The sequence below is a fragment of the Coturnix japonica genome, chromosome Z (genome assembly GCF_054131305.1).
Source record: "Coturnix japonica strain WE chromosome Z, WE-NBRP24, whole genome shotgun sequence".
NCBI lineage: Eukaryota > Metazoa > Chordata > Aves > Galliformes > Phasianidae > Coturnix > Coturnix japonica.
This window is the reverse complement of record NC_140702.1, coordinates 40,867,412-41,011,590: the sequence shown is the minus strand read 5'-3', so window position 1 is coordinate 41,011,590 and position 144,179 is coordinate 40,867,412. Positions and strand designations below refer to the sequence as shown.

General features: G+C 40.9%; 2 protein-coding genes across 6 annotated transcripts; both read left to right on the top strand.

Moving 5' to 3' along the window:
• The first annotated feature begins 39,193 nt into the window (after positions 1–39,193).
• On the top strand, positions 39,194–97,579 carry MAMDC2 (MAM domain containing 2). Of its 3 annotated transcripts, none has more exons than XM_015849145.3 (14): positions 39,194–39,613; positions 39,726–39,839; positions 70,576–70,841; positions 71,686–71,770; positions 72,740–72,877; positions 74,541–74,797; positions 77,093–77,186; positions 79,590–79,736; positions 80,578–80,843; positions 90,759–90,852; positions 92,483–92,635; positions 94,974–95,233; positions 96,261–96,345; positions 96,650–97,579. In XM_015849145.3, exons 1-14 carry the CDS (start codon positions 39,583–39,585, stop codon positions 96,709–96,711), a joined length of 2,052 nt encoding a protein of 683 aa, XP_015704631.2. In that variant the 5' UTR covers positions 39,194–39,582; the 3' UTR covers positions 96,712–97,579. The 3 variants fall into 3 exon arrangements, 2 of the variants coding, with proteins under 2 accessions (XP_015704631.2, XP_085384347.1); XR_014939147.1 differs by having other exon boundaries at positions 39,262–39,613; positions 92,483–92,631; XM_085528221.1 differs by lacking the exons at positions 94,974–95,233; positions 96,261–96,345; positions 96,650–97,579 and adding an exon at positions 94,128–94,327 and having other exon boundaries at positions 39,262–39,613; positions 92,483–92,631.
• Positions 97,580–101,233: 3,654 nt separating this feature from the next.
• Positions 101,234–143,857, top strand: SMC5 (structural maintenance of chromosomes 5). 3 transcript variants are annotated; one of them, XM_015849143.2, is made up of 24 exons: positions 101,234–101,379; positions 102,728–102,869; positions 103,862–103,914; positions 105,874–106,036; positions 106,683–106,817; positions 107,831–107,971; positions 110,193–110,354; positions 113,897–113,968; positions 114,882–115,137; positions 115,916–116,070; positions 119,386–119,499; positions 120,914–121,008; positions 121,633–121,765; positions 123,217–123,390; positions 123,510–123,679; positions 128,202–128,325; positions 129,242–129,364; positions 133,631–133,756; positions 137,680–137,775; positions 138,144–138,248; positions 138,426–138,545; positions 140,792–140,971; positions 141,068–141,163; positions 143,291–143,857. In XM_015849143.2, exons 1-24 carry the CDS (start codon positions 101,258–101,260, stop codon positions 143,429–143,431), a joined length of 3,198 nt encoding a protein of 1,065 aa, XP_015704629.2. In that variant the 5' UTR covers positions 101,234–101,257; the 3' UTR covers positions 143,432–143,857. The 3 variants fall into 3 exon arrangements, 2 of the variants coding, with proteins under 2 accessions (XP_015704629.2, XP_085384346.1); XM_085528220.1 differs by having other exon boundaries at positions 102,689–102,869; XR_014939146.1 differs by lacking the exon at positions 123,510–123,679.
• Positions 143,858–144,179: the final 322 nt, after the last annotated feature.

The following is a 144,179-nucleotide window of genomic DNA, read 5'->3' as shown; positions in this document are numbered from 1 at the left end:
TACATTATTTTCTTTTGTACTTGGACTGCATATTATTATAGCTCTCTGAAGGATGGTAACAACAAAAACCAGTTAAATTGGACTATTTTGTCCTGATTTTATGTGTTAATCATTTTTCAGTTTGAATTCTTGCTTTGTTCTCACACCCTAATACTAGCCTATACCAATGCTACTGAATCTGTTCAGTTAGTCAAAACTGGTACTAGCAGGTCATAAAATTTTTCAAATATGGTGAAGATCATCTTGGCAACCACATCAGCCAGCTCCTTCAGAACCCCAGAAGGCATATAATCTGACCCCATAGACTTGTACACATTCAGCTTCATGAGCTGTTCTCAGACATACTCAGCCCTTGCACTGGGAGGGATTTGGCTTCCCCAACCTCCTTTTGGAAGTTTTGGAACATGAGAGGTGTGAAAAGCCTGACTGGCCATGAAGACCAAGGCAAAGGACTTGTTATATATATCTCAGCCTCCTCCAAGTCTGAGGCAGCCAGCTCTCCTTTTTCATTTGTAAGAGGGGATATACTCTCCCTTGCTGGTCTCTTCTGCCCAATGCATCTAAAGAATCTCCTCTTGTTGTTGTCCACATCCCTTGCCACGTTCAGTACCATCTATGCCTCAGCTCTCCTGGTCCTATCCCTACAGAGAGATTCCACTCTGCCCAATTCTCCAGTCTGTTCAGGTCTCATTGAACAGCACACAGTCCTCTTCTGTGTCACCCACTCCTTCCACCTCTGTATCTGTCATGGTTTTATGATTTTTGCTTACTAGTATTCCACACATAACATCATGTAGTGCACTGGGAGTTAAAGTGTTAATGCTCCAGTTCCGGGTACCTGTCCATAAGAGAAGAACTATGTTCCCCAGGGAGCTTTGTGATTAGAGAGGAGGTAGAACCCCTGGCAAGGTCACTTGATGTCCCTTTTCCCCTTCAGCTCTCCTCTCTATTGCTCGTCCTGACCACACACATTGCTTCAGCACTAATACTGTAAGGCCTACAGCTTTCCCTTTTCTGGATGTGCAGATTTTGTGAAATCCCTCCTCCCTGCTAGTCACAGAACCAGGCCAAACCAGCCCGTAAACTGTCAACAGTATCATTAGCAAAGTTGCTGAGGGTGAACTCTATCTCAGCCCAGACTTTTGATGAAGATTTGAACAAGACCAGACCTAGCACTGACCCCTGGGAAACATCACTACTTGCAGGCCTCCGATGAGACTCTGCACTGATGACAACCCTCTGAGCTCTGCCAGCTAGTTCCACTTCAGTGTTCACTCATCTATCCCATACTTACAAGGGTGTTACATGAGCCAGTGTCAAAACCCTTGCTAAAGTCAAGGTACACAACATCCACTGCTCTCCCCTCATGTATCCAGCCATTGTAGATGGCTACTAGTTTGGTTGAGCATGAATTCCCCTTGCTTAACCCATGTTGACTATTTCTGATAACCCTCTTCCAACTGTCTAGACATGACAGTATGCTCAGATGTTACGAGAAGGTGACACTAAGGGCACAGCATTGCCTTCATCATTCTCTTTCTTAGGCTTGTCTTCCATTGCATTTTGGCCTAATATCACTGTCTGACCATCAGTATTTCATATCATAGCCATTTATCCTACCAAGAATGAATATCTGTGTTCCGACTATATGCAAAAATATCTCTCTCTCTCTCTCTCTTTTTTTAATCCTTTTAAATGATAATTCTGCTCAATAGTATGTAGACGACAACTTTTTTTTTTTTTTTTTTCCTTCTCTGTAAAAATGGGAATCTTGCTGGCTGAAACATTTCTTAAAGATGAGGTATGAAGAGTAAGAATTTCCTTGAACTTCTGAACATAATAACCTGCTTTGTTTCTTCCAGTGTTTTTTCTATTCCTAAATTTAATTTAATGGCTGAATGCTTTTAGGGTTACCTAGGGAGCCCTGCCAAACAATCAAGCAGTCGCTGTGCTTCTTGAATGAAATACTTCCTGTCAGTGGGTTCTTCTCGATTAATGTTGGCAGAGACCAGAATGCTTTTCCAAAAGCCCTTGCTCAAGCACAAGGACTGCAGATGTTGAAAGCAGTGATAAGGCTGTTTTCTGGCTTTAATAAAATGGAAATTCTGTGAGAATGTTCTTCACTATTTGATTCAATGCAAACTCACACTTCAGAGATAGATTCTGATCTATCAGTATCACTTCTGCTTTTTTCCTGCAGTGCTTACAATGACAAGGTGATTACATTGCTCCTTTACCCAGGGTCACGTGTCTGATTAAGCTGAAAATTTGCAGGTGATTAATGTCTCTGGAGTGTGGGCTGGAAAGTTGTGTGATATTTTTGTAGCTCAAGAACTAGTACCTTCCTCCAACAACTGAAGTAGAGCTGTGATAAGATCAACCATTCTCTGAAACTGTTTACCTGTTCTACCTGTTCCAGAGCTACTGTGGGTTGTAAGCACAAAGCTTGAGTTTCTTAAGTCTCCCCACTAAAGAGACAAAATCAGGTTTTTGCCTGCATAGCTAGAAATTGTCAAGATATAAGTAAGTGTATTGGTTATTAGGCCTAGTGATCTGTCACTGGTCAGAGGACCCAAGTGGATATCTAGGAAGAGCTAAGAAAGGAGTTTGTACATATGATGCTCTCCTTTGTTTTCTTTCCCTCTTGGCTTGAGCAGTTTGATAATATTGTCTGTTTGCTTCTATGCAGGAAGAGGCTGAAATTTAATTAACCTAATTGGCATTTGCTAAGTCTGTTGCAATATCATAACATGCACAGAATTAAAGGTGAGGCTCTGCATGTAGCTGAATTCTTCACCCCTAACTTTGCTAAACACACTTTTTTAGAAAATACAAACTCTACTCTCCTTTCATTAGAATGGTTGTATAAGGGCAATTCAGGTTTGTGTAAGACTGGATGGACATTTCCAATGAGTTCTTTAATTTGAGGTATGAGATGCAAAGCAACCTGCTTTTGTAATTTCCAACATCATCTGTCCAGATGGCTTCTAAGGATCTCAAAGATGAAGATCTGACAGTCCCTTCAGATCACTATTCTGTTTTTAAAACCACTCCTATGGTTTCAAAAATGTATATTAATTGGTCTAATTGTTTTGTCCTGTGTAATGACTTGTGTCCATTGTCTCTCATCTTACCTCTGTGATCTTCCAAGATGAGTTTTGCTTCATTTTACCCTTCTACTAAGCACTTGTAGACAGTAGTAAGGTCTCCTTTTAGATTTTCCTCCTTATGCTGAACTAATCAGCTCTCCCAGGCTCTGCTCACACATCAAATGTTTAAGATCCTTGATTATCTTGGTTGTCTCTACTGGTCTCTCTCGTGTATATCCTGTTCTGGGTGAGCCCCAAACTGGACATAGTGCAGAATATTTAATTTGATTAGGCTCCTTTAACAGTTTTAATGAAATGATCCATATAATTCCCATGTTAAAATGAACTTTGATCTCTGGTGCAGTTACCAAATAGATTGAAAGGTGTGTGCAGACACTTATCGCATTTTGAGTAAAAGACCATTTTTTAATAATGAGGCTTAAACTTCTGAAACCAGTTTCAGAAGTTTGATAATGTTGTTTGGATTAAATACTCAGGAGTGGAAGAAACCTATGTTCTACATAAGCTAAATACTTGTGGTTCAGGAAATTGATTTTCAGTGAGTACTAACAAAGCTCAAAACAGGATTTCTTTTTGGAAGTCCCTCTATTCCTCCCTCCTGGGCTACAGTTTCCCTTCTCAATTTTCAAAACATATCAGTTTGATAGAAAAGAGCGAACAATTTTATTTAAGTCTCAAATAGTTCAATCAGTTTAAATAATGTAAAATCACTTACAATCAGATGGCTATTGAGAGAAACAACTGCCACATCTGAAGCCTTCAGATCCTGCAATACTCTGTCCCAGTACTTGCAATATAAGGTGCCATCTTGCATTATGCGTATATTAGCATGGAAATAGCAGTCTGATATCATAATTGAAGTTTACTTTGGATGAGGAACTTCTATGTTTCTCCATAACATAAGCATTGAAATTAGAGATTTAATGGACCTGAAGTATGCTAAATGGATGACAGTTTGCTTTTCTATTAGAGAGAGACAAAGGGATGGGTTTTTGGAGTTTGGCTTTGGTTTTGGTATTGCCAGTTACTGCATCAAGCAGTTTGCATCTTTCAGTTAAGCTTTGCAGTGAGGTTGGTGAGCCACACCCAGAATATCTAATAAGGTGGCTTTGAGGCAATGACTAAGAGAGAGCAATAATGTGTGGAAGGAGAGAGTTCACTCCTTTAAGAATGTCTGGCCAAGAACCTTTTCCAAGGGTTAATAAGAATGTGAGGCTGTGATAGAAACCAATTTTGCTCAGTGACATTAATTCACTGAGGGCATATGAAAATGGGGGAAGGTTTATTCTGTCAGGAGGATCTTACTGAAGACTTGTAAGGTGGAATGACCAGATACACAGCCAGTCACTTGTTCTGATTGATAAGGAAAGAGATGCTCTGTGAGAATGTTGACTCAAGCAAGATTGTTTGAGTGAGGAACTCTGGGTAGAGCTGATAAGAAGAAAAGAAGGGAGAATCACTGGCAAAATGCTGAGACACAGACCACACAAAGCGAAAATGGGGTCAATGACAAGAAACAAACTTCCAAGCCTCACTAGTTGGTGCACCAGCAACTCATAGATGCCACTTCCAGAAAGACCAGTCCTGACTTCACAGCTGATAAAACTCTGAACCAAGAGGGGCCCTGCAGAATCTGCAAAATTCTGATAATCAATAGGGTTGTGAGAAGGGCAGAAGGGCAGCAGGAGGAACAAGGTAGGATAGGTAGGAAAGGCTGTGAAAGAACATATCATGTGAAGAACAGGCTGATCAGTGAGCTTGTCTGTCTGTCCAATGCCTGATTACTGCAGTCTGTCTTATGTTTCCTCATTCAATATTTTTCTTTAATTTCTTCTCTCTGTGTGCGTGTTGAAGGAATACATGGCAGCTTCTGGTGGGACCTTTATTACTCATTTGTTTGTTTCATTTATTTATTTATTTTTAAGTGTAGTATTAGGCGAAATACGGGGATCTTATCGAGATGTGACGTGACAGGCCCTTCCCCCATATTCTGGAAGAATCTTACTGACGTGTAATGCAGTGGGAGTATACGAAATGGATGTAGGTTATATAAGGTCGTGTATGCTTCAATAAATCGCCATTTTACCACCCTACCACCTTGGTGTCACTTGGTAATTGGTCTAACTACTGCTTCAGTTGGAGGCGAGAGATCGTAAAGCCATTAACGATCGTAAAGCCTTCATTTAAGACACTAAGAGACCAATCCCAAAGGCTGGGATATAAATGAGATTTGGATTCAAGGAATTTGTGCTCGTGTTCTTATCTGATGCAAAGAAATAAAGATAAGTAATTGTGCCTTTTCTTTTGCTATAGCTCAGAAATTTCAATACAAACATCTGTGAGTCCAGATTCTGACTCTGATTAAAGAAATGTGCATTTTCATGGTTTGGTTTATTCAGCAGACATAGCATTTAAGTCTGCAGTTTCCACTGAAAATGTTGAATGCAGATTCACTTTCATTCAACTGAGTAGCTTTTCCTCTTTAAACACAAAGGTAAAGGTACGTTCAAGCTGTGAATAATAATGTGATGTGTACAGAAAACAAAATTCTTCAAATATAGCAGACAATGCTGTACACTGTATGGTTCGAACCTGCCAGAACATATAAGCATCAGTAGAGCAAAATGAGTAATAAGACTATGCTGTCCAAACAGATTTCTCTATTCAGAAGATATAATATGGAAAGAAATGAAACATAATCAGCTCAAACACTTTATTAATCAAAAAAGGTATTTGTATAGGAATAAATCTCCAAGAAAATGTATCTGTTGAGCTCCAGTTTCCAAGACAACAACCCCCATGAGAGTACCTCCTGGTTTTGTTGCTTGGTGGATCACAAAAGCTTAAGGAACTAAAGGCTAAAAGCTGGAACAATTCAGTTATTACCCCTTTAATAACAAAACCAAAATATTTCATCACACCATGTGTGAAGTCAGATCTTTTAAAATTCTGCATAATCAACCAAACATTCTATATTTTTTAGGCATCTTCAAATAAACTATCATCATTCAGTTGTCTATGAAGTTGTATTATCTGATATCTGAAATACGTTAACATAACAAAGACCAGGATTGAACAATTTCTGAAGCTTTTCTGCCAAACAAACAAACAAACGTGTTTAGATTCGAATCAAGGAGAACGGATTACGGTTCCACATAACCACCATGTGGGTTTTATATTCCTTCCTCCACCTTGTCTGCAGAAACCATTTGCACTCACATGAATGCATCTAAATTCAACAAGTGAAGATAGTGCCTTACCTATTTGTTGTTTTACAGTAATGTGACTACAGTGTAGTTGTTTTTCTTATACTCACATTAAATGTATGCATAAAATAGTAGGTTAGTAAATGTAAATAATATCAGTAAATGCAACAGACGTGAGAGTCCAAAGGGTCTGATTCTGAATTTCATTTGCATGAAATGGGGGGGAAAAAAAATAAAAAAATACTTTGAGTGGGATAAAATTAATCTGTACTTATGTAGCAGCACTACCACTCTTTGCTGAAGACTAGCATCCAAACCACAGGATCATGGAATTGTATTAGTCTTATTTTAGCTTACTCATCTGGAATATCAAATATCACTTGATTAAATTCAGAGAGTGGTGTCCTTCATCTTATTACTCCTTTGTGCTGGGAAAATATGTTTGAGAACATGTGGGGTGGTAAAATGTTATGACAGAGCTCTTGTTTTGTTTTGTCTTTTACTGAGATGGTGGGACAGCTGTTTTTGCTTTCATTTCTCAGGTAGGTTTGACAGTTGACATCAAATCAGCTGACTCAAACGAAAAGTATATAGTATTCTTTCCAGAAGAAAGAGGTTAAATGTTGTTCAAGTCTGGCTCAAACAGAGATAGCATATAAGGTGCAATTTGTCTCTGTTAAATTCTGGTCATATCCTTCCATTTCTCCATGTGAAGAAGAAACTGTGTGTCTATGCTCCACTAGGGGCAACAGATCTTACTGCAGCTGTAGAGAACTGAAGTGTTTTAGATATTAATGACATTTTTCAAACCTTTTAGGACTTGAGCTTAATTCTATTACGGAATTATGGTTTTCACAGCGTCTCCTCCGTGCTTATGTTCACACACAGTCACTCAGCACTTAAATCTTGCAGTGAAAGGGCTAGATTCTGTGTTAATAGAGTTGGAAGGGAAAAAATAGTAACAAATAAAAAGGTTTTTATAGTAGGAAGTGCTAGTACTTCTTACGTTTTTATCAACATTTTGAGATTAGGAGTGGCAGCTCCAAAACTATGAAATGTAGGAATGGTTGCAACCCCTTCTGATGGAACCTAAGTCTGTGCTCGGACACAAGAGGGTGCACTAATACTTTATTCCTCATAACTCAGGGAGACAGTACTGCCTGCAGCTCTTTCCTTAGGTTGTCATCATGATCTCTTTCAAATGTTCGTGATTTTTCATTTTCCTACCTTCAGGTAAAGGGCACTAAAGATTTGTATGGTGGAAGATACCCAACACTAAATAAAAATGAAGATTATATGAAAGAAGTAAAAATATGCTTATATCCAAACTGCTTTCCCCAGACCTGTCTATTAATCAGCACACGTGAAATACTAAAGAGCAGTTAAACTGAAAAATTAAGAGACTAGAGCACAAGATGTAGCTCACAGGGAGATGGTCTGTGTGCTTAGCTCACTCCTTTGTTACATCCACCTTCAATCTTTTTGTCCAGATGGAGTTTGAGCATAACTCGGACTTCATAACTGGGCTTCAGCAGTCAGCTGATCTAGTGCAACTCTTGTTGGAGGTATCTTAGTACCTTACAGTGCATTTTACAAATAAAGGTGGGTTTCATTTTACTTCTTTGCTTTGAAACAGCGTTCCATTTTGGCAAATAGCTGTCAGTGTTCTCTTTGTGTAGCATCTTGAATGTCTCAGCCTATTGACAGAATATAACACTGAAGTATGCCTCTATAACTGAATATGATACTGACAGATACTTGGGCCACCCTCAATGTAAAAAAAGTGCACTGTTATATATAAATAAAGCAGTACAAAGTATAGATAAAATAAAAATAAAATCGAATGATAATAGAAATTAATTCTGCTGCTTGTAAGTCTAAAGACACTGTCTTGACTTTGAATTAGCTGATGTTAGTGGCAATTACAAACACCCTGTAGAAAGTCTGGGATTTCTAACCGGTTTTGTGGTACTTGTTATGCTGGATCATTTAAACTTTTGATAAAAGGTGTGCATATACTTAAAATCTAGAGAAGTGATTAGTTATGCGCGGAGATTATTATTACTTTTTATTATTTTGTTTTCTTCACCATGTACAGAAATACCTCTTCTGAACATTTTATCATGATGTGGTATATCCCACTTTTGAAAGCAGAGCCAGTCCTTGTGTGATTCCTTAAAATCAAAGAATCACAGGATCTTTAAGGTAAGGTAAGAAGGTAAATGTTGGAGGATGTTTTTAAGCATGTCTGAAATTACATTTAAAACTCAGGATGTGAGAGGAAGCTAGCAGGACTGATAAGGTCCAGGCTGTTGCATATTCTTGTTCAAAGTAATTCCTTCTGGTACAACAGATGGTTGCAAATACGTTTTACTGGCCTAATGCCACCAGAAGCAAAGAGTCTGATACTAATTAAGAAAGTCAAATACTTGACCTTGTCCTCAGCGGTATCCCAAAGAAGCTTCTTTACTAAATCTTTTTTTTTTTCACTGACCTATTTGAGCATTTTTGTTGTGCAGGTTTCATCATCTTGTGATAAGCTAACCAACAAACCAAAAATGGAACAGCAAGACTAAACCTATGTACAATTAAATGGGGATAAATCAAAATTTCTGCATCTTGCAATAGAGCATGAAAGAGGAGAAACTAATCCGATAAATAACATCAAGAATTTTGTGTGGTATACAATATACATATGCATTCTTATGTAATACAAACATACTCTACACACACAAATATGTTTATGTCTAAGTAAATGTACTCCATCTACTGAGGCCTCTACATGGTTTTCTGGTGTTCATTTGAAGGTCTAAGTGGCAAAGGTTTTGCACTACAATAAAAAAATACATTTTGGTACTGCCTTATTAACAAAGACTCGAATTTTTAAAGCTTGGTGTAATGTGTTGAGTCCACATCTAGATTACTGAGTCCACTTCTAGACTCTCCAGTATAAGAGAGACATGGAACTCCTGAATAGAATCCAGGGAAGTTTTAAGTGGCACTGAAGAATTATCAAGTTCAACTCCAAGCTCCACACAGAACCACCCAAAATTCGAATCCTGTATCTGAGACCATTACCCCAAAGGCTTATTGAACTCAAGTCAGAGCCATGACTACTGCCCTGGGGAGACTATGTCAGTGCCTGACCACCTACCTCCTGGTGAAGAACCTTTGCTTAACTCATACCCAACCCTCCTCTGATGCAGCCCCATGCCATTCTCTCATATCATATCACTGTCACCAGAAAACAGAGATCGACACTGAGATTCCTCTTCTCTCCTGAGGAGCTGTAGTCTGCCATGAGGCCTTTCCTTTTCCTCCTTTGCTCTGGGTTGATCAAACTGAGAACCCTCAGCCACTCCTCATATGTCTTGGTCATTAGACCATTCACCGTATTTACTGCCCTCCTTTGGACACTCCAATAGTTTTGTGTCCTTTTTTTGCAGTGCCCAAAACTACACACATAAGTGCTTGAGGTGAGACCACACACAGCAGAGCAGAGCAGGACAAACCCTTTCTTCACATACCGGCAGTACTGATCCTAGTACACCCCAGAACCCAGGTGGACCTTTGGGCTGCCTGGGCACTCTATTGATTCATATTCAACTTGTCATCCTCCAGAACCCCCAGATCACCTTCCATGGGGCTGCTCTCCATCCTCTCACCTCCAGGTCTGTGCATATGTACAGGATTGATTGTTCCATATCACATGTACATTGAATCAAGGAAGTAAAGTGTAAAACCTTACTGCTTTTCCCCCCAGCAGATGGAATCCTTTCAGGATACCTTCTCAGGAAGGTAGTTTATCAGTGTTCTTAGTGTCTTTAAAATACAGATCACAGAATCATAGAATCATAAAGTGGCTGCCCAGGGACCCATCCTGACCTTGAACACCTCCAGGGATGGGACACCCACAACTTCTCTGGGCAACCTATGCCAGAATCTTACTACCCTTAAGTAAAGAATTACTATCTATCTCCCTGATTTTTTGTTCGAAACCATCTCCCTTTGTCCTATTACTATGTGCTGATATAAAGATTTGGTCTGCCTACGTTTGTAAGCTCCCTTACTGGTACTGGAAGGATACAGTGAGGTCTCCCCTGAACCTTCTCTTCTCCAGTATGAACAATTACAACTCCCTCAGCCTTTCTCTGAAGGAGAGCTCCAGCTTTCTCATCTTTTATTTATTTAGGGACTGGATCCCAGAAAGGTTAGAAAACAAAAATTATATGAGTCCCAGATACATCTGGACTCAGAGTTTAGGTTTCTCAGAGGATATTTTGGGGCATTACATAGTAAGTCTTTCATGTTATCCTAAGTGGCTGCTGTTGGATTGTTCTTGCTTTTGTCTCCTGTTGTGGCAGTAAATGTGCTTTTAGTGCTTTATCCTGTTTTTAGATCATTTTGTAAAGCTTTAAGATGGTTACAGTCTGCTTTGCAAGCAGGGGAGAGAAGGAGAAAGTTAGTAAAAGGGTGTCTGCATATTACCTATAATGCATGTCAAGTACAAGCAGGGTGAAAATCAAACTCATTCTTCTGTCTCTCTCTTCTGTTCCTCACAAACATAGGTGCAAAGTCCTAACATATGTATACTTGGAAAAACAAGAGAAAGTTTTCAGACACATGAGATCTAAGAAAGAAGTAGCAGATTTCTAGGTAAAATAATTTAGAATAGAATGTAAAATGTTTTTTCATCATCTGTTCAAGCCTACTGATGGCCATGCTACTTCAGAGGCAGATATTGTTTGTTTACATATATGCAGTCTTTGTTTCACCTTGAAGATGCTGAAATAGGGTTAACGAATTACATTAATCAGCTAGACAGATTTCAGTGAATAAGATAAAATTAAAAGAAAATTTCTGGAACATGACTCAGAGCAGAATAAATCTAAAATTAGCATGTTAAAAGGAGAAATCAGCAGAGGATGGATGAGGTTAGGAAGGACTGTAAAAGATCATAAAAGCGTCTTGGCTGACTCAGTGTGTTTGGCTTCATTAGAATGTGGATTTTTTTTTAACAGTCTCATCTTTCTGAATGTCTTCCTTGAAAATTAATTTGAAAGATATGAAATGGAGTGCTAGTATTGAGGGAATGTTGTATAGGATTAGGATATAATTATTTAACTCTTCATCTTGGCATCCTACCATTGTTACTTTGAAGGTTTAATCTCTCTTTGATACATTTAGAATTAATCACATTAGAATATTCATGGTAGAATGTCATTTGTCATTTTATTGGTCTTTCAGTTACTGTTTCAGTAAGGAAAGAAAATAAAGTAATGAGTTTGATGAGCTGAAGAGAAGAGATGCCATCCAGAGAGACCAGAACAGGCTGGGCAAGAAAGACATGGAGCCGTTGGAGTGGGCCCAGAGAAGGACAATGAAGAAGACGAGAGGGCTGGAGCACCTCTTCGACAGACAGGCAGAGAGAGCTGAGCTTGTTTAGCCTGGTGAAGAGGAGGCTCTGGGGAAACCTTACAGTGAACTTCCTTTACTTTTAAAGGGGCTTCAGAAAAGACGGGGGGGAGGGTGGGATTTTTGTTAGGGAGTGTAATGATAAGACAAAAAGTAATGGTTATGTTTGGCTTTTTCCAACAATAATAATGGCTCTGATTTGACTGATCATTTTGGTAGAGGAGAAATTCAAAAGTGAAAGTCAATTTGAACTTGAATTTGGGCACGATCTCCCTTTCCTTTTTAACTTTCAAATCTTAGTTTACCATTCTCACTGCTTAAAATTTTCAGTACCTCTGCTGAACTTGCTGTTAACTTCTCTAATTTTTCCCCACTAGAAACGACCTCACAGAGGTTAAAAAGGAAAAAAATGGGAATTTTCAATGACTTCAGAAAGAAATTATACTTTTTTTTCTTTATTATTATTATTTTCTTTAAATCTCCAAGAAAATCCAAAGAACACAGTTATTCAAATAGAGAATTTTTAAGTGGGAAAGTAAAAAAAGCAAATTTACTACTAAAATGATATGCTTTCTTTCTATAAAATGTAGCTCTGTCTCTTACTGACCATAAGTAATGACAACATTCCTTTTTAAATTACTGCTTTATCCAAGCTACTTTCATCTAGAGGGCAAGTTGTTCGTTTGGATGAAGAAGCAGGGCCGAATTCTCATCCTAGGCCCATGTGTTAGCTATGACTATTTTGAGTGCAAAGAGTGGAAAAATGTTGCAAGTAGACTCTTCTCTAGCTGCAGCTTGCCACTAAAAATAAAAAGTGAAAATGAGATTATTTATTTGAACCGCAGGAACAAGTACATAATCTGGTTTAACATTTAATTTGCTCTCTTAAATTAACAAACACAAGTGTTTCAAAGAATTCCTATTAAACTGGGAATTACTAACAACAAACAGTTCTATCGCTCAGAACATAGCTAGGGGGGCATGGAAACATTTCCAACTCAAACTATTTTTATCTCCTTCTTTGTCCCCACTCTTTGCAGCTCACAGAGAAGGTGTGGAAGGGGTTTTACACCCAGGCTTCCCTTAGTTCCGCATGAGGCTGACAGCATGTGTAGCCACAGCTTTTCCAGAAAAGCCTAAGGCAGACAGAACCTCTCAAAGCCACAGTTGTGCTCATTGTAACCCCTCTTCTTTGTTTCACTGCATTCTACCCATTTCACATTTCTATTCCTGGCAGTGGCATAGAAACCAGAAGGAGCCTGCACAGATGTTTGAGGTGGATAGGTAGCAAAACAATTTCTATTTGTAAACTGAGATTGTTCAATTTGGGCATTTAGCAGATAGGAAATCCTAATCCTGCCCTTCGTTACTTTTCACACCAGAAAGCATTGTGTTTTGAAGGCCAAAGCTTATCTCTCAAAGAGATATGCTACAGTTATTAAGCTATATTTGTGTTACAAGATACAAAATATGCAGAGCCACAGCACTTTGGTGATGATTTGCCCTCTTCTTTGCTTCTCCATTATTTTTCCTCCTTAACAGTTTGAGGAAAAGTTGAAGTCTTTACTTTAATAGTTTGTTTTTACAACAGTAGAAAAATAGATTTTAATTTGCTGGGAAGTCTTGGAAAAGATTGTTTCTCCAGATTGAATTGTAAAGCTCTTTTTATTGTTCTTATGGTTTAACAATGTGCCCGGGGTTTTTAAGATCTTGCAGATACTTCATCTAGAACACAATTCAAGTGCAATTAGTAACAAATGAACACTAAATCTAAGAATTATCTGCTAATAGAACTCATGCAAAGTCCCAGACCACAGGAATGTGAACAGAGACTTCTTATGTGGGTCGCCATAACCTCATTGCAGGCATCTCAGATTCCTCTACTAAGATAATAATTACTTTGACATCTGGAAATGGGGACAAATAAAACTTTCAGAATCCTGATATCCAATATTTTTCACAGCTGCATCAATTAATATGATAGGGCTGGCTTGCCTCTTCTGATGAAGGCCATGACTGCTGACTCAGCATGGCTCTGAAGTGGCTCTTGATTTGCTGGTGAGGATAGTGTTTTCTTGCTGCCCAAATACAGTAAGAACAACATGGGTCTGTCTATGGAGCAAGCCTTTCTGTGTCAGGAGCACCATGGTATAAGCAACAGGCAGGCATGCTGTGCTTACACGGGGATCATACCTTTCATGGCATATAAAATAGACAGGAACTATTGAGATCTGCATCTGAGTAGGAAAAAAAAAAGAGTAAGTTGATGGCCTCTGCTTTGCTGAAGTGGATGAGGTATTATAGCCAGTGCCTGTTCACTGCAGACCTGTCATGCTGAGTTAGGCTTTGTTGAAGAAACTTCATCTAGAACACAATTCAAGTGCAATTAGTAACAAATGAACACTAAATCTAAGAATTTAGATTTAGGTAAGAAAATTTCTTCCACTTGATAGTCAATGGGCCTGCAGTGTATCCCCCTCCCAGCACTCAGTGGCCACATGGGGCTGTTTCAGGAAGGAGAACACTGTGGCATCTCTGCAAAGCTGTGTTTTATGAAAATGTAAATTTTGGGATGCTTTGCTGGTTTAGACAGCAGGAACCCAAATCTCCATCTGCTGCACTGACAGAACTTTGTGTATGAAAAATAAGCCAGTGCCTCTTCTATTGGTTTATTTGGACTAAATGATCCTGTAGGACTTTTCAAACCTTGGTAACTCCATGATTCTGTGATCTGTGTACTGGGGTCCAAGAAGGCTCATCAGTATTCAAGGGCCATCTCCTCAAACCCACAAGCAGTTAATCCCAAGAAAGTGGAAAGCAGACAAGAATGCCAGAAGGCCTCCATGGATGAACAAGTATCTCCTGGACTTACTTGAGTGCAAAAAGAAAGTCTCTAAGGAGAGGAAGTAAGAATGGGTCAAGTGGGAGTAATACAAAGAAGCTGTCCAAGTAGCCAGGGACCAAGACAGGACAGGTAAAGCATAGGTGGAATTAAATATGGCTAGGGACATAAAAGGGAAAAAGAAAGAATGCCTACATGTATATCAGTGATAAAAGGAAGGCTAGGGAAGATGCAGGCCCTCTGCAGTGGGAAGTTGGTCACGAGAGATGCAGAGAAAGCCGAGGTGCTCAATGACTTCTTTGTCTCAGTCTTTGCCAGCAAGGACTCTAATCATACTACCTATATTGCAGAAAGCAAAGATAAGAAATGGGAGAAGGAAGATCTGCTTGCTGTAAGTGAAGATCAGGCTTGAGACCATCTAAAGAAGCTGAAGATGCATGAGTCCATGGGACCCGTTGAGATCCATCCATGGGTTCTGAGGGAACTGGCAGATGAAGTTGCCAAGCTGCTATCTATCATATTTGAAAGGTCATGGCAGTCTGCTGGAGTTCCCACTGACTGGAAAAGGGGAAACACAAGAAAGGGGAAAAAAAGGATCCAGGAAACTACAGGCCAGTCAGTCTCACTGTTGTGTCTGGCAAGATCATGATACAGATTGTCCTAAAGGCTCTACTAAAGCACATGGAAAATAAAGATGAGGTGACTGGTTGTAACCAACAGGGCTTCATCAAGGGCAAGTCACACCTGACAAACTTGATGACCTTTTATGATAGAATTACACAGAAAAAAATAAATCATAGAATTGTAGTATTACTCAGGTTGGGAAAGACCTTAAAGATCATCAAGTCCAACCACAGCCTAACCCTAGTACCCTAACCCTGAGCACCACATCCAAACGGCTCTTAAATATATCCAGGGACGGTGACTTGACTACCTCCTGGGGGAGCCTATCCCAAGTGTTTAACTACCCTTTCTGTAAAGAAGTGTTTCCTAACATCCAACTTTGGCACACCTTGAGGCCATTTCTCCTCGTCCTATCAACTGTCACCAGTAAGAAGAGACCTGCCCCACTCTCACTGTAAGCACCTTTCACATACTGGAAGAGAGCAATAAGGTCTCCCCTCAGCTTCCTTTTTCCTAGAATAAACAGCCCCAGCTTCTGTAGCCTCTCCTCATAGGGCTGATTCTCCAAGCCCTTCTCTGGACCTGCTCCAGCACCTCCATGTCCTTTCTGTACTGAGGTGCCCAAAACTGAACACAGTACTCAAGGTGAGGCCGCACCAATGCCAAGTACAGGGGCAGGATGAGTTCCCTAGTCCTGCTCACCACACCATTCCAGATACAAGCCAGGATGCCATTGGCCCTCTTGGCCACCTGGGCACACTGCTGGCTCATAGTCAGCTGACTGTCCATCAGTACACCAAGATCCCTTTCCATCAGTCAGCTTTCCAGCCACCCCTCCCCAAGCCTGTAGGGTTGCCTGGGGTTGTTGTGACCAAAATGCAGGACCCAACACTTGGCCCTGTTGAAAAAATCAGTAGATAAAGAAAAAAACAATTGATAGTATCAACCTGGACTTCTGCAAAGGATTTGGCTCTGTCCTACATAACATCCCATGGTTCATCATTCAGAATGTACATGTGCAAACTTGCTCTGAGATAAGCAAAGAAAACCAGATAAGAACTCAGGATATTTCACTCCTAGATCTTTACAAATAGCAGCACAAACACATGGCAGCATGTGTGGCCTTTACACCCTTAAGATAGGACATGGAGACCACATCACTAGCGTGACTGTGTAGTAATTCTGTAGTGGCAGGGCGTGCACACTGCCTTTGGGTTTTGTGCTTACTTCAAACTAACAAGCCACAAGAAACTAGAATGTATGATGAGGACCACAGCGATTAGCATGGAGTAGGTTCAGGCTGCACGGATGGCTGTGCTGGTCCATAAGCTTCTGGACCTGAGCAGGCTGGATGAAGGCCAGTCCTTGCTGGGTGAACTTGAGGCTGTGGTTCTGTCTCTGAAGCAGGCGCCAGGCGCTGCAAATGCAATCACTGCTGTGGCAGAGGTCTTGCTAAAAGTAGAAAAAAATTTCCCATAATTCTGCCTTGGCCTGACCCTAAGTAGGTGGATGGGATAATATCCTTGATCAGTCCCTGGGTTGTAGGAGAGAACCGCATTCCTATTTTTATCCCATAATTATGGGGCAGAGTCAGGCCCATCGCTGAACCCTCCCTTTCTTCATTCTCCTCACTTTTTAGTTGGGTAAGAAAAGGAGCCTTCTACGATTTTCTCCCAGGATGTGCTCCTTGACAGAAGAGTTCAGCAGCTTCTCTTAAGAGTGGAACAGTAGTTTTATACAGCGCTTGGACCGGCTCACTCATTTTCTTGTGCAGCTCTATGTAATAAGCTATAGATGAACAGTAAACCTATATCTTCTGGTATAAGATTAACACCTGAAAACACTGTATCCAAAAAATCAGAGAACCCAGGTGTTCTGTGTGCTGTGTGTTCTTAGAGGACAGGACAATGTTACATAGTTAATAAGTCTATGGAAGAGCATGGTGTTCCCACTTAGCCCCCCCCTGCTCTGTTGGTGTAACAGAGCTAATGGTGCTGAAAAGCCACCTATAGGTAACAGAGAGATTATGTGTTCGAGTGGTTAATTGGAGGATTATGATGAGCTTTCTTTACTTGTTTGTTGATACTGCTGTTAAGGAAAAAGAAAATCACAAATCTGGATGTCCTTTCAGTTAATATTTACCATCTGCCCGACTTACTCTACTTCTTTTCTGGCAGAGCTTCTACTTTTGTGGTTATTTTTCTTTTCTTTGTGATTATGAAGTGATCCCCAGTGGCATGTTAGAAATCACCACTGTAAATGCTGACAATTGTTCTGGGGTTAGCTTCAAAGGCTCGTAAAACCCACAATGTTAAATCTACGTCTGCAGCTGGCACAGTCACTCTCTCCAAATGAGCACTCTGTGTGCAAGTGGCCCTCAGCTGCGAGCACCCTGCAGATTCTTTTAACACAGGAATGTTTGCCAAATGCAAAGCAAATGCTGCCAGGACACCACATCTGCAGGGGTGGGGGCTGCCCAGGACCCAGAGGAGCTCAGCAATGGAAGAGGATATAGTTCCCTGTGTCAGTAGCTGGCTCCCTTGAGGACACGCAGTTGCAGAAGTAGTATAGCTGTCAAAGATGTCCACCAGCTGACTGGAAGGAAAGAGAAAATGTCCAGAACTGTTCTGTGGACAGATGAGAGCTTCTACCTAAAAGACCCGGCTACTCTCATGTGTGTTATTTTGCCTGTCTTGATTACACAGGGATTTGCCGTCATTTGTCTGACAGGATGGGGCTGGAATTTGACCCACTGCCTCAAGCATACCTTTTGGTCACAAAGAACACTTAAAAGAGGAACTGGATTTCGGTCTGCATCCCACTGAACTAGCAGTTGCTTTGCCCACGGCCTTAGTGATGTTCTGAATGTGAATCTGCACACTGCTGAGAGAGAAAAGAGAATGTTTACCCCAGTGTTAGGGCTTTTCTAGAGGTATTCTAACAAATCTGAATCCCAGACATATTTAGGGAAAAGAGCACACGGGAATAAAGAAAATTCTCAATTCACACATTAGCATACTTTAAAAATGCAGGTTTGTTTCTATTTTGAAACTAGAAACCTTCATCCTCTGTTGTGATGTTAAGGATAAATAGAGTTGAATGTCTTTCATGATAATTATGGTTAGTTCCCTATTCATCCTGTGTCCTTCTCTGCAGAAAATTCTCAGCTGTCCCGTTCAAAGTATTGTTTTTAAGCACAGCTTGTCCATGATACGACTTCTGTTGGACTTGGTAAAGACACTTTGCAGAGTCTTCAAGTCAACTGTATGATTTTCTGTTCTGCCTTCAGGTAGTTATTAGCTTAAATTTATACTATCTAATACTGATTCCATGCAACATTTTCATGATATGGCTGCAATGATTTTAATGCTGCTGCTCTTGATTTATGATGAAGTGTTCTCCTTAGGTCTGGTAGAATTTTTTAACAAATGAAGACAGCATTTAAAAGAGTTTTCAAAACAAATAGCTGCTGGGTTATTCACCAGTTCCATTACTCATGACCCAGACAGACTTGGAGATACAGAAAACTGGGCACACTGAGCCAGGTTCTTTGCACAGTTTTACTGAGCCATACACACAGGAAGGAAGGAAGGAAGGAAGGAAGGAAGGAAGGAAGGAAGGAAGGAAGGAAGGAAGGAAGGAAGGAAGGAAGGAAGGAAGGAAGGAAGGAAGGAAGGAAGGAAGGAAGGAAGGAAGGAAGGAAGGAAGGAAGGAAGGAAGGAAGGAAGGAAGGAAGGAAGGAAGGAAGGAAGGAGAAAATGTGACCATCTGGGTGTAGTGGCAAATTAATGTTGGCATGAAAAAAGCATAGTCTTTGAATGCACATTCATACTATGCAATATTCCTCCACAGATATTTCTTTCTGAACTTTCGTCTCATTTTTCCATCAGACATGTGGCAAATAACTCTGCCTCTCAGAAGCCCTGGGTCCTGCTGCTGAAGAAACACCTCCAGCAGATACCAGAGGAAAAACAATAATAGCATGTCTATTGGTGTGTTTAGATGTTCTAGTGGCTGGCAAAGCTTCTGGTGCTGTTGGACTACTTTTCTATCCTCAGTGACAAATGGCAGTGAATAAAGGCTTGGTAAAGTACAGTAAGACTGAATGTTCTCTTTGTACCTGTGTAGTTTTCTTGGTCATACACCTTTCCAGGTTGGTGCATTTCTAGGTGACTGAAGTCCTTCATCTGTTTCTATTATTATCACCAGATAGTCTGTTCTTTCCCTTTGTGCCAACACTATATCATTAAATGCATTTGTTTATTTTTTTAACCAACATCTGATCTTGTTTTATTTTGTCTTTTTTTAAGTATTTTCCTCCTTGTGGCCATTACAGGAATCAACTAGGAATTATTCTATTATCCTCTGGCCTTCTATGACCTTCATTTTCCAATTGCAGCATTCAATGCATTGCTTTGGCACACTGAAACTGTGGAAAGACTTACTTAATAATGTTCAGAGGATATGACAAACAAAAGCAAGGAAATATGTCACTGGGAGACAGATTGATGTAGGTTGGCTACTTAGATCTGCCTGTGCCAGTGTTTTCAGAGCCGTGTTTATTGCAACACTGGTGTTTTTCTCATTTTTGTTCTTCAATAGTCTTTGGATCATCATCAAATTATACAGAAATGAGTAATCCTATTTTCAAAAGCAGGAGACTGCATAAAAAGATAGTGCTGGACACAATGTATGACCATAGCAAAGTAAAATCTAACCAACTCACTTATGCTTGACATGCCATAGTAGGATTTCTGTTACTTCAGCTCGTCAGAATTCAGTTTCCTATTCTAAGATATTCTAAGAACATGCAGTTCTTGTTCTGTTTTGAATTAGCAAAATTCAGGGCTTTCAGTTCTACTCTCATTTGGTAATAGCACTGGCAATTAAGGAGCACGACACCAGCCACAAACAAAGAAGCAGTTCCTCCCTTAATGAGTTTGTGGTCTGAATTCAACAGCCCTTGTGTTCCTCAGCTGTTTCACACCAGTGTAACTGTACTCCTTAAATTCTCCTGAGCTTCCTCCTGAAATGCATTTCCATTGGCTGGCAGAGGCTTTCTCCTACTTTTCACAAGTTTACTGGAGATTAGGACTAGGGTCTTTACAAGCTTTATTTATTATACACATTTATGAAGACTCATGTGTCTGTATTTCTGTCTTTAAAATGAAATGCTTTCATTTTTTTCTCTCCAGAGAGGTCTCTGTCTCTGTTCTGATGGCTGTGTTAGAATTCCTCTGTTTGAAGAAAACCAGCACAAGTAGTTCTTCGGCATAAATTATTTCAGTGAAGGACAGTGCTGTGCTTTTTGCACAGTGTCTTTCCTATAAAAATGATCTTTCTGATGGGTACCACATTTCCCCAAGTGACTGTAGAAAAGAACAGCTGCTGTTCCACACTCGTGTTGTGTGTGAAGCTGTCTGCAGCAATAATGCGAAGCTCCTGGCAGTACTGAGTACAAGGGCTCCAAGCAGGAAGACTTTGTTGATCATGGCGTACCTTTTGGCATAGATTTGCATGACTTTTCCATCGAATTTCTGGCCTTTGCAAAATGAGACAGCTTGTCTCAGTAGAAACACACTCACTTTGCATACTCACTGTAGCTTTTCATAACCATTTCACTTTACTGCCACTTCCATGCCAAGTACTAAACTAGCCATAATCTTTTCAGCTCAGCTCAGATTTGTCTGCATCTTTGCGTGGCATTAAACCATTAAGCACAGTTCACTTTTACTTTAACTCACTCCTTACTTTGGAAAACAGGACATTTAGTCTCTATTTCTACAGATTCTGCACTTAGTCTGACCAAAGTCTGCAAGTGTTTACAGTGCTTATTACTGTGATGAACAATTACCATGGCATCTCTTTAATATACTTACACATATAATATAATAGGAAATCACAAGGCATGTTCAGTCCATCACCTGAGAGTACTTCATTTTATGAGAGGAAAATCCAGCATGTAAAATGCTTGATGCAAAAACAGGCCCTGTTGTGACATTTTTCACACAGAGGGTGGTGACGCACTGGAACAGGTTGTCCGAGGAGGCTGTGGATGCCCCATCCCTGGAGGCATTCAAGGCCAGGCTGGATGTGGCTCTGGGCAGCCTGGTCCCCAGCATATAGCAGGGGGTTGAAACTGGATGATCATTGTGGTCCTGTTCAACCCAGGACATTCCATTATTCTATGATTCTACAACTTTTTACTCCTGTATTAACAGGATGAATGGGCTGCATTATTCCTGCTCAAGGGGAGAACATAAACTTCAGCCCATCTAGCAGGGAGATAATGGAATGGGATAATGTGGGTATTCTGACATACAGTGTCACAGAATTGTAGGAAGGCATTGATATAGGCTGGTTTGCATTTATATAAGCTGATTTAGGAAGAGTTTAAGGACCAATACATTAATTTAGCAAAAGGAATCAATGAATGTTAGTTCTAGAACTCTGCAGTTTAGCTTTGCTTGGTGTGTCAACAGCCTTATTTTTCTGAAATGATCCTGCTTCAAAGGAGCACTGGTGTCATAATAGGTTACTTTTATCTTTGCATCCACCACATGCTAGGTTTTTTCCTTGGATTTCACATGTACTGTTTTGGGTTACAGTGCACTAAGATAGGAAATTGCACATCATGGCACAACAAGCAACAGGAATTTGCCAAACTGGGGAAAAAACAGCTAAAGGTCAACAGAAGTCCCCATGTTGAAGCCAATTAATGGAAAAATGAGGAGGAAGTAAGTGGTTTAAGACCACCATATAGACCCCTACCAGGCATACCTAGAAGGACATTAGCATATACTGATGAGTTCTTGGAAAAGAATGAATATGTATACCAATATATTGCGCATGTATGTTTTACATGTTCAAACATAGAACTTGAACTCTGAGAGCACACTGCTTCATTCAAGTCACCTGGTATGTACTGTGAAGAATAAACACCACATTGTGGTTAGAAAGTTTTCTTCCCAGATTTCAGATGACAGCGTTCAGACACGTTCTGAATATCTCCATAGAAGGAGACTCTGCAGTCTCTCTGAGCAGCCTGTTGCAGTGCTCTGTCACGCTCACAGTGAATAAGTTCTTTCTCGTGTTTATACGGAACTTTGTGAGTTCCAGTTTGTGCCCATTGCCTCTTGTCCTTTAGCTGGGCACCACTGAAGAGTCTGTTTTTTATTTTTAGAGGAAATCTGTTACTTTGGGCTTTTCATTACACTGAAACAAAATTCTTAACATATTTTTTAATGTTCTCTCTTGCACTCTTGCTGTGTGCTTTCTGATAAATATTAAGCAGGACCCTACAGGATCTGCTCTCCAGCTCCAGCACCTCATACATTCAGATTAGTTCATGGAAGCAAAATGGCCTGTGGGTTTAACCAAAGCAGAGAAAATGGTCTTGTCCATAAAAGATAAACTTTGGAAAAAAGTACGTGTTTTGACTCTGTAAAGAATTGTTTTCATTTTACAAGAGTAACTGCAAAATAAAAAGAGGTCATTGAAATTATCCTCAAATTCCATAAATTATTGAATTATCCTTAAATGGACACACTAACAGTGAAGCAAGAAGCAGAGGCTCTGCTGGAATTTAGAACAAAGGGAGGCTAGAGGGAGATAGTTAAATGTAGTTTGTAGGTGGGAAAAGGAATGATCTAGTTAGTTAGAATAACAAGGAATGGAGACAATGGGTCTGGGAGAGCAGGAAGGATGCAGATAAGGAGTGAGATTTCCCTGAAGACATCAGAAGAGGAGGTGATTAGATCAGAAGAGGAGTTACTCTCCCTGATTAAATGGGCGATAACAAGAGGGGTCTGCATGACAAAGAACTATTGAATATGTATCAGAATTACTGGAAATCATTGACTATGTATGAGGTGTACCTATATCTGTATCACGGTTTTACAAGTCGGTGTGCAAGTTTGGTTGGAGCTATCCTCCTTGCACCCGGTGCTGCACAATGCTGGAATAAACATACCTGGTTTATAACCAATAATTATAGATTATAGAGTTTGATTCTGCGAGTCAACACCTAACATAAAACCAGGTCATCACATGTGTCATATTACTTCCTCTGGCAGTGGGTAACTTCTGATTGTCCTGGAGTTAACAATGCAGAGATAACTGGATATAGAACTGCCAAAGGCTGTAAGCACTTTGAAAACAAACTACATTTAATTGCATATTGAAGTAGCAGAGCAATAAGAGTTTCAATTTCACAGGGATGCCTGCAATTATAGGATAGTAACATGCCTGCATCTGAAACTACTTAAGAGACAACTGATGTATTTTCCAGATTAGAAAAATTTAGTAAACATGTTAAAAATCCTTGATATGCAGTGAACATCTTTAAAAATGACCACGAGCTGCCCCTTTGATAACAGTTTGCTATTGAAAAGTCTCTTAACCATCGTGTCTGTGGTGGCTGCACACCTTTGGCCCCAATACCATCTAGAGGCTGTTCAAATCTTAACCCCAAATAAAAAATTATCTGTCTATGATAATCAAAACTAAAAGAAATATCGATAGGAGGTCTTGAAATGTGAAGAGAACCAACCTTTGCCCTTGCTGTAGTTATTCTAATGCTGCTCCCTCAAAATGTCTAGAGAAACAGTGCTGTAGCTGTGGTGGCTTCAGCACATGGGAAGGACAATGACGATTTTTTTTCAGCTATATCTGTTGGCCTTGCAGGACAGAAGAATCTCAACTTGCACTTCCAGTGCCCATAGAAACACATGCTGTGCAGCCAAAAAAAATACACAGGATGCATGTGTGCCTGATGAATCTCCAACTGCTGCTAACTTCAGCCCCGTAAATACTACCTGCACTTAAAACCAGACACTCCACACTTATAATTCACTAGGATTGTCATTCTAAATATATTCAAAACTGCAAATTGAAAGACAGTTGTCCCAAATGACAAACTTGTTTATGTAAGCACTGGAATTAACCTTCAGCTGTAGATGTGAAAAACAGACAAATTCACTCTTGGATGTTAGCTTTCTTGCTAACTTCTTCATCAGGAGCTTTGTTTAATAGCTACTAACAAAATTCATGCTGTTGCAAATACCTGTTTTCTGTGATCTACTGTGAAAGAAATCAGTCACTGCATTTTGTTTATAGACTGACTTTTACTTTATGGAGCCACTTTTAGCTGCCATTTCCAAATTGTAAGTGGTGTCACTACATTATTAAACAACTTAAGCTTTTTTAAAGTAAATAGCATAGCTGTGTGAAATATAAAAACAACAGAGTGCTGGGAAAGAGAAAAAGGTAGAAAATACAATGCAGTGGCAGGTGAGACTGATTGCAAAGGCTGTGACGGATTAAGTGGCTTTAAACACGAAGTTGGAGCAGTACCTAGCAGGTAACCAAGGCCTGTTGATTTTTAAAGCCTGGTGCTGTTAAATGGCCCCTGTGGCTATCTGAGACAGTTAAGCATCTGTTGCATGTATGCAGGAAACAAGCCAGCCGGGAGTACTCTCCATCTGCTTTGACTCACTGTTGCTACTGGTTTGACTCAGGTTTCTTGCTGCAAGCTGCAGCTTTTCCATAAGGGAAGAGATACTGCAGTTTTCAGATTTGTTCATAAGTCAACCTGTTCCTTTGCAAACACCATAACGTGCCAAGTAATGCAACAAGGAAAAAATGAGGCTGCTCGTTCAGTCTCACAAAGGATAATCTCAACACACGTTTGGATTTCTTTGTTCCTGCAGACAGTCTTGTTTTCCTCTTCTATCCCACCCTTTCTTGTACAAGTAGGCTTCCCTCACCGTTCTGCTACTTCATGTTCCATCCTTTTTCTAACTGTTTTCTTTGAGCTTCTCGCAATAACATCATCATGGAGGTATTATCCCCTTTTAGTATTTCCATGGTATTCAAAATGCCTTGTGGACATGCCTGATGAACACAGATGCATGCTGTTTCATCCATCCAAGAGCAGCCAACGTGTTTCCTTGGCCAAAGTGACTGTGTGATCTGCGTGACATGGTCAGCCAGCCATCATGCAATTCAGAGCAATAGGCACCGTCAGTTCATACTGTTATGATCAAATGACCACTTGTCAGTTAGGGTAAGGCTTTCTAGACTCTCAGCCCAGACCAGACCCAAATACAGGAATTCAGTGGAGATGGAGGTTATTGTGCTGTATTTATATTGTTAGAGCCCAGCTCACACTTTTTCATACTGCTGGGCCTGGATAAAGAAGTGTATGCCTGACTGTCTTGAGTGCTGTCTCCAGTCACACTGAAATTGTAGCTGTGCCAAATATGAGTGGAAACCCTTCTCCAGACCTCTGCTGAATCACAGAATCATAGAATGCCTTTGGGTTGGATGGGACCTTAAAGATCATTCAGCTGTTGTTGACTCAGTTGTAACCAAGTACCTCATCATTTATTCTGGTTTGTTCCCCTGCTGATACCAGAAACTGGTACATCACAATGATAAATCTGTCTGTGAGCTCTAGCCATGGGAGTGATACTGGGGAAACAACAGAACGATGCTGTTGAGGTACCTCTGTGCCTTCCAGCTAGACAAAAAGTCTACTGAAGATCATGGCATGCCAGAATAAAACTGGGGAAGAATCAATGGCTAGAAACTAATGAAATTAGGGAATATGGCAGCTTGCTAATTATTGAACCCATCTTGTCCTGAGGCTAGGAATAAAAAATGGAATAGTCCCGATATGAGAAGAACACAATTCAAAGAGAAATATACATATTGTTTAAGCCAATCACAGGACTTAGTCCACAGAAGTATACAGTTGTGGCAACGTCATAATTAGAGTAATCAATTCTTAGTCATTTTCCCCTTGGGACTTTGCCATTGACTCTAACATTTGTCTCTATAGAGCTGAAAGAAGCCGTAGAACTGTCATTTTTTTGGCAATTGAAATGAACTTTGCTTACCACAGAAAGAAAAACAAAACTCAGTGTTTGACGCATTTCTTGCACATTTGATCAGTTCTGCTTGGTGTGAGATATCCAGCATGCACATCATGCAGATTGGTGACAGACATTGATCAAAACAGCTGACAGTGCAAAACGTAGCCACAAGAAGGGCTGTAATTTTGGCTTTATTTATTTATTTGTTTGTCTGTTTGTTTTTGTCTAAGTGAAAATGCTTAGAAGAAATAGCCTCATCTGTCTGCTAGCTTTAAAAACAGGAAGAAGAGCCTCTAAAGTTCCCAGATTTTTTGGGGCTGTCTTTTTGTGTTTAGAGATGATCAGTGTGACTCAGTCATTCCTTCTGCCAAACAGTGAGAATTCATAATGTCTGACAGTTGCCCCTGTAAGTAGTTCCTAGGGAACAAATATTTTAACCCAAGGAATTCCTTTTTGCCCTTTCAGATTCATAAATTGCCAAGGCTTCTTGTTGGACAGTGAGTGGATGCTGACCAAAGCAGCTCTGTTTTTCTTTTCATGGAACTTGGCTTTTAAGGATCAGAATGTACATGGAGTTATGTATCCCTCTGAGTTTAAGATATTTATGTCCCTTATTTGGATTACAGTCTCTCTTATCTTGGGCAATATAATGTTTCAAGTTGAAGAGCCTCACTTTCCTTACACCAACAGCAGGATAAATCAGCAAGAACTTTGCTGAAGTATAGAACTGGGACATAAAGACTCCATCAGGTCCAAAATGTTTGAATAAAGTTCAAAATATAAACATCTGTGCTCATTAGCATGCTTTCTTCTGGCTGAGGAATGAAATGGATTATTCCAAACAATACATAATCACCTTGATCCCTCTCCTTTCTTCTTCCAACAATTTTCCGTCTCATGCCATTAGAATTACTGCCTTCTTAAAGATGATACAACACTGCTTGGGTGCTGCAAAATTCACAGATCAAAGCAAGAAAACAAAAGGGCCAGTTATCACAGGGGAGCAAACTGGATATTAGGACTGGTGGGTTGTGCAGCAGCAACTGCTGTGCTGCCATTCAGGTTTTTCATTAATAGCAAGTAGCAAGTTGTGACCTGTAATCAAAGTGAGTGATACATTGCAGAGATTTTTCTTTGTTGTATGCAATCTGTTGAAACACTGGTGCATAACTTGAACAGGTCAGGGGGAACCCTGTGGCAGTACTTGCCTGTACAGCTTTAGGTATAAATAAACGTGATGTTCTGTATATTCATGCTATGTGTCAAACTGAAAAAGAGGGAGCAGATGGAGCTGCCTCATTCATGAAGTTTGCAGATGTGAAGCTGAACTTTCTATGGTAATCAATGATCTCTAGTGTATGTACGTATCCCAGTTTCCTTTCCAGTTTTATCATAGAAACACAGAATGTCCTGAGTTGAAAAGGACCACAGTGATCATCTAGTTTCAACCCCCCTGCTATGTGCAGGGTTGACAACCACACTGTAGTTAGCCTATTACTTATTTCAACATGAATTTCTAATACTTCAGCTGTAGCCCCTTTAGAGTTGGTCACTTTTACACTTTTCCTTCATATACTTAACCATCTGACACTGCATTTGGAACTGTTGTTATGGCCATGTCTTCCCTTTTTATGTCTGTCCTTGCTCTACTCAGTATCTGTCAAATGAAACTGTACATATGCTAGCAAAGAGAAAGCTCCGACAAAGGCAGGAGGAGACACGCAGGTTAAGAGACTGATTACTGTATTACATCAAGCCACGTGAAACCTTAGCCCAGCCGCCCGGTGAGTGCAGTGCCTTCCAGCTCCAGAACTCCAAAACCCAAGGATACAATGCTGACACTCTATCTGCCACCACTTTGCTAACTAAGGAAACAGAAAAGCTCTTGGCACACCGGAATTAATCCTGGAGGTTCTGCAATTGGGCAACCCTCCTCTGCAGGATTTCTGCACTGTTTCCCCTGCCAGGCAGCTTTGTTATATGGAAGATCCACTTCAGGATTCAATCTGAAAAAATAGGGCCTAATGGTTTTAATCACTACTGAACAAATCTTCCTTCTCTTCTGTCTCACTTCCTTTTTTTTTTTTTTTCCTTTCTTTTTTTTTTTTTTTTTTAGATTTTCCACCCCTCATATTTGTCTTTTTCCTCTGTTTTCTTCTAAGTTCTGCAAAAGCACTGTCATCTGAGGGAGCAACTGACCACAGGGCATCTGTTTGTACACAAATAATATTTTGCTATGGCAACCTTGTTTTTTTTTCATTACACAGTTCTCTGGATGATGAAGTTGCTTTTGAACAGATGGGCATGTTACTTCTGCAGCTGGTATCTCAAAACTGTGTACAGTTTGGGCACCACAGTATAAGTAGGACACAGAACTATTAGAGAGCACCCAAAGGAGGGCTACAAGGGTTCTAGGGGACAAGACATATGAGAAGTGTCTGATTTGTTCAGCACAAACTAGAGGCTGAGGTGAGGCCTCATGGCAGCTTATGGCTCCTGGTAAGGGGAGCTGTGTTCTTTGGTGACAGTGTTGCGCTATGAGGGAACAGAATGCAGTTGCATCAGGGGAAGGTCAGGCTGGTGGTTATGGAAAGCTGCTTTGCCAACAGGGTGGTCAGGCATGGAACAGGCTCCCCAAGGCAGTGGTCAAGGCACTGACCTGCTGGAGTTTAATAAGCCTTTGGGTAATGCTTTCAGATGTAGGATTTGAATTTTTGGTGGTCCTATGTAGAGCTGGGAATTGGACTTGTTAAACCTCATGGATCTCTTCCAACTTGAGATATACCATGATTCTGTACTTTTTGTCCACCAGAATCTGTAAGTTATTCTCAACAGAGCTGCTCTCCATGAGTTAGGATAGTGTCTCTTCCTTCTATTGTACTGACTGTACCACTCAGTTTAGTGCCAACTGCAATCAGTCCCACTGTCTATGTCATTGATAAGGTTATAAGAAAACACTGTCCCAAGATGGGCCCCCAGGAGAGACCACACAACACAAGTTTCCACCTGCATGTATAGCCATTGACCACAACCCTGTCTGCAACCATCCAATAAATTCCTTACTGCGATAACTGACCACCTTTCAAATCCACCTCTCTCCAGTTTAGGAACCATGTCAAAGGCCTTACAGAAATCCAGCTGGTTGATGTCTGTTGGCCTTCCCTTGTCAAAGATACACTTGTATTGAAATTAATATTTGGACTATAATTTTGCAGGGAGCCTCTGTTCTACATTTATATACATTTGAGTCTACAATTCCATATACAGCATAAAGACTTTGTTTTAATCTGGACATGACCATCAATAATTTGACATTTACAGTACAACTGTGATTGAAGCATTTATTACTGTTCTCATGCATATGCTAATATGTGAGTATCATTGAGTAACATATCTGAATCTTAAAGGAGTTCACTGACATCATTCATCATAGAAGTTATTTGGTGCTTGCAGAATATAGATCAGAAGACCTGTTTGGAATCTTACTGAATTATTTAAAGAAGCAGACTTCACTTTCTGTCACTGTTGTCTGACCCCAGCCAGGGCTGAGTGCAGGAAAAGATGAAAAGTTGGGTAAGAGCTGTTGTGTTAAGATTAGAGAAAATTTTGTTTCTATGGATTTCCAAACAGGGAGGTTGGATTTGATGATCTCTGGAGATCCCTTCCAACCCCTACAATTCTATGATTCTGTGGATTAAGTATCAGTCAATGTATGACTTTCAATCATTTATCTGAATATGAAGCCACTTTAAAATATGTGCTTGGAATCATACATAGAACAACAATACATATCAAATCCTATCTCAGAGAAATTTTCACTGAGGTGAATGGGTACAGCACTGTAAGGAAGGTTTTGAATATGATATCTGTTTATTCCCTTACTACCTACATCATCATTGGGAATCCCATCAGATTTTCCATTCTTCATGCTCCTGTCTTAAAGTCAGTAAAAAAATATGACGCTTACCTCAAAGCTATTCACTTCCCTGGCCCCTAGTATAGTGAGCTCTTCATCCTAACAGTGATTTAGTGTTGTCTAACAGTGTCCAAGTGTTTGTACACACGCACAAAAACAAAACAAAACAAAAATAAACCAACAAATAAGTGGAAGCAATAACAGACAATGAAACTGCTAATGAATGTTTTGTATGGAAGATCATTTTCCATTTCGAGGAAGTCGGGCTATTTTATAGGTTTGTGATGGTAGGTTTTCCATTGTGCATACCAATAAATTTTTAAATAGCTTAATCAGCTTTGTACAGCCACAACAGTGCAGCTCAAACTAACATTTCTGAATTCCATAATGGAGAAGCCAGGTTTAGAGCGGGGCGATAACAAGATTTGTTTGGCCTGAGGGGAACTATGCAGTCTGGACCATATGGTCTTTTCAATTAAGACTCATCAAGCTTGAGTCTGAGTCGGCAGTTATTTTTGACATTACTCTGTGGTTTTGTCCATGAACCAAAATATTGTTTAATATGGAATGTGGAACAATAGTATCTTCTCCTTCTGTCAACGTTCATTTCATATTTGCTTATCTTTAGTAGAGCCCCTCCTCAGCAGAGTTCCTCCTTAGTAGAGATCCTCTTTAGGGGAGTTCCTCCACAAAAGGCCTTCTCTTTGCTTTATGAGTCCAAGTCTTTTGTTTCATCTTCTGCCTACAGATGATGTAGCCTGGATTTAAGTGAGGAAACTCCTTTAAATCTGTACATGTAGAAAGAATACTTTTCAGTGGGATTATCTGCATTCACCATATGCATAAAGTTGTCCATCTCACTTTGCCTTCCTTATGTCCTGCTCTGAAAGGTTGTTCTTCTGTGGCTGTGAACCTACTATCTTCCTTTTCTCAGCAAGTGGGGTCACAAATCTTACGGCACGAGGATAGAGAAGGGATTCTCTGGCACAGATCAAGCATGGGCATCATCTTCATACTCCTCCACCTGCCCATTTATGTAATAGTGGCAGGCACTGTGCTGACTGAAAAGGATAGAACTGGCAGTTGAAAGCAATGACCAATGCCTTCATCCTTCAGAAACTGGATAGGCTAGCAGGCCATTAACAAGGCTCATAACTAATGTTTAGGTATCTTACAGTCCAGTCATCCCTGTAGTTTAAAAAACACATGTAAATCAGGCCTTACTGTTATAAAACAGTAATTAGCTGTAACAGTGAGCTCAGTTTATTTCTTCAGCATCTGTGTGGTTTTTCCACAGAGGAAGTTGCACTTTGCTGGTGCCAGCAGAGTTTTTACAAACCAAAACAAATCACTGGGATTTAGTTTGTTTAATAACTTCACATGCAGATGTCATCCTTGACTGTTTCTTTTGCTCCTGGTCTCTGCATGAGACTTTTAGAGTATTAACCACTGGAAGCAACAGGGAAGAGTATCTACCCTGAATGAAGACAAAATATGCGGGGACAATGTGCCACAATTATGTAATTTGTTAATACTAAGTTAAGTTGTAGCAGGCTGCTCAGAGCAGAGCCCTCAAAAACCTTCCACATAACCAGTTCAACAGAGTGGGGAAAAAAAATAAAAAAAATCTTCTCTAAGCTACTCTAAAAAGCACACAGATGTGTCAGCTATGCTAACATGCGTGTGTAGCTCATGCTATAGATGGCAGTGGTAAGAGCTTTCCCCACCCCTTCAGTTTGTCAGTTGCACTTTGCCACTAATAGAACAACATGACAGCAGTTGGAAAAAAATGCAGATAAAACCATCAGGACATTTTTTCAGTCATCTCCTTAGCAACACAAGAGAGGAGACCTTAATCACTTTGTGTTATCTTTGTAGTTTAGTATCTTCATAGAGAAGCAGGACTGTAATCATTTTCTGCTTGATTTATGACATAGTTCAGCCCACAGGGTCTAACCGTGGCTGAGTCCCTAGGAACAATGTGTGTATTGTACACAAAGGCTGGAGTAAGCCAGATATTAACACTGAACTGGGCGCATATATGCACTTCTGTTAAAGTCTCTTGTGATGCAGTACGGCTGTGTTCTAAGATACACAGAGTAGACTTGTACCTTAGTCTGTGAGAAGCCCAGTGAAAATCAATAGAAATATTTCTAAAGTATGAGATACTTCCAGGGAAGGGAGAAAGCAGCAGCCAGAGAAACCAGCTCTCAAGGCAGAATGGAGGCAATTTGTGTTGTGAAGTACTGGAGGCAATAGTCACAAGACACTGCAGGTACATCAGCTCATAGTTATATGGTTTAATTGTGGCCACATAATCAAATTAGGGGACCTCAGCTCAAACTACTGGTATTTTTTATACTAGACATAAATACAAAATAAAGCATATGACAGGCTCTCTGCTTACTTTGACTAGTGAAGTCTCTGTCATACACAGTTATAGCACCACTGAGCCTAAAAGGCATATTAATAACATTAACATGTGTATATGTGAGGAGACTAAAATGTGAACACTGAACTGTGATACCTCATTTCCTTGTCCAGTCCCAGCTCAGAACAGCGCTGGTGTCCAATGTCTGAGAACAAGTGGAAAGTCTGGATGTGCCTGGGCATGCAGTGAGACCTTTTTATGAAGTATATTTTCCAGGATTTCAAAACAAGCCCTGGAGAGTATCTGTAGCATAGAGTGCTGAAAATATGGAAAATCTCAGAACAACTGCTTCTCTGCTGTGAATCTGGATGTACAAACAAAGTCACATTAAAGTAAGGCAGATTGATTGAGTTAATCAAATTTGTTCTGATTATTAAACTCACTTAATGATCAGGTTTACTGGGAAATGTAATTGGCCTTCTGCCTCATTCTGGATCTCTGCACTCCCTTGTCTCAAAAGAAGATAAACACGAATGTGACCTGCCTGTATGTACCTTTGCTGGCTGGTTGGGAGCAAAGTGGGGAAGTGCAGATGGAATTAAGCTCTGCCATTTGTAGAGCAGTTCTGTATGACCCAAACTCCCACATGTAATGAATAACAGCACTGATGTTTGTTCTCACCTGTGATGAACACTGGTTAATATACATGCAATTATGTTCTCCATAACAAGAGGAGAACAATCTAGTTAACAGTAGGAGAGGACAGGGAGGGACTTCAGAAAATCTCAGTCAATTGTATGCTAACTGCTTTTATGAATTCATTTGTAGAGAAGATGTTCTGTTCTCATCTGCACATTTATTGGAAGAAAAAGTCCACTAGGCTACTCTGAGGGTTTATATCAGTTTTAGGAATTTTTATGTTATTTTAAAATTGACTGCCTTGAGACCCTTGCCTAGATTTTCACTCTGTTTGTTTTGTCTGACACAATTTGGCTTACCTAGATATCCAGCAATTCTCTACTGTTCTCCTCTAATTCCTCTAAAATAATCTGTAAATCTAATTTTAAAATCATCCCAAAACGCATCTGACCTAACCGTGCTCTCATTTTTTAACATTTTTTTCTCCCTCAAATCTCTCCACAAAATTGGCATACCCTGAAAATCTGTTTGCATTCCCAATATTAATCTCTATTCACATTTCTATGCAACTTCTCCTTTTGCCCTCCATAACTCCCATCCCATCTACACACATCATGGACATTACACACCCTTCTTGTTACTTCCCAGGCTTCTGAGATGCAGCAGACTGGACTTGCCAACCTAATAATCATTAATTAATAAAACAAGAGCTCTTCTTGTGTCACTCTGCCACTCCTGTTAAGATCAGCACCATCTACAAGACCAGTGGTGAAATCAGTCAAGGAGATCTTCTTGGTGAGCGCAGATACAAGTGATTGAACACTATCACTTGCTAATTTGGGACACGAGCTCTTCAAATTATACTGCATCATCCACAGTACTTGATTCTGTATGTTTATATCCTGTGTAAAAAAAAATCTGTGTTTTTCAAATTGGAGACATTCAGCTGATCAGCTGCCTTGGTATTGCAACTGATTAATGTCAGGTGCACATATCTGGCTTCAGAACAATTTGTCTTGCTCATGTTTGGCTCTCTTTGAATCCAGAATAAATCCATTTATTCTAAAAGATTAGGTAGAGGTATTAGCCAGCCATCTGTCCAAAACACTTCTCAGCTGATATGTCCTGAAATGAGATTATTTGAGTCTCTGAAGATTTCAGCTATGAGAGTTTGGACCAGGAGAGAAACATAAATCAGAAGTGTGTAAGGCTTTGACTAGATATATCCTAGCTAAAGTCTTCTTACAGAGAAGGCAAGAGACTGCTATTAAAATGGAAGTCTGTATTTGGAAAATTTTTGTACACCACAAGTCAAATCTGGTAAGTTAGCTATGTCTACAGACTGGGGAGACAAATAATGTAGAATTTCAGTATTTGCAATGTAGCAAATGAAGTGATCCTGATTTCTTTGTTATTCCTTGTTGTTTGTGTGTTACCATAGCAATTAGAAACCATAGTCAAAGATCAGTACCTCTATTAAACTGCGCCCTGGGCAAAAACAGAAGAAAAAACTTTTTCTTTTCCCACATGCTTTCTGCCTCAGGAAAGGGAGTGTGGATAAGCAGAACCAGAGAGGTGGTAAATGTATTGAAACAACCCTGCATGACTTATGCTGGTCTCAGGACACCCATTTCCTTGTCAATCTTTTGTCGGTCACATAGAAAATAAAACAAGCAAAACAGCCACCCAGGAACAACAATCATATTTTAAGAACAAACCCAAAGAACAAAGAAGAAACAATGTGGGTTGATTGCTTCTTAGATGTGAGAGGTCCAAAGTGGGCAGAAGCTGATGTCAGTGTTGAGGAAAAGCCAGCCTGGGAGAAGGAAACTGTGAAAGGCTTTAAAAGTGAAAACATTTCACTTTCAGCTTATGCTTAACAGCAGGAGAGAGGAGAGCTGATGGAGAGGTGGGAAGGGAGCTGTGCCCTGGTCAGAGTTCATGGACTGACCATTGGTGTACCACTTGGAGCAGCTGTGACTGAAGGAAAAGACACACTCCCTCTCAGCTGACCAACTGTTATTACAGGAAACTTGTAGCAACAGTACTGGAACGAAGGAAGAAAAATGTAAGCAAAATAATTTTAGGAGAAGCAAGACACTTCCGTGCTGCTCCCTCACTTCTAGCAGGACGTTCCTGCAGACATCACTCAAGAGCTGCTTTTAATCCGTTGCTGCATTACAATGAAACCTAATGGCATACAGTGTGTCAGTTTGGGGTTTGTTTTTTTCCTTGAGTGATAGGAAAATAGTTTGGTAACTGCATGTGAAGCATCACCATATGCAACTGGCAGCTATAGCAGAGTAAAAATCTAAAAAGCCTAAAGAAACATAATTCTGTTAAAAGAGAAAAATAAATTTGGTTGCCAGATTTCTTTTTGGATTTGCCATATTTCTGATCAAACAACCGTTTTACCATAGTCCTATAGCATTTATTCTGATGGTAAGCCAGTTAGGAAAGGCTGGAAGATGCTGCCTTTTGTTCTGTTGCTGTTGTTTGGTTTTGTTTTTAGCCTATAACATCCTTGCCTTTAAGTCTGCGCAAACTATAATATAAAATGGCAAGGCAGAACAGGAAAAGTGACAGCTGCAAATGCTGGATAAGGTGCTGTACAGGCACCATTAGACTCTTGAGGAGCTTCCAAGATGCCAAAGCTGGCACCTTCAGGCCTACCTCTGCCCATGCCTATACTACTTTCTCAGACTAATTTACAGAAGGCAAAGTCATGGAATAAGGACTTTTTGCAGCCTACTGTGAACTGTGGTCTAGAATATAAAAAATAAGTTCAACTAAGGTGTAGGGGAAGGAGCAGGTAGAAGTTATAGGAAAGGTGGGAACAGTCTGAAAACAAGGTTAAGAATCCTGTAGGGAGAACAGAACCAAGGAAGGAAGGAAGGAAGGAAGGAAGGAAGGAAGGAAGGAAGGAAGGAAGGAAGGAAGGAAGGAAGGAAGGAAGGAAGGAAGGAAGGAAGGAAGGAAGGAAGGAAGGAAGGAAGGAAGGAAGGAAGGAAGGAAGGAAGGAAGAAAGGAGGGAAGGAAGAAAGGAGGGAAGGAAGGAAGGAAGGAAGGAAGGAAGGAAGGAAGGAAGGAAGGAAGGAAGGAAGGAAGGAAGGAAGGAAGGAAGGAAGGAAGGAAGGAAGGAAGGAAGGAAGGAAGGAAGGAAGGAAGGAAGGAAGGAAGGAAGGAAGGAAGGAAGGAAGGAAGGAAGGAAGGAAGGAAGGAAGGAAGGAAGGAAGGAAGGAAGGAAGGAAGGAAGGAAGGAAGGAAGGAAGGAAGGAAGGAAGGAAGGAAGGAAGGAAGGAAGGAAGGAAGGAAGGAAGGAAGGAAGGAAGGAAGGAAGGAAGGAAGGAAGGAAGGAAGGAAGAAAGGAAAGAAGAGTGGACAATTCTGAAGACACTGTTTCTTAAGCACTCAGTGTACCTAAGATATTATGATGTTCTGCACACAGTAAAATGAATTGCATAAATGTTAGTTTTTAAAACAGAATGCAAAGTAAGATTTAAAAAAACAAAACCAAAAACATTAAGTTTATGATAATCTTGTGTATGAAGGACCAACTATGCATTTTGGGACGAGTCAAGTCCTTGAGGAAAGACTAGTTTGTTCCTGGAGTTTGATGCAGAACACTCTGCGATAAAATGCTCAAGGAGACTGTGATGTATAAAAACACAGCTGAAAGTAAAATAATTGTGGTAGCTGTATTAAAAGCAAGGCATGGTTTGAGTTAATAGTGACCAGATCCTGGATCTCATAAAGGTAGCAGGCTTCTTAAAGGGGGAACTCTGACAAGAGAGGAAGCTTTTGAGAGCCTTCAGAAGAGGAAGCTTTTGACTGGATAAGAAGTAATGGCTTGGAGCTGCTCCATGGCAGGGCTTCAGGTTGGTATTAAGAAAAAATTCTTCTTGGAGAGTGTTGTGATCCAATGGCACAGGTTGCCCAGGAAAGTGGTGGGGTCACCTTCCCTGGAGGTTGTCAAGAAATGTGTAGATGTGGTACTGAGGGTTTAATGGGCATGGTGGTGATGGGTTGATGGTTGGACTCAATTCTAGTGGTCTTTTCCACTGTTATGATTCTACGATTCTATTCTCTGATTCAGCAGAGCTCAGAGCAAAACTGTCAGAGACATTTCTTCTGAGAGAGGCCTGGCAGCTGTCCCTGGAAAAGTCAGAGAATGTGCTGGTGGACATTCAGAAGCCATTTGCAGACATATCTGCCTCAGGCTTTCAGGTGGGTTGTTGCTCCTGTAAGAAGTGTTCACTGGGAAATGCAGTTCTGTTGTGGATGCTCAGGTCTGCACATGCACTGCCTCAGCCTGGGATGTGGGCAGGGGGGTTATGACTTGAAGGATCTGAGAGAATCCAGGTGGATCTCTGGCTTCAAGGCAGAGCTGAATGAACAGCTGTATGAGGTCTGTTACAGAGGTGCCATACCACAGCCTAATCTCAGCACAAACAAGGCATGAGCTGTAGGGCTGGAGCAATTGTGCATAGCTTTACCAGGGCTGTCAGCACAACTGCCAGGATGTGGTGTTGTGTCAACTCCAGGTGAAACTCCAGGAGATGGGATTCAAGTGTGTCAATGGGTTATGTAACAGTGATTTAGGAATTTACAGATTCACTGAGTGCAAGAGATATTTTCACTGGCTGCAAGTGACTTTGCTAGAAACCTTTTAGGCTTATGATGCATGCCTGAATTTGCCAACAGCAACAAAAATAAAGGCTGAGTAGTTGAAACAGCCTGTGTAGGCTGCAGTGCAGGCAGCATGTCTCTCACAAGGGCTGGAGGTAGTTCTGTGTGGCTGTTTCTGGTCCTCTTCTGTCACAACCTCCCTGGATGGTCTTGTGGGAATCAAATGTTGTTTCTGCATTTAGAATAAGATAAGAATATTTTATTTCAAGGTCTCATTATATAAGTGAAGCAGTTTGTAGTTATTAGGTAGAAGTTATTACGTACAAAGACTGCAGCTCCTGTCTGTCCAGCTGTCTGAAATAGAACTAACAATATGCCTGTATAAACTAGCAACAATGTATGTTTTAGTGTTTTGTTGTACGCATTGTAAAAATATACAAGTCGTGACATACCTTAGGATGTGCCTGAAGAGATATCGGGAAGGACTGGAATCACCCCCTCCCCGGGCTCTTTGTTTAACAAAGGCCTCTAGGACAGAATGGAAGAAGCTTTGAAGGCAATCAACATATCAATACGATAAGAGTACCGAGACATCTTGGAGACAGAAACAGCAGGATGGCGACTGACAAGATAGCAAGTGAACTAACAAATTTAACAAATGCAAACCTCGGGTAAAATTGTAATACCCAACCAAAGGGGAGATGGGAGGGGAAAACATCTGGGAGAAAAGGTATAAAAACTGTAACATCATGTCCATAAGTGCGCTTCTGCAATCAGGGCGCCCGCCATTGCAATCGCGAATAAAAACTGCTTTTTATCAGAGATACCGTGTTGCACAACAACTCCTGAAACAAGAGAGAAGGGATATTTGCAAGCCTACTGAACTGGAGGGCAGGGGCCTCAGTCTGTGCTGCATGGGGCTGCCACAGGATGTGATCTGGAGGAGGGAGTGAGGGCACACGTGCTATTGTTCCAGTGACATGGGGCTGCTGGTGGACTTGGCAAGGTCGAGGCAGTAAAGCTGCTGAGGGGCCTGAACTGTGGAGGGCGGGTGAGGAGCCAGGAGATACAGCGAGGGTAAAGGCTGAGAGCAGCAGACGGGAGGCAGGGTCCTGCAGAGACTCAGGGCTGGGGGGGTGGGGGCACAGCTCAGGGGTGCTGGTGGCATGGAGCTGAGTCAGGGTAGACGAGAAGGCCTGGGGCAGTGGGAACAGCCCCACAGACAGGGAGGGCAAGGGCTGCACCCACAGCACAATACACCCCAAAAGGGCAGGAGAGGAGGGGAGGGCAGGCCCTGGGGCGGTGGGGCTGGAGGTCGTGCCCTGTGAGGGGAGGTTCAGCCGGGAGAAGGGGCCGCTCCAGGGTATTCGGGGGTGAAGGAGACGCACGCTGCAAGTGATTTGCTGTGAGCGCAGGTCAGGAGGCCGCGGGACGTTGTTGGCTCCAGCCTTGGGGGTTATCGAGCCCCGAAGGCTGGAGCCCAGCACCGGCTGGAGCTGGGCAAGGCTCCAGCGGCTCCCTCCTCCGGCAGTGAGGGTACCCGGCGGGGTACCGAGTGCGTGAGAGGCGAGAGCGTAGCAGCCCGTGGAGAAGCACGGCGCAGAACACGGGCTGCTCTCGCGGTGCCCAGGCAGGACGAAGGCAACGTGCGCAGGCCGCGGCGCACAGCCCCGCCGCCCTCCCAGCCGCCCGCAGCAGGTTGCCCCACGCGGCCGCACCGACACTCCCCCCGGAGCCGCCCGCGCCCCCGGGTGGGCTGTGGCCGCTCCCCCCGCCCCTCCCCGCCCTTCCCGCGGCCGAGGTTCCCTCCCCGTGCCCCGCCGGGGTGCGCGGGGCCGCGCTTTGCCCCCGCTGTAGCCCCGGGCTGAGCGCGGCCGCGCCCCCGCGCTCCCTTCTTCCCTCTCGTTCTCCCGCCCCGCCGCCGCCGCCAGCCCTGGCTGCCCGGCGCAGAAGATGCTGCGGCTGTGCCTGCTCGCCCTGCACGGTAAGCGGGGCCGCGGGGGAGGCGCTGTCCGGGCGGCGGCGGCACTCAGCCCGGGGTCCCCGCGCACACTGTAGGGGCCGTATCCGTGACCGGGCTCGCTTTGTCCCCGCAGCTCTCCCGCTGGCCCGGGCCGCGCCGCTCTCGCCTGGGTCCTGCGCCTTTGAGGACAGCGCCTGTGGCTACGAGTGGGACTACGCGCATCTGCCCTGGGCGCTGCACGGCGAAGGTAAGTGCGCGGCGAGCCTGGGCGTGCGGAGCTGCCGAACCTCCCCCAGAGCCCCGGCCACACTCTGTGTCACCTCACACCGGTGCCTGCCGGTCGCCTCTCGGGCGCTGCTGTCCACCTTTCCCCGCACGGGTTCCTCCACACAGGTTTCTTTCTGCAGGAAGCCCCAGGAGCCTCCTCCTTTCATTTTCCTTTGGGCAGGTCTGCTGTGGGAAATGTATGCTCTTCTTAGAAAAGCACTCATCTGTCATATTCGTGCTAAGCAGAATTGCTTTCTCCTAACAATATTCTGGATCCAACTCAAGAAATTCGTGTGTTTTCAGTATAGAAGATCATCTGTGAACAGTATCTTCATGGTATATATCTTCTGTTTTGTGATACCTACAGTTCAGATAGAAACAAAGGTGTTCACATTTGATAAGCTGTACTAGACTTTATTAAGACTGACTGCCATTCAAAGAAACAAAATTCAGTAACAATATGGAAGTTTCCTGTGACTGTTATTCCCATCTGCCAAGTTTTAGTGTTAGAGTGAATATGAATGGAAGAAAAACAAAAATACAATGTAGTTATACATGTGCATTCAAAAACGATTATTATCTTTGATTGCATTATGGTCGTAATGTCATTCATACAGTGAAAGTTGTGTTCATGTGATAAAAGGGACTGTGAGTTTCAGCATCTTAGCATCTTAGCTTCAAAGCAGGCAGCAAGAATAACAACTTGAGTATTGGTACGAAGAGACAAATAGCCTTCATCATTCCTCATCAGTGCACCGTTAAAAATAGGAAGGTGTAATTCATTGTGCCACCCATCACCCAGCTTATAATGAAGCTTATAATGTTTTTAACGCAGCAAGGTAAGCCACCATAACCATTAATTTTCACATTAATTGTCGAGGCTTGGGAGTGCCCAGAGCACTGAGTTAGAGCAGGCTGGGAGAATGTAACGATTTATCATAAAAATGATTTATTCTTCTAATTTATTTGAATATGCATAGATTCTCCTGTATTTTTGAAGATACTGGTGCAAATCTAGTGACCATTTGCTGTGCCCTGTAGCAGGCTGCCAGGCTGGGAAGCAGCACTTCCCCTCTGTGATTTATGGGCAGCACATGGCAGGAGCACTGATTCACTCTCCAGGAACTGTGTGGTGCCAGGAGTTGCATTTGCAGAGGTGGCAGAGCAAAGCATTGTGCCCATCCATGCCACAGTACTTCCAGAAACAGGGAAGTTTTATCAGATTGGAATCGGCAGCAGTTGGTATTCTTTGGCTCTGCAGAACAGTATTTTAGATGTAGTTTGCGTCTTGCATGCCAGTGGCTAGTACAGCTGCTTAGCTTCTGTTGTAGATCTTGCTTTTTCAGAGATGTGTAACTAAAGTGGGAGGATATGTGGTATACCAGTACCCTCAGTCAGTGTAGTTCTGTCAGCATTTCCATTGTAGCCCTCACCCCCTATTTTTCTTTCCTGCACTCTGCGGTTTAGTCAGAGTAAGTCACTCCATACAAACACTCTGCATGCAGGTTACAATCCTCTCAGGAATTGCATTCACAGGATTGTGAAAGCTACATCTAGTTGACAGTAGGTCATCCAAATCTACGTGGCACATGTGCCACAAATCCATCTTCTGTAGATGCTTCTTACAAAGTAAAACTGCTTCTGGTTTTAGTACCAAGCTCTGGGATTTGCAAGTCATTGTGTGTGCACGTAATTTGTTGGTATAACAGAGGAAATTAGGAATGAGAGTGGCAGCCTAACTTGAATTATTCCACGTCTGTGTGCACTACTTCAAAATTTGTTATTACTTTAAAATGTTATTTGGAATATAGTTGTATCTGACTTGCAGTGTAAGTTATTGTGTCTTATAAATCTTTTGGTGGTGTGGTCCTGTGCCAAACCGTCAAGATGATGTAAATATAACTAAAACCCTGTCCAGAAATTTCCACTCCATACTTGAAAGTTTTCTTCCCTGTTGCCAAGGAAGCCAGTATCTTCTGAAGGGCCAGATGCAGATGGGAAGTACGAGGCTGAATTTTACTTCTGTTTACAGCATTCTCACTTGAACTGGTAGATTTCTAAGGTTCAGCTGCTTTTTAAAAATAGATGTGGCTTCTTTTTAATATTCTGGTAGTACTGCAAGAAGAGATATATCATGTGTTTATACTTTTTATAATAGAAAGATTTTGATTTTTTTTTTTTTTAAGCTTAAGTTTTAATCACTGTAATTGCCTACAACATTTTAATCTGCAAAAAGACAACCAAAAGAAAACACTCAATACAAGCAAGGGTAGCTGTTCTGATACGCTCAAGAGTGCAACAGATGAATCTGTGTCTGTACAATGGACACAGTAAGCAAATAATCTTCAAGTGCCTTGGTAGTACAGGTAAACCAACATGTCAGTGTTCTCTAGATTCAGAGGTGTAGGCATTGCTCCTGTTCTAGGATGAATATTCCTGCATTCATGAGGCCTCTGAAAAGGAAATCTATGTTAAAAAAAAAACAACCAAACTCCAGATACATTGTAAGACAACAATCAAGCTCATTGGACTCTATTAACTGATGAGAAATTGAGAAAAGAGATATGTATTCATCACTACTGTGGTATTTTAAGACAGCTGTGGATCTGAGATACTATGTTATTTAGCACTAACATTGGTGGGTAAATTTAGCATGAGTTCATGCCCAGTTATTTTGGGGTATACAGCTTTGCAGATGCCAGTTTCCACAGGAATGTACTTCTATGTCAGCATTAGTAATGTGTTGTGAATGAAAGACATAGTTAATTTTTATACATAGTGTAAAACTTCATATGATGAGATCTCATTGAATAATCTTGAGGATTTGTTGAAGTAGATCTAATATTATTTCAGGAGGATCATGTCCTCTGTAAATATAGTGATCTTCTTTACTAAGCAGAAGATAATTTACTTTCCTTATACACTAAAGCAAAGGAAGACACTGCATGTAATAGGCAGTTATTCTGAGTAGTGGACCCACCTGAACTGAGAGTAAGAAACACTGTCTTCAGTCAGTTGCAGTCGTTCTACCTTTTTTGCTTTCCTCTCAGCCCTGTCCAGCACATAGCCAGCCATAACTTGACACAACAATATTGTAAATGAGTTTCATTAGACGCAATAACTATGACACGTCTTTTTTGTGACTCTGGAAAATCTGTTTACATTCCTTGCCAAGAATAGCTGCGTAGCATTTTGTGTGCCTGTGTTTGTGGGTATGTTTTATTCTCGGTCACTTGTCATTTTAATGGAGACTTCTTGCTTAATAAAGCAAGAAGTGATATGTGTTTGGGTTGTCAACTCAAATTTGCCCCAGTGAAGTTTGTGTTGTATCTGTTTGCTTGGATTTAAGCACTAGGTAAGAAATGCGTTTGTTACTCCTGAAAACTGTAGGGATTAGTGTTCTTTTATCTTAGCAGTGTGCACTGAAAAACAGATGTCAAATGTGCACATGCACTACCAGCTGCAGTGAACATGGAGATATTTTAGTAGCAGTATCAGTAGATTGACTCTATCACCTTTCCTGCTCTGCAGAGTGTTGTCAGACAGCTTTCAGTGTTGACCTGTGTGGGTCACTGAAAGTGATGCCTCAAATTTATTTTCATGGAAACTACAACAAAGAGCATACCAACACTATTTGGTAAATTTGTAACTTCAAACACTGTATTTCAACATAGACTCCACCATGAGCTATACATTTTCCCCAGTGATGAACGAGAGACTACATGCTGTGCTCATAAAAATCTGTACTGGCAGAGATGACCCACTGTTTTACAGCTGCAGTGATTGCATTGCTGCTTGGACAGTGTTGTCCATTTAGTCCATCTCTCATTGGCCCAGACAGTTGGAAGTCAAGAGGTACCAGATCTGGACTGTGTGTGTGGTAGGACAGTTCAACCAAGACTGGCAACATAATCTCTGGTCTTCAAACTGGCAGGTAGTTTGGTGTTACTGTGTTGCAAGAGAAAGGTTCCTGTTCTTGGTCCTGTCTCCCCTGGTTTGTATCTTCAGCTCAGTCGGTGCCATGATGTAACTGTCAGAGCTGATGGCTTATTTGGGTTGCAGGAAATCCAGAAGGATCACCCCTTTCCTATCCCAAAAGATCATGCACATCATTTTACCTGCAAAAGAGTATGTCTTGAGCTTTTACTTTGATGGGGAATTTAGATGTCACCACTCCATGGACTGCTGTTTTGACTCTAGTTCATAGCAGTGACACCATGTCTCATCACCAGTACTGAGACAATGCAGGAAGCTGTCACCTTCAGTTTCATATTGGTTCAACAGGTCCTGACAAACTTTCATGTAGTGTTCTTTCTCTTCCTGTGTGAGCATTTGTGCAACCCACTTGATGGAAACCTTATGATATTCCAGCGTTGCTGTCTTCATTTCCAACACATTGAGGCCAATCTAATGTTCAGCTTTTCTCACAGTTCCCTGATTGCAATCTGCCAATTTGCACAGATGGGCTGATTGAGGCACTCTTAATTTAATGGTGTAATGGCTGTTCATGGCCATCTGGAACATGGCTTGTCTTTCAAGTTGCTGTCACCACTGCTGAAAAACACTACACATCACCTCACCATGCTCACATCCATTGTTTGGTCTCCATAAATGTTCAGCAAGTGCCAGTAAATGTCAGTGGGTGCCATTTTTTTCCATATGGAGGAATTCAGTGACATATCTTTGCTCCATAACACACTTCCATGTCCAACACCATTGTCAGACTGCCCCTCTGCTGCCGTCTATTACACATCAATGAAATATAATGGAATACTGGTGGGAAGATTCAACTTCTGCTGCCTTACCACCAACATTCACCTCTGATGTCATGGGCAAACACGATAAAATAGAGGCATTACTCTCAGAACAGTCCTTGTAGAATAAGTTATGTGGTACTGAAGTGCTGAAGCTATAACTGCTAGTTCATGCGGCTGTAAAGCATCTGGCTCTTTTGTGCTAAATGTGCAATTCTGTGTGTTGCTTTCCTCCTAAAATTCTGGAACTTTGTGTAACTTAATATCTCATGTCTCAATTGATATATTTTTAGTATTAAGCTCCCTTTGAGTACTGGAAAGAATCGGTGAGATTTCTCCAGAGCCTTCCCTGGACTACCTCAGCTCCCTCATCCTTTCTTTGTAAGAGAGGTGCTGCAGCCCTCTGGTCATCTTTGTGGCCCTTCTCTAGAACCACTCCAACAGCTCCTCATCTGTTTTGACCTTGGGGCCCCATGCTTGGACTCAGTACCTTGATGGGGTCTCACAAGGGCAGAACAGAGAGGGACAGTCACTTCCCTCTCCCTGCTGTGCACCCCTGTTCTGATGTAGACCAGGATGCAGTTGGCCTTACAGGCAGTGAGCACACACTGCTGATTCATGTCCAGCTTTTTGTCCATCAGGACCCCCAAGTCCTTCTCTGCAGGCCTGCTCTCAATGAGTCCTTCTACTAATCTATACATCTCTGGGATTGTCCAAACTCAAGTGTGACACTTTGCACTTGGCCTTGTTGAATCTCCTTAGGTTATCACAGGTCAACTTCTCCAGCTTTCCTATGTGCCTCTGGATGGTATCTCTTCCTTCTCTTGTACCAAGTACACCACTCAGATTAGTGCAGTCAACAAACTTCCTAATAATACATTCTATGCCACTGTCTGAATTGTGGATGAGATGTTGAAAGGATTGGTCACAGCACAAACTGTGCTGGGTGACACCACTCAGCACTGGCCTCCAGCTAGATCTAGAGGTGTTGACTACAGCTCTCTGACTGTGACCATCAAGCCAGTTCTTAATTCTTGGAAGAGTCTAGCCTTCAGATCTCTCCAATTTAGTGATAAGGATGTGGTGCGGAAGTATGTCAAAGGCCTTGCAGAAATCCAAGTAGATGACATCAGTGACTCTATATCATATCATATCACATGATGTCTACTGCTCAGCTGCGTCTCTTGTGTTTGAGTTAGCTTGCCTTTCTTTTGCAGTTTTCTTGTTCAGACTACCAACAGCTTAATAATACTACATATCCTACTATGTAGGTTTCAGCTTTGTCCCAGCCTTACCCTTGTCTTGTTGACATGAGTAGGACATCTGACATTGTGCTTGCTCAAGTATAACTTCCTGTTCTTGGCTTCAGGGTAGACATTTATATTGGATTATGTCTTAATTATGGTGATTAGCTCACTTTTTGCTCAGCTTGTGCTAAAAGATGGCCAAGTGCACTTTGCATTCACGGAGGGCTTCATCAGCAGCTGGCTGTGTCTGAGACTGCTGATAAGTCTTGGCTTTCAATTTGCACTGGAGAACAAACAAATCCTAAGTTATTATCAGTGAATCACTGCATGAGAGATGAGTTTCAAAGCATTCCTCCTCCTCCACAGGGCAGAAATGTCTTCAGAAGTGTATTTTCACTTACAGCTGCTAGTGATTCAGCACTTACAGAATCAACACACTATTTTCGTGCATTTTACACAGGGCTGTGGAAGATGGAGAGGGCAGTTTTAAAAATTCCTGTCTGAATGTACCTGCGACCACTCACAGTGGATTGGACTTAATATCTTGTAAACAACTGAAAATAGGCAATTTACCACAAGAATTTGAACAACCCCTTCAAAAAACTAGCAATTGTGTGAGTCAAAAGAGTGTTTGGAGCAGGTGGTGGAGGTTAAATTGGTTCAATCAAACAAGCTGTTGACGTGCTACCCCAGAGGAAAACTGATTCCCTCCAAGTAACAAAGTTTATAATTCAAGGATGAAACACCCTCTACTACTGATGCAGCACCATAAACTACATTTACTAGAAAATGGATTGCAGCTTCACATATGCCAGCTGTGCACTACGGACATGAAAAACTAGCTATGAATCTGTAGCAGTCACTCTATATAAGACTTCAGCTCATACGGACATATCCTGAGCTAGCTTTGAGTTATCATGGAATTGTATGTGCTGGTTGCATTTGTACAACCTGTCCAGACAGACCAGTGTTGCACCTTGGCAAGGTGACTATGCCCCAAGTCTGTATGAGCCTGTGTCAGGCAAATACTGAAGAGAAAGGTGATTTGTGCCTGAAATGACAGCTACTGTGGCTGACTGATGAAAGGATAGTGACTGAGGTTAAGAGATTAGTCCAGCATTGTGCTGTTTTCTTCTCCATTAACGGGAATATGTTAATATGAATATATATAGCCAATGTAACTCCAGTCTCCAAAAAGGGCAAGAAGATCTTGGAAACTACAGGCCAGTCAGCCTCACCTTCATCCCTGCAAAGGTAATGGAACAACTTGTTCTGGATGTCCTCTCCAAGCAGCTGAAAGAAGTTTATCAGGAGTAGTCAGTATGGGTTAACTAAGGGGAAATCATGCTGGACCAACCTGGTAGCCTTCTGTGATGTCATACTGTCTGGGTAGATGGGGGAAGAGCAGTGGATGTTGTGTACCTTGACTTCAGCAAGGTGTCTGACACTCTCTCACAACATCCTTGTTATAAAATGTCATGGAGTTATTTCTAGATCTGAGTCCATGGTAGGGGCAAAAAAGCCCAGAGGGAGACAAAAGGGAGGGAAAAAAAGAAACTATCCTACCTTTTAGCGGTGCAGTGCGACCGGCCCTGGCCCATGAGGCAGGGCACGTTGCGGGCCGTGTATTCTGGGAGAGGGGGGGATGTGGAAAGATTGGGAGATAGCAGGTGGGTCTAACAAAAAAAAAACAAAAAAAAACAGCAGCAATCTGAGGAGGAATGGTGATTTACTAAATACAACAAAATCAAACAAAATGAGAGAGACAAGAGTGTCCAAAAATGCAAGGTTTTACGCTAGCAGACTGCAGGGGAAGCACGTGCTTTTCTTCGCAGCAAACTGAGAGAGCAGCTGGTGTCCTGCCAGGAGCTCCACCTTTCTTCCTCTGCGTGCCAGGTCCTATGGGAATACCATTCCTCCCCTCCCATCTGAGGACCCAGAATGCCCAAAAAAGGCAGTGCACTGAACCAGAACATTGACTCTTTAACTCCCACTGTTTTATGTGATGTTCTGATGTGGAATACCGACAACAAAAATCACAAAACTACAACATAAAACTTAGAAAGTGAGGTGGACTAAGGACTATTTGACTGGCAGAGCTCTGAGGGTTGTCATCTGTGGTACAGAATTTGGTTGGAGGCCTGTAACCAGTGGTGTTACTCAGGGATGTGTGCTGGATTTGGTTCAGTGTCTTCACCCATGACCTGGATGACGGGATAGACTAATCTCAGCAAGTTTGCTGATGATACAAAGCTGGGAGGAGTGGCTGGCACACTGGAAGGCAGTGCTACCATTCAACAAGACCTGCATATACTGGAGAGTTGGGTCCATAGGAATCTGATGAGCTTTAACAAGAGCAAGTTTAGAGTTTTGCATCTTGGGAGGAATAACTGCATGCATCAGAACAGATTAGTGGGTGACCTGCTGGAGATGAGCTTTGTGGAGAAGGACATGGGTGTCCTGGTGGACAACAAGCTGACCATGAACCAGCAGTGTGCCCTTGTGGCCAAGAAGGCTAATGGTATCCTGGGTTGCATTAAAACAAGCATAGCTAGCAGGTTGAGGGAGATAATCCTTCCTTTTACTCTGGCCTGGTGAGGCCACATTTAGACTGCTATGTCCAGTCTGGGCTCCCCAGTTCAGAAAAACAGGGATCTCCTAGATGGAGCCCAGCAGAAGGCCACAAAGATGATGAAGGGACTGGAGCATCTCCTTTAAGAGGAAGGGCTGAGTGACCTGGGTCTGTTCAGCCTCAGTAAAAAAAGACTGAGGGCGGAACTGGGTAAGGTTTACAAATGATCTACAGGGAGCTGGGGTGGCCAATGGATGAGGCCCGGCTCTTCTTAATGGTGTGTAGCGATAGGACAAGGAAGAATGGCCTAAAACTTATATGTGGAAGAATGTCTTCACTTTAAGAGTGACAGAGCACGGGAACAGGTGGCACATAGAGGTTGTAGAGTCTCCTTCTGTGGAGGGATTCAAGACCTGTCTGGATGCCTACCTGTGCAACCAATTGTAGGGCTCCTGCCTTAGCAGCAGTGCGGGATTTGGTGATCTCTTGTGGTCCCTTTCAAGCCCTGTGATCCTGTAATATATTTTCAGCTTATTGTATACACAGGACGGATGTGGACCTTATTGTTGAAGTTAGCTAAAATGCTTCTATAAACCTGCAATATCATGTGCTGAAAACAGCTAGAAGTGTCTTCAATTTTATGCAAAATGAAAGATTTGAAGGATTTGAACTGAGGTTTCTTTCTAGCAATTTCAGGGTACATGCAGAGCATGAATTCTTATGTATAGGCAGTGAATGAAACTGCTGACAGACAGTCTAAACCACTTTGTGGTCATTGAGCTTACTGCTCTGCATAGGTAATTATCCTGAAAAAGGAGAGCCAGCTGTTTGCCAGTTTGTTTTTCTGAGGGAAGTGTAAGAATGACTGTCTATTTCCACAATAAATTGTGGAGCGTGGGTCAAGATGTGTACTGAGTGCAGAAAAAAAGTTCATGCTTACATGGAAGGGTGACCACAGTTGCCTAAAAAGCATTTTTGCTAGTAAAAGAATCTTATTTGTTCACTTTGTATATCAGGCTCTGTGCAGAGTTGTAGCAGAATCAGCCTGAATGCCCTTATATAGAATGTTACGAATCATAGAATCACAAAATCCTTATTGTTCGAAGGAAATTTTGCAGATCATCTAGTCTGACTCCCCTTCTGTGAATGCAGACATCCGTAGATCTGTCAGGCTGCTCAGAACCTGGACCAGGTTGGCTATGAATGTCTCCAAGAATGAGACTGCATCTCTGGACATCCTGTTCCAGTGCCTCACCACCCTCACTGTAAAAAATGTTTTCCTTATATCCAACCTAAATCTCCCTTCCTTAAGTCTGAAACCATTCCTCCCTACCCTATCACCACAAACCCTGCTGAAGAATTGTCATAGTTTTATGATATTTTATTATCAGTATTCCACATCATAATATCATGTAGTGCACTGGGAATTAACGAGTTAATGCTCCAGCTCTGGGTACCTGTCCCAGAAGAGAAGAACTACATCTACTAGAGGACTGTTTGCTGTTCTGTTACCATTTCCACTCAGAGGGAAACATAAAAACCATTCACAGATCATGAGACGTCCCTTTTTGATCTTCTGGCTCCTCTCTGTTGCAGGTGCCGTATTGCCTCAGCTTACTTAGAGTAAGGCCTCCAGTTTTCAGACTCTCTCTCTCATTTTATTTGATTTATTAGCTTCAATTGTATTATAGTGTGTTATCTTGCGTTCTAATATCTGTTTCGTAAATTAGCTTTCCTCCTCAGATTGGTGCCACTGTTCTGTTTTTAGGCCCATCTCCCTACCCCTTCCCTCTTTTTCCCCTTTCCCTTTTCCCAGGATGTAGGTCTGTGTTTCCCTCCCACCCCATTAGTCATGGAACCAGGCTGAACCAGTCCGTAAACCACTGACAAGAGTGTCTCCTGCTTTCTTGTAGCTCCCGTTTAGATACTGAAAAGCTGCTATCAGGTCTCCCTGGAGCCTTCTCTCTCTCAGCCTGTCCTTGCAGGAGGGCTGATCCATTCCCTGAAGCATTTTTGTGGCCCTCCTCTGGATGCACTCCAGCAGGTCTCTCCTGTACTGAGGACTCTGCATCTGGACACAGTAATCCAGGTGAGGCCTCACCAGTACAGAGAAGAGTACCTCACCTCCCTCAGTCTGCTGGCCATGCATCTTTTGATGCAGCTGAGGACACTGTTGGCTTTCTGGTCTTTGAGGGTACATTGCTGACTCATGTTCAGCTTCCCATCCACCAGTACCTCCAAGTTGTTTTCAGCAGGGCTGGCCTCAACCCACACGTGAGACCTTGCACTTAGTTTTGTTGAATGTTTTGAAGTTCACTGATGCCCTCTTCTCAGGCTGTCTAGTCTGTCTGAATGGCATCCTGTCCCTCAGGCATGTTGACCACACCATGCAGCTTGGTATCATCTGCAAACTTGCTGAAGGTGCACTTGACCCCTCTGTCAGTGTCACTGATGAAGATACTAAAGAGTTATAGGTCCCAGCACTGACTTCTAAGGGACACCACTTGTCACTGATCTCCATCTACACCTCAAACCACTGACTGCTACTCTGGATTCTGCAGCCAGTTCTTCATCCAGAACCATGCAGATATGGCACTAAGGGACATGGCTCAATGGGAACTGTGCAATGGGTTAGGGTTGGACGTGGTGATCTCAGAGGTCTTTTCCAATCTTAACAATTCTATGATGCTATGATATCTTTACAGTCTGTAGAGAGGGATGTTTTGGGTACAGTGTTAAAGGCCTCACTGAAGTGTGACATCAGCGACTCTTCCCTTGTCCATTGATAGAGTTACACTATCTTAGAAGGCAGACAGGTTGGTGAGGCAGGTCTTGCCCTTGATGAAGCCATGCTGCTTCTCCCGTATCACTGCCTTGACTTCTTTATGTCTTAGAATAGCTTCCAGGAGGATCTGCTCCACGATCTTTCCTGGCACAAAGGAGAGACTGACAGGTAAGTAGTTCCCAGGGTCATCCTTTTTACCCTTCCTAAAAATAGGTGTTATGTTGCCTTCTTTTCCAGCCACTGGGGACTTTACTGGACTGCTATGACTTTTCAAATATCATTGAGAGAGCCTTGGTGACTGTAATAGCTGATTTGCTTAGGACTCTGGGATCCATTGGGACCCATAGGCTTGTCGATATTCAGATTCCCCAGGTGGACACAAACCTGATTTTTGCTCACAGAGGGAAGGACATTGCTTCCTGAATCCTGTCCTTCTGAACCAATCTTTTGAGGACTCTGTGGCAAGCAGTTATCAGAGATGGAGGCAAAAAAGTCATTGAAAACACTTAAAGAGACTCTGCTCTGACTGTATGCACATTTACTGGACTGCTAAGCAATTTTTCATACTAAAAATGTCAGAAGAACTACAGCAATGTAGTTCATCTCTTTGAAAAGGTAGATAATGGCAGGACAAGGGAAATGGTTTTAAGTTGAAGGAAGGAAGATTTAGGTTGGATGTCAGGGGGAAGCTCTTTACTATGAGAGTGGTGAGGTGCTGGAACAGGCTGCCCAGAGAGGTTGTGGATGCCCTGTCCTTGGAGGTGTTCAACGCCAAGTTGGATGGGGTCCTGGGCAGCCTGGTCTACTATTAAATAGGGAGGATGACAGCCCTGCCTGTGGTGGGGCGTGTTGGAGATTCATGATCCTTGAGGTCCCTTTCAACCCAAGCCATTCTATGATTCCATGATCCTATGAAATGGAAGTGCAGATTACAGCTGTCATATGCCAAACTATAGTGAGTTTTCAAAGGAAGTCACTCCTCATCTCCAAGATTTTTTTCTCTCTCTCTCTCTCTCTCTCTCTCTTTTTTTTTTTTTTTTTTGGTGTTACATCGTATAAAATGATCAAAACTGTTCTGAGGGTGTGATTGCTGCTTTGTCTAGCACTCAAGTTAGACAAAAGTCAAAGCAGACTTTGGTGTGATAATAGTGTGAACTGGATTAGATACAAACAATGTCTGGAAGTTAAAGGTTCTAAAAGTTAGTAGAAGCCCTCCTATTTTCTCTGTGAATGAGTATTTCACTGTTTTTGATGATCATTAAAGATCATGTTTTAACACATTTTAAGAATGAATTTCAGACTAACTTTTAGAAACTTTTCTAATGATAAGCAGATCAGATGTAGAGATGAATAAACTAAGTTGTCCGTTGTAACCCTTTGACTAATTTGTAGATCTTGGGAGGAAAATGCATTTCCTTTTATAGACCAGTTTTGCATTTTTACAGTTGTTTTATCCAGGCCTTTTTTTTTTCATGATTCAGTAGCTGTAATGAACATGACCTGAGAAACCCACTGTAGAACGTTGTTTGTCAAGAGGTAAGATGAGCATTCTGTCCATAATGCAGGACTCTGAAATATGAAAAGGATGCAAAAATCATTGTATTCATTGAGATTTTAGATCCATCTCTTCACTCCAGTAGAAGATGGTGAGGTTAACGCCTCACTGTGAGAAACAAGGCTAGACTCAAGTATGGGTAGCAATAAGGCTAAGTCACTACTGAGTTAAAGTCTTCAAGGTTACTGCAAGGCTTGTGAGCACTGGGTAGTCCTTTGGGAGCATAGTTGATGTTTTTTGTGCTGTGGTAAACTGAAGAATGCTAATTGTTTTTCAACATGTTGCAGAAAAATCATCAGGTCTTCTGGGCATAGTCTGAGAATAGTAGGGTAGAAGGAAGTCATAAAACCAGGGTCTGCGATGGGAGGGACACAAATTCTTCACTGTGTGGGGTAGGGAGAAGACAGGTCTAAGAGCCGTGGAAAGGCTGAATGGATGTTACATGTTTTTATATAATGTGTCTATCATGTTGTATCATTAAACATCACAGGAGTCTCCCCCCACCAGAGGAGAGAATGTACCTCAGCCTATCAGAATTGAAACCAATGAGTTCTGCCTTAGTTTTTCTATTCTTCAAGTTTTTTTTTGTTTTATTACTACTGATATTTGCAAGACTGTATTCTTAGAGATGTAGTTACAGGGAAAGCAACAAGGGATGGTTATGTAGAAATACATAAATATGTCTTGTGGCATGGCTGCTGCAAATGGACAGTAGAAATGGCCAAACGCGCTTTACAACTGCTTTCAAAGAGGAAGAAAGATAATTTGTCACTTTGGTGTACTATGGCACTTTATTTTCAAACAGTTTAGAAATACCAAGTCTTGGCTTCTCTTGCTGGAAAACTAACTGGAAACTTAGTGGCTGAAGCTGTGGTGTTATAAGTGGTGAGAAACTGTAGAAAAAAGAAAGAGGGCTTCCCATCTCGTTATTCTTTTTGAATACTTTCAGCACCTATTTACATTACATGCATCTGGAAATTCTGAAGGTTTTTATTTTACTGTTGTTTGACTTTAAATAGCTGTAAGCTCCTTATAGAGAAGCTGGTGAATATGAGCTGGGTAAGCATGAGGGATTGCCTGAATTTACAAGCTCAAAGGGTGGTGCTCAGTGGCAAAAATACCAGATGGAGACCAGTAATTAGTACTGTACATGAAGGGTCAATTCTCAGTCTGACTGTTTGCCATCTTTACTAATGATCTGTGTTGGATGGGGTAGAGTGCACCCTCAGCAACTTTGCTGATTGCACAAAAGTGGGGGGAATGTCTGATGTGGCAGAGGGTCATGCTGCCATCCAGAGGGAACTCAACAGCCTGGAAAAAATGGTCTGACAGGAAGCTCATGCAGTTCAACAAGGGGAACTTCATGGGATTAATAACCCTGGGCACCAACAGAGACCGGAGGCTAACCAGCTGGAAGTCAGCATTGCAGAAATGGTCTTTGGGGTCCTGTTGTTGGGGAAGCTTTAGTAAAATATTTCGTCTGCATCTAGCCGGTCTTGGCAGATGTTTCTGAAAATGAATCTCCTTGTCTGAAAGTGCCATCTTGTAGCTGTTTAGTCAAAGTGAGCTGAGTTCATTTAAGGCCAAGGGACAGAGCTGACAGTAATTGGCATCAAAGTTTTGTGTAGTCATCAGGGCAGCAGATGAATTAGTGGGTATGGGTTTTGGGTTGCTTTCAGAAGATCAAGATATGTTTAGGCAAGAGGCTAAGGAGATAGAGCTGTGCTGTCTGCTTTGCATCTGTTGTGTAAATAGAGGCCTTTACTCTCCAAGGCCTTCTATCCCCAAGCTGACCTTCATTATAAGTATTTACTCATTATCAATATTTATTATTATTGTCTCCTCTTAGCATGTATGTTTTCACTTTCCCTGTGTGCCAGATGGTTAGCAAACAGAGAAATCTATTTCCTGCCTTAAACATTTATATACATGTGGCTAGCAGTCACAGAAATTTTAATTTTTTAAGTAGGTGCTGGAACCAAAAGACCAAGGGCTTAAAAACACATTTCTGTATGTCAAGCCATGCTTCACAAACTTAGTGTCTTAGAGACCAAGGTTTTTCTGCGTCATCCAAGGAAGATCATAGCTGATTACCCAAGCTGAGGAAGCTCCATCCCTGGAGATGTTCAAGGCCTGGGCAGCATGCTCTAGGCAGAGAGACTGGAGGTAGGTGGTCATTCAGGTCCCTTCCTTAGCCATTCTGCGAGTCTGTGAATAGATTGTATACATGATTCTGATAATCTTGATATCATATATGATACATAATCTTACTCCTATGATATTCCATTACAGAGCCCTATCTTATGGTGCCACTCTTAAGAGTTCAATTGGGAAATTATTCAAAATAGCAGGGAAGGGAGCAAAAAAAGTGTGAATCTTTTAGTACTGCTCAATTTTTGGGCCGCAGAAGTGTAATTCCATAACTGTAAGCAAATCTGAGCCTGCTGAGCAATTGGGGGATCAATGGTTATGGTCTTCCTAAGTGTAAATTCATTTGTAGTTGTTTTAATTTATAAATGTTTATAAGAGGAGGTAAAGGTTGCCTTGAGTGTTACTGTACCTAGACAAATGCAAACTGTGAATACAAGCATGTGGGTATCCAGATTTTTAAGATATACCTATTACAGCAAAAATTTAAGAAATCCAGTTTACTTGATCATTTCACCACAGAGTACCCCTTGAAGACATGAAAAAGTGTAGGACATATAAAATGATCACTCTGTTGACCTGAGAAGTACAATTTATTTTCATGTGTGTATCAGAACTGGCTTGCTTAGTATCTGAATCTACCGTTGCATATTCAGCTTCACAGTACTTACTTCTAGCAAACCAGTTATTAAGATATTCATATACATCCTTTAAAATTTACATGTAACTATATGAATGCTTAATTTTAAGTTGTTGCTTTAGCATTTCAAATATGAAACATACATTTATAGCTAGGCAATGCTTATCAAAGCTATTGCTTACATTAAGGTTAATTGATGTTTAGTAACAAGCAGAAAGTGTCCAAACCCATGAATCTTTGCTGGTACTTATCTAGTCATTGCTTTGCATTTTAATTCTTGAGGCCTTTTGCAGAGCGTTTTGTTTCCTGGCCAAGAATATTCTTGTGAGCTTAAGTGGAAACATGAGAGAATTTATATCAATACCAGATTGTTCTCTAAATATAGCCACTTCTAGCACTTATTTTAAACTAAGTGTCAAACTAGAGAGTTATTAGGGCAGTAACTATAGTTTGTTTGACAAAGGAGAGAGAACTTTGCACAGTGAAGTTGTCATATATGGAAATAAGATGAGTGGTATGTGTAGCTTGGACCATCACATGTAGGTAAAAAGTAATCAGTGTTTGTTTTTATATGAAAAAGCACTCATGAATTTGGAATAGACTTCACAGCTAGTGGGTACTGAAGCCAAAAATAGTTACATGATCAATCACCCTTTACTAGCAGAGTACTTCAAAGAGTTTCTTCTCTGTCTCCTGGGTCAGCCAGATCTTTTCCTGTTGGTTAGCCTTTCCAGACCGTTCAGTTTTTGTGCTATTTGTTTTTAACAGATCATTTTGATTTTTCTGATTTGTTACACATCTAACAAGGAATTTGACTGCCTCTATCAAAGTCAAGCTAATCCACTTACTCTTGAGATAGATTTGCTATTAGTAAGAGAAAGTGTGGGAGAGAGGGAGAGCTCAAGCTCAAACTCAGAATGGTGGAAGTTTCAGCCTAAGTCCATGGTTTGAAAATATTCATATTGTTCCATGGAAAGAACACAAGACCTAAATCTTTGAAACTTGCTGGAAAATGGAATCGCTGCCTGCTGGACAACTGCACTGAGGTACACTCTTGAGGCCGTTCCTAACTGGTGATTGTATCAACCTACTTTGTATAGCCTCTGTATGACCCGAATTGTACTACAAAAAAGAGGAGAAATTATGCTTATAATAATGCTTTGCTCTAAGCTGATGGATAAAGGCAGTCTGCCAGATCTTCTGGAAATAATATGCTTGCATGCTGTATGGTGGGCCTGAGTGGATTCTGTTCCACCTAAGAAGTTTGCTGGAGGCTTTTTACTGATACTGCTTGAGGAGGCTGCATGACATGCTTGGAAACCTGCTGCGAGGTTTCCATTAGTGCCGCTGTGGTCACTGTTATTCAGTGGGCTATGTAAAGGCTACAGGAAACACAGTCCTGCACAGACATTGTTGATATTTAGATCAGCGTAAATACATTAAGAGGGATGCAGAAGAAAAGTTTCAGGTTGAAAAGGCATTGGCAGCCACTTCACAGTTTTTATGCTTATCTACAACCATGACTCTGCTCTTCTGTACCTTTAGCTCCTTCAACATGTTATGGATGTGAACTGCCAAACAACAGACCTTAAAATTTTATCAGAAAGTTTAGAGAATTTTATAAATTATTAAGTGCCAAGTACTGTATCCCAGCTGCATTTGCTACTTTGATAATACGGCCTGGTGTCAGCAAGGTGTATGCAAGTCTGCATAGCCAAAGAGCAGTAAGCTGAGAGAGGGGAGGGACCTACTCTATGACAATTTCTGTAAGCATCAGGAACAAGTTTGAAATGAGATGTTAAGCTCCCAACTGTTATTCTGAAGGTGAGAACATTAATTCATTCACTGCTCAGATTCAAATCAAACTGACTAGATAAGTATTATTCTACATAATTGACTATAGTTGTCTACTGTGATCACATGTATTTTTATTTTTAAATAAAAATTAATTACATTGACCCATTTTTAAATGCCAACTGTAATAAAATACTCTGTTTTAATTGCTGTTTTCTCCTACCATGGCAATTTATTCTGCAATTGCATTGATATTACCTTATCAGACTACCACAGATCTGTCTGTCTGGTAAGTATAGTTTGACTGCTGTGGAAATTGCTTTCAGTTTTTTTACATACCTCATTATTATGATTATTGTATGTTTGCATGGTCTGTTGGCTAGGTTTCCATGTGTTACTGCCAACAGTCATAATTTTATGGCAGCACTTGTTCCCATGCACAATATAAAAACTGGTATCAAAGCTTTAACTTTCCTGGAGCAGAAAGTAAACTTCACCTTTTAAACTCATGTTTATTGAAAGGCTGCCCTGAAGATAGAAAAAATATGATAATATTAACAATAACATTAAGCAGACATTGTCTAAATGGGCCCTATTTTGTTAATCTGAAGTGATATAACCAAGAACTCACTCTTTAACTCCCACAAGGAATGCAAAAATTTTAAAAGAGTGTCCCACATTTGCTTTTTTATAAGGAGAGCTTCCCAGGCTATCTCATTGTCCCATCAAAGTTCCATACACTTTTTTCTCTGAAAGGAAGTGGTATAAATTTCTGAGGAAATATGTATATAATAGAAACAGAAATTTTGGTGTGAGGAATTTTGTTTCTCCTGGAGATTCAGCAGACCAGCGATCAACCTCATGGAAGAGGATTCATTTATGGAGTGCAGATCACATCAGCAACAGCAGGCTTGCTTACAGTCTTCTGTAGATGTATGCCTGCTGGGGAATGCCATCATCAGTTGTAGCAACCACAGAAATTAGTCATTAGGGAGTGCATGTGTCTGCCTGAGATCCTGCACCGGAGGACTCCTTTCCTGCCCATATGGGATTGCCAGCTGCTGCTTGTGACACATTTCCTCAGTGCCAAAGAAGAGGTATTAAATGCCAAGAGATCTACACAAAGGTGTGGAATGTTTTTCTGCCCCTGGCCTGCACATTTGCAGATCTCTTTGCTATACAATTATTTTTCATAGTATCTTAATATCTAGTCTAAGTAGCTTCTTAATATCTAGTCTAAATCTACCCTTTTGCACTTTAAAGTGGTTTCCTCTCTTCCTGTTGCTACCTCCTCATGTAAAAAGTCCCTCCCCAGCTTTCCTGTAGTCTCCCTTCAGGTACTGGAAAGCCACTGTAAGGTTTCCTCAGAGCCTTTTTTTCTTAAGGCTCAAGAGCCCTGGTGCTCTCCACCTGTCCTCGTAGGGGAGGTAGTCAAGTCCTCTGATCATCTTTGTGGCCTTCCTCTGGACCAGCTCCAACATCTCTATGTCCTCCTTGAGTTGGGGGCTCCAGAACTGGGCACAGTAATCCAGGTGGGGTATCATGAGAGTAGAGGGGCATTCTGGCCAACAGCCACAGCTTAATGCAAGAGATAATTTGGCTTGTGCTAATAGTTTCTATTCAGTTGTCCACTGGCTGTTGGGCAGTAATTACATTAAACTGTAATTAAATATTTTGTTCCTTGTATGCTCCCCCTACTAGGGGGTTTGCTTCCCCCTGAAAGAGCTTGCTTCATGGTATGGGAACAGCTGGAAAGCAGAGCTGTCTTCCTCCCCAGAGGGTTGCAGGACAACCATGAGTATTCCTTAAAGCCATTTTCCTGACTGTTAATAGTCCTATCCTTTTCTTCTGTGATGCAAAGAGTCTGAGGCATAGCAAAGAAACTACATACACAGTCATGTGATATCCCAGTGTGTATAAGGATGTGTCTGTGTGGGGGTGTGTGCATGCATGCGTGTATGTGTGTGTGTTTTATAACACATTCATTGCTTTCTGAAGTGTTTTATCCATTCTTTTTCTTTCTTAAAAATTTAACATACACATCAGAAAAATTAGTTAGCTATTTGCATTGTATACTTAATTCATTTCCCCCCTCTCTGCATTTTTTTTACACTGGAAGAGTCAATACAGCAAGGCGCTGATCTGCAGTAGTCTTATGAAGTAACATTAACCTAGATTCTAACGATTTTTTGGCCTTACATCTGTCATGTAGTGGATCAGCTTGTACCAGCTTCTTTGTAGTATTAGAGACCAGACATGTGTGAGACCTTGTGCTTTCCTTCTTCAGAGCACTCTAATTATAGGAATACTGGCTCTGTACTTGGGGTTACTTAAGAATCACACATTGAAAAGTTGACTTTTTTTTTTTTTTTTCCAAGTTCCCTACAGTCATAAATATTTTCCTTGTTTTCCACAATAAAACTTGGCAAGTAGCTGTCTTGTGGCCTTGCTTAATCTCAGCTTTTGAGGTCTGAAGAAGGAGCAGCAGCCGAGGGAGTTACTCCCTCTGTGTTTGGAAGTGGGTCTTTTCTTTCTACCATAAAGGGAGAGTGAGCACAGTGTAAGGAAGTTGCACTCATAATGTGTTGAAAATTATCTCTTGTATGTGAGTTGTGGACAAGCTGTCAATACTGTTTGGGCTTACAGCTTGGAGCAGTGACTGGAAAAGACAATTCTACAACTTCTGTTTTGAGAGATGGCCTGCAATAGGGGTCTGCATATACCTGAAATTTGAATGTAAAATGAAGATTTGTGGAGCGAGACTAATCATTTATTAGCATCAAATCAAGAGTTAACTACCTCCATAATCTCAAAAATGTCTGTTGATATTTCTTGGTCAAGTACAACTGCAATTTTTTTTTCTGTAAACAGTGAGCCTTCCCCGCAGACAGCACATTTCTGACTCCACAGGGCACTCTTTGCCTTTAGGGATCAGATGCTGGGATAGTTTGAGACTTGAAAATCTGTTTCTTGACATCAGAAACAAAGCAGTGAGTCACTGTCAGTGACCAGCCAGACACACCAGAGCTCCATCCGGCGTTGTCAAGTGCAGAAGGCAGTGTATTGGAGCACTTGCATGTAACAGACGCTAGCTCTTGGCTTTGCTTTCCCCCAACAGGCTGCATGTTTGCAGAAAATACTTTTCCAGTACAGAATTCACTGTTCCTGGGGAGACTGTAAAAATACAGAAAATGCTTTGTGACCGGTGATGACTGTGTTCGTTTACAGTTCATGAAGTTCTCTCACACCTTCGAATGTTCCAGTCTCTACCTTGTCTCAAATAACTTCTGAAATACATTTTACGGCAAATACAACACTCAGAAACGAGCCTTCTCAAGAAGAAACTGTACTATGAGCTGTTTCTAAAAAGACCACACAAGACTTGGCACATTAAGCAAAGTTATTTCTGCAGTTTGTTATCTACATAGTTTATTTTGTTTCAGAATGCATACAAAGCACATGCTGCTAAATAAGGCTCATCTGTTAATACAGTTGATACCACAACCAGCTCAGCAAGGCCTCTAGCAAGCCTGAAAAGTGGCTGAGACTTAGAGGGCACAGGGGAAGTATCTAAATATGCTTGTTTTGCATTTAGTTCTTCCCAAATAGACCATCTGCAGCAGCTGTCAAGCTCCAGCACCAGGCTGGGAAGGTAGAGGGTCAGATCTGTTGGAGTCATTTGAGAATGTTTTATTATGTTTTGAGCAATAAGTTGAGGCACATGCTTGCAAGAGCTCCCTGTGTGTATTATTCAGTGCCCAGAGAGGTTTGGCAGCCCACATGTATGGAATCATAGAATGGAATCACAGCATGGCCTGGACTGAAAAAGACCACAATGCTCATCTAGTTTCAACCCTCCCTCCCCTGCTATGTCCAGGGTCACCAACCACCAGACCAGGCTGCTCAGAGCCACATCCACCCTGGCCTTGAATGCCTCCAAGGGATGGGGCATCCACAACCTCTTTGGGTAACCTGTTCTGGTGCATCACCACCCTCTGTATGAAAAATGCCCTCCTAATATCTAACCTAAAGCTCCCTTTTCTCAGTTTAAGACCATTCCCCCTTGTCCTGTCACTATCCATCCTCATAAACAGCCATTCCTCCTCCTGTTTATCTGCTCCCTTCAAGTATTGGAAGGCCACAATGAGGTCTCCCTGGAGCCTTCTTTACTCCAAGCTAAACAAGCCCAGTTTCCTCAGCCTTTCCTCATAGGTGAGGTGGTTCAGCCCTCTGATCATTTTTGTGGTTCTCCTCTGGACCCGCTCTATGAGCTCCACATCCTTCCTTTACTAAGGTAAGTTAATCTGAATGGAGTTTTATGGATCACCTCAACTTTGTTAATGCCTGTGTGATTACCCAGGGCTAAGATGTAAAGTAGGTAGAATGAAGCTTAATAGCTTTAGTAGTCTGATAGGTGAAAAAAATAAATAAATGTAATGATCCAAAAATTTCAGTGCATTGGAAAGTTTTGCCAAACCTTTACTTAGTTTGGCAGTGAAACAGGAGTCAGCGAGGATATTGTGAAGGAAGCAGTGTCATGAATTGGCAGAGACTGAGAGATTTTTTCCTATGACCATTATATATCTCAGATGTTATTTCTGTCTTGATAAGTGCGTGTTGCAGCTCAAACAACAGATGGTAAATACCCTTTCAAGCAAGTGCATTAGGTTAATTAATACTGGATATTCGTGGAGTGAAGCTGATGTAAGTACATGCTAAAATTCATCAAAAATTTCAGCATTTCCCTTCTAAAGTTATTTGGAAAGAAAATAGTTTGGGCCTCTGTCAAGAATAAAGGCTGAGCATCTGTGATGACAGGTGTCCCTGGGCAGCTGGGGAAGCAAGAGAAGAATCTGCCTGGAAGAATTTGCTTATATGTCATCGCTGCACAGGAGGAAGCAGTGCCACCATGATGTGATGTGCATATGAAGAGTGGAGGGGCTGACACAAATGGCAGGGCACATTTTAGGTCCTGCTTATTTTGGTGATTGCTTATTTTGGGTGATGTCTGATGGCCTGAGAGGAGCTCAGATACCAGGTGATTCATCAGTTGAGTTCAGTCCCAGTGAAGATTTTGACTGGCTGTGTAAACGTAGCATACTTCTGTTGGGCAGTAAGATACGTTATAGGAAGCAAATAGCCAAATGCCCTTCCTAAATCTCTTGAATTCCTAAACATTCATTGGCATCCTTTATTTCTCAGACTGAAGCTTGTACAAGAGGGTCTTTTAACTTTGGTACCAGGTGAATACTGCAGATATGATTCTGGGTATTTCAGATGGTTCACTGAGTGCCAAAGCTCCAGAACCGAGTCTCGTTCTAGTGGTATCAGAGACTGCAACTACAGAGGCAGAGAAGAGGGAGCTATAGAGCAGCAGCCTTCCTCATAGAGTGTCACAGCATCTTGTAAAATACTTTGGAATCTTTTGAATTTTGAGACCAGAGGGGAATATAAGATTTTATGTAATCCCTGTAAAATTTAGAGTTGTTCTGGGGTTCATAAATACATTCAAGTCTCTGGAAAAAAAAAACACAAAAACAAAAACAAAACATCAAGCAAAAAAGACCGCCATGGCAAGCTTTCAATCTTACGCCTCCGTGTGTAGTTTTTCATATTTTTAAAATCATCCCCTCAACATAAAGGAAAGGAGTAATAATTGAAGAATGAAAATCAAAGCTTGCTAGCACTGACAGCTTGAATTCCAGGCGTTCTGGGCTGTGAAATCGACCGCCAGTTTAATTTTTTCAGTTTTAACAGCTCCTGTGTCAGAGTACTCAGCCAAAAGCCATAACTTATGTTCTTGGAAGGGAGCTCCCTTACAGAAGTAGGACTATGATCAGAACCCCTTTGCTTAGGTTCCAATAGATGTAATCTACTGTGCAGCATGGATATTAATCATTTAGAGTGTGTGTTCTTCTTGAAGAGGCAGGGTGCATATATTTGAAAGAAAAATCCACTGGTAAACATCTCTGGGCATAGGGGATCTGATACCTAATGAATGTAATTGTACAGCAGGTTGCATTTAAAGTTCAAATGGCAAATGCAGATTTCAGGATTAACTGTACAGCTGCTGCCCTTTCCTGTAAAATGTGCCTGAGGTGTTTTAGAGATAACAGTTTTTTAACATGAGGCAGTTATGATAATCTTTTGAAAACCCTTGTTCTCTCTCTCTCTTGTGTGTCTGTGTGTGTCTGTGTATGTCTCTGTGTGTGTGTATGTGTTTGTGTATGTTGTAGCTGGATACTGGATCTACACTGTTTCATGCTCCCGGTCCACGACGAGACTTGGTGGGACAGAAAATGAGTCACTGTGACTGTTTCCTCACTTAGAGCGGATTACTCGAGAGTAGCCATTGAGTAAACATGGCAGCAGTGAAGGGAATGCCACAGAGCAGCAGCCAGCAATAAATAAAACAAGAGCCAGTCACTGTCAGCAGCTTTTACAAAGCAATGGTATGACTAGGCAGGCTTACTCAGGAAGGCTTCTACTGGTTTCCAGTTAGCACCCATCAGGATCTGATTAGCTCACCTTTAAGCAGTATCTGTAGCTATCTGTTCCAAGGCCTGGATCTAAATGCAAACCTGGTATGTTGGTGTTTCTGTGTGTGTTTTGTGATGTGAGATCAGTGGTCTGCCCACTAATGTCATCCTAATGATCCTGGAAGAAATAACAACAACAAAAAAATGTGGAACCATTGACCTTACAAAAAGCAGGAAACTGAATTCAGGAATTTTTGAAGCCAGTGAAACCAGTAAATATTAAAAAAATTTAAAAACCAAATAATATTTCAGTCTTTGCAAAACCTAACACCCAGGTGAACATCAGAGTAAATGCATTCTCTCTAGGCTAAGCACATTTATTAATTTTCCTGGAGGGAAAAGGCTTGTGAGCAAGGGATACATTTTATTTGTCGATCTGATTTAGCTGTGAGAAACAAGTATTTAGGCAGATGAGCTATTTTTTCACAGTGCAGTAGGCCAAGAGATTTGGCAGATGCAGAGAGAGCATCTCTGTAGAAAAGCTTTGTTTTCATAATCTCTTACTGAAAGCATCCCTGTGGTTTGTAGAAGCGCTCCAGGAGGCATCCAGTTGGGACTTTTCCTTTCCCTGAGGGTTGTGATGCAACCTTCCCAGGACCCCAGTGTATATTTCAGCCCTGCACCCAAGCCAAGTCAGCCTGGGCAGGCTTTCACTCAGCTCTTCCCTAGGCCCCAGCCCTGATGCTCTCTTGTCCTCCGCCTTTTTGGGCCACTGCTGTTGTGCTATTGCTTGCTCTGTGGGATAGGGACCAACAAACTTGGTTTGGGTTGCAAGTTATCTTCTAAAAAACAGCCACTCTGGCATGGACCAGGGACTGTCTGGCTGTGGGCAGGCTGAGACTTGGTCAGAGCAGAATGTGGAGCAGGGCTAGTGACATGCTGTGGGCATACCCCAACACACCCACAGTGCACATCAGCAATGTTAATAAGCAGCATAATTCAAGGGAGCAATGTAGGAATTAAATTTTGTCTTCTTTTGTTGAAGGAAGACAGCTCTATGTTGGTGAAAGAGCTGTTGCAGTGCTTTCCCCTGTGCTTCATCCTGCGGTAATGTGATAGGAGAAACAGACGGAGGTAGTAATGAGAAATGAGAAACTCTGTGTGGATACATACCTGTTGGTTTCCCAGACAGGAATCTGGGACTCTTTATGTCTTCAGATAAAGAGTTGTCAAAATGATATAAGGAAGAGCATGAAAAGGAGAGCATGAAAAGGTATGAACAACTGCTTGCTGGAGCAGGTGAACAGTCTGCAAGTCCACGTAGTTGTGTTTGGAACAAGCGGAAAGAAAACTTAAAAAGTATATAAAAATCTGTGAGGTCATTGTGAATGAAAATAAGCCCACATGGTTGTGCTTGGAACAAAGTCTAGTCTAATTGGTGCATGATGTCAGGATTTTAGGACTTCTGCAGGGAGAGCAAGGAGGCAACACAGCTGCGGCCAAAAACTCTTGTATTTAAGGCATCCCCAGTGAGACTGCTGTAGTGGGGCAACTCCTCCAAATGAAAAACAGAAAACAGCAGCATAAGCTGAATCCCTGCCAGGCATTTTGCAGCCACGCCAGCGAATCAAGGCAAGAAGGCATTGCTGGTATGATAGTAGCTGTGACCACACACCAGAGATACAGAGAGCTGCGGGATATTGTGTTACTTTGACAGTTTTTGATGGGCTCACTAACAGCTGTCACTCTGCACCTCCTGGGGAAGTAAAGGAGATTGCAGTAGGTGGTGCTGGTAGTTGAGCCAAGGCCTCCACATGGGAACAGTGTATGTAACAAGCCTCTGAGAACTCTTTCCCTCTGGGCTAGAAACAGGAGCACACTGACCCGGTTGGTATCTTTGACCACCAAAAGTCCCAGTGATAGCTTACACCTTCTGGAGAATGACTTGGTTTGTAAAGTCTGGAGAAGGCTGCCAGGGGCATCTCCTGGAGTCAGGGCTGTCAGTGCAGCAGAGAAATGTGCGTGATTGCTGAGGAGAGTTACCTGTATGCTTGTCACCCTCAACTGTGTGCTGTTTTGTAAAAATGCTTTTTGTTTTTGACTAAATATTACTCAGCTTTTTGGAAGTTGCATGGAAATGCAGCTGTACTTCCTGAAGAAGTGAAACAGTACTGGGGTGAATTTAAGGAGATCCTTTTCCTTTCCTCAGTGGGCTGCAGAAGGGCTTCTGGTGACTAGATAGGACTATGAGCTTTTGCTGTAGGCTTCAGTTGCCTCTATGAACACAGAGGAGGAGCTCCCAGACAACAGCCGGGCATGAGTACAGCCAACATTATCTACTTTTGTGTCTTTTTTCCTCAGCTGCCTTCACAGAGCTGCTTTCATGAAACCACAGAAGAGACAGGGAGGTTTAAAGACCAAAAAGTTTTTTCCTGTGATAGCACTAATTGGTCCCAGTGGATATTGTGCATTTCTTCTGCAGTGAATCTAACAGTTTACCATAAATAAGCTCCACCGTGGCTTAGCAGGAATGGAAAGACCAGCTACATTCTGCCTTGTCAAGTAGCTTTAATCACAGACATTTCAGACATCAGGGACTGAGCTGCTACCTTCATGAATGTGGGCTAGCCTTTGCTGCTCAGCCCAGTGCATGCTGTGCTTGCACCTGTCCATACAGGCCAAAAACTGCTGCCATAAGTCCTTCTGGGACCAAGGGGAAGTAGTCAACAACTGGCACTGCTGCTGCTCTGCCTCATCTGACAGCTGTGGCCAGCAAGGGGGATGTGAGGCAGATGGGCAGACATCCTCTTCTTCCACCCCCTCCTCCTCCTTCCTTCCTCCTCCTCTGGTTGGCTGACAGTGATGTGAGGCACTGCTTTCTGTGGCTGCCAGGGAGGTACTGCTGTTGAGGCTTTGCCCAGAGGTTCTGCTCTTGTGACAGGCTGTGCTTTCTGGGGCTCAATTTACAGTGACACCCTGACTAAGGCTTTTGCATACTAGAATGGTTTGGAGATTTGACTTTCTTTACTGAATTGTAGAGGAAAAGTTTTTCTTCCTGTTGCTTGCTCATGCATTTTTCTGGTTTCCCAGCACACAATCTAAAAGAATTTGGAAATTCCACTCTTCCTCTTCCCCCCCAAAAGCCATACCAAAATGTAACTCTTCCTGGGAAGAAGAATTTTCTCTAGAAAAATCTCATCTTTTCCTAGTTAAAGCAAATTTAACAATGATCCACATGCTCCTCTGTCTTTCCAGATGGCTGACAGCAAACCAACAAAATGTGCTGTATTAGTTGAAAAGTTTCCTTTCTGCTGGAAAGAAATTGTACCAAAACCAGAGTGTTGAATGTGAAGCTTTGGTTTCCAGTTTCCACAAGCCTTCACCTTTTCAGCCGAACTTTGTGTGTTCCTAACTCAAAATCTGAGCCTTCATCTAAGCATAATCTGCTGCCAGGAATAGCCTCCAACTACAAATATAGTTTTAAAAATGATCATTGGTATCATTAGTTTTTTTTACCATTAGTGCTTTTAACCAACTTTAACCAACTGGTGATGTAAGAATGAATTGTTTTGCTTCTCTTCCTTCCTTCCTTCCTTCCTTCCTTCCTTCCTTCCTTCCTTCCTTCCTTCCTTCCTTCCTTCCTTCCTTCCTTCCTTCCTTCCTTCCTTCCTTCCTTCCTTCCTTCCTTCCTTCCTTCCTGCCTTCCTGCCTTCCTGCCTTCCTGCCTTCCTGCCTTCCTGCCTTCCTCCCTCCCTAGTAGTGCTCATTTCTATTTCCATATAGAAATCCAAACATAACTGGCATTTCTTGCGAATTTTGCCTATAAATAAATGTGATTAATGTAAATTCCTAACAGTTTTCTCTGCTTCACATTTCCTTGATAATGTTTCTTTTGGAACTATCTATATATATTTTCTTATAAAGCTGCACTGTTTCTGTGCTGAGTGAACAGCTGCGACAGCTATAAGCCCCTTGAAGAGTGTAACATGTCTGTGGTTATGTTTCCAAGTGTTTACAGGCTAAATACATCAGTAAAAAGCTAGCTAGTAATTTTAGTTATCCCAATTGTTTGTTTTGATTTTAATATATTTTTTTCAGTTTCCTAATGGAATGTGGTTTAGCTTATTAGCCAGTGTCTGGCATTGTGCCTTGTTTATGTTACTTACAGTGAGATAAATTGCTGCCGTTCCCTTACAGTAGTGGGGAAAAAGAGGAACAGGTGATATTACTGGTCCCACCTCAGCCCCCCACCATCATAACCCTGCTGACTGATATGTAGATTCCTATTTAATAAGTAAGTAATACTAATGAGAAGGTTAAATATGAGTGAATGTCTCTGTAAGGAACTGCTTATTAGAAAAGCAAGATCAGAGATGTGCACTGAGGAGTGCTATATTTGCTTTAAGGTTGGACTGATTTGCAGCATCAGCTCCTAAGTTCCCCAGGGTCTCAAGATTTTGGTTGGCAGAGCAGGAAGGAGCACATGCTGGTCCTGTTCAGAGTTTAATTCAGCTGCCAGACAGAAAACAGTGAGGCTAGACAGTAGGTGAAAAGTTATTTCAGAAACCTGGGTTGAAGAGTTTGTTACTTGCCAGCTGGTGCAGTGAGTGTGTAGTAAGTGAAATGCATCTGAAGGTCCCCTTGCTTCCATCACTTCCCCTAAACAGCAGGTGTTTGCTGATGCCAGGAAACTGCTGGCTACCAGAAGTTACAGGTAGTTAGCTGTCTCTGGCTGCTGCCACCTATAAGGAAGCTTGTATGGTGACAGCAAAAAACAAAACAAAACAAAACAAAACAAAAAAACCTAAAAAAACCCATGCCATTCCCTAAAAAGGGAAAGAATGTGCAGCTTTCCTTTATTTATGTACTCAGCTATGCTGCTCAGGGCTACATCTATCCCCTAGTTAAGTACTTGCCAGAAATTGCAAGGAATTGTACGTTTGTATTTCTGTATCATCAGGCTTTTACCAGCCTTTTGTGTAATTCCTGTAGTCCTCTTCTGAAACCTCTGGAGCGACTTCTAATAAGTGCTTGTGGTGGTTGGAAGGAAGAGGATTTTGAGAAATAAAACAGCCTGGTATAGCGTGCTTCAAAATGAAGCTGCATGATGCATTTCTAATGAGAATTTTCTGGGTACAGCAGTGTGCATTCATCTGGTTCTTGAAATACGGCTAAATGTTCTTCTGTTACTCCCACAAACAAGTGTGGAAATTTGTCTGCTTCTTTACTCCAAGGAAGCCTCTCTTTGCATTGATTTGCTCTCACAATTGCTCTGTGTCAGTCCTTGAGGTCTGCATTGTGAGACCTTCCTTTCTGCAGCAATAGCACGTGTCATTGCTATTATTGAAATACAATTTAGTATAAAGGCCATTTAGTCAATGCTAGCATTCATTTGGAAGAAGTTTAACATTAGCATTTTCTGTACTTGATTTTGCAAAGTGCCTGTCTCCCTGATCCTGATTAGCTAAGCATTTGAACATACACACAAAACTTTCTATCAGTGATCCCATTCATTTCAGTGTAGCCAGTCACATACTTAACTTTCCAGAGTAGGCTAAAATGATTAGTAAATTGGGGTGAGAGCACTTCTTTTTTGGAGACTTTAGTGGTTAAGTCATTTTAATCTTTAAAAAGAAAAGAACTAAGAGATCTCAATTAAAAAGAGTGTTCGTGATCTTTGCTTTCATATCAGTGGGGATTCAGATCAGTCCCGTCTGGAAACTGTAAGAGATTTTCTTCCCTTTTTAAATGACTACTTTTGTACAAGGACTCTAAGTCTACTTATAATTAAGTCTTAAGGCCAGGCAGCCATTTGAAACTCACAGCTGGTAATTTGAGGTCTTCATGTGAATGGGTGTTCCTTTGTCAATGCTAATTTATCTGTAAAAAAAGGGGGAGAAAGTTATAAGAATGTTCTGTTTATCTGTCAGGTTTCTCATGAAGTCTAGACAGAAATAGGGCTGAAATCTAAACTGAAATTTTCAGGCATGGATTCTGAATTGTAGGTTTCTTTGTAAGCAAAATGATCCAAATTCAGGCTAGCTTGAAAACAAAGTTACTGTGTACAGTATAAACAGGTTAAGTAATTTTCTTTTCAGTGTTTGTAGGGGAGAGAGGGAGAGTGTGAAGTGGGATGTTGTAAGCCCACGAAAACAGCTCTTGTCAGAGCTGCTGTCTGCTTATGGCATCTTCCCAAGGGCACCTGCATATACCAGATCTATGCCTGCAGTTTTCCTTTTGAGGTGGTGACTGTCCACATGCATGTTTTTTTCATAAGGGAAAGTATACTTGTGAATGTGACAGGGCGATAGGAGAGCTAAGAAGCAGCCTCAGGGTGGTTCGGTTGAGTTGGAGGGTTCCAGGCCAGACTTGAGAAAAGGGTGTACCACAAAGGCAAACAGTATAAACACCATTGATCTGATTCTTGGTGTGTCCATGCTAAGCAAGTTCTTACTCATGTAGAAACTGAGAATGGGCTCTTTGGCTGAGTAAAATGATATTCAAGGTAGGTGTGACATTCTGCTATGTGAAGAACTGACAGGACACAATCCTCAAGATTTGCTTTTAAACATAAAATAGAAAAATAAAGTAAGAAAATTTTGATCTGTAAATCTAACTAAGCATTCCTACAACACGTTCTTGTATAAATTATCTTTTTAATCAAATGGTTTGTCCAGAGCTACCAGTTTTGGAGGGCTGTACTTAATTAAGAATTTTGATGTATGTCTGTTTTTATTCCTAGGACACTACATTTCTGTGGACACGTCTTATGAGGGTGAGAAGGCCGTGCTTGTCAGTCCTGACCTGTATTTTGAAGAATGGAGCTGCATCAGACTGATTTATCAGATAGCAACTGCTTCAGTGACTTCATTGGATCCTGCCAGGCTCAACCTGTACATGAGGAAAGAAGGAGAGAGCTTTGATAATTTACTGTGGTCAGCCAAGGAGCCTTCAGATAGTTGGCTTATAGCCAGTTTAGATTTAACAAACAGCACAAAGAAGTACAAGGTAAGCACAGTTTTGGAAGATAACCGCCACAGGCTTTATTGTGTACACACTGGAGTGGTTTGATTGCTTTTCAAACATTTCTACTCTTAGTCTCATTCTTCCTATTCTTGTTCCCCGAAGTGTGCAGTTTTCAGTACGCTCCTCCTTGACAGAAGAGAAATGTACTCTATCCTGCTGGGATGCTGAGTGCTTGTTCTAAAGCATCTGGGTTAAAACTGATGTGGGCTAGCAATGTGTGAGTGACTTACCTCTTCTATCCATAAAATTAGTGAGTAATGCTGTTTTGAGTCAGGCACTGGATAGTCTTCCAAGCAAAGGCATTGTGGAGCTTACCAGAAAACAAAGCTGATGGAGCCAGAGCAGCACAGATGCCTCGTTTCTTGACAGGTCAACACAGCTGCTGTTGTTTCATAGCAGATATGTGACCTCCCAAGTTTTAGGTCTGCCAGTGTGCTCTCTTTATCCTGCCCTGTGCCATTCTGGAAGAAGAAAATGTCAGAAGCTTAGAGGAGAGTGTTTCTACTTAAACCCTTCTACACACTGTCTGTCACAGTAACTCCCAGAAAGCTGCAGAGTATCTGTACATTTCTCTATCTGTGTTGAATGAAGTGCGTGCTATTTTGGCTTTGTCTCATTGTCTTTAAGTGTACTTTTTTTTTTCTTTGGAGGAGGGCATTAACTTTGTTGCATTCTAACAAGCCTTCCAGCAAAAGTACCTCTGCTGACTGGTAGGGTGATGAGTTCCCTACATACCTTATTTAACCCATTTATCTGGTTTGAATGTCCAGAGTGAAAATGGGCATTCTGATGCTCTAAAATCTACAATCTGATTTATATTGTGCAGATTGTATTGGAAGCTGAAATGGGACAAGATAAATCTGCCAGCATAGCAGTTTTTGAAATTAAAATAACTCCTGGATATTGTATTGGTGAGTACTGTCTGCTCAGTTCCTGTTTTCTGTGAACAGAAGAAAATGGCTTGCGGGCTGTTCTAAAACTCTAGTTAAAGGATTCAATTTAGGGAAAAAAAACCAAAAAACAGTAGGCTTTATCTTGTTGAAAAGTTAACTGTCATGTTCAGAATAGGTATTTCATTGTTTCTAAGTTAAGACTGTGCATGCTAATATGTTTGTATTTACTCATCTCTCTAGTAATATAAACATTGCATGTATAGTTCGTTCTGTCCTTAAGCAGTTTGTTGTTTGAGCAGGACCAAATGTTATGTTTTTACAAAACTAGACTTCTGCAAACATGAGACATAACACCTGTGATATTATTTCCATTGTCTGCCACCCTATGTTTCCTTACAAAGGAGTGCTTCAGACTGTAGAGTAAAAGATGTGATTTTTACACTGGTGGCTATTTATTCATGACATATGCAAAATGCTGCCATGTTAAAAATTTCAGTGGCTCAGAGGCCAAAAGACCTTTCTGTTTCTGGGGAGCTCTGGTGGAGTCCAACTGAACTGTTAGCAATTCTTTGGATCTGCAAAGGAAATAAAGCAATCTTGTCACTGCTGTGAAATACTATTTCTGCTCTGCTTCCAGCCGTCCTTGCTTTACAAATGGGAGTTCTATTCTGAATCTTCAGTAAGTACTAGAAGGTGGATTATTTTAAATCTGTTTTATTTGGTTTTAAATTACAGCAGCTGGGTACAGCTGAGATGAGAACAGAGAGACTGGACTGAACAAGACGGAAATGTGTATTTTACAGCAGTGATCAAGAACTGTCAGTGTTTGCTTCTGGTTATTATAATCTGTTAAGTAGTGTGTCCATTTTTATAAATGTAGATGTTCTCTGCATTGCCATATATAAAGCAGCCAGTGTTTAGCAATAGCATTTGTTCAAGCTTTCTGTAGAGAAAATATGTGCATTGAGCTGGTGTTTGCAATTGCAGAGTGTGACTTTGAAGAAAACCATCTTTGTGGCTTTGTGAACCGCTGGAACCCCAACGTGAATTGGTTTGTTGGAGGAGGAAACATTCGCAATTCCCAGTCTATCCTTCCCAAAGACCACACACTTAACAATGAATTGGGTAAGCAACAAATGTATAACCGAAGTACAGGTGAAAACACACAGGTTGTGTGTCTCATATACTGCAAATTACTATGCATGTTCTTTTTTTTTTCTTGGAACTGAGTGCAGGAAGAATGATTGACATAAGAGTGGAAATCTTAATCTTTGATGTAGTGCTGTATGAAATACTGCAGCAGATGAGAGATGGGGAACCTGGCTTGCTACAGTGCACTGTGCACCTTAAACAGCACTGGGTTTTTGTTAGTACAAGGAATTATGTCATTAAAATTGAGGCTGATACTTTTTCCTTAACTCATGCCGCTGTGCCTTTATATTTTGTTTCACAATTGTATGAGTTGAGTACAGAGTATCAGTCCAGCTCTGCATAACTGCTCAAATACTGGTAAAATTTTCATGAAAGTTGAACTCACCAAAACTTCAGCCATGGTACATATGGACCTTCTGCATATTAGAAAGGACTGTATGGAACTGCCCAAACTGGCAGCTGGGAAAGATTTATTTTCCCGTAGCCACATTATTTCTTTTTCACACAAACTGTTGCTGCTGACTGTTGAATGAGAAGATCTCAAGAATCTAAAATTCATATAAAAGCCACCTTTGTGCAAGAAGTGTGGTATGGGGATACATCAACCATTGGTCAGGGGAATTTTGATTAACATATGGAATGTGGTAGCACTGCAGAAGAAAATGAAGCGTCTCAGGCAAGTACCACTGCAGAGTCACCAGTCCCCTGATCATGGGCAAGCTGGACAAAACTCACAATCAAGGCAGCCCTTTCCCCTTTATTCATATGAATGAAGTGAGAACTGGAATTTCCAGGGCTGGGAAGAGTATTAACTAATTAATAGGCCGTTGTGGTGTAGATAACAAAAATACAGAAACCTAATAGTACAGTTTGCTATGTCTGTACTGAAGCATCCTGTCATTTTAGCTCTTTGTTTTCCTTACATTTTCTACCTGTGAAAACCTGTTAATAAATTTACCAACCAGTATTGTTTGATGCCATGTTCCTAGGAGCATAGAAGGGAAAATCTGTAGATCTAAGTCATTTTTGTAAACATGCACGTCCTGCTTTAGTCAAGATAGATTTCCCAAAACCACAGTCTGAGATTCTGTACACTGAGAATCTGTGTACACCCCATACTGGCTGTTTTGTGTAAGGGGATTTTACTCATCAGTATATATTTATGTCCAACAATCTCTTTGATAATGAATCTCTCTTAACAGTATTTTTTAAGGGTTTTGCAAAGAATATAAAACACTTATAATCTAGATCTTAGGTAGGCCAAGTATCTTATGCAGATGGTGAAATGTGCAGAATTACAATTCGTTTGAGAATTCGTTACATTAAATGATCTGCTGAGTAGAACAAGTGATTCTTATTCATTTACTTAGTTAAGCTTAGTAGATTTTACACTGGATAAGATTAAATGCTATACCAAGTGTTTGGAAGTCTTAGTATTTACTCAAACAGCTCTGGGTTGTACAGAGGAAGAAATGAGAAGAAAAATCTCAGAATTACTTATATTTCTGGGAACTAACCATTGTTGTCCTAGCAATACGGATATATATCTAGTCCCTGCCCACCTCTTTATACTTCCTTTAATTGTTGTCCTTTCAAATGTGTCCTTATGCTAAGTTTTTTTTTTTTCTACTTTTAGGTCACTACATGTATGTAGACTCCGTTTATGTCAAACATTTTCAGGAGGTGGCTCAGCTGATTTCACCGAAGAGTACGGCTCCAATGTCTGGCTGCTTATCTTTTTATTACCAACTTAAGCAGGAGAGCAGCATTGTTTTTACTCTTTACTTGAGAGATATGAGTGGCTCTTATGAAGAGATCTGGAAAACAGACAGTGCCTCGACTGGAGACTGGGCATTAGCTGAAGTTGACTTTAGTGCACCGTACCCGATGGAGGTATAACATACACTCCTGTACATCAGTTCTGTACCTTAGTCCCAATTTCCATCCATTGATGGTCTGTTTTTGAGGGTACTGGGTATCATAACATTATGCGTGCCTGGTACCACAGAACAAAACAAAAATATTCTAGATGTTTTCTCTGATTTAGACAATTCTACAATTCAGTCTTTGTTTTCATGTGACAGAGTCGAAACTTGGGTCCTAATAGTACAGTAGCCTTTAAATGTGAAAGCTAGCTGTCATTGGAAACTTGAACTAATGCCAAGAGTATCAGAAAAAAGTAAAATGGTCTTCCCTAGTGTTTACTGGAAAACAAATACCTTCAAATATTGGAGCAAACAGTGTATTATGTATTCACATTATAGGTATGCACATTATAGGTATGAATGTGTAGGAATGTCATTTTATCTCAGTGAAGTGAGTTACAAAGCCTTTAGCACCACATCAGAGTTTGAAAGTATGTTTTACATATCTGGGGTTACAATCAAAGTGGAATATTGGAAGTGCACAAATACTTCCAGTTTGTGAACTTGGAAAGCAAAAAAGTCAAATTTGCCTTTTGCATCTGTGTGCACTGTGAAGAATGTGACATGAATTCCCACGCTGCGGCCTTTCTTTACAAGGGATAAATTAGTCAAACTGTCTTAATATGTCAGTGGGTGTGTAAGTTAAAACAAAATAAGATGACAGTTGAAGCCTTAATGAGACATCACCCAGGCCTTGGAGTTACTGTGGCTAATTCTGTGAAAATATTATCTCAGTTCTTAAGCGTATTCATAAAAACACTTTGAATGTTGGAAGTTATCTATGCAGGAATAAGCAGCAAACCATAGGATGCATGAAAGCACAGGGTGTTCAGTATCCGTGTCCAGTAGAATACACAACTTTAATTCTTTCAATTAAAAAGGAGTATTGTTGGAAGTATGAGGAGGAGATGGGGATAATCAAGTTACACAGACAAAATAATAATTTCCAGCAACCTGCAAAAAAATGTGACTGAAGTAGAAAGTGGTAGAGGTTTATGAAAACCATAAATGGCACAGAAAAGCTTGACTGTTCACTGTTAGTCATAATTTGTGTTGATGTTCCAGATTAATTATGACAGTTTTAAAATAAACAAAAGAGAGGACCTCTTCAAACATACCACAACTTAATTGTAGAACTCGGTTCCCCAGCATAGTAGGGAATCCATTATTTAGACCATTTCAAAAGCTGATGAGACAAATTCAAGGAAGAAACAATTTATTAGGAATGAAGTGTAAGGGAATAACCAAAAGCTAGTTCTTTCTATAGGTGACCTCTGCTGAAAACAAATACTGGGCAGACTGAGCCTCTTTTCTGTGTCAGAAATTTTTATGTAATCCAGTATAGTCATTACTTCACAGATAATTCCATGGAAATACGATCAAACCTTGCTTACACTGTTTTCAGTTGCTTCACAAGGAAAGTTCTGGTTTTTTTTTCTTCTGGCTGGAGGAAATCTTTCTGGTTTCTTACACAGCTCTCCTAGTTTGGTTCCCATCTGTAGGCAAGACATCACAGACAGCGCTATCTCACTCTGGAAGTATTTGTCCTTATATCCTTGTTTTGTCCCTGGGGCTGCCTTGTGATTCAGGCCTTTTCTAAAACTTTTCCTGTAAGTCGGTGCTTTGATACTTAAGATAAATTTTAACACGCTTCCTCAAGAGTTATGGACTGTCCTCCACTCACTTGAGGAAGTGAAGTCCCTTGGGAATGGCAGAATATCCGCAGTGTTTGGTTTTGTGGTAAACAAAACAAGTGATAGCTTTTCTAGTTCTTAACTGATTTTTTAAAAGGAAAACTTCCAGCTGATTCCAATACATGTTCTTTAGTGCCTGAGGGTGTTTAGAGATAAGTGAATGAAGTAACAACAATTCATGCAGAGTAATCCGTACAGTTTGGTTTTAGCTCTTTATCAAGGTAGATACAGTAATAACTAGGCAGCTTTGGGATCACAGTCAATATAGGATGAATACTGGCTTGCTATGGTATTGTTACATTATTGTATCTTTAAAATTGATGTTTCACAAAGCAACTGAAGCATCCTATTCTCCTTTGATTTTTCCTAGACTTTGGATGGGCAAAGATCTGGTGCATGGGCCAGAACTGAATTTATGTCATAAATTTAAGCAATGTAATTCAGTTTGTCCCCAGACCTGCAGTGCTGTCAGAGGTGCTGCAGAGTCTGTGTACATCTGAGACGAAGATATGTACCAAAATTATTGTTGTGTAGATACTGGGTGAATAATAAGTGATTATTATTTTCAGGTAGTATTTGAAGTTGCTTTCAATAGTGCCAAGGGAGGTTATGTTGCCCTCGATGACATTTCTTTCTCTCCGGTTTACTGCAGCAATCACACAGGTATGAATTCTTATTGCTGTCTACCACCCTTTTTCTCTCCCCTGCTTTGCTTCCTTGAACTGCCTGTGTCAGTGCTTACAGTAATTGGTTGTGTTGTGCAGATGCTGCTTTTGTATCTGGCCAGTGCCTGTTGGGCTTCTCTTCCCCTACTGACAAGACAGCAGTATAAGGCAGATAAAAACAGTCCTGGGGTTTGCCTGGCTGTTACAGGATAAGGAGGCAAAAGTCCTTGGCTTTTCACTTCTGCTGATGCAGGGAATATCTTCCTCCATGCCCTGAGGTGTTCTTCAGAGCCAAAGCAGGAGCTATGTCTTCCTGTGTTTGCTGTTCCAAGAGGTGTTATTTCCCACAAGGAATGGCACATCTGTCAGAATTTTATTAGATCTTCATAGCAGCAGAAGTCAGCTAAGTCCACACGACCTCTGAGTATGGGCATATGGAACCAAGGACTTTGTTAGTGCAGTCTCTTAACTCACTCTGTTCTTGTTTTTCACTGCTACTGCTAAGAAGTTGTCAGAACTAAATTAGTGGTTTTCCCCTGAGCTCACCCATTCGTTTAGGTCACAAGCATGAATTTTTGGCTAGTGACTGGGGAAAAAGATTTTTGTGCTTTTTTATCACTTGGAGTCTGTTCTAGCTTTACCTGCACTGTGTAAATATCAGTAGGAGGCATGTTACAATATATTATGGAGTTATATATTATTATGTATTATATGTTGTAAATCCTCTACTCTTGGCACAGTAAGCCCAGCTGTTTCATTATCTGCTCAATGCCTCTTCTATTTTTGTTTTGTTTTGCAACAAAAATCCTGACTTGGATTTTTTTCCAATCCTGCCATGGATTGGAGCTGTGTGCTCATCTGTGGTTTCCATTTTAAAAATAGCTAATGTGCAGTGAGCCATGGAATATTACATAGTATTTTCTGCTGAACCCTGATTTTGTTGTGGTGTAATAGCCCAAATGTAGATCCGCTCTAACAGATGAAATTGACAGGCTTGGCCAAGAGCTTTGCTTACTAGCTCTGATTTCTATGTGTTTTTAGTTTGTGGGTTGCCTTTTGTTTTTCCTGCTTGAGAAATGGATGTCTATCATTTGTGTGATTGTTTGCTGAAGTACATTTAGGTACTGGATAATCCTGCAAACTTACTTCCTGTTTCAGATTACTTTAAGTGGAGATGTTATAAAGCAAGAATTCTTAATTCTCCTTGTACTGAACCACAGGGGTGTATGTTACAGCATTAATTTTATTATGACTATTTTTTTTAACTTTCTGAAAGTTTTAGTCAGTGAGGATCTCAATGGTAATTTAAGGGAAGGAAAGTGTAGTATACTTGCTCAGCAAAGGTTGAATCTAAAGATAAGTGCTCATGCTTCACAAGCCACATAGTATTCCCATTGTACACTTTCTCTGGTGATGAATGCAGGGGCAGCACTGTTACCTATTTCTCTGTAGGCAGAGAAAGACACCTAGTTAGCACACAGTTCTTCTGGCTTACCTGGGAATGAAGAACTGAAAGCATCTCAAAATTTTTCTTGTCCTGAAGCTGATCACTTGTGTCCTCACCACTGCCTAGGCATCCTCCTTAGCTTCCTTGCAGAGGGGCCATGTATGCGGCTATAGTGGTGCTCACAAGGTCCAGTCTGCTGACCTAGCCAAAAGTCGCATGGTCACTTTGGATTTGTCCCCTCCTTCACTCAGCACCTGCAGCAATCGGCTGAAGAGGCACTAAAGAGGTAGAGAACTTTTACTTAAAAGTACCATTTTAGTGGAGATCAAGAGAGAGCTGTCCTCAGGTCTTGGCTGTAGAGCTGAAATGGGAGAGGTCAATAGCCATGAGGTGATACACAACCCAAAATTTGACTTATATACTCAAAGCATGTATATGCACACACATTATGCATTACTACAAAATAGTTTTGAGAGAGGTGCTGTTCAAGAAAATTCTGAATGTTTGCGTTGGAAAGTCATCCCCTTGGGAACCAAAATGAAAATCTGACAGCTATGCACATGTGCACACGCTCGCAATCATTTTGTCCAGATATCTTTTGAATAAAGGAGCAGGATGAAAACAGATATTTGAATGTCTTTGTGCATTATGTCCTGAAGAAGAAATCTTTTTATGTCTGCAATGTATTTATATTTTATAGGGACTGTCAGGGAGGTTCTTCTTTCTTTCCTCCAGCAAAAATATAAATGAATTACATCCACCTGTGAAAGAAAACAGGTACCTTGAGGTCGGTGTGACTTTTCATCATATGCATGTATTCTTGTCCTTTATGTATTCTTGTCTTCTGTATTGCAGAGAAAGGTAAAACAGAGTATACTAAGGCATACTTGTGCTTAGAGTACTTACGCTCGTTGTACCACGCTCTTTAAGAGAACATATGCATTTGTCTTTTAGGAATTCTCTTCAATCCTGCCGATGCAGGCTGCAGTTTTGAGGAAGACATGTGTAATTTTTACCAGGATCACAAGGATGTCCCAGGATGGAGCAGAGTGAAAGTGAAGCGCAATGTGTATAGAGCAGGAGATCACACTACTGGGTTTGGTAAATCTGAACTCCTTTTCACTAGAAGAGTCAAACTGGATGTGAAAATTACTGCATTGTTTAGATTCTCATTACATTTCCAATAACATCACTGGCACACTGGTTAGCTTGCCTTGCTGTAATTGCTTGCCACTGCAGTCTGTCTGGCACTCTGGCTGTGCCTGACCCTGCATGCGAAGAGGCAAAGTCACTGGTCAAAAGGCCATGCAGGCCATAAATGAGGGTAACATCACTGAGCTGCCCTGATCTGCAGTCTCTATGAGTCCAAAAAAACATGCAGGCAAGTACGGTAGTAGCATAATGCACTGATTTTAACAGCCAGGAGGGCTGGGCTCTCAGCTCTTCCAGGCATAGAACAGTTGGCATCTTTAAGGGAAAAATGTGATATTTTACGCAGTGAAACCACATAGTGAAAAGCTGCCAGTAAGTTCTGAAAATGTCTTCTGCACTTCATGTAGTGCTTTTCATGCATCCCTTTATATAGAGTGTTTGTGGTTATTATCTGTAGGATGAAGCGTCACCTGTTTCATAACATGCACTGTGTCCCATCCTTTATTCTTTGGTCTCAGCAGAATCTTTGAAATAGCTGGCCTTCCAGCAAGAGAATATTTCCACGTATATTTGAAGAGTGCTTATTTCTAGTAACTTCCTCACGTACCAGTTTATTTTGAAATAGCAAGTATGTTTTTAGAAAAAAATCTTATTTCCTTTCACTGTCTTCTTCCTGCCAGTAGAAACTTTCTACCACTGAAGTCTGTTGCAATAATTGAAACTGCTTTAACAGCAAACAAGCTATGCTAATGGTTTATTAGAAATACTCACTAGTTGCACTGTCTTGCAGGTTATTACTTGCTGGCAAACACAAAGTTTACATCACAGCCTGGGTACATTGGACGTCTGTATGGCCCAACCCTGCCAGGAAACTTGCAGTTTTGCCTGCGTTTTTATTACGCTTTGTATGGCTTTTTCAAAATGAGCGGCACCCTTACTGTTTATATTTTTGAGGAGAATCATGTCGTTCAAGAGAAAATCTGGTCTGTCTTGGACTCTCCAAGGGGTGTTTGGACTCAAGCTGAAATCTCCTTCAAAAAACCGATGCCTTGCAAGGTAAGATCCAGCTGTTCATATTTGCTTTGTTGTAGATGGAGGTTTTCCTTGCTATTTCCTTTCTGAGAACTCTCTTATCCAAGGAGTAAACATGAGTGAGCTGCCCCTGCAACATGAAATAAAGCTCCCTAGGCTGTGTGGTGGTGGAGTGTTCTTCTTTGCAGACTTGCTTCCATTAGCCCCAGTGGAGGGGCCCTGTAGCAGAAGCAGAGCAGCACAGTTTGTGTCCTGAAGGGCAGTCATAGTATTCATGGAGGAACTGGGGTGACAGCTGATGGTATCTTGGTTTCTAAGTGAGCTTTATGTTCATGCATTTTTGTCTTAATGACTTGTTTTGCATGTCATTCCAATTGCCCTACTGAATTACAGACTGTAGTTAAAAAATTCAGTGCTAGTTGAAGTTCTGGTCAGGATGCGAAGCGGATCCTTCTTTCATTAGCATCCTGCTTTTCTACACAAGTCAGTGTAACTTAGAGCAGTAGACATTAAATATCTGGTTGGGGAGGCCAGGTCCAGTGTGTACATAAGGAAATTTACACTGAAAATGTAATTATAATTGCTATTATAATTCAATAATAACTGTTGGGTAGTTTTCTCCAGCGGTCTGTTAAATTAAAAATAAATGTTTTTTAATTTATTTTTCACGTTTACTCATAAACATAACAGAATTCCTAATATCCTTTCTACCCCTATTGAAAGAAACAATTTCAGAGTATTGTTACTGCCCAAAAACTTAGTGACAGAAGGGTCACTTCTAGTGCCATCCCAAAGTATTCGCAGAAAAGTACATTTCTCTCTCTCCCTCTTTTTTCTTGAAAACAAAAAGTAAAAACATGAGAAAATACTAGTTAACAGGGCAAGTGTATAACATGCTTTTGCTGTCTTCTGTTTCTGGCTTTTTTTAATTGCTTCTAAAAAGCTTCAGTAGCTTGAATGGCATAACGCATCATATGAGTAGTGATGACAGCTGAACATGGCTGTTAACGTGTGGTTTATAGCCTTGGAGGTGGCAGGTTATTTTAGCATATGACATTTACAGGGGAAATCTTTTCCAATGTGGATTTATGAAGAACTGTTTTTATGTTTTCCTAGAAATGAAAGTATCTAAACTACTGGAGAAATAAGAAGCTTGCTTGTGATGGAAAGATTTTAAACCTTTATTTGAATTGCTGCTTTAATGTCTGAAGCTACTAGTCTGCCTGGAGGCAGTATTAGATAGGGAGAGCAGTACTGGAGAGAAGAATGAAGTCAAAGGAATATCCACTCTGCTTCTGAGACCAAAGGTTTGCAGAAGAGAAGAAACACCACACTCTGCAACAGAGGGGTTCTTTGGCCTCCAGCAATTCTCAAAAACCTGCAGAAGGTTCTTCAGATCTTGTGATGAGAAAGCCTTCTTTACCACAGAAGCAAGCTGCAAAATGCTTCTGTTAAGGTTTCATTCTTTAGATATGACAAATGGTGAGATCTATGGAGATTTAGAGAACTCTAGTTCTCAGAATTTCATAATTTGGACACCTCTTAGTAAAATAACTGCATATTTCAGGGGATGAAGCCTTAGTTTAGTCTGAAGCCTGTTACCTTGCTGGGGAAGATCATGGAACAGATACTTCTGGAAGCTATGCTAAGCATATGAAACAGGGTGGTGATACAGGACAATTAGTATGCCTTCACCAAGGGCAAGCACTGACAGACCAACTTTCTGGCTTTTTATAATAGCATAAAAGCATTTGCTTTAGAGACCAGCTTCAAGCAGGTAAAACTGCACTGGGGAAGGAACTGAAGTGAAGAAAAGTGAAGAAAAACGACCAGAAAAGCTCTTTTTTTAGAGTTTTTTGGAGCCAGCAGCAGTGCTGTGCCTGGGCTAGCAGCTGGCAGCTTGTGGGAGGGCTCCTGACTCACCAGGGGCAGAGCTGACACTGCCTGCTCTTTATCACTGGTAATTGACCTTGACCTATTTGCTGTATGGATAAAGTTCCCACCCACACAACACAGAAGGTGTGGAAAGCTGTTCTGAGCACCTAGTTTGGAGGTAGTCAGTGTTTGAGGGCTGCTGCACTGCCCACTCAATAAGGCAGCAGTGGGAGTGGAGGCTGTGTCTTGTGTGAGCACGGGTGAGTGCTCTTGTCTTTTTCTCAGGTAACTTGCTCTTCTGTTGACAGGACCTGATGCTAACGCTTCAAACATGGTCCTCACCAGGAAACGGGCTTCCCATGCAAAGACTGTGGCAACCCAGACAGAGGGTCTGCTCTAAGATGTGGAGGTTCAGGTCTCTGGTTGCCAGGAGTGCCTCAGCCTGCTGCTGCCAGGAGAGGATGGGAAGGATGTGATTTGTGTGCAGTGTGAGCTCAACCTTGTGGTGGAGCTTAGGGAGGAGGTAGTTAGGCTGCGGACAATCAGAGAATGCAAATGGGAGATTGATTGGTGGAGTGACTCTCTGCGAGAAAGGCGCAGAGATTGCACTTCGCAGACTGAGGGAGTAATGGACCCTCTCTCTCACCATAGTCAAGCAGGGAGAGACAGCTTGAGAGGAGAGGAGGAATGGCAGTGGGTCTCAGCCCAGCGTTGCAGGCGACCCCCACCCTGACCTTCCTCGGTTCCCCTGGTCCCTCTCTGTAACAGATACAAAGCCCTGAAACCAGAGTGAGAGGTGAGTGATGATGATGATGAAGGGGATAAAGCCAGGCCTGCTAGAGATCGGCCTGGGGAAGTGGTATTGGGACTAGGAGAAAGACGAGGGGCTCAGCTGAGGTGCATCTACACTAATGCACACAGTATGGGCAACAAGCAGGAAGAGTTGGAAGCCATAGTGCAGCAGGCAAACTATGACCTAATTGCCATAACAGTACCTTGAGTACTGTGTTCAGTTTTGGGCCCCTCACTGCAAGAAAGACATTGCGGCCCTGGAACGTGTTCAGAGGAGGGCTACAAAGCTGGTGAGGGGTCTGGAGCACAGGCATTATGAGGAGCGGCTGAGGAAGCTGGGATTGTTCAGCCTGGAGAAGGGGAGGCTCAGGGGAGACCTTATAGCTCTCTATAACTTCCTGAAGGGGTGTTGTAGTGAGCTGGGGGTTGGCCTCTTCTCTCGTGTAATCAGTGATAGAACTAGAGGGAATGGTTTTAAGCTGCATCAGGGGAGATTCAGGCTGGACATTAGGAAGTATTACTTCTCGGAAAGGGTAGTCAGGCATTGGAATGCACTGCCCAGGGAGGTGGTGGAGTCACCGACCATGGGAGTGTTGGATGTGGTGCTGAGGAATATGATTTAGCCTGGAAGTATTGGTAATGGTTGGACTAGATGATCTTCTAGGTCTTTTCCAACCTTGATAATTCTGTGATTCTGTGATAACTGCATCAGTGAACAAGAGAAGAGCCACTAATGTCATCCATTTGGACTTTAGTAAGGCCTTTGACACAGTCCCCCATAAAATCCTTTGTGTTTTCAGTCCTGTCTGGGAAGCAGTAACCCACACTCACATTCTCCATCTTGTCTGGCCTTAAACCTGTTCCCTTTTCGAGCTTCAGATCCTGACATCCATGTCTCACTCTCTTTGCCGTGCCTGTCCAAGTTCTTATAAATTTTAGGTTGATTTTTTTTTTCTAATTTTTAATTTAATTTTATTTTTTAAAATTTAAAGTAATGAATTGAAAGAAAACAGAATTCTGGCACAGAAACCAAACCCTTACACTTTTCATCCTCCTGCTCCAATGTCCAGTAGTGCCCAAGCCAAAGGATTTTTGAAATAGGGGCAAAATAATGCCTTTTTTCCTAGCCTTATTCTTGGAAATGATGGAAGTGTTTTGGCTTGAATCTTACAAAACAAGCCTGAAGCAAGCACCCAGAATGGAAAATCTGAGCTGAAATCATTGCATCTTGGGATTGTTAATAACAAGGGAAAAATCTTTCAGTGGGGTGAGGTGGGATTAAAATAAGATGGAGCTACCACCTTTTCTCTGGTAGATGTAGTGGTTGATGTGGATATCACCTTGTTTTCTGTGGTGCATCAAGTCTAGACTTAAGAAGGTGTAGGCACGCAGAGTAGTTTAGCTGGTCAACTGCTTGGTTACCGGGAGCAACTTGTAGATTGGCTCAGTGACTATGGATACAGTAAACAGTCTCCTGGCTGCTCCTTAATGGCTAGCAAGGTCAGTGAGGTAGCTGTTACATTGCTTTGTCCAAAAAGTCCTGATGCTTGTAAACCGAGAAAATACTTGAATGTGTGTGTCCTTCATCTTACTTCCCAATATAAATATTACACCCAAGGCTTTGGAAACAAAGCTTAAAAATCAGTCTGATGTACTTTAATTGTGTGGGTGGTTTTTTTTTGTTTTGTTGGCTTTTTTTCTTTTTTTTTTTTCCTTTTTTTTATCAGGCCAGTAAAACATCTCAGATTTTCATCCTTTGGTTTGTGTAATGTTTTTTTGCAAGTTCTTTTGGAGTTAGCTAACTGCAGTCTGGCACGGAGCGTTGGCTTGAGTTCTGTGAGCAGGAAGTTTGGTGATGGCCAACAGACTTGTATTACGCTTTCAAAATACTGTGTTGAAAAAGTTAGGTGGGTATGATCCAACTGAGCAAGTAATAAGTTTTTATACATACATTGTAGATATGCATATATACGAACATACTGCAAAGACATATGTTGTATAAAACTAGTGAGAAGACATTTAAAATCCCAGTTCGTTTGTATCTGAGATGCTCTGTGTTTGAATTAGTTTACACACCCACGATCCATTCCATAAAAAGTGTTTTTGTACTCTGTAATACCCAGAAGATAAATGGGAGATGGGAGATCTTCCTAACAGCTATTAAGATAAATGAAACTTGCCATACCTTGTCATATAAATATCATTAAGGCAGCATAAAAATCTGACTCTGAAATTTGTAGATTCTTTTGATCTGATTAAATGAACTGAAACTGATTTTCCAAGTTCATACATGGCAAGGAAAGGTCAGTGCTAACTGAAAGACAAATTCACATGAGCCATGCACAGCATGGAGATATTTGCACGCACCATGGAATGTGAATTAGTATTTTAATTTTGTATGTGTGTGTCACCTTGTATGTGAGTTCACCTGTTCGTTTTCACCCATCACCCATAACCAATTTTAATTGCAGTTGTGAAAACATGAATCATATGAATGAGTGCTGCGCTTCAGTAGTTATTTGCTTTAAAACAAATGAATGAAAGAGGACTTTTAGGGAATCATTAGGCATTGAAATCATTTGCCACAGGAAGCCTTGCAAGCCAAGAACACTTTTTAAGCAACTTGGGCAAATTCATGGAAAATACACCTTGCAGAGACCAGTAAACACAGTGGTACCAGTATGACCTCCAATTCAGCAAGTGGTTTAGACAGCTAGGAGCTGAACAGATTATAGCAAGGTACAGATGTCTTTAGGGTGGATTTATTTCTTGCACTGTTTTCCCTAAACATCCATTATCACCTCATTCTCCTCCTTCTTGTGCCATGATAAGAGGGTCTTTGCACCTCTGTTCTTTGTTTTTACCTGTGGCAATGCTCATGAAATGAGTAGTAATTTTAATCTGTACTGATGAAATTAATTAATTCCTAGATTTCTCTTTGCTGCTAATAAATTAGTGTCTTCTGTTTCTCATAGGTAAATGACTAATGCAGGATGCCATAAACTCCTAGATTGCTGTGGCTAGCTCAACAGTATGAAGGACATAGGTTTCCAGTTATGTATAAGATAGAAGAGGGCTGATATCTTAGTCTTCACTTCCTCCTCTGCAAATCTCTCTACTGGACATGAAATAGGTGTAGCATTAACTCCTTGGCCTTAGCCTATTCTGTCAGCTGTATGTGTATTCCTGCAAACCATTTGCTTTGGATAGAAAAGGCTTTAAAACATGTTAGTTCAAATGACAATCTTATTGCCAATGTTATTCTGTTATGTATGTAGATATTTTCATGATCTGTTATTTTTCCCACTGGAGAAATGATAGATACTAATGTTATTTACATGGCAAGAAACTGAACTTGCATGGCAACCGCTGTTTTAAATCAGTTCATTTAAAATGGCACAGGAGGTTGCAGACATTCTAACTCTGGCTTAGTAGCATATTTCCGCTACTGATAAATAAGTCTGTATCTGTTTAAGACAAATAGAAACAAGCCATTTAAAATCTAGTTTAATCAGACTAGTTAAAAATAATTTGGGCTACACTGATAACATTTGTATGAAACAGCCCTGGGGAAATCAGCATGATGCACTGATTCCATCTGCCAGGACTGGTTGAGTGCTTCTATAGCTGTGCAGTACTATAAATGACTGAGGAGTTAGACTCACTGTTTTGTGAAAACATCTTGACTGCTTCTTTGTGTCATGTCACACTTTTGTTTTGGATGCTCATATTGTTTTTGGATTCCATAATGCAGGGTTTTGTGTCACTCTGAGGAAGCTACAGCAGTTGCTCCTCACAAAAACTGACTCAGTCAACCAAAACATCATTATAATTGCTTATCTCCTGGATTTTGAGTGAATCTAAATAAGTGTCCAACTGACAGAATGAGTTTTGTATCTATACGGATAAACTATATGTAGTTTAAGCATAGGAATGTTCAGCAGGATAAAGTCGGGTAAATTAATTTCCTGCAGAGGCTCGAGTTGTTTTTCAGACACTGGATTTGGCTGTTGTCCCAGCTTATCTTTTTTTAAAAAATATATATTTCAGCTGAACTGGTTTTATGATTGAGCAACAGCTATACTATCTTGGGATAAAAAGAAGGGATCTGAGAGCATCATTTATCCTTTTGTCTTCTTCTCAGGCCAGCTCCCTCCAACCCTCTTTTTATATATTGCCCAGTTTTCTCTTTTGTACTTTTTTATTTGCATGCCCTACTCTTTCTTATTCTCTGCTGAAAGAACGTTCATTTCACGTGCATACATTCAGCTCGCATCAACTTGTGGAGATGCAGGTGAGGGCTGGGAATCCTTTCCACCTAACTCTGTGTCTGAGGCACGACCTAACAATGTGGCATAAAAGAAGTGAAAACTTGCTGATGTTCTCATTTGGTGTTACTCCTTACTCATACAGTCCAGGATAAATTGTAAGAATTGATCACTGATACTTTTGATTGTGCATGCCAGCACTGCAAAATAAACAGACCAGCCTCCAGAAATCAAGGCAATCATTTGGAAGGAAACTTCCCAATAGCCTGGCTGCGTCTTCTTTCTGGAACAAGAAAATGACATCAGAGGAAAATGTATTTTATTTTCTCAGTAACACTGGCAACATCTGCCTGCATTGATAATGTTTTTAATTTAGCCTCCAAGATAGCGTGCAAGTCCAGAAAGATTTGTTACATCATGAAACAGCCAGTACATTGTTCAGTTGTCATTTTTTTTTATGAAAAGAGGCATGAGCGGAGCACAAAGATCCCCTTATTCTCTTCTCCAAGGTATGAGATAACTTCATGAATGATTATTTTTGGAAGAACTGACCTAGGAAATATTGTAGTGTAAAATGAGCAAATGTAAAGGACCATAAGACGCTCACATGATCAGATTTAGAAACATTACATGGGGTGAAAGTGAGTGGGGTGAAAGTGAGCGGCTGAGTGAAATGAGTTGATAACATTTTGGGGTGTAAAGCTCACATGCACTGAAACAGATGTTTAAAAAAGAAAGAAAGATTAAAAAAAAAAACCAAACCAACAAACAAAAAGACATTCAAGACAAAAATAGATCTGATCTTTCAAGAAAAATATTTTCTTCATCATTGCCTAAACCTAAATTGAGAACATAACAGCAAAATCAGCGAAGTGCACAATGAGCAACGTTAGTACATAACGCTGTTGCTCATACTGGAAACGCTGCATGCCCAAGCACTCATTCCTCCTTGTCACCCCTGCGCAGTTACGGAGTCTTCTCATGGCAGCGTGTCACCCAGGACCACAAAAAGAAAGCAAAGAACTAGTGATGCTAATGCTGTGGATGACAAAACCAAGCAAGTTCACACCTATCACTGAAGCAAACTGGTGCCTCATGCAAAGGATATACATTCAGTGGCCTGTGATAGCGCAAGTTATTGTTGTGATCCGTTACAAATGGAGCTCTTTTTGCAGGATCCAGCGGGTAATTACAAACCTTGTATGGAACAAATTATTGCAATTTAAGATTAAAGAACTTGATCCTGCTCCCAGTGATGTCAATAGGAAAACATCAGTCAGAACATGATTCCACAGTGCGGAAATGTTGTTTCACAAACGAAGACTGACCTCACCCTTTCATGTGTGGTTTTCTGAAGATCCTTGGGTTTAGGACTTCAATATGTCTTTAGTTTAATACAGTGTTCACCATAATGCGTTTATTAATAGTCTGTTGAATGACGTCCTCTCGACGTAAATAATTATTGTATTCTTTATTCCACAAGATGCTACCATGTTATTTTTAACAAATTATGCCTGTTTCTTGAGAGTGATTTGACAAATTAGGTGATGATCTTTGCCATATTCAACCTTAAGACAGGGAGTGCAGATCTGCAGAAAAGCACATGGGATCACTCTGAGGCCATTACACAGAGCAGCTGTGTGTGCTGTGCTGGGGCCGTCCAGAAGTCCATGCTTTTAACAGTTTGCAGGATAGATAATCCTCATTGCTGGCATTGGTAGCATTGAATGTAAAATGGTGTTTTAAAGATTGCTCTGTGCAGGGCAGCATAGCTCACACACTCTTCAATGGCTGTTTCATAAGTAGATAGGTAAATAAATACGGTTAAGCAAAGCAGTCTATAAAAATCTTGTGTAATGACTATATTGAAGGTGTTTACCAACCTTGCTAATAGAGGATATATCAGGTAATGCATGAAGTACAGTCTTTTTCCATCAGCATGAAACTGTCAATCATCATTCAACCTCAGGTAAGGTAGCTGGGATGTTTACAGTTGTTCCAGAGTGTTAAGATATTGGAGTGGACATTCATCTGTCGTCAGTCACTAGCACAGACCTCATCACAAAGGAATTGGTCTGAAAATCTCCACCCAAATTATGGTCATAACCTCAATGGCCAGACAGATGGTTTGCAGTATTTAGGCAAAGAAAACTGTTAGCAGTATTTTCACAAAATAAACCTTATTGTGTCTTGTGTAATTTGAACAGCTCTATGTTACCCCTGGGAGAAAAGCAGCTGGGAATCTTACAGTTTTAGTGGTTTCTCTGCATTTTACTTTGCCATCCTGTGAGTGACTTGTATTTTCCATGGCAGAATTAATGTGTAGTCAAATAAAACATCTTGGATACCATTCTTAATCTTCACAAAACCCAGATAAACACTGTGAGTGATGCTTAGCTTTTTCAGCCTTCTGCTTTATGATACTGTGGCCTTGTATCATTGCTTAAGAATCCCGTTTTGTGCAGTAGTTTCACCTCATTTCCTGGTGTTCTTTCTTGCAGTTTGCCTGGGCCATCGCAATTGGCCATCACTCTGCATTACTCTTTGAAATTAGTCTTTCCCTGGGTAACACCTCCTGGTTATAAGGACAGGATGGCTGAGGACCTTGAGCTGTTAATGCTGTTATGTTGGAGACATAACAATAAAAAAAACAAACAACTTTAGTGAGTCATCCTTTGACATGCTTTAAAAAATAGTCACATTCCGAGTAAGATGTCAACCATTCACAGAAATATATCATTTGGCTATAAAAATGGGAAAACACTTTCTATTTAATGAAAACATCTAAAATCCACTGGATTTTATGTGTCGGTCGTCTAGGCACTACTAGTAAGTGCCAAGTCAAAGTTAATACATCATTTCTGTACTGTCAATATTAAATCATTAGAGCATTTTTTGGAAAAAAAAAAAAAAAAGCAAAAAAAAAAAAAAAAGCTAATTTTGCAGACTTTAAACAGTGCCAGCTTTTGTTGGAGATGCATGAATTTTTTGTTCATTATTGCAGGTTGTCTTTGTGAGTTGGTGTAAGAGCTTCTGGGACTGCGGACTTGTGGCACTGGATGATATATCATTGAGCCTGGGAAGCTGCCAGGCTGCTGGTAAGACCATGTGTATTTGTTGTCCTACTGCTCTTACTTTATCCCCTTTTTAATAAGAACATTAACTCATGCCATCATTTTCCAAGCCTTTCCTACAGCTGGCTTCCTTTCACTGTTTTTTGTTGTTGATTGTTTTTCAGTAGGAATTGCATTAATCCAATTTTTGGTGTATCATAGGGAGGACCAGATTTTGTTACCTCCTAATTAACTTCACTGCCTCCAGTGCAGCTGTATACAAGGGTTCACACCTTCAAGAGCATACCACTTTATAAAAAGCAGTCAGACTGACAGGAAAGCAGTTTTTAGTTGCATAAGGAGACCAGGAATGCACACAAAAGTGCACGTTTCAAAACACAACACTGTTCCTTTTGCCCAGAAATACGGTTGTATGAGGCCAAGATACAGTCCGTCCCTTATCTGAGCTGAAGCTCTGTAATGAGCACAGATAAGAGGAGTCCAGCTCTCCACCCTCAGTGGGAGGAATTCATTGCTTCTGAGCAAGTCTTTACCCTTTGACATGCGCTGGGTAACCCCTCTGAACTCACTCGCACTCCCTCTTCTGGGTCTTTTTGAGGTTTGATAATGTAACGATTGTATCCTAATTTGGAAGCATTTCTGATGAAACAGGCACAGTCCGTAGTCCCATTCACAGCCCTGCCTTTGAAATGGTGATAAGACAGACTGACCGTGCCACTTAGACTGCCATGGCGTAATAACTAATTTATGACCTGTTCTGATTGGATTCACACATCCAAATAGTGAGTGCCATCAGTGGGGAAGGACAAGTCACACGTACAAAGCTGCGTAACTTTTTTCTAAAGAATATCCAACAGTTGCCTATTTTGTGTCTCTGTAGTCCCTAAGGAAGCTGTAAATGAACCGAAGGTGCAAAACTGATATTTAGAGGCATAGTTATGCTGGCACTTGTCACTGGTGGCAACAAAAACAAAACCCACCCTTAGCATGTAAGGTGTGAACACTCCCTCTTCTCCAAGAGGGAAGGCAGCTCCCGGTGCCTGCTCCTGAAGCACTGATTCAAGTTGTAGCAGAACAGCTGGCAGAAACTTCTTTATTATCATACTGGCAAGTACTGGAATTCTTGTCATACTTTCTTCTACATCGTCTAATGGGGCTGTAACCCTGAAAATACTCTCGTAATTACAGCTCTGCAGTCTGTTGCATGTGATGGTGGAATTGGATGCCAGGGCAATACAGCAGGGCTCAGTGTGGCGGTTGATTTCAGGTCGCAGAAAGCTCTTTCTGTGGTAGGATCTGTTAATACATGTGACACATACTGGAGCTCATTAAACTGCCTTCAGTACCACAGGAGAGAAGGAAATGAGGCTGGTAGAGCCCTTTTGGAGGAAGAGCTACAGTAAACTATATGAGGTGTTTGAAAGGATGTTAGTAGATGTTAGTGAGCCAGACTGAGGCACAGATTTCCCCAGAGCTGTGAAGAAAATGAAATTAAATCCTGTATTTCAGTTTGGAACTGACTTTGTAGGCTTGTGACTAATCTGTTGCTAGGTAAACAGAAGTGATCTCAGCAGAAGCAATGCATTGTTTGTGTCATCTCTCCATACATCTGTCTAATATATTTGCAGTTTTAAACAATAACATCTCGTTATAGATCTCTTGCCACCCTCTCCTGGTGAGTGTACTTTTGAAAAGGATGAGTGTGTGTTTACCCAGAAGAAGAAAGGTCGTGGGAGCTGGCAAAGGAGTCGGGGTCCGACTCCCACCTCTTACACTGGACCAAAGGGGGACCACACTACCGGGGTAGGTGAGTTAAGCTTCACATTGAACTTTCTGAACAGAGATTAAGAATTAATCAAAATACTCTGAGATGAGAACACAGGAACCTTAAGCTTATGTGAATATTCCCTAAAGCAAAATGAAAACAAGTAGGTAAAACTCAGCTCTTCTTCTTGAGCACCTTACTAGTTGAACTGAGGAGAAAATATGGGTAATACAGGAGCAGTCCCACAGGCCCTTTATCTTAAAAATCTGTTCTATCACCCCACTTCACTCTTTGTACTGTGCCCTTTTGCTTTCTGAAGGAGTCAAGTGAATGAGGACCCCATCAGTATGAGTGAGCTCACAGGAAACTGCATCCAAGTTTCCCCCCCCCAGCTGTCATACCCAGTGACTTTTGCTAAATACAAATTGCATTACTGTGCTGGATATTTGTGCTCCTGCAGAAGAACACCTCAGCAATGCTTTTACTGGCTCTGGTGTAAGATGAAGCTACCCTAAGGCTTGTAAACTTCAGATGCTTATGTGTGTTTCAGAAGACTCAGGGTGCCTTGCATTTGCCCTCCTCTGGGAGAGAAAATATTCATTCAGCAAGGAACAAAGTCAGTGGCAGACAAACTGACTCACTACTCACTGTGGCTATCAGTCCAATCTGTAAAAAATTTTAGCTGGGCTATTAAAGCAGTTGACCTGTGCAAAATGCTACCAAGAACTACTATTACTCTGTCAGCTGTGACTGAGTGTAAATCACATCCAGTGGTAGTTATTTCAGCTGTGCATCTGAAATCTTGCCCTGTGCAAGCCTAATCGATAAGAGTTATGCCCTATTTCTGATCTCCCTATTTCTGTAGATAACTGAAACTCAGTTCTGTAAAGTGATTTAATGTCCAGGCTTGCATTCCCCCCATGGATATTCCCTAGGTAATACCATTCTTTCTCTTATCTCCTGTTTCCAAAGGCAATATCCATCTCCTTACAGCAGCAACACGTTAAAACAGATTCTTGCAGAATGACATTAACCTGATTCTTAATTTCTCAGGCAGAACCTGACTTCAGACCCATTTTCACTTCATTATATTATTTACTAAGCATTGTGAGATTGGAGACTGATAGTTTGTATTCTTGGTGAACCAAGAGAATCTTTTAAGCTTGGCCTGTGACAGGAAAATGTGTTTACAGCAACATAAACATTTATTCCTTATATCATGAATTTGCAGTGGAATGTGCTGTAGAAATATGTGGATTCAAATTCACCAAAAATAGTCTTTCCAACAGTTAATAACATGATTCAGGCCTTAAAACTAAAGGCAAGATACTCTACTATGATACAGTATGAGCTGTTGGTGTTGATTTTTGACTCAGATATCTCTCAAGCATAGTTAGTATCAAAATTCATGGAGCTACTTGCACTAGGTTTAGAATAAATAACCTAGGGAAATCTCCAACACACAGCAGCAAATGGTCTTTTCTTTACAGATCTGCAGCTGCAGATACTCACCCTTTTCACCCTTTCTCTCTAGTGCTGCAGACCACCAAACTACATCTCTACCTAGAGGATGACTTCAGCATGGGTTTGTTTAGGTAACAGGGCTTTCAGGATCCTGAGACAGACCTACTGCCTGCTCTTGCAGTTCTCAGTCTTCCTCCTGCTTCACTGGTCCTCATGATTCTCCTCCCTCCTGGGGTCCATCTCAAGCAAAACAGCTGCCATGTGCAGCAGGTGGGACGTGGGGGTGTTTCTCAGTCTTATGGTACATCTCAGCTTGGATCTTTCCTTACTTGGAAATCACTAAATGATGGATCTCAGAGAGGCAGGGGGAATAAGTTATCTGCCAGCAATTAATGAGTAATTTTTCGAGAGATCAGGACTGGTGACAGTTTCTCACTCATTTGTGGATTCTAGGTAATCCAGTTTTACTCACTCATGTCTTTGCATCTTGATGACAGAAGGAAAATATTAATTATGTCAAATGTGATTTGAAAGAGGTACTTCAGTTCATTTACTTTGTTAATAGCACTGGTTCCTACACCTAGCCTAAACAATCATATTGCTGGTTTCAGAACAAATATGGTTTGTTTTCTTACTCTGCATTGTTTTCTGATGTTGTATATTTTGATGGATATAAAATGGATGAGGTTTTTTTAGTGTTCTTATACTAGCATTCACAAACATTTTAATTACTGCAATACACAACTATTACAGTATTGCAGGTACTGCAGCACACAAGTACAGCAGATAGTTTATCACAGTTTTCCTTCTCAGAAATTTCAGTCATGGGTTTCTGTGTAATGAGCACATGGAGCTAATTAGTGGGTTAACAGAATGTGTTCTTCTTTACTAATATTTGATTGTGTGTCTTTTTAAGGATACTACATGTATATAGAGGCATCCAACATGGTCTATGGACAGAGAGCATACCTAGTTTCAAGATCACTGAGAGGGACCTCTGGAAAACAATGCTTGACATTTTTCTATCACATGTATGGAGCCGGGACTGGATTATTAAGTGTTTATCTAAAAAGAGAAGGTGATGATGAAGAGATTCCTTTATGGAGGAGGACGGGGGAACAAAGCATCTCGTGGCTAAGGGCAGTAATAGAATATGAAAGTGTTAGAAACTACCAGGTAAGAAAAAACAAACACAAAATGGAAGGTAAAGCTGAACTGTGCACTAGAATCCAGGTTTTGAGTTGTATAATAAAAAAGTATACAGCACTGAATGAATGGATGTCTGAACAAGCTGAAGTAATGCATGATTTTGGGATAGAAAACAAGAGGACAGAACAGAACAAACCGATGAAGATCACTGATTCCAACTGCGTGACCAGTTCAGGGATAACCAGAAGTTAAGGGATGTTACTGTCAGCTTTATCCAGATGCCTTCTTGAAGTGACTCGGGGCTTCAGCCACCTCTCTGGGAAGACTGGTCCTGAAGTTAAATGAAGCATTAATTAATTCCTTATCTCAGAGTTACTTTTTAAAATGATTTAAGTGTTGTTTTTCCATCACTTCTTCTCAGTAGTGGTAGACTGTATTTAGATCACTTGTGCAATTTTTTTCCCCTCCACAGTCTAAATCCTTGTCTAAATTTGATGCTGTCACTAAGCTGTGATAAACAGGCTGCATCTTGCAGCACGGTCTTTTAGGGTGGCACAACAGGCAAGGAATGATGCAAAGAGAGCTGAACTGATACTGACTGAAGCAGCGCTGGGCAGAAGACTACTAAACTTTCATTGAAAGCAAGTTTAGCTTCATCAGTAATGATGAATCACAACAGAATGTTGTTGGGTTTTTTTTTGTTTGTTTGTTTGTTTTTCTCTCCTGGCTTTCAGTTGAGTAACACATGACAGTACGTTTCAGGTGAAAAGGAAAACAGGCATATTACATCACTGGAGTAGATTACCAGTAGTTCATAATAAAGAAGTATCGTACTGAACTGTGAGAACAAATCTGTTCCCTTCAGACATACCCAAAGTCTGTGACCAAGGAAGTTAGTCCAGTAATGGAGGATGGAGGTGTTCTCCCAAGAGCCAGGCTTTCAGCACTCACTAGATCCCCGAACAGACTGCATGGTCTTAGGGGGGAGGGATTGTTCTTTTAGTCGTTCCTTCTAGGTGGGGTATTCATCAGAAGCTATGTCTTATCTTTACAGATTATTTTTGAAGCAATCCGTGGGGTGTCGATGAGAAGTGACACAGCTATTGATGATGTTCTGTTCCAAGCAGGACCCTGTTTAGGTAAGTTTAAGCTTACTTTGCTTTTCTTAGGAGACATCTAGCAAGTCGCGTGGTGTTTCATTGCACTTAGATGGGCGGTATGTCGTTCCTTGAAGCCCCTCTGAATTTGTCGTTGTGTTGCTGTTCATGTAGAATTTTTATGAACATGTGAAACCATTCTTCAGAGTTTGGTCTAGTAAAAATCTTGTAGCACTTTTTAAAAGCTGTGTGGCAGTTCCATGTAAGTCTAACACAGTAATTACATTCTGACTTATATATTAAAAAATACTGGCATTTACACTAGTTCCCCTTTTTTGTATTCTAGAAGTGGAAGAAATTCAGTTCTCATCAGGCTATCCAGACAGCTTAAATGAAATTGAGTATTAAATACAGTCTGCTGAAAGGAGTGGGATGCACAGGAAGCTTTTATGTGAGAAACTGCACAACGGCCTGTTTTAAAATGTGCTTTAAGTGAAGACTGGACTCATTCGGATACTCACCCAAGTGTAGGAGAAACTCAGAGCACTCGCGTTCCTCGCCTTCGCAATGAAATTATCGACTCAGGGCTTCTTAGACTGTTTTATAATGTTTATTTTTTTTTTCTCTTTTGCATGAGGTTATCAACTATATATCAAGGCTTCCTGTTTTGCACAGATCATTCAACACAGTATTTTAGTGCTTTGTGTGTGTGTGTGTGTGCGTGCGTGTGTATGTGTAAATCTTTCTGGTATATAGGAAAAAAGGGGAAAGCAAAGGTGCACAATTAAAATCTAATATTGTGTTATCTTAAATCTGCATTCAGTGAATGTTTTGTGTTGGGTACAGAATGGCTTTATGTTAAGGAAAGAATAAATACTTAAAGAGAATAAAGAAAATACTATTAGATACTACTAATATCCTACAGGCTAAGTGCAATTATTCATAAGACAATTCTCTCTGGGAAACTCTTAACACTTTGCTGGTAATTTTTGTGTTTTTGTATTCTTTTATTGTAAGAAATATATTTGTCATCTTTAGCAATAAGAAGCTCACTTCTCGTGTTTCAGTATAAATCAGCGTAACCTACTGCCAAATAAAACAGTTCGTACACTCACAAAGAATGTACTCACACTTTACCCAACCACAGTGCCTTGCAATTGTATGAAGTAGATATCAAATTCACTCAACTTGTTAATTTTGAGGACTTTTTTAATATTTGTGTTTGAAGTTTGTTTTGAAAATATTAAAACTTCCTAATAAAATATAACTTTGAAAATTGCCTGCTTCAGACTTTAGTTATTGGTGCAATGAAGAACAACTTAGTTAATTATTAATATATCAGCCTGCATTTGTTGTTGTGAATGTGAAAAAGGGAAGAGCGTGGGTTGTGTAACATGGAAAATGGTTTGATCTATGACAGGAAGCTCCTGTACTGACCCATAGAAGCCATTCAAACATTCAAGCTCTTTCTGCAAGGTGGGCACCCTGAATAATGGAAATAAATAGCCTTTGATCCATTCAGAACAGAGGATGTGTCCAAATACAAAATCCCCCCCACACCTGATTTCTGCCCTGGTTCCATTTTTGTGTACTCTCTGTTGCAGCAGTAACTGTACAGGGAGCACAGAAGGGCAAAGACCAGTTCTGAGACTGTTATGCGCTCAGCCTACTTACTGTCTGAACGTTTCTTCCAAGAGCAACTGGAGAACCCACAAGTAATTGCTTTGAGCCCAGTTGTGGCATAATCCATAGGAACAGCTATGAGAACTTCAGAAGCTGCTGAAGCACCCCAGACACTAGAAAGCTTATATTTGATTGCTGTAATTGCAGAGTTGTGCTGCAGTGGAACTGAAGTTGTCCTCAAAGCAGAGGAAAAGGTCTTTTAATACCCTCTTGCACAATACTCTTCTATACTCTTTAAATGTTTTCCATTAGTTAGCATTTTGTTATTATCCTTACTTTAAAAAGAGCACCAGAATCTGATCCCAGTTGCACCAATGGAAATACAGAAAAACAACAGAGGATATCACTGTTACTCTAGATTTATATTAATGCAAATCAAACTGCATTCTGGAGAGTACTGTATCACACCAAAATAAACCTAACGTAAACACAGGTTTATAATCACGAGGCTTTAATAAAACAGCACAAACTGAATGCTAAATAACTGGCATTTTATTAGTTTGGACCTTAACACAGCTCAGGAGTGAGTGTGAGAACATGCTCAAGACAAACACTGCTGCTAAAGGACTGCCTTGTAAGGTAAAACCACAGAGACAGCATGCTCCTCTGGTAGGGTGATACATGAGTCAAAAGGTTCCTCCAGCCCCACTCAGTGGGTTGCAGGGAAGGTAAATCTTTGGAATTCCCCAAATAAGGCACTCCCTGGTTGGCAGGGAGTAAGAGATGCCTCAGCAGGACCCGCTCCACCTCCCCCACCTTCTCTCCTGAACTCAAGTTGTTGAGTCAAGTTCCTTGACTGAAGGAGTAAAGAGAGATGAAAGAAAGTAGCCGAGTAATCATACATTGAACAACAGCTATGCCAACTATCAAGAGCACAAGCCCAATTAGCAAGGCTATACTGATTTGCGCCAGCCATTTCCCCCACTTCATCAGTGCCAGAGACTGTAAGATGCTGGAGAATCAGGATCTGAGTGAGAGTCTATCACCCTTCCACCAAAATCTGGCCTCTGGAGATGGGGATTGTACCTTTTCTTGGGTATTTCTTGCAATGCTATGCTTTCTAAGTGTGAGTGGCAGTATCCTAGAAGCAGGAAAAACAATCCCAGTCTGTTTCTCTGAAAGGAACTATGAAAAGCATATCTTTGATTTGCCTATCCTCATACTGATATCCTGTTTTAACAGGAGGACAAAGATGAAGGGCAGCTTTACCATCATATCTTGATTTGTTCATTTCCTCCACTGTTTAATGGCAAGCTAATTCCCTTCCAAGCATCTCCTGCTCCTTAGTTGGACTGCCACAGTCATTCACCATCTTCTTCTCCAACAAGCCAGCAGCTTTTAACTGTAATTCATGATGTCTCACAAAAGCATCATGCAGCTGGTTCTGCAAACTCCCTGTCAACTCTCATAATGATTCAATTTCTTGCTTTGCTTGCATTGTGATGCTCGTATGGTAAAACATCCTGCAGCCCTGCCTCTGCAGGACCAGGTCCACCTCCCCCACTTTCTCTCTCAAACTCGAGTTGTTGAATAGAAGGTCCCCTTTTGGTCCCTTCCAAGCTTCTATTTCTAATTTCTTTAGTTCCTTAGGAATTACTTTTATTAAAAAGAATTACAAAGCTGCTATCTCACAAATGAAACGCAAATATTTTCACTATCCTTCCATATACAGATATTACTAGCACACACTGCTGTTCTTTTGTCTTGGACATGGATCTGAAAGAGAGTCGTATTGTTGCTGAAGATAATTCACTCTTCAGCTGATCCCAACTTCTTTCCTCCTCTCCCCAGCTCCTTCCCCTGTATTCTAAGTAACTTTCTCACTCCCTTTCTGCTTTCTCTCCACCTGTTCTCTGAAGGAAACAAACTGCATCAACAAAGTTTTTCCTCATTGGTCCCAGTTTGGCTACATTCAGTCATACAGAGCATCTTGTAGAGAAGGCTATGGGGAGATCTGATAGAAGCCTTCAGTATCCAAAGGGGGCCTATAAGAAAGGACAGACACTTTAGCAAGGTCTGTTGTGACAGGACAAGAAAAAAAATGGTTTCAAACTAAAAGAGAGGAGATTCAGATTGGTTATTAAGAAGTTGTTTTTTACAAAGAGTGGTAAGGCACTGGAACAGGTTGCCCAGAGATGCAGCAGAAGCCTCTTCCCTGCAGTCATTGAAGGTCAGGCTGGATGGTGCTCTGAGCACCCTGACTGAGCTGCAGGTGTTCCTGGTACAGGGCAGTTGGACTAGATGGGCCTCTTAGGATCCTTTGAAGCTCAAACAATTCTATAGGCCTGTATCTTAACAGACGCAGCTTCAGCATTTACAGAGTATTACAGACGTGCCTGAGCCACAGGTGGCCTCACAGCATCTGCATGCTAATCCTCCCACCAGATCCTGGTTCACTCTGCTGACACGTTGCTTCCCATGTAAATTTTCTGTCAAACAGCGATAGTTACGGGCAGGCTCCTGGTACCACAGAAGCACTTTGCCATCTCTGCCTCCATCAGTACTCACCAGCCCCCGGCTCGCTGTGGGACGAGGCACATGGAAAGGGCAAGGAGCATCAAGGCACCGCCGGCAGCCCTCGGGACAGCTGCCATTATCACACACAACAGCAGGCCGCCACCACCCATCCTTTGCATCGCCTTCCTCAACACAAAACTATCGCGTGTAAAATAAATAAATAAGAATTACCCAGGCACTTTATTAAATTGAAAATGAAAATGCGATCGAACCAAACGCGGTAGCGAGAGAACGAGAGGATCCCGCCCAGCCCGAGCCCCTCCGCCGTCACTCAGAGGCCGCCTCCGGGCCCGGCCTGCAGCTGCCACCTGGCGGCACGGCCGCGGGCAGCACCTCACGCCTCACACCGCCCGGCAGCGGCATCAGGCGGCGACAGACAAGAGATCGCGGCCGATAAGGCGAGCGCGGGGTTCGCCGACTCCGTGCGGCCGCTTCGGTTGTGCCGGCCCAACGCCCGCGGTACCGGACGGGAGTCGGTTCTTAACTCGGCCCGAGCTGCCCACACGCGCGACCCGCAGCGTGCGGCGCCTCACGTCCCTCTTTGAGGGCAGGAGCGCAACGCCCGCCCTCGGGCCGGCCCCTAATCCTCCAGCCAATGGGCACCGGCCCTGCGCCGTGCGGGAGCCCCCGTGCGGCCGAGCCAGCCAATGAGCGATCCTGTCGCTGCAGCGCGCGTGCCCCATCCCCTCCCTGCCGCCCGCCAATGGGAGCGCGGTGCGGAGCGCGCGCTGGGTGAGGGCGGGCAGCGGGTAAGATGGCGGAGCAGGCGCGGCTGCGGGTGGACGGCTCCCAGCTGCGTCTGAGTAGCAGCCGCAGCAGCGGGAAGCCGCGCTTCGTGGAGGGTTCCATCGTCAGGATCTACATGGAGAACTTCCTGTGAGTCCGCGGGCGGGCGGGCTTTCTTCTCCCGGGCGGTAGTTGAGAAGCTGGCGCCGGCCGCGGGTCGCGCCGGGGCTGTTGGTGCGCGGTGCGTTGGGGGCGAAGGTCGGCGGCTGGCGCGGGGCGCGTGCCCGCCCAGGAGCGTCAGTGGGGCCGGGCGGGCTGCGGGCCGGGAGCGCCGGGCGCGGGGCAGCCTCCGCCGGCTGGTGGGGCGTGCTGCGGTGCCCACGTGTGATGAGCCGCCTGCGGGGAGCGTAACGCTGCCGCCCCGGGGGGCAGACGAGGGATCGTGCGGGCGGCGGGCTGCCCGTCGCTCGGGGGGCGGTGTCGCTTCCGCGGCGCTGCGTTCCGCCGGGGCGTGCCGGCCGTGCCGCTCCTCTGGTCCCGGTCGGTGCCTTCATCCCATTTCCCGCATTAATCAGGCGGCTGTGGAGACGCGGAGGGAAGAGGAGCGCGGAACGCGCCCGGTGGCAACGGGGACTGGGCTTGAGAACCCTTGGAATAAAGTGTCCGTGGCGCTGATTATTGCGGTTCTGAGCTCTGCATGCTGGGAGCACAGCTCTGTTTGGAGTTGGCTACCAGGAAAGCTTTCAGTTCCGTTTCTTAGCGTCCTGTGTGCCCTTGTCAGCCTTAAGAACAATTTTGTTCAGCATAAATCATGGGTTCTAAAACATCTTCAAGTCCTAGGGCAAAGGATTTGAGTATGTTGGTTTCCAGAAGTACATCGTGGTGTTACTGTCATATTGTTGGTACTCCTGTTCCCTTCTTGGTGACAGCACCTTGTTTTCTCTCTGTGTCTGGTACAGGCTGTGGACAGGACTACAAATGTTAGAGCTTATTACAGATCTAGGATGTTACTGATCATATTAGCTTGCCTTGCATTTGCATGCTTGTAAGAAATGAAAGCTACCGGGTCGTGTCCAGCCTTCAAGGAGGAGTAGTACCACAGAACCCAAAGACTTCTTGCAGAACTCAAATGTCATGATGTATATTGTACAACTTAGGCTGTAATCTCCTTCTGCGACTGCAATGAGAGGCAGCAGAGAGGGTAATATCGAGTCCTAATAAGTTAATAGGAGTTGTCACTTTTTTGGGCTGGATTTCATTCCTTATAACCATTTGTTCTGAAGGAAGTTGTTACCAATGAATGCTCCAATAGGTAGGAATTTGTTCTACTGTGTTTCATTCTGGGGTTTATTTACAAAATAACGGTTAAACAAGGAGTCTGTCCTGTAAAATCACGATCTGTCGTATTTAATATAATGAGAATAGTTTTGAGCAAGTAATTTTTATTTTTATTTTTAAGATGACGTGTTGTTTATGAAGAAAATATTGTGCTTTCCAGAACATATGACGTCTGTGAATTACGTCCAGGACCCAACCTGAACATGATCATAGGAGCTAATGGAACAGGAAAGTCAAGCATTGTATGTGCCATCTGTCTGGGACTGGCTGGAAAACCTTCATTCTTAGGGCGAGCTGAAAAGGTGACTATGAACATTTTTAATTTGCATGTTTAATGTGAACTTCATTGAGAGCATTGTCCTGCTGGGAGGGGAAAGGAATGATGATTTGCTTTTGTAGAATGTATAAAGTGTTGAAGCTGCAGAATAACTTGGGCCAGAGACAAGGGCCATTATCAAAGGGGTTGCCTTACTTAACTGCTGATTGAATTAAAAGCATTAAAAAATGGAAAATACGTTAATTGTACTGAAACCTGAGTAGTGAAAATGTTATATCTAAAGATAACTGACTTCCGCAATGCAGGAGAGTGTCAACCATAAAGTAAGATTTCCTTGTTGTGTATAAGGGTGTTTTATAAAGGCTGGGAGCCATTGATCTGGATGACTTTCAATTCTGCTATTATTATTTTATTTTAGGGTTCATCATGTTTGCTTCCAAGAGATTGTAGTGACATTAAGACAGAAAATTTATTAGTATTGTCAGTTTTTTAAAACTTTTTTTCTCTTGCTTTCTGGGCAATTTCAGTTACATGAAATACATCCCAGTAGCTCTTGGGAGCGCTCAGTCTGGTTACTTAAATGATTGTGCATATTATGTGATAACAGCTCTATCTTGATCTAAGATAAACACTGAAATTGCCTGCGTGGCAGCAGTGTGTTGATGTTGTTATGATTGTGTACTCCTATGCTATTAGTATTAACATGTGCCAGTGCCAATTGGTTTTTATTGCCTTTGTCACTGAACTTGTTCATTTCTGCAGATTTGCTGGCTAAAATTTGTTCTGAAGGTTGAAATTGACCAGAAAAATAATCTGTGGAGTAAGTTCTAGTGCTCTTATTTAAAGAGAAAGTTAATAGCATCTTCCTTTATTTTTAGCTAATATGCAGCCAGAAGAAAAATAAGGTTTTCAATAACATATACCATTACAGTCAGTAGTTCAAATGCATATTTTGGTTAGAGATTGCATTTTAAAACAGTCATTTTGCAATAATAATTTCTGTAATTCATTTTGTAGGTTTCTCTCTTTGTAAAGCAGGGCTGCTTAAAAGGTTTAGTGGAAATCGAACTGTAAGTACTAAAATTATATTTCCTCATGAATTTTTAATTAGATTATTTTGTCGCACACTTTCCTACACAGCTGTGAAAAAAAATAGTATAGAGACCTTTCTCTAAGCTGATTTCTTTTTTTTTTTTTTTCCCCTTAAACTTCAGCATTTTAAGCTTGAAAACATATAACTCAAAAGTAGACAGTGATGGCTGGTCTTAATTTTGCTTTCTGAAGCATTTTACCTTGTCTTTGTGTACAAAGGGTATGTAGAAAAAAGGCTGGTGTGTGTGTGTATATATATATATACATATATACATATGTATATAAATAGTGTATTCAGGTTTTGATGGTATGGGAGGAATTGACTCAGTACTACTGTCATGATACAGTGGTTGGAAGTGATTTAAAAAGAAAAAAAAAAAAAAAAGGAGCATGATGTATATTCTAAAACCAGGTATTCTGCCTTCACCAATAATGCTGACTTGATGTGAGGGGTTCTTCAGTGTTCCTACTGGAAACGCTATTTACTGAAACCAAACAGAAGGCTAAAACTAGATCTGACTAATTCTTGGCAATACGGTCTTCTAGGTAAGCTTACCCAAGATAGAGCAACTGAAATGTAATTCAGAGTTAGTCTGTAAAATCAGTCAGTAACTTATGTTTACTGGCCCTGCGCTCATAGATGTGAGACTGGCCGACCTATAGTTTCCCAGATGCCCTTGCTGAATTTTGAAAATTGGAGTGACATTAAATCCTTTGGTCTCGATGGACTTCTCCATTCTCCAAGATCTTCCAGACATGATAGAGAGTTCAGCAGCCATCTCTGCCAGCTCCCTCAGCACACATGGCTGCATCCTATAGGGGATTTGTGTGCATTGATTTTGGCTGGGTGCTCTCTGACCATCTCCTTCTCAGCCCTAGAGAAGCCTTCCATTTCCCAGACTTTCTCTCTGACTTCTAAGGTCTGGGATTTCCAAGGGGCAGTCTTCATAGTAAAGACTGAAGCAAAGAAGGTGTTCAGTATTTCCACAAAGGTCTTTGTGTCCCCTATCACTGGGGCACCCACATCGTTTAGTAGGGCACCCACATTTTCCCTAGTCTTACTGTTGACGTACTTTAAAAAACATTTCTTGTTGTCCTTTACCTCCTTTGCAAGATTTAATTCCTGGTGGGCTTTAGCCTTCCTTGTTGCATCCCTACAGTCCTGACAGTGTTTCTGTATTCTTCCCAAGTGGACAAGCTCTCTTTCCACATTTTGTGGACCTTCTTTCCTTTTAGTTTATCTACAAGTTCATTGCTCATCCATGCAGGCCTCCTGCCATCTTTCTTATTTTTAGGGTTGCACCAGTCTTGAGATCTTGACTGTCTCATTGCTCGTTTGTTTCTGATGTTAACCTGACGAAATTTTTTGAAGTGCTGAAGTAGAGAACAGAGTGGGCAATTGGTGCATCACTGCAGTTCTTTAGAAGCAGAAAATGAAAGCTTCTATTTGTGTTTTTGTTCAGTACGATGCTGTTTTTATTTCCAGGTAGAATGCTTATACACAGTTTACGGATGGAGTTCTGTACATGAATATTGCTTGCTTTAAGAATTTAGTCATTTTATACCTCCTGTGTGCTAATTTTAATGCTTACTATTTCAAATATTATGTTTTTATTAAGTTATGTTTTTATATAAACCGTTCTGTATGTAACAATTTTTAAACTGTTCATACATTCATTAGGAATACGTTATTTATATAAGTACCTCCAAGCTGAGATTTGGATGTATTTGTGATGTTTTCAGTGTTGCAACAGAGATGCAGTGGGATTAATTCATCACTAAAGTACTGAATACTATCTGAAACAAAATTTTCCACAAATGTTCAGTTATTAAATATTTAAGCATCAGAGAAGTTTTTAATGTGCTAGCTAACATACTTTGGCATTTTTTAAGCTTTGCGTACTCTCAAAATTCTAAAAACTTCTTTTATTAATCAGGTTTAAAGTACCTGAGAATATCATTATCACACGTGAGATTCAAGTAGTGACCAACACATCAACGTGGCATATCAATAAGAAACTAGCAACCCTGAAAACAGTAGAGGAGCAGGTTGCAGCGTTAAATATCCAGGTGGACAATTTGTGCCAATTTCTTCCTCAGGTATGAAATACTTTGAAATATGGAGGGTGCATGGATTGTTATGTTTTCAGAGGGTTTTGTAGCTTCTTATTTCTTCATCACAGCATTTCAGCAATTTAGTGGCCAATCAAAAGGTGAAGGGGGCGGGGGGGCATCAGAATCCATGCTCAGGAAGGTTAGAGTTTCTTTGCAGATAGCTACGTTGTTCAGAGTTTCTGGGCAGACAGTTCTTCTCCTTTCCATTTCATAGAGATCTTTACAGATGGTAGTAAAGAACCTTGTCAGAACCTAGTCAGTCTTGCCTATTCATCTCTTCCAGGAGAAGTGTATTCAAGAATACAGATCAAAAAACATAAATTACCTGAAGTGAACTGTTCCATTCAGAATAAATGATAGCCAGTTGAAAATTGATGAGCTGCTGAAATAACAACTAATAGCTAAGGTTTAAACTTAAATTATGCCAGAACAGTTCAGAGAAAGCCATGCATGAAATCTTTTCAAGTGCAAAGGAAGATTAGGTTGTGTTTCTATCAGGTGGTTGTCCTATACTTTACTTGGACTATTGGTGAGAAGTAGTATTGCTGTGTTTAAATCCATTGTTACTGTTCTGTACTATTTCAACCATTGCTGTATTTGTGTTGTGATTTTGTTTGTTGTTATTTTGTAGGACAAAGTTGGAGAATTTGCAAAAATGAGTAAGATTGAATTACTTGAAGCCACTGAAAAATCCATTGGTCCTCCAGAAATGTATCAATTTCACTGTAAACTGAAAAACTTAAAAGAAAAAGAAAGAGAACTAGAGGTAAACTTGCATGTTGTATAGACAGACAGGAATGACTGTAGGGGGAGTCACATAAAAAATCTAATGTGAAGTCTTAGATATTTTTTTACAGGTTGTTGTTCATTTTCCGAGCCTATAGTTAAATTCATTTTACCCAGCAGTGCACATCTTCTTTCTCTCATTCACTCTCAAGCTGGCAAGCATTAAAGATACATGAAGGCAAGTATTCTGCACATGGAAGAGAGGGAATGCCTGCTGTGATGTCCTCATGATTTTTCTGGAGTCCTTGAATGACAGTAACTGCTTCCTGGACATACCTTTTATGCTGTTTAGGACCCATGAGCTGCGAAGATATATTCGTTTGTTTTAATCTTGCTTTCCATAATTTGTGGAAACTAAAAGAAAAGAATTAGCATGTGCTGTATGCAGCAAACTTGTCCTTTTGTTAGTGTGCAGAGTCTTTCCCTAGCACTCATCTGTGCTGTGAATTTCCCAGTTCTCAAGTTTTGTAATCTTAATGGAAATAATGTGTTTCCCAGCACTGAGAATGGCATCTTGGGAGCCATGTTCTGGGAAACGGCTGTTGTTGTTAGTACAGGTGATTCTCTTAATCCGTAGTTCCACTCCTAATGTTTATGCACACACATGTGCACTTCCATTCGTACACAGTACTTCAAAATACCAGTCTTAGTATTTCTGTTACAGATCTCCGCAAGATCTTTCTTAAGTATTTTTGCTGCTTGTGTTTAGCAGAATCAGCCTGTACGGATGACACTGGGAGACTTTTAAAAAATTTGCAAGGTTTTCTTCAGATTTAACTTAGATTTGTTTTCACAGGAAATATTTAGCGAACTTACTTGAAAAAGCTGGACAACTAGTCCGGTTGTATTGTTTCCCTACAATTACTGCTGTACTAAATTGTCCTCTGATGTTAAGTTTTGGCATAGTTAATGTTCAGGTGAGGCATAGATGACTTCTGTAATGTGTTTTCATGTAGTAGATACTGTAAAATATGTAAATGTGTGTTCTTACAGATTGTGTGCAAAGGCAAAGTTAACTCTTTGGAAAAAATGAAACAGAGGGCTGAACGATACAAACAAGATGTTGATAGATACCATGAATGCAAGCGCCATCTAGACCTAATTGATATGCTTGAGAGAAAAAGACCTTGGGTGGTAAGTTTTAATTTTCTACTCAGTGATTCTCTTATCTAACCTAAATTTCCTAATACAGCGATGCTAGAACTGTGCTGTGTTAAAGGACTTAGTGTTAAATAGGTTATAGCAACTTTCTTTAGGTGTTTTTCAAATACCTAGAAATAGGTATTGTGAAGAAGAAATTTTGACTGAATAGCCTGAATAGATTTTTTTTAATTAATCATGTATGCTTGCAATTAGATTAAATAACTAAGAGAAAGTGATGTCTGTGATAGATTCACACTGATGGGCAGTGAAGCTTGATCACACCATTCTCTCATTTCACCCCTTCCTCCTCAAAAGAGTTGAGATAAGGACAGAAATTGCTCTACAGGTACTGACAAAACAGACTCAGCATAAGCAGTTTTACATAATGTACTGCCTACTGCTAATAGTCTACAGCAGTGAGAAGCTAAAAGCAAACCAAAACTGGCTTTTCGTCCTCTCCTCTGAGTAGCACAGAGTGGGTGCTTGTAACTCTTCCTCTCTGCTGCTCCTCTGTAGGCACTCCCTTCCCCTGTTACGCATGGGGTCTGTCTCATGGAATGGCATCCTTCCCAAACTAATCCTCTGTGGGCTTCCCACAGGATGCAGCTCTCCAAGTGCTGCTCCAACATGGCTCCCTACTGTGGGGCCCACCCTTTAGGACTGTGCTGCAACACCATGAGTCCCCATGTACACATTCTTCCCTGACATCATGCTTTACCAAGTGTTCCTCTGCACGGGCTGCAGTTCCACACCCCCAGGGCTTGTTTCTTCTGGGGCTCTCCTTTTGCTGCAGCCTCCTTCAGGCCACACTCACTACTGCACTTTGGGCTCCTTTACGATTCTGCACCAGCCTGCAGAGGGACAGCCTGTTGCTCCTCTGTGGACTCCTGAGCTTCAGGAAACTTAATGCTCCATACCTGGTGTACCTCCTGCCTTTCTTGACCTTGGAGATTATATGTCTGTTTATTTCATAGTTTTTTACTCCTTTCCCCCAGCTGCTGTTGCGTGGTAGTCTTTGCCTTTCTTCAGTCTGCTCTCTCAGAAACACACCCAACTGTTGGTCATGGCTCAGCTCTGGCCGGTGGTGGGTCCTTTTTGGAGCAGCTGAAGCTGGCTCCCGTATAACATGGGGCAGTGCTGGGCCCTGCTCACAGAGGCCACAAGTACAGTCCCCACCTCCAAGACCTTGCCATGTAAATCCTATCCAGCGGTAGATAATGCTAAGCTAGTTCTTACAGATGGAGCTTGTATTCTGTTCTTTTTTGTTTTGATTCAAGGCTTAAAGTAATAAGGGCATATGCAGTGGACCAGGGGCTTTCTTCCACGCCTGTCAAATCTAGCATGCTTTTTCCCTCCTCTGTAATCCCCACTTGTATCTTCTTTTGCTCCTTTGAGTATCTCTTTCTTTCTTTAAACATGTAACAACCATTGGACCACATGTTTTTTTGCTTTTTTTCCTTTCTTTTCTCCAGATGATGTAAAAAAATAAAAATGTGAAAGAATAAACTGTTTCTAGTAATATCTCAACCGTAACTTCTTTCTCAGAATTCCCAGCTTCTTGGTAGTAGCATTTTTGATAACTGCACTGCTCTCCATTTCTTCTCTGGGGTGCTTCTCCAGTTGGACACCCTGTATATTGACTTCTTCGGTATTTGTAGTCAAAGGTGGAAAAATTTTGGGGCTTTTTGTTTGTTTTAATTTTTTTCTGTGTCTGCTCTGTGAAGTATTCTCCCTGTCTCTCTCTCTCTTTCCCCTGCCTTACTTGAGTTTAATGCAGTGTTACATGGTACTAGCCTCTCACCTGTCTAGCTCCATCCATTCTCCTAAAGTTTTCTGTGGTTATTTGCTTCTTAGGTTAAGAACTTCAGCCTAATTCATGCTCAAAACATAGGTAGGCTAAATAATTACTTTTTCTGCCTTGATCCTGGATGAATATAGTGGAAGATTTGTTTCAGGCAAATTCATAGTTTCTTCTGCTATTCTGTCACCTAAGAGCCATTAAATGTGCATGTTATTCATTGAAGACTAAATGTTCTCTGTATCTTTTGGTTATAGTGATCAATAACAGGAGGGTTACTAAAGTAGTCACCCTGGTAGTAGGTTCTGAATGAGGTATTTCTCTTAAAGCTTTTGTTCAATTACATAAAATGTTGAAGCATCATTGGAATGGAAGACAAAAGTCTTTAATTATGTTACTTGTAACTCCTCCAAGGAATATGAAACTGTTCGTCAGCAGCATGAGAGTGTAAAACAGAGGAGAGACCAGGCCAAGGAAGAACTGAAGAATCTGAAGGAAAAGCAATCTCCACTGGCAAAAAAAAATCAAGAGTATGAAGAATTTTCTAATAGTCTGAATATAAAGATCAGAAATACAGTAAGTATTGTAAGCTTTCAGTTAAAGTATTTAGATGTTCTTTGTTCAGCTTTGTAAAGTGTAAAACAGTAGCATCTTTCTTCCTAGTGTGCTGTGATGTGCTTTTGAAGGTATTGGTTCAGGCTTTTGCACATCTCTGTTCCGCTAAAGCAGCAAAGCATAAGGAATGCATTTCTTAACAAACCTTAAGCATCCACTCTGAAAGTCCACTCTTGGCATTACAAAAATAGGCACACTTTGTATTTTTCCTAAAGAATCTTCTGAGATATTGTGTTAACAACTTCCCTAAGTCAGATAACTAAATTAAATCTGAAGTGTGTTTTCATCTGATCTGTACTTTGCTCATGGATGCTCTTTGTATCTTCTGAAAATATGGCCGGATTGGTGGATAATTTAGGCTAAATTCAACCTTTCTGGTCTAACAGCTTTTCTCTAATGTTTAGCCTTTATTGCGTGAGTAGGGTATAATATTTTCAGTAGACAGTCTTCCATCAGTTGCAAATATTGTTATGCAGAGAAGAATTTAAGTGGTTGGTATGCCTGTGCTTTACAGCTGTGTCTGGTTTGTGGATAGCTGTTCTTTGTAGGGGTAAGAAAGTTATAATTTTTGTATGACAAATAGTAAGGTACTGTTATTCACAGCAGGACTTAACTATTAAGTACCCAGTCAGTCTGCAGATGTAATTGTATGTGTAGGCAGTAAAATGTTTTAATAGCTAACCCAAGTTAGCTAGAAATATGAGAATATTTGCTGCAATTAGCTATGTTTGAAGGTAACTGATCAGATCAAAGGACTTGCTGTGAAGACACCTGTGGCACCTGCTGTAATGAAACAGCATGTAGAGTCAGAGTCTGAAACTTCAGTGGCTTCTCACAGAAACGCGGAGTTGTGGTGTTTGAAGGGACTGCTGGGGATCATCTGTTCCAACTACCTGCTAAAGCAAGTTCCATACAGTGTGTTGCACAGAAAAGCATTCTGGTGGGTTTTGAATATCTCCAGAAAAAGAGACTCCCCCACCTTTCTGGGATGCTTGTTCCAGTGCTCTGTCACAGTCAAAGTACAAATGTTCTTCCTCATGTTTGTTTGAAACTTCCTGTTCTCACTGCTTCTCTCCCTGTCCCTGGGTACCACTGAAATGAACCTGGCCCCATTACTTGTCTCCTGCACTTTAGTTAATTGTAAGCACTGTCTTCTCCAGGCTGAAGTTACAGTTCTCTCAGGCTTTCCTTGTATGAAAGATGCTCCAGGCTCCTCATTACCTCTCTGTCTTTCTGCTGGACCCTCTAGAAGGTTGCTGTCTTTGTTGAACTGGGGAGTCCAGAACTGGATCCAGTACTGAAGGTGTGGCCTCACCAGGACAGAGTAGAGGGTGAAGATCACCTCCCTTGAGCCGCAGGCCATGCTCTTTGTAATGCGTGCTAGAATATAGTAAGCCTTTTTGGCTGCAAGGGCATGCTGCTTGATCATGGCCAACCTATTGTCCAGCTGGACCCTTAAATCCTTTGCAGAGCTTCTTTCTAGCAGGTCATATCAACCCCTAACCTGTACAGAGGCATGCAACCATTCCTCTTCAGGTGTAGGACTGTAGGAGTCTATACTTGCACTTGTTGAACCTCATCAGGGTTTTTTTGGTGGTGGTATGTGTGCTTCTTGTGGGATTTTTTGTTTGTAATTTTTCTTTGTTTTTTTATGAGTAAGTGCTCCTAGAGGAAACTGAACAGCTGGTAGCAGTGATTATTTTCATAACACTGTAAGGCTTACATTCTGTGAAGTGATAAGCTTTGTTTTCATGGTCTGCTTTTATCTTGCTATGTTTTAGTCATCAATATTTTTAATTAAATGTTATGCTGATACATAAGAATCTGTTTGAAACTAGAAGGAATTCTGCTACAAACCATTGCTGCCACAGTTCATAGAAATGATGGTCTCTTCTCAATTAGAAGTTAGGTTCTGTATCAGAAACCTATGACAAAATTGTGAGCCTTTTAGTTTTATCTTGAAGAGAGAATACTTTGTATAGGCTGTTTGCTGCAGAGCAGTATAAGCAAAGCTGGGGAGATGTGCTTCCTAGCTGACTTACACCCTTTAATGACTAGCTGTTTAGTCTAAACTCTAAATGTTTACAAGGCTAGCTTTATGCTAAAGTGGTATTATGTTTGGGTTTGGAGAATAAATTACATGTGTTTTTGTTTTACAGTATTCTAGAAACAGAAAGGTTGCAAAGGAGAGAAGTGACATTTGAAGTACACAACTTATAGTGGTCTTACTGAGATGTTCTTATACTGCTTTCCAGTGCTTACTTTCCAATATTTTGACAGTGATGTAGTATTGTATGTGTCATTATGATACAACATTTCCAAAATGGGAATTTTTTGCCTGATGTTAAATGAAGCCACCCAAGTCTAATTTGGATGATTAGTATGTCATCTTCAGAGCCCCTGTAGAGTACAAGATTGTACAGACAAACTAAAGAGAGGTTTCATTTAACTGTGTATCTTCTTATGATATTGTTTGGATAAGAAATACCCTTGAGATAAATAGTTGCCCACTAATGTAGGTAGACTTTTAATAGTTTTTGACATTATTAGATGTTATGTTATACACTCATACTTCTTGGACTCTGCGCCGGTAGGCCTTCCTTGTGTGCTGAAACTCCCACATACCCTTTTTGATTGTTTGTGGAATGAAGTTCTTAGGAAGCATGGTCTTTGCTGCCTATGCTATTAGAAGGTAACTTTGGTATTTCACAGTGCCAGGAGAGAGATTCAGATTAGTCATTAGGAAAGATTTCTTTGTCATGAGAATGGTCAGACATTAGAATGGGCTTCCTAAAGTGGCAGTTGATGCCCCAGGCCTGTCACTATTCAATGAATATTGAATAGTTTGAATATTGCCCTCATTAACTTGCTTTAACTTCTGCTTAGCGCTGAAGTTGTAAGGCACTTGTACTTGACCATATTTGCGGGTTCCTTATAACTGTCTTGTCCTGTCCATTAGTCAGCAATTTGTATGCTTGGCTTTGAAGGATACATCATTAGCATGGTGTGCTTCAGAGTCAGGATAACTTTGGCAAACTGCTTTGGCTGTCCTGAGCTTATAATTGAAGCTTTTCCAACCCTTTTTAAGATTTGGTCCAAAGTATAAACTTTACTTGATAAAGTTGATTTAGAAAACGAGTCCAGTTCTTGCAGTTTAAGGATGTGAATGTTACAGTTTTTAAGTCAGAGGTGGAATTTTTGTAGGTTAAGAGGCTTCTTCTGTCACACCTGAATTTGTAGATCATAGCTGATTCTGCATAGTTATGAACACATTATATGCCAATACTCAGTTCTGTACAAATTGCTGAAAGTGCAGGTGTTTTGGATACAGGTGAGGGTAAGAAACTGGTGAGTTTGCGTTTCTCAGTAATATACGTTCACTTACAGCTCTGTTTTCAAAAATGAATTTAAAAAAATGTTAAAAAAGAAACGATTGTATTTGTACATATTCAAGTGTTTATTCTATGTTTTATTACTGTCTAATCTAAATATCTTATATGCAGGCTGATGAAATCAAAGATGTTTCTCAAAAATGTAAAACAAAGCAAGATGCACTGGAGGTGAAAGATAAGCAAGTAAGATCCTTGATGTTTATCACCTTAATTTTGGTGTTTTTTTTGCTTATTTATCAATCCATTACTGGCTGTGGTACATGCTGCATTCAGGTAGAACGCTGGTCCTTAAGTATGGCAGTAAAACACGTATTTTTTCTGCTTTCTTGTCAGCAGTAAGAGAAATCTATCTGCAAATGTTTGTATGCTTCTTGCCCTCCAGTACAGGATGAATCTTTGTATCTTCTAAGCAGAGAAGAAATCTTCTGAGACAGGCCCATAGTCAAGTGGTTGTAACTATTAAACAGGTTTATATTACTAAAATCAGTTACTTCAACCTAAAAGCTTTTCAGAATGGATGTGTGTATGTCTATGCATTATTGGTTATTCTTGAGAAGCTACAGCGTCTGTCATACAGTAGTGCATACAGCATTAAACAGTCCCTCAAATTTACATTGTGAGAGTCTAGGGTTATTCTGTCTGTTAACTAAATACATTCAGTATTTTCATAAAAGAGGAAGCAAAAATCTTTTTTAAAGGGGAATTACTGTTCTTCATCTGAGTGCTCAGACATCAACTGTGTAGTTCAAGTTGCATATTGTAATTTGCGCTGTAGGCTTTATGCCACCTAGGCTAACTTTCAGATGTGTTAAGGAAGGTGTTATACTCTAAACTTCCACTTGTGTAGAATTAAAGGGACTTAAAAATTATTAAGTTTTTATTTTAGCTTTTCTCAAGTATTTCCATATATTAACAAATCTTACCAGCTTTTAAACTGCCATACATCTATTGGAACTAGAATGTATTCTTACAGTTTAAATGTGTGGTTACTTCTGCATTTTGTAACTGTCTCACTGGTAGACAAGTTATTTGTTATACTACTTGTCATATTTGTATACGGAATTCCCTGAATGTTGAAAATATTCAAAATTCTTAGATTTCAGATATTAATCAAGCTCTCAGAATGAAGAAAGATGAAGAAATGGACAGAAAAAAGAAAATACAAAGTGCTTATAAGATGATAGATGAATGGAACTATGAGCTTAATACAGTGACAGAATGTGAGAATCTTCAGCCACAGATAGATGCTGTTAATAATGAGCTGAAACATGTACAAGAAGAAAGGGCAAATATTGACAGTGATATTGGGGATGTAACAACAGAGAAAAGAAACCAAGAGAGGGAGAATGAAAGTAAGTTACATGCCTTTATATTTTTGTTGATGTATTTTAGGTATTTTAGAGGCTATTTTTACATCTGCTTGTTGTTCTGCTATAGTAATTTGAGACATTACACCAAGCTCTTGTTGTAGAACACATTGCACGAGTAGTCCTCTACTCGTAAAAAAGTAACAGAAGCAGAAGGTGGTGAAGGATCTTGAGGGCAAGATGTAAGAAGAGTCACAAAAATCACTTGATATGTTCAGCCCAGAGAAGAGGAGTCTGAGGGGAGGCCTTTTAGCAGCTTCCTCACATGGGAGTTTGAGGGGCATACACTGATTTCTTCTCTCTGCTGACAGTGACAGGACCCAAGGGAATGGCATGGAACACTATCGTGAGAGGGTCACAGCAGGGTATTAGAAGAAGGTTCTTAACAATAGAGTTATCAGGCACTGCAGGGAAGTGGTTATGGCACTGAACCTACGGGAGTTTGAGAAGCATTTGGACAGTGCAGTCAGGCATAAGGTTTGAATTGTGTGTGGTCCTGTGTGGAGCAGGAACTGAACTCCTGTGTTCTTGAAGTAAATGGTGTGCTACTACACATTTCCTTATGCTTTGGAGAAGTCGCTTTATTCTAGGATGTAAACTGAGTAGTTCTTCAGATTCCTTTAGAATAATTGGGAAGATAAACTTTTATTTCTCATGATTTCCTAACTGCCTTACCGTTGTAGTAACACAGTAAGTACTGGATAAGACTAATTGTAACGTGTACTTGCTATGAACTCTGTTTAAGAACTGCTTTAAATTACAGGAATAAATGATCGCATTGGACAACTTAATAACATAATTAAAATTAAGGAAGAGGCTCTTCAAGGGAGATTCCAAGACACACACTCTGCTCTTTTGTGGCTAAGAAAGAACAAACACAAGTTCAAAAAAGAAGTTTGCGAACCGATGATGCTTACAGTAAGAAAATTTGTGTATTTTACCTAACTATTCACATTTAATTTCTATAATTTCTATTTATTTATACTGGCAAGCCTTTAAGAATGACTTCAGAACTTTCAAAATGCCTTAAAGTTAGTGCCAGTTACATGCAGTATACATTAGTATTATGAACTACTTGTGTTTTTCATTCTGCAATGTAATAATACTCAACTTTTGAGTAGAATTAGTTGATTCCCTTCCTCCCCACCACAGTAGGAAGTCTTCTTCTAAGATGCCCATTGCAGATTTCTTCTAACATACATCCAGATAGTTAGGTTTCATTGTCTTCTTGAAAGCGTAGTAGTAGTAGTCTTATAGAGCAACATGCTCAGCAAATGCTGAAATGTAACATCTCACTCCTAAGGCGTTTATATTGTGTTGCAAAACCAGCTGCAAACCGAGGAAGTACTTAATCTATTCCTTGTCTAGTGTTTTGTTTTGACAGATGTTGTGTTAGATAATAGAAGGACTAAGTTTGAAAGAGCCTAATGATTTTCTTCTGCATTCTTTCACCTGCTTATCAGCAATCTTGAATTTCTTGAAATGTCAAGATGAAGAACCCCAGTGTGCTCTTCATCTCTGTTTCTGAACTCCATACTCATTTTAGTAGTGTACTGGTACAGTTTGAATGTATTGAATGTTGAATATTTATATGCCAGTTCTTCTGCTTTATGTATGCAGTAGAGCTGTCCAAAGTGGTTTTTATTTAGTAGAAAAAAAGAAAAATCACAGGAATTCCCTCTACCAGGTCGTCTAATCCTTTCAATAAGATCATGTCAAGTTATTTTTGCAAATAATGTGATTACATGGCTTTTACTTTTACTTTAAGGTCTTATTAACCTGCTTAGCATCCATTCATGTCTGAACTTGTGTCCCGTGTTACAGTATAGTCTCATTTACCTATATAGTCTAGTTTTGCATAGCTGGTAAGTTTGCCCAGCCTTTGGTCATATTGAGATTATTAAGTTGCGTGTTTTTTTGTAATTAGGTCATTAACTTATTTAATTATGTAATTCTGTGTAATTTTGTCATTGTTTACCACAGATTTAATGTCTAAATGCTCATGAGTTAGTGCAGAATTATGATATTAACATTTCATTAATTTGTAAAAAGCTTCCCTATCTGCTGTTGGGCACCTACAGAGATGGGGTGTCCACAACTTCTCTGTGGGCAGCCTGTTTCAGGGCCTCACCACTTCCTTCTAACATCTAACCTAAAATGTCCTTTCTTCTAGTTTAAAATTGTTTTATTTTGTCCCGTCACTATCAGACCATATGAAATGTCATTCTCTCTATTTTATAACGTTGCTTTTGGTCAAAAGCTGGATGGTCCCAGTAAGGTATCCCTGGAGGCTTCTCCATCTCCAGGCTGAACAAACCCAGATACCTCAGCTTTTCTTAGTAGGAGAGGTGATCCAGCTTTCTGATCATGTTTGTGTTCTTCCTCTGGACCTGTTCCACAAACTCCACATCTGCCTTGTGCTGGGGACCCCACACCAGGGAATGCTGCTCTGGGTGGAGCCTTGTGAGAGCAGAACAGAGGGGAGAATCACCTCTCTTGCACTGCTGGCCACCCCTCCTTTGATTCACCCAAGTTGGTCTTCGGGGCTGCAGGTACACACTACTGGCTCATGTCCGGCTTTTTGTCTGCCGGAAGCCCCAGGTCATTCTCTGTAGGGCTGCTTTCAGTGAGTTCTTTTCCTAGAGGGGGAGGAATCTTGCTCTGCCAACCCCACCTAGAGGTTCATATATGTGAGAGACATGGGAAGTCTGATTGCCAATGAAGATCAAGGCAAATAACTTGAGTACCTTAGCCTTTGTCCATGCCCGCTGCAGGTAATTCTCCCTTCTCACACATCAGAGAAGGTACACTCTCCTTGGACTGCCTCTTCTGACCAACATACTCATAGAACCCCTTTTTATTATTTTTCACATCTTTTGCCAAGTTCAATTTAGTCTGTGCCTTGGCTTTCCTAATCCTATCTCTACATGTCTGGACCACATCCTTCTGTTCTCTTCAGGCTGCTTATCCATGCTTATTCTGCCTGTACATTTCCTTCGTATCCCTCAGTTTAACCAGCAGCTCTTTGGTCAGTTGGCTTTCTGCCTCCCTTACTTGATTTCTTATGTCGGGGTATGAAAAGTTCTTGTGCTGTCAAAAAGGTGTCCTTAAGTATTTGCCAGCTGTTCTGTTCCTTTGTCCCTGATGAGTTTCCCAGGGTATAATTCCTTAAGCAGGTGGAATTCTGCTTTTCTGAGTTCCAGGGTCCTTTGCTAGGCCTGTGATTCATAGAATCATATTGTTTAACTTGAAAGGGACCCCTAAAGGGTCTTCAAATGAAGGGTCCAACTCCCTCACATTAAATAGAGATATCTACAGCTTGATCAAGTTGCTGAAAACCTGGTCCAGTCTGACCTTTGGAATGTCTCCACCTCACAGAATCACCAATGCTGGAAAAGACCTTCTAGATCATCTCATCCAACCGTTGACCTACCATCCTTCCCCAGTAAACCTTGTCCTTAGTACCACATATGAATGTTTCTTGAACACCATCAACCACATTTCCTGGGCAGGCTGTTCCAGCACCTCTCCACTCTTTCAGAGAAGAAATTTTTCCTAATATCCAACCCTAACCTCCTCTGGTGCAGCTTTAGGCCATTCTCTGTAGTCCTGTCACTAGTTATGCAGGAGAACAGACTGACCTCCTGCTTGCCACAACCTCCTTTCAGATAGTTGTAGAGAACAATAAGGTCTCCCCAAGCCTCCTCCAGACTAAACAATCCCAGTTCCCTCAGCCGTTCCTTATAAGACTTGTTCTCCAGACCTCTCTCCAGCTTTGTTGCCCTTTTCTGGACACACTCCAGGGCCTGGATGTCTTTCTTGTAGTGAGGGGCCTGAAACAGAGCACAGTACTTGATGTGTCCTCACTAGAGCTGAATAGAGAGGGATGACCACTATTTCTGATACAAGTCAGGATGCCATTGGCCTTCTTGGTCACCTGAGCACAGGCTTTCTGGACACCATGCCTACATAGCCTAGCAGTATCCTTATTATCTTCCCAGATTACCCACTCCTTCTTCCGCTGCCTGTGCATTTGGTTAGTTTAGATTCCCTCCAGAGGGAACTGGCTGCATAAAGATGGGGAATATGCCTTAGAAAACATTTAAATGTTGAATGTATTTTCATTAACGATTATTATCATTGGATATCATCTGACTGTGGGGTGCCGGGAAAGGATTGTTAATTGTGTTAAAACAGTCTCATTATCACCTTTCCTTTTTTTCATATGAGCAGATCAATGTCAAAGACAATAAGCATGCCAAATATATTGAAAATCACATTTCGACCAATGACATGAAGGCTTTCGTTTTTGAGAGTCAAGAAGATATGGAACTATTTCTTTTGGAGGCAAGTAGGCATTAATTTTGAAAACTGATGAAATATTGATTTAGGAGCCATATACTTTGGAGTCTACTGCAGTTTTAGTTGTAGCTGCATAAAGGAGCAATCTATTTTTTTTCATTTGATGCACCCTTAAAGGCATCTGGACACTTCAGCTAGTCTGGAGTGTGGTGAAAGGAGAGGCACAGGACTCCACCTGTGTTTCCCAGCATTATTAAAATCAGGATCTGGAGTCTTTAACTGAAAATATGTCAGCTTTCCTGTGTGTTTGTACCATGTTGGCTAGTAAAATCCATTTACTTTTGCTGCTGGTTGCAGCATTCTCTTCAATTAGGATTCTTTTTCAACAGACTTCTGTCTGGAAACTGTCAAAGCATTATGTAAACTTCATTTGGTTAGACTCTTCTCAAATTAATTATTTGGTTAGATCAGCAGAGAAGCTTAAACAGAGTGCTCAGACTTCTGTCTAGAGTAAGTAATAATTAATATTTTTCAAAGCCTAGACCAGGTGGAGGATTGCAGGAATATTATGAAAATATTTCTTGTTAGAAAAAGCTTTTGTATTCTTTGATAAGGCTATAATCATTGAGGAGGGGGGAAAAGAACTGAGTACAAGGAAATGGCAAGAGCAGAAAGCTGCTTATGCAGTACCAAGGATTTCCAGTGCCTACTGACTAAATGGGTCTTTCTTGAGAAGGCAGTAGTCCAAGTAACAAATCGGGCTAATTATTTTCCTAATGCTGCTCATTCCTGAAGCCATTGGGAAATTGCTCCCACTGGGAGCCAGACGAAATAGGAAGAAGCCACAGGACAGGACATTAACTATCATAGTGCTTCCCTGGTGCTTTCCTTGGAGTAGTTTGATTAATGGCAAATGATTTAGCAATTTTTGAAGACCTGTACGTCCTTCTCAGAAGCTAGTCATTTTTATATAAGTGAGTGGTTGTTTGAGGTTCTGGGTTGCTTTAACCAGATGAGCTGGTCTTTCATGTGTGTACTCAGTCTTCTCTGTCCCATTAAGATTAGAGCCTTTTTACAGCCTCAAGCCAGTGATCTGCAATCCATTGTCTGTGCAAAATGGATTCCAAGAGAAGGCTTCTTATTACATCTCTACAGACTAGCACCTAGCTTAGTTATTAAAATGGAGCACCTGGGTCTAAATTTGAACACGTCTATTATTACTAATGCCCAGTATTTCTGTGCAGAAAGGTAAACTTTTGGAGATCTCAGTCCTGCCTGACCAAGAGTAGATTTTTGTGGGTTCTTCCATACATTAAACCAGTTTAAAATAAGTTAGTTAGCTTAAAATAAGTCAGTTTAACTAGTTTAAATTTAGTAAAATCCTTTTCAGAATAATACGTGGTCTTTGTATAGTATTTTTTTCTGTTCTTTTTAACCAAATAATATAATCTGTATTTAGTTACGTGATCGTCAGAAATTAAGAGTGAATGCTGTGTGTGCACCTGATAAATCGTGTGCTGAAACCCTGCCTTCAAGACCTATTGAAGAATTACAGTACGTATTAGATTACATTGATTGGAAACATTACTAAATGTAATGTTTCCACATCTTTGCCATGTATTACCCTCTCTTGTGAAGAAAGACTGAGGAGGGTTGGCTTGTTCAGCCAAGTTTTGGGGAGACCTTATTGTAGGCTGTATTCAGTCTCTGTTGCAGCCTTCATTCAGTGTATAAAGAGAGCTTATAAAAAGATGGAGAATGACTTCTTAGACTGTCTGATAGTAATAGGACAAAGGGGAACAGCTTTAAACTAAAAGAAGGAAGATTTAGGTTAGATGTTATGCAGAAAATCTTTAGTGAAGGCTGTGGAGCAGGTAGCCTAGAAAATCTGTGGATGGCCTCATTCCTGGAGGTGTTCAAGGCCATCTTGGGTGAGGTCCTAAGCAGCCTGATGTGGCAGATGGCCCCACCCAAGATGATGTAGTTGGAAATGGGTGATCATTAATGACCCGTCCAACTGAAGCCATTCTACAGTTCAGTAATACTGGTATTTTCCATACAAATCAAATTCTTATCAATTCAGTTAAGGATTAGTGGGACTTTTCTGACCCATTACTGACTTCACCTTACTTGTCTTCCAGATTTTGTGATGCTTGCTTTTTTTTTTCTCCTCTTCAGCCGATATGGATTTTTCTCATATTTACGAGAGTTGTTTGATGCTCCTGTTCCTGTGATGAGCTATCTTTGCTTCCAGTATCATGTTCATGAAGTCCCTGTGGGAACAGAGAAGACCAGAAACATGATTGAAAGGGTGAGAAGTACCGAATAGCACAAAAACCCCTGTCGACTATAGATTTACTTCTGAAATTCTCTGGCAAGACAGTGTGGAGAGAACAGAAAAAATGGATTTTCTTTCTATTTGGTGTTCAGAAGTGAGAACAGTTTGTGATATAGAAACATGCTGCAAGACTTTGTAACGAATCCGGTCAACTTAAGACAGTATTTCACAGAAAGTTAGATGAGTTTCACTTGTGTCTTGTTCAAGTCACCCTGCCCCATTAAATGTTTAATGTAATGATTATGAAGCTGCTTCATAATTTTTCTACATCAGATGTTCAGACTGTGGCCACTGTTGCTTTATAATTTCAGTTAAAATTGATACAGTGAATATCATAAAAAGCTTTTGGATGCTTAGATACAGGCTAAGAGTTCCCACTGAAAGTCTTTTCCCTAGCTTGCTCTTTCATGTAGTCTTCCAAGCTCATCATGGTGGATTATACTGGGAAACATACAGGACTGTTTCCAGCTTTAGTCCTTACTCACTTACCTGTTCGTACTTGATATCTGTTTTATACTTCTTACAAAGAATGAGCTCTGCATGCTGAAGAGCAGTTCTATGAGCTGAGAACAGTAAGAGTTGCATTTTTGAGAATGCAGTTTTGTTTTTTTTAAATGAATAGCAAATATGTTTTCATTAGAATAGCTGTTGTTCCTACTTCTTTCTGTTTCTCATGCTTTGAGAGTGAGGAAGAATGTAAAATTGTGGAGGGACTTAAGTGAAAACCTTTTCACTTAATGCTTTTTCTGAGCATTGCTTATTTGTTTTTTTAGAATGGCAGTTCATCCATCTTTCTGTTTATTGCCTGATGAAGCAGATACCTGTATTATAGGTCTGTGAATTACATTTTATAGGCTGTTCAGATTTACTCTGTAGATTCTTTGTCCTTTCCAGAGCTCCGTGTACAGTGAATAAGAAAATCATTGATAAGATAAGCCAGTGTTCATAATGTGTTGTGCTTGGCATTTTCTGTCAAGCTGTGGGAAGTTCTTTCTGTTTTTATTCCTTTTTATCTGAGACATCTGAAACAAAATCAAGTTTTATTTTAAAAGCAGACCATTTTTTCTATTTTTAATAGAGTTGAGCATATAGAAAAGGTATTACAACAGAAGTGTTGTCCACTGTGGTGTGGCTGCAAAGCAAAAGGAACAATTTTCCATGTCCTGGAACCAAATAAACAGTGTTTCAGGCGCTTTTTTATGTAGTCTGGAGAAAGGAGGGGAAAAAAAAAGGTAAAAGGTAGTGGTCAGATTTATTTTATGATAATGGCTTGTTAATGAAAAGTTTTCTAACAATCCAGAATTCTTCATGAGTCAGTCTTCTTTACTTTAGATTTTAGCTGGTTTATTCCTCACTCTGAAAAGCATTGCCTTAGATAACACTTCAATGTGATTGTGGGTTGTTTTTGTTTTTGTTTTTTTTAGGTCATAAAAGAGACTAAACTTAAGCAAATTTACACAGCAGAAGAAAAATATGCTATTAGAATATCCATGTATACAAAATCAACCATCTCTGTTAACACGTCTCTGAGGCCAGCCCAGTTTCTCAATTATTCTGTGGATACAGATGAAAGAAGGCAGCTAGAAAAACAGCAGCAGGTAGGAATTTACTTTTGTTATCCATATCAGCTACTGTTTGGTGGCATACTTAATCAGCTTGCATGTACCTGTGTGGTGGATTTATGGTAAGAATGCTTATGTGTTTTCTCTTATTTCAGAATATCAAGCAGGTATTACAGTCATTAGATAAGCAATTAATAACGTTGTGTGAGAGACAGAAGCATCTGGAATGCAGAGACAATGAGCTAAGGCAACAGAAGAAGGAGCTTTTGGAGAGAGGAAGCAGAAGGAAACAGCTGGAATCAAAAATTGCTGTGAAGTATGATAGGTAGGAAACAATCCTATATCTGAAATAGGAACAATTTTAATAGGAAGCCAGTATATGCTTGTTATTATATAATGTGCTTTTAACCTGAAAAAGTAAGCAGTATGTGAGTGTCAGATATAGGTAGAACAAGAGATGAAGATAGTAGTAGTTAAAATGCCATATAACAATATCCTGATACTTTCCTTTAATAGTATTATAGGATTCCAGTGAGAAATCATTGCACTGATTTACTCAGATATGACCAGAGCCTTCTGTCTTGTTAACACTCGTCTCGGCGCACAAGGAATCTTGGTAGTGGTTTGAAGGTCAAAGGCAGCTTTGATTACATTTACTGGATGGTGGAGTTCAGGATCCTTAGGGGAGCAAAGATGGCAAATAGCAAGTTCACTACACTGTACTTTGAGAAAGCAGACTTGGCCTTTTCAGAATCTACTTGGTAGCGTCTATGGAATAAGGCACTGAAGGGCTGAAAAGGGGCCCAAGAAACCTGACTAATATGCAAGGATCACCTACCAAGAATGTACATCCCAGCAAAGAAGACAGGACATGAGATCTGTGTGGATGAAGAAGCTACTGGCAAAACTCAAGCATGTGTCTTGTTCCAAAACTAATGCCTCCTGTTAATTTTGCTGGAAACTACAGCAGATAAAAGAAGCACAACATTCTCGAATAGAGCAAATTCTCAGCTACAAAGCACTGTTTTCCAGCATACCACCATTAGCTGTACATCTTTGCCAGCAGTGCACAAGAGCCTGCATGCTGTGTTCATAAAAGAATGTGCATGGCTGTCTGAAATGTGCCTTGTCTTTCATGTCGTTGTTGCCACTGCTGGAACACACCATTCACTACCTCCCTGTGCCAACATCCACTGCACCAGTGAATGTTAGTGGGTGCCGTTTTTTCACCGTGGAGGAATTCAGTTCTATCTCTTTGCTTCATTCACACTTCCACATCAGATACCTTTTTGTCAGATTGCCCCACTTACTGCTGCACTCTGTCACATGGCAACAAAATGTAGTGGATTGATGGGGAGGGTTTTCAACCTCCACTGGAATGCCAGCAATATCTGCCTTTGATGCTATAGCCCAGCAGTAATAAAATAGGATGCATTCTTTCTGGAGCAGCCCTCGTACAAAAAGGAAATATGCAGAGAGTGGTAGTAAGGATGGGTAACCTAGGAAGAATATAGCGATACTTTATGAGCATATGAGAAAGCAATTAGGAATGCTGAGGCTTGGATAGAATTGGTTGTGGCTAGAATCAAAGTGCAAAGTAAAGGCTTTTACGAGTATGTTAGACAACAATATGACATGGGCCCACTGCTGAATGAAATGGGAGTCCTAGGTACCTGGTAGAGTGTAAGGCTGAGGTACTGAATGCCTTCTTTGCTTCAGTCTTTGCTAGCATGATTGGCCTTCAGGAATCTCAGGTCTCAGAGATCAGAGTGAAAGTCTGGAGAAAGGAAAAGGCACACTTGGTGAAAGAGAATCAGGTCAGGGAATAGGTGAGCTTCCAGTTAGCTTTGGTCCTCTCCGGATTCCCAAGATTCTTGACAAATGGTTGAGAGAAGTCTCACAGTGACGTTGATGGTCCCTCTGAGTACCCTGGGATGGATACACTTGGGTCCCGTGAACTTACATGCATCAAAATGGACCAGCAAGCCTTGCTTGAGTCTGGAGCTGACTGGGAAGATTGATCATTACCACAGCCACGGTCCTTTGTGTTGGTGTACTTGGGTAACTGAAGCTCATCATCAGTGTTGAAGACAGAGGCAAAGAAGGCATTACATTTCTCTGCTTGCCTGCATAGCTCTTGTGTTACTGTTGGTGCATTAATCTGAAAAAGGTGTTTAAAAAACACCAACCTGGCTATAGGGCTGTAGAGATGTTCCTGGCAGACCAGAGCCAACCAGCCACAGTGGCCAGGTAGCTGTGCAGTGCTATCCTTAAGACTGGATGTGAGCTTAGCCTCAAAGCCAGCTGTTGATCTCAGGTTTCTTACATATGGACATACAGGTAGATTTATTGTCGTGTTCAACTGGAACACAGAACGCTGCTTGAGGGCAGAAGGTAGATCCTCCAACTGAACAAATACTGATTAAATTGTTGACGGGCAAGGATTTTACATAATTTCTTGTATAACGTGGATACCCTTCACTGTAGATGCAAATGAGTTAAATAACACCTTGCATTGAATATAACTTCTTAAATATTTGTGTTTCTAGTTGAAGTGATTACCTCAATAAAAGTGTATGTAATTTTAAAGGTAGGTTGCAAGAATCATTAAGTTTGCAGAAGGAACTTGAGGTGATCTGTGGTCAGTATTCTTAGTGCATGGTTGGTGCTGAAGACTGCCCTTTCAGGACTGAAAACATTTGTGAAGACTGTACAAGCTCTTTGTTTTTGTTGGTGGAAAAAAAAAAATTGAGTGTCATCCTCTCTGGACCTCTTGCTTCACCTTATGACCACTGTCTCTCATCCTTCCAGTACATGTCTCTTGTAAGTGCCTGATTCCTTGCAGTCTGTGACTTCCCAGGGAGGAGGGATGATGAGTGATGTTTTTGGGTGCTTTTGAAGCTATTCTTTTCCAAGTTGAGCAAGCTAAGCACCCTCATCTTGTTCCCACAGGGTTTCTGCTGTAGCCAAAACTAAGTGCAGTGCTTAACTGTGATCTAGTGAGTGCTGAACCTGTTAAACACAGAGGAAAAATCTCTTCTTCTGTGTTTTTGCTCCTGCAGCCAGGGAACACTGCTGGCTTACACTCTGTTTACTGTCAAGCATGTATAGCTGCTATGGTCACTTTCTTCCCAGGGAGAGGACTTAGAACCCGGCCTTGCAGAATCTGATCAGCTTTCTGTCTGCTCTTCCTCCAGCCTCATCAGGTCTCTGTGAGCAACAAACCAGCTGCTTCCCTGTGACTTAATATTTTCTGAAAACTTGACAGGAGTGCCCTCTGTCTGTTCCTGCAGGTTACTGGCAGAAATGTCAAACAGGACAGCTCTTGTGACCAGCTCCTGTCGTACCCAACTTGATTCTGGCTTCCAGGCAGAAAATAGCAGAATAATCATGTCCCCATGCCTCTCATCACTCTGCCACTTCTTTGTTTGCTTGTTTGTTTGTTTTTTGTCAGTCTGGTCTCCCACCCATCCAGACTGCTGTCTCCAGACTTGAGTACAACAGTGCTGTGGGAGACAGCATTAAATGCTAGGGGAATCGATCCAGAACCAGCAGACCAAAATAAGTGTGAAGCTTATGCAACTTAACATTCTTATGTCCACCTGCTAGTGAGGTTCAGAATGTATTTGTGGTAGACAAAGATATATGCTTATTTACACATGGTGAGCCACGTAGCTCATGCACATGGATAACAGCATTCACATAAACAGAAGCAGCACCAGTGATTTGTTCCTTATATGCAGAGCAAGGGTTCCTTAATGAGGCATGCATATGTATGGTGTAGATCCCATCAGCAGGTGGATTCAGACAGCCTACCCAGTAGCTCCTCCTGTATACCATTCTCCCCAATTGTTGGCGTCTGAATGTAGAAACTCACCAGGATTTTCAAAGCTGTTCCTCAGTTTTCCACTTTGTGCTGAATTTAAGATGTTCTTATCCGTCCTGTCTGATATCCAGCTCCCATGGTCTCCTTTAGAGTCAGAAGTACACACTTGGCTCCCAAGTCACTTCGTCTAGTTGCCAGCTAGTCTGGCTTGGTCTTCACTATAGAATAAACACTCATACCTCTGCATATGCTTCCAGTGCTGGCACTGAAATAAAAGTAAATGGCATTCCCTTCATCTCCTATCATCCACAAATCCAATTTATTAAAGAGACAATGAGGTTCCTCTGCTGTGTGCCCTTGGTAAAGGCTTGCTGACTATTCCTGATCACCATCTTCCTCATTCTCTCAGAAATGTTTTCAGAGTGTACCTGTTCCAGCATTTTTCCAGGGATTAAAATGGGAAGATGGTTTTAAAGTTTTTTGGTTTGTCCTTTGGGCTGGCTTGGTGTTTCTTGAAGATCTCAAAATGTTTTGCAGCTATGCTTACTTCTTTTGAAGTTCTTTGTGATTATGTGGTTTTGGGCATTTAAAAGGAATGAAAATTCTGTTTTTCTGCAGTAAATAGGGAAAGTTGGGGGCATGTTTTTTTTTTAATAGAATGTGTAGTGAGAATTAAGCTATCCTCCTTAACTCTCCTATGCGGTATTGTTGCAAGAAGGTAGCAGTAGTAAAAGAATATCATCTTTGCGCTGATTTTTTTTAAGTCTTAAATTTATAGAAAGTATATAATTGCTCACTGGTAGCATCAGCAAACAAAATTAGAGTGTCTCTAATTATGATTTTTGGTATTTAAACTTTCTTATGATTGGAAGGAAAATACCTCTGATGTGTTGGGAATGTTTAGAAATGCAAATTCTTATTTTTGCCAGCTTTTGGTTTTCGATATATGAGATTAAGAATGTTGGTATTTTTCTGCAATTTATTTTAATCACAATTAATCGTATATTGGTTCTTTCTGTAGTATAAGGCAGCTGGAACAAAATCCTATCAACCTGGAAAAGGAATCTCAACAGGCGAAAATAAAGATCAGAGCAATAAATATTCAGAAAGCAAAACTTGTGACAGAATTAAAGTGTCACATAAAGGTATGTATTTTTCCTTGGTTTTGTTCCAGTATTGTGAAAAGTCTAATTCTTGTGAGGAGGAGTTTAGCAGCATTTGAATGTTTTTGTAAATGCTTGGAAGCTATCTTGCTTAAAGATAGGCTTCTTTTAAAGCTTCTGTAAACTTGCACTTTCTTATCTGTTGTTAGCACAATTTATAGATAATTTTCTGGCTTCAGTTTAGACTTTGACTGACGGAAGTCCTTTTGTGGATGCAGGAATTAACTGTGTAATCATTTCCTTGTAATTTTTTGGAATACTACATGTTTATACAGATTGTTTCTTCTCAATTTATAATCTGTTTTTTTATAGATTTTTTTTTTTTTAGCTGAGGAAAAAAAAGTTGCAGACCCTCCAAAAGTCCATCTTACTGCTTAAAGTAGGGAAGATGTTCCTTTTGCAAGAAAACTTAAGAAATATCTCCTGTAACTTGTATCTTGAACTGTTAAAAGCTCTTTTCCTTCTTTCTTTCTTTCTTTCTTTTTTTTTTTTTTAACCAATTTAAATTTGATATTTCTGTTTCCTTTGTGTAACAGGCTTCTCTCTTACAATTGAATTCTTCTGTCCTGATTTCAACTGAGATAGATGATTTTCTTCATAGTGTGTGATATTATGCTATGTTTTGGCTTTAGGAGAAAAACGGTGTTGATAATAGGCTGATGTTTCAGTTTTTGCTAAGCTAAGCCACAGAAAGACAAGGGCATTTCAGCTTTCTAGTACTGCCCTGAGTCTACTGAGGGGACTGGAGTTGGGTGCAAGGAGCTGGGAGGGCACAGCTGGGAGATCCCAGCTGATCAAAGGGTTATTCTGCACTATGTGGTGTAATGTGGAAAAATAGAAAACTGGGGAGTTGACCAGGGATGCAGCTGAAAAACATATTGTTTGTTTTCCTACACAGAATTACATATCACTGAATATCCGCAAAGCAGATTTGATCCTTCAGAGCACTGCAGTGGATGCTGAGAGGAACAGGCTAGAAGCAGAGTACAAGGCAGCAAGTATAGAGCTGCGAGCTTCAGAGGCAAGTATTTCTGTGAATAATGGGATATCTACAATGGAGCTACACTCTATTATAAGTACTCTATAAAAGGTGTAGAAGAGTGTCTTTATAGTGTAGAAGAGGAAGTTTCTGTAATGTTCTGTAGGAATGGATATTAATATTGCTAATTTAGCCTTGATTTTTTTTCTGTGGTTTGAAAAAAAAAAAAAAAAGAACCACTGAGTTGAAAAGGCCAAGGCAGTGCACTTTTCTGAACAAGTCAAGTTAGCTGGGGTTTGTGTTTTGTCATTAGTACCTGTACTTAGTACTTGTACATTAGTACATAGGCAGAATAAGTCAAAACCATCATGTTATCTTAATGATATCTTGTGTTTAATTTATTCAGTGAACCGAAGAAGTAAATATGTGTTTGTGACCTGTATTGAGCATTAGGGAGGATAGTTAGCTCCATCTGCTTATTAGATAATTGGCACAGTTGCCTACTTGTTTACAGTGATTGTTTGAAAAAGTCCTGCTAATTCTCTTGCTTTGATAGCTTGCTATTTATTAGGTTCATTTGTTGTAAACTTGTTCAAATTATTGGTGTTAGTATATGCGTTGCAGCATTTGCTCATTAAGTCAGGTTTTAATAACATGTAAAATCTGTTCACCTTTGCATAAGTTTACAAACCTGAAATAATTAACAACTGCCACAAGTCAAGTGTTCTGACACTAATTCCTGAGAAGAATTTAGATAGTGGTAGCAGCATTTTCTATAACCAGCTTCACATTTTGCACAAAGCCAATTGTGCCATCAGTGAGTGCAATAGAATGCAAACTGAGAACATAGAATGTAAATGCATCCTGCTGCTTGATTTCAGAAAGCTGTAATCACAGCCCTGTACTTGTAAAAGCCTTTAGTAAAGGAACCACCAAGTTGGTTCTTACACTGTTAGCTGAAACAAATCTGAAGCTCTTTCTGGGCTATTTTTCATGGTAGCCTTGGCTATTCAAAATATTATTTCTACCTATCGTAGAATCATAGAGTGGCCTGAGTTGAAAAGGACCACAATGATCATTTAGTTTCAACCTCCCTGCTATGTGCAGGGTCACCAGCCACTACACCAGGCTGCCCAGAGCCACATCCAGCCTGGTCTTGAATGTCTCCAGGGATGGGGCATCCACCACCTCCCAGGGCAACATGTTCCAGTATGTTACCATACTGTGTGTGAAAAGCTTCCTCCTAATATTTAACCTGAACCTGCCCTGCCTCAGTTTAATGCCATTCCTCCTTGTCCTGTCACTGTCAGCCCATGTAAACAGCTGTTCCCCCTCCTGTTTATATGCTCCCTGCAAGTATTGGAAAGCCACAATGATGTATCCCCAGAGCCTTCGCTTCTCCAAGCTAAACAAACCCAGTTCCCTCAACCTTTCGTCATAGGAGAGGTGTTCCAGAACTCTCCAGAGTTCTTAGTTCTTAGTGGACCTCCTCTGGTCTCATTCTAAGAGCTCTGTGCCTTTCTTGTGCTGGGGTCCTCAGATCTGGATGCAGTACTCCAGATGGGACTTCACAAGAGCTGACTAGAGGGAAACTTCCCTCTCCCTTTTCTTCTTTTAATGCAGCTCAGAATATAGTTGGCCTTCTGGGCTGCAAGTTTACACTGCTGGCTCATGTCCAGCTTCTTATCTACCAGGATCCTCAAGTCTTTCTCCACATGGTTGCTCTCAAGGGGTTCTTTGCCCAGATGTATCAACACCTGAGATTGCCCCAGCCCAAGTGCAGCACCTTGCACTTGGCCTTATTGAACTTCATTAGGTTCTCATGAACACACTTCTCCGGCCTGTTCAGGTCCCTCTGGATGACTTCCCTTCCCTCCAATATATGGACTGCTCCACTCAGCTTGGTGTCAGCTGCAGACTTGTTGAGGGTGCACTTGATGCCATTGTTTGTGTCACTGATGAAGAAGTTGAGGAGCACAGGTCCCAAGACCGACCACAGAGGTGTACCACTTGTGACTAGTCTCCACCTGACACAGAAGCATTAATTACAACCCTTCGGCTGCAACCTGCCAGCCAAATCTTAATCCATCAGATAGTCCATCTTTCAAATCCATACCTCTCCAATTTAAAGAGAAGGATGTAGTGAGGAACTTAACAGAAGTCCAGATAGGTGACATCCATCACCCTTCCCCCATCCACCAATATCATCACTCCATCATAGAAGGCCATCAGTTTGGTCAGGCAAGATCTGCCCTCGGTGAAGCCGTGATGGCTGTCATGAATCACCTATTTGTCTCGTATGTGCCTTAGCATAGCTTCTGGGAGGATCTGCTCCATGATCTTCCCAGGTACAGAGGTGAGGTTCACCAGCCTGTAGTTCCGTGGGTCATCCTTTCTCCCTTTCTTAAAAGTGGGAGTAATGTTTCCCTTTCACACCTATGATTTTTCAAATATGATGAAGAGCAGCTCGACAATCACATCAGCCATCTCTCTCAGAACTCTAGGATGGATATCATCCAGCCCCATGGACTTATATATGTTGAGTTTCATGAGGACGTCTCAGAATTATTCCACTGTTAAAGTGGTACATAATTGGCTCCTCTCGCCCACACCTGGAGCTTCAGGGTTCTGGCAGACATGAGGAGGAGCCTGACCACCAATGAAGAGGGTGAAGCCACTACATGGGAATCTATCTCCATCCATGTGGGCCAACAACATCATGTGTCTACTTACTTTGCAATCTTCCTGTTAAGTACTGAGATTTTTCTTCTAATCCTAAACATGTGTTTCTTTTTCACATTCTGATGAACTTTATTTACCCCAGACTTTAGGTAGGCTTATTCTATGCCAAAAGTATTTCAGATTTTCAGTGCCTGATCTCAAAATCTTGTTTCATGCAGCTTTGTGTACTATTTTGTGCAGCTGGAAGATGAGATTCCCTACTTTTCAGGATTGAATTTGGTTCTGGTAATTGTGAAATGCATGAGGATAACATGTGATGCTTCATGTGGGGGAATGCACAGCTGTGTAGACTTTTCAGTGGATCCTTTGCCTTGTTATGAAGAGATCAAACACATCCTTAATGAAGTCAACTGGCTTTAAAATTTGTTTGTGTTTGTGTTTGAAAATACAGACTAGTTTTAATTCAGAAGCTTGTAAAACATCCCTAAAATACTGTTTTAAAGTGTATAATGGGACATACACAGATATGTAATGGACATAAGTATTGTGGTGTAGTTTTATTTGTGTTAATTCTGAATTAAATAATATGTTGGCTCTGGCAAAAAAGATGGCCATCTTCCACTAAACCTTATTTTATCAGTGTGGCAATAAAGCCTTTCTTACCTGTGAGGCATTTCTTTCCTTCTCTGGGATAGCATCGGAAAATCTTTACAGTATGGTAATAAGTGAGACACTTATGTCTAATGTAAAATCTGCTTCCTTTGTGTTTTGGTACAGCAGGACCTTCTATGTTGACATAGGCTGTACAGAGCAGTAACCCAAAATCTCTAATGATCATATATGTTACTGCGGCTTCCGTTGCATTTAGTAAGTGAAGGTTAGTTACATTGCCAGAAAGTAGGGCAAGTTGTCTGTGAGTGGCTGTCTAGCATTTGTAAAATACAGAATAAATATTTATCTGACTGTATAAACATGAAATTAACACTTTTTTTTTTTTTTTTTGCCACTGGAGGGCTCCTATATTTAACTAAAACACAAAACAATTCTTGACTTTTCAGTGTTGATTTTAAAACAGTGATTATTTCTCTTTTCTATTTTGCTAGCTGTGTGACAAAAGCAGAATATGAAACAGCAAAGGGAGGATTTCTGATTACGTACTTGAGATTTATTCTGCACAGTTTCAAATAATCTCTACCACTTAGATAAATGCATTTAAATGGGGGCTAATAAAACATAAGGCTCGCATGTAGTTATGTTTTGGTTTATTTATTTTGTTTTTGTTGCTTATTTTTAAATTTAGTTTAAAATTGTCAAATTAGACACACTGTTTCATGTGTGTTGGCTTTGAACAGAAAAGCAGACTGAATTCTGTGTGTCGAAGTTTTTTTATTATTTATTTTACAGAGTCTGGTTTCACTGTGTTCATTAATTTCAGTAGCATTTGTTGCTGGTAAGGTACTGTTGCCTCTGGTTAGAACTGAAGTTGAAATGTGTGACAACAGCTTCTGAAGTTTAGATGTTCAGTATGTTCTTAAATAATCAGTCAAATTGAATGAATGTTCCGAGTGGCCAGCAATAGGAAATTTAAAGTAAAATAGATGTGTATTTTAATGTTCTTTCTAACAGCAACGTTTTCTTGAACTGGATGAGAGAAAGCGGATTCTTACAGAAAACTGCAAGGATTTGATGAAAAAAGCTCGACAGATGTGCAATTTGTCTCTGGATCAGCCTCTTCCAAAAGAGTTTCAAACCGTAAGTACAAAAATCTTCGTATTTCTCTTAATTTTGGGATAACATACAGCATTCTAATTTTACCATCAAGTAATGCTTTGTACTTAATGCTGGAAAGGTACTAGCAACAGATCATTTATGTTTTTGTGTGTATTTACTCATGTTATCTTGAAACTGTTGGTAAAGACAGCCTACCAGGGGAGGTGTCTTCTAGGCCTGCTCTTTACAAACAGAGGACTAGTGGGAGATGTGGCGATCAGAAGCTGTTTTGGGCATAATGACTAAAGAATGATGGAGTTCTCTATTCATGGTGAAGTCTGAAAAGGGAAGTCAGCAGAACTGCTACCTTAAACTTCTGGAGGGCAGACTTTGGACTGTTTAGGTGTTGATTCAGAGAGTCCCCTGGGAGACCATTCTGAAGGCTAGAGGGATCCAGAAAGGCAAAACATTCCTCAAGAAGGACTTCAGAGGTGCTGGAATAGGCTGTTACTGTGTGCCAAAAGATGTACTGACAGGAAGACAGTCATGGCTGATCAGGGAGCTTTTGCTAAGACTTGGGTTAACGAAGAAATTTTACTATCTTCGGGAGAAGGGACAAGCAACTTGGGAAGAATACAAGGATGTTGCTATGGTACGCAGAGGGAAAATTAAAAAGGCGGAAGTCCAACTGGAACATAATCTGGCCACTGTTACTAAAAACATAATAAAATATGTTTTTCCAAACAAACACATTAATGACAAAAGGAGGGCTCAGGAGAAGTTCTGTTTTTCACTGGATACATCAGAGAACATTACCACCAAGGGTGAGGAAACAGAGTAGGTACTCATTGCCTTCTTCTGTCTTTAATAGTCAGGCCAGTTATCCTCAGGGTATGTAGCCTCCCGAGCTGGAAGACAGGCATGGGGAGCAGAATAACCCCTGCCCATAATTCAGGAGGAATCAGTTAGTCACGAGCTGCTCCACCTAAATGATCTCAAGTCTGTGGGGCCAGAAGGGATCCACCCAGTGGTACTGTGGAAGATGGAAGAAACGCTCTCTGAGTTACTTCCCAGTATTTATTTACCTGCAGCCCTTGTCAGCCTGGGGGGTTCCATATGACAGGAGACCTGCCAGTGTGCTGCTCATCTACAAGCAGGTTTGGACTGAGGGGGCTACAGGCCTATCAGCCTTACAGGCCTATCAGTATTGAGGAAGGTCATAGAACAGATCATTTTGAGTATAGTCATGCAGCATGAGTGAGACAACCAGAGGATCAGGCCTAGCCAGCATACTTTTGTGAAACCTGATCTTCTTTGACCAGGTGACCTGCCCATAGGATGAAGGTAGGGCTGTTTATGTAGTCTGCAAAGACTTTAGCAAAGCCTTTGACTCTGTTTTCCCCAGCATTCTCCTGAAGAAGCTGGCAGATCATGGCTGAGATGTGTTGTCTTCACTGAATAAAAAACTGGTTAGATGGCTGTGCCCAGAGAGTTGGTGAATGGAGTTAAATCCAGCTGGTGACTGGTTATGTGGTATGTTTACTAGGGATCAGTGCTGGGGCCAGTCCTCTTTAGTATCTTTATTGATGGTCTGGATGAGGAGGTGGAGCGCACCCTCAGTAAGTATGAAGATGACTGCTGGGGGAAGTGTCAGTCTGCCTGAGGGCAGAAAGGCCTATGGAGGGAAACAGGATCAGTGGGCTGAGGCCAATTGTAGGAGGTTGTCTGTCAGAAAGACCAGATCTTGGGTCCTGGAGTTTGGTCATGACAGCCCCATGCAGTGCTTTAGGCCCAGAGCAGTGTTTCTGGAAAGCTGCACAGAGCAGGATGTGGGGGTGTTTGTCAACAGACGGCTGAACGTGAGCCAGTGGTGAGTCCAGGTGGCCAAGAAAGCCAGCAGCATCCTGTCTTGAGTCAGAAATAGTGTAGTCAGTGTAGGAAAGTACACTACAAGATGTTGAGGCCCTGGAGTGAGTCCAAAGGCGGCCTGTAAATCTGATGGAGGGCCTGGAGCACTAGTTGGATGAGGTCTGGCAAAGGGAACTGGGATTATTTAGTCTTTCTTCCTTCTTTCTAAATGTGAGATGTGTGGGTTTGAAAGATGGACTACTCCATGGAATAAGAACAGGTTGGCTGTTCACCTCTGAAGGATTGTGATCTATGTCTGGGTGGAGGATCCTCTGGGATCGGTCTTGGGACTGGTGCTCTTCACCTTCTTCATCAATGACACATTGATGATGATGGAACTGAGTGCACCCTCAGCAAGTTTGTAGATGACACCAAGCTGAGTGGTGCAGTTGGTACATTGTAGGGAGGCCACCCAGAGGGACCTGGACAGGCCAGAGAAGTGGGTCCAAGTGAACCTCATAAGGTTCAATAAGGCCAAGGGCAAGGTGCTGCTGGGACAATCTTAGGTGTTGATACAGACTGGGGGAAGAACCCCTTGAGAGCAGCCCTGTGGAGGACTGGATCAGAAGCTGGGCACAAGCCAGCAGTGTGAGCTTGCTGTCTGGAAGGCCATCTGTGTTCTGGGCTGCATTAGAAGAACAGTGGTCAGCAGGGAGAGGGAAGTGACTGTCCCCCTACTCAGCTCCTGTGAGGCCTCATCTGGAGTACTGTGTGCAGATGTGAGACCCCAGCATAAGAAAGACACAGAGCTCTTCGAATGAGACCAGAGGAGGTCCACTAAGATTATCAGAGGGCTGAAACACCTCTCTGTGGGGAAAGGTTGAGGGAACTGGGCTTGTTTGGCTTGAAGAGAAGGCTCTGAGGAGACCTCATTGTGGCCTTCCAATACTTGAAGGGAGTGTATAAACAGGAGGGGGACAGCTGTTTATATGGGTTGGTAGTGACAGTACAAGGACAAATGGGAGATTTAAGTTAGATATTAGGAGGAAGTTTTTCACAAAGAGGGTAGTAACACACTGGAACAGGTTGCTCAAGGAGGTTGTGGATGCCCCATTTCTGGAGGCATTCAAGGCCACACTAAATGTGGCTCTGGGCAGCCTGGTCTGGTGGCTGGCAACCATGCATACTGTGTGGGAGTTTGAAACTAAATTATCCTCAAAATCCTTTTCAGCCCAAGCCATTCTATGATACAATAGTGTGGATAAGAAGAGGCTCGAGGAAGACCTTACTGTTCTCTACAACTCCCTGAAAAATGGTTGGGGTGAGATGAGACGTGACCTTTTTTCCTAAGTAACTAGAGATAAGCCATTACCTCTCATTCTCAAGCGGCTACAGGGAGAGGTTCAGGTTGAATATTAGGAAAGAGTGAAAGAGTGGTCAAGCATTGGAACAAGATGTACAAGGAGGTGGTGGAATCACCATTTCTGAAGGTGTTCAAGAAATGTGTAAATGCGGCACTTAAGTACATGTTTTAGTGGGTGTGGTGGTGGTGAATTGACAGACTAGATGATCTTAGTGGTGTTGTTGTTCTATTTGGTCTTCTAAAACATCTTCCAACAGTGGTGAGACTGTAAAAGCTGGATTACTCTGACATTTGCACGGGGAAAATAAAAAATCATCTAAAATCTCAGTTAAAATTTCTAGGTTTGTGTTCACAAAAGCAGTTCAAGACCATATTATTCTAGCTTCTTGCCTGAAGGGATAACATGAAAGAACTTAAATCTGGGCTGTCTAGCTACCTGCTTTAAGTTCTTCACAGCCTTTGGGAGCATTTGTACAGCTTAACTAACATAGCCCTGGCTTATGCCATGTCTGAGCACCTGAACCTATACAAGTTAGGCAAGTAAAGAGCAATTAATTGCCTATCTCTGGTAGGCACCATGGAGGTTATTCTCTGTCCAGGAGAGATTGTGGGAAAATCTTTTTCTGTTAAAATTTTGAACATGAGACATCCTGAAAGAAAGTAAGTGAACATTTTCAGTCTTACTGGATTTCTTTTTAGCAAATGAGCTCTTCATTACTGCTGCTGTAAAATACATGCATCTGTTCTCTTCTAGGCTTTTCAGACCCTTCCAAACACATTGGAGGAAATAGATGCTTTTCTGAATGAAGAGAGATCGAGGGTGTCCTGTTTCACGGGCCTGAGTGCTTCAGTATGTTCACTTTTTTCTCTCCACCCTTTTTTCTTTCACCTGTATTGTACTTACTTCCCACTCTGTACTAGATTTTTTGGTTTAATAAGCTAGACAGCAGAAACAATGTGTGAAAATGCCAGATTCTGCCTCCATTAGAATTGTAAGTAGGTTCTTCCTAAAGAACAGTGTGTTCTGTTCCTGTTTTTTCTTCTTAGAAGTTGCCATAACCTGAAATAAGAAATGCAGTTTATGTGCCTTAAAGCTGGAAGTGTCTTGTTCAGTGTGCAGTGTAACAATTATATTATTGTGTTTGAGCAGGATCATATTTTTACAGTCACTGTTAGAGCTGGTAACATTCTGTGTACTTTTCATTCTTATTCTAAAAGGTTGTTGAAGAATGCAGTAAGCAAATGGAAGAAATACAAAAGCTGACGGAAGATATAGAAGAAAATAAAAAGGAACTGGATAACTATAAGCAAAGTATTTTAAAGGTAATAGTTGAAATTAGCAGTTCTGTACTAGTGTGTCTTCATCTGAGTAGAACATAAGTAGAAAAATAACTGAGCATAAAGTGAGGTGTTAGCTTCTGTAATAATGGTATTTTTTATTGATCTCTAAAGAAAAATCACTGACAGAAAATTATGTTGCATGGATGTTTTCACTTCTAGATAAAAGAAAAATGGTTAAACCCTTTGAAAAAGATGATTGAAAGCATTAATGAGAAATTCAGTGCCTTCTTTAGTTCTATGGAAAGTGTTGGTGAAGTTGATCTTCATGTGGAAAATGAGGTATGACTTAATTTACTTAGTTTTCACCTAGAAGAATATCGCATTCACATTTGCATGCATCTTTCACTTAAATATTGGTTAAGTAGCAAATTGTCATTTGGATTGTAGGAAAGAAGTTGTTTAAAGTTTGTAGTTTGTTTCTTTTTTAAAACCAGTGTACTGGAATTGGCTGATAAGTGATAAAATGAAAACAAGTCTTTATTCACTTGCATAGGAGTTCAGCTCGTTGGCTTCTGGATGCTTCCTACAGCTGAATAAACTATGCAGCATTCTCAAACACAGAATTATTGTTTCTCTTCTTTTCATTGAAGATTCATTTTGAGAATGCTCTTTTAGATCTTGAATTTCTGGATGTGGTTGTGTTCTGCCAAAACAGTGCCCCCTTCAGGGAAAGCAGTGGCTGTTTGAGCAGTGCATGATCTGAAATTACAGAACTTAGTCTGTGTTTCCTTCTTTTTATTGAATGAAGTGGAAGTGTGTATTTTAGTTCCATATTTTTTTTTTTCCTTTCTCTGTTATTCTTTTTCAAGGCTCAGCAAGAAGCATTACATTTACTTTGCCTGTAAATCTGTTACTGGTACACTTCCGTATTTTTTTTATTTATTTGTTTATAGTAATTTATGCTATTGTATTACTATTTAGTGGCTAAAAGCTGGAACAGTTTTAATGATATCTTTTTATCTATGGTTTTTCTCAGCTTTTGGCATTTTGACTATTTCAAAGCAGTACAATCAGCCTGTTACATCATTACTAATATGAAAAGCTTTAAGCTCCAGTGGCACTCTGGGGAGTGAGTGACTATTCATTGTAGTGAGCTGAAGAGAAATTGGTGGTTTTGTTTGAAATTAACTGCCGTAATGATGACCTTAAGACTTTTTTTTAATGTACTGCATTCATTTTGCAGTATTAATAGCTCATGCACTTCTTTTTTTACTGTTTGTTTTGTTTTGCTGAAAATTACTCCAGCAGCTCTTCAAATATTTGCAGTGTTACTTATTGTTTGGGACAAAACAGTAACTGGAAAAGCTTTGTATATGAATATGAACAGTGCTTAAAAATGCATAAAAGCCAGTATGAGGTGGGGGGGGGGGGGGGAAAAAAGGTTTTTCAATTCTTCTAAAAGTTATTTACAAAGTTGGTTATGTATTATACAAATACTATCCTTTATCTAAAAATAAAGTGTAAGAGAATGCACAGACAAACAGCAAAGCAGTTTGAAAGTAGAGTGAATTGGGACTGTCTGTCCAACTGGCTGGTTGCTCTGAAAGTGATGCCTCCTATTTGTTTCCATGGAAACTACAACAAAAACAAAACAGCACAACAACATTTGATAGAGCAAATTCTCAACTACAGAACACTATTTTCATCATAGTCACCACTGTTAGGCATTCATTTTCACTGGTGATGAGGAAGAGCCTACGTGCTACACTTGTGAAAGTTGGTACCAGCAGAGGTAAGCCAGTGCCTCACTGTGCTAGCATACACTGTTTTGTCTCCATAGATGTTTAGTAGGTGTCAGTGATTGTAAGTAGTACATGTTTTTGCCACATGGTAGGATTCAGTGACAACCTTTGGAAGCTAGAGCTCAATAATCTTTAAAGGATCCTTTCCAACCTGAACCATTCTATGATTCATATACACTTCCATGTCAAACACCATTCAGTCAGACTGCTTCTCTGCTGCTATCTGTTGCCCAGCAACAGCGTGTAATGGACTGCTGATAAGATTCAAACTCTACTGCCATGGTACCAACATCTAACTCTGACATCGTGGGATGACACAATGAAATATGAGGGCTGCTCCAAAAGTAATGCCTTCTATCTCCCAGACTTTCTATCTCCTAGTCTCTTTGGGCTAGATGATCTTGTAGGTCCTTTCCAACCTTGTGATTCTATGATTCCTTTGGAAGGTCTTGGCCTTTTTCCTGGGAAGATGTAAACATTAGTTTCAGGGGTTAACTAGTGTTACTGTACCAATGAGTAAAGCTTTTGACTCAAGGGATCTATATCTGTAATATTAGAAACAGAAAATATCTTCTAGTTCTCGAGTTTCTTATTTTCTACTTTTCAGAAGGCTCTTTTGCCCTGATCTGTAAGCATGAGAGGAGAGGCCCTCTAGGCAGTAGTGCTATGGTTGTAAATATTCTTGTGACATTGGAGAGAGAGTGGCCTGGGGTTGTACCAGGGAGGTTCAGGTTGGATATTAGGAAAAATTTCTCATCTGAAAGAGTGGTCTGACTTTTATAGGAGGAATACGACAAATACGGGATCCGCATAAGAGTCAAATTCCATAACTTCACTGATCTTCATGAACTGACTCCCTTTCATCAGAGTGGAGGTGAGAAAAGTGTTTCAACTGTCTTGTACCTGATGGCTCTACAGGAACTCAACAGATGTCCCTTCAGGGTTGTAGATGAAATAAATCAGGTGAGGATCAATAGTGCAGTGAATAATTACATATTATACAGACACTTATGAAATAGTTAACAGCCTTATTTATTTATTTGTTTTCTTTCCATTAAGGGTATGGATCCAGTGAATGAACGAAGAGTTTTTGAAATGTTTGTGAAAACTGCTTGTAAAGAAAGCACATCACAGTACTTCTTAATTACACCGAAGGTATGTGGCTGAAAATGAAAGTTTTATGTGTAGGAGATCTGAATTTTGTGTGGCAGATCCTCTATAAGCGCCGAGTAACTTTGATTTATATTGCTTAAGGGATTCATAAAAAATGGGTAACTGTAACAAAATTTGTCAGTTTTAAGGACTGTTTTGCCAGGAGTTCTCCCAGTATGTATGTCTCAAAACTAATGCCCTCATAAAGACAGTCTGTGTATCTGGCTTGAGTGGAAACAGACCAAGGTAGGCTCTGGTGGATAGGGTTCATTGTAATGAGACTGTCAAATGTGCTTCAAGCTGAAAAAGAAATGTGATTGTAACAGAAACCAATTTCTGAACGTGATTGTGGATAAGGCTGGTGCTACTAGATTGTGCTGCTGGCCTCAGAACAGCTAGAGAAGTTTCACATTCATGGAGTAAACCCAGTTGACTAGTAGGAGCTTAGAAGCATAGAAAGGGTCAGTGTTATGAACCATGGAGAATGGCTTGAAAAGGACTTTTCAGTCAGGAACAGACAGTTCTTAATCATGTATATATGTTAAAACAAACAAAAGAAAAAAACAGCATTTAACTTTCTGAGTTTGTATGACATAGCTTGAAAAGGCTATCACACAGGACGGCAGTTCAGCTGTGCTTTGAACAGAGGCTGATTCAATTAACACAAGGCAGCTAGAAGCACTAAAAGTTATTTGTGTGCGAGGGAGGCAAGAATGGGCCTTATACTTCCTATTCAGATGTCAGTTTTCCTACATCCCCACCTTTACTGCATTTTAGAAAATCTGGTATATTATGTGCTATTCTTTCCTTTAAAGAACAATTGAAAGAACTAGGCAAAGCCAGCTATAGCACTTTCCTAAAATAAATAAAAATAGAGGGGAAGTGATGCTTGTTATTCCTTCTGATAACTGCAGTTCACTTATCTCCACACAGTCGGTCATTTCTTTGTTGTGTTATTTTTGTCTGTCTTGTTCTGTATATCTGTCTCATTTTGCGTTTCTGTGATTTCTGTCCTTACCATTTGTTCTACTTTACTCTTTCTTATTTTAAGGAACAACAGTTATTTCATAGTTTCATAGTTTCATAGTTTCGTGCGGGTTTGAATGGATGTTGAATGTATAGCTCTACCAATAGAGGTGCTTCTCATGTGTGGGGGGCTATAGGAGATGACTGGGGATTTGGAGTCTGTTTTAAAAGTTGAGCTTATTGTCAGATTACAAAGAATAGGTAAGGGGAAAAAACTGAACTTGTAGAGTTAGCCAAAAATCAGAGCAAAGATGAGAAGCAAGAAGAAACTTCAGAGTTTAAAAAAGGTCTAACATTTATGGTAAGAGGAAGACCAAAGAGTATGTAGGACCATGGTTCAGCAGCATCATGCTATTATGAAGAGAAAATACTGAGGATTTTGTTTGACTGTATTATATCTGTATTATATTTTCTGTTTAGTTCTGTTTTTATTTTTGGTTGTGTTTGTGGTTTTTTTTGTTTGCTTGTTTGATTTTTTTTTTTTTTTTTAATAATCTGATTTGTTTTCAGTAAAATCAGCCATAAGAAGATGATAACCATGTGTTGAAGTTGTAGTGGTCTACTAGGAGGAATTGTACTGAGATACCACTTAATGTGAATAAAGATAAGGGAAGCTGTATGCTGGATAATTGTAATCATTATAAAAGTGAGTGTGTTCCTCATGAGTGAGCCCTGGGTTTGAAAATCAGTTGTACCATATCGAACTATGGTACAAACAACCATCATATTGGGAATCAATTTTTCTTTCCTACAGAGCAAGATTAGAGGTCAAAGTAATCTGAAATTAGGTAATTCTGGCTAGGGCAAGTAAGTGAAGACTTCATTTGCAGCAAGAAGGTACTATGCGAAAATGTTTCTATCTGTAAGAAATAAGTGAAACATGTTAATCACCTGAGTTATACATCTCTTCAGGGGTTTCAGGGAAAAATCTATACACCATCTGTCAGAAAAATTAGGAAATTAATCCTGTAGTGTTGACCTTTTAAGGTATAAACTTGACATTAACCTTCTTCACCACTTTTAGATAATCTAATTTAATAATTTAAGTTCAGGAACGTAATCTTTTCTAGCTGTTTTGACTTTGAGTTTTGTGTTTTTCCGCAGCTCTTGCAGAATCTTACTTACAATGAAAAGATGACATTGCTGTTTGTCTACAATGGACCTTATATGCTGGAGGCAAACAAATGGAACTTAAAGTCTTTCTGTAGGCGGCGGCGGCGACTTGGGAGGGTGGATGAACAGTGATACGTGTGTTTATATATATATATATATATATATATGCGCATATATGCACACATATAAAATATTTGGTGTTTTTGAAGAATATTTTATAGCATCAGTCATTCAGATCTTCAGAAATTGTAAGAGATGAGAAACTGCTGAGGGTCAATGATTAAGAGCTTTGGTTCTTAAAACTTTGTAAAGTTCATAGTGTCTTGTTTAGGTAATATTTTAAATAAAAAGGAAGTTTCTTTATTTTGTTACTTTCAGTAATATCAAAAATATGTTTAATTGTTCTAGGTTGTATTGCGGTAAACTGAAGTTTGTTTTTTTTATAAGTTTGGAGTTTACTCTTATTAAACTGTTTTCCCCTAACACCATTAAGGATGTTTTCCCAAGTTTTCTGAATGAAATGGAAAGTTTTTGAATGAATAAATGAATGAAACAGAAGATGTGTGAGAAGGTAATGGTCTGTAAGTAGCTGTGCACTGGTTTTGTTTTGTGAAAATAGATCTATGTTAATGAATAGGCTGGTAATACACTTTGTTACTTTTACTTTTTTTACTTTTTTTTTTTTAACTTTCTTTTACTTTTTTTTTTACTTTTTAAACTTTTTTTAGCCATTGTTGCATTTTGTATTTCTGGAAGGGTAAGGTCTTAGTTTTGCTACAGCAAGAAGATGTGACAGAGCCAGGTGTTTTTGAAACAGTTGAAGCCAGAGTTTGCAGAGATGAAACTCAGTGATGTGTGACTTTTTTAAAGTAAAACTAGA

Coding starts and splice junctions, on each gene's coding strand:
- SMC5 (XM_015849143.2), top strand. CDS start 101,258: ATGGCGGAGCAGGCGCGGCTGCGGGTGGACGGCTCCCAGCTGCGTCTG. Junction 116,071..119,385: donor GCGAACCGATGATGCTTACA/GTAAGAAAATTT, acceptor TCATATGAGCAG/ATCAATGTCAAAGACAATAA. Junction 121,766..123,216: donor CCAGAAACATGATTGAAAGG/GTGAGAAGTACC, acceptor TGTTTTTTTTAG/GTCATAAAAGAGACTAAACT.
- MAMDC2 (XM_015849145.3), top strand. CDS start 39,583: ATGCTGCGGCTGTGCCTGCTCGCCCTGCACG. Junction 72,878..74,540: donor CACACTTAACAATGAATTGG/GTAAGCAACAAA, acceptor TTCTACTTTTAG/GTCACTACATGTATGTAGAC. Junction 90,853..92,482: donor GGGAAGCTGCCAGGCTGCTG/GTAAGACCATGT, acceptor ATCTCGTTATAG/ATCTCTTGCCACCCTCTCCT.